Source organism: Nomascus leucogenys, chromosome 6 (genome assembly GCF_006542625.1).
Source record: "Nomascus leucogenys isolate Asia chromosome 6, Asia_NLE_v1, whole genome shotgun sequence".
In the NCBI taxonomy this organism is placed as follows: domain Eukaryota; kingdom Metazoa; phylum Chordata; class Mammalia; order Primates; family Hylobatidae; genus Nomascus; species Nomascus leucogenys.
The window spans coordinates 112527477-112671655 of NC_044386.1; the positions used below are offsets into that span (position 1 = coordinate 112527477).

The 144179-nt window shown below is 38.5% G+C and overlaps 1 long non-coding RNA gene across 1 annotated transcript; it reads left to right on the top strand.

Moving 5' to 3' along the window:
• The first annotated feature begins 16159 nt into the window (after window positions 1-16159).
• LOC105739899 lies at window positions 16160-98308 on the top strand. Its single transcript, XR_001115873.2, has 4 exons — window positions 16160-16237; window positions 21589-21706; window positions 93963-94064; window positions 97829-98308. It is a non-coding gene; the product is annotated as an uncharacterized LOC105739899 (long non-coding RNA).
• The last annotated feature ends 45871 nt before the right edge of the window (window positions 98309-144179 follow it).

Consider the following 144179-nt stretch of genomic DNA (forward strand, 5'->3'; position numbering starts at 1 on the left):
TTGAAAAGAAAAGAAAAGTTAAGAGAATGATTAGGGGATTTTCCAGTCAAAGATTTCTGTACAGATGTGCCTTGACTTATGGTGGGTTTGTGTACCAATAAAGTTGAAAATATCGTAAGTCAAAAATGCATTTAATATACCTCACCTGCCACACATCACAGCTGAGTCTAGACTATCTCAAATGTGCTCAGAACATTTCCAATAGCCTATAGTTGAGCAGAATCACTTGGCAACACAGCACACTGTAGAGCATTTGTTGTTTACCCCTGAGATGGCGGGGCTGACTGGAAGCTGTGCTCACCACCGCCGCCAGGCATTGAGAGAGTATGGTACTCGTATCATTAGCCTGGGAAAGGATCAAAATTAAAAATTTGAAATGTGGTTTCTACTGAATGCCTATCACTTTTCTACCATTGTAAAGTTGAAAAATTGTACCATAGTATGCCAGGGACCATCTGTATTTTTAGTAATTTTGCTTGAAAACAGCTTCTGGGTACCAGGCCGACCCTTACCTAAGGAAATATTTTTTCATTACTAACATTTGAACAGGTTAGCAGAGGTGAGAGATCTCAATACAGAAGTGGAAGCAACATTAGAAACAGTCTTGCAGGACATCCAGCTGCCCATGCAAGTGGCAGAATGCTCATGGATAAGCCGAGTTTGTAGGGAAACTGCAATTGGATAGACAGGAATTGACGTCCAGATTTGAGATGTGTGGAATCTGTGGACATGATGTCATTGGTTTGTAGGGCTTATGCTCCGTTTATCCTTACAGAGGAACCCAGGAAAGAGCATAGTATGAGGGGAAGGTCATGGGATTAAGGTGAGACATTGTGGCAGAGAACCATCTTTCCATCAAAAGTGTGCACTCTTCCTTCCACAGCGTGGAACGTGTACAGGAACGAGGCTGCTCACCCAGGGCTTATGCTTTTCACCTTTGTGCTCCTCACACATGGCCATGTGCCCGTCTCCCACCCCCCACCCCCCATCCCACCAATGGCATGTGTGCAGAGCAATATGGGCCACTTCCGGGCTGGATATTTACACTGTGGTTACCTCCTGTCCCTTTTCTCTGCATCAGCCGCTGAATGCAGCTCTGCTCAGGCCTTAGGAAAAGGTGAAACCCCAACTGGCAGGGGCCCAAGTTCACCATATCCAGGAAGCTGTCCTTGAACCAGAAATACCCCCCATGTTGTACTCCGACATGAACAAGAAATAGGTTTCTATTATATTAAGCAACAGAAATTTTCAGATATATTAGTTCTCGCAGCAGGAAGGATGTATTGATAATGGCAACATGGATGGAGCTCAAAACATTACATTTAATGAAAAAGGAGACTTGCATACAAAATTATAGACTACATTATTACATTCAAATGAAGTTCAAGAACAAGCAAAAGTTGTGGAAAAATATCAGAAAACTTGCTTCCGCTGGAGGGGTAGGACGGGATTTGACTGGGAAGAGGCCTAGGGGAACATGCTGGAATGATATTAATGTTCTATTTCTTGATGGAGGTTTGGGTTCCACAGGTGTATGTATTTGCAAAAGTTAGCATATATAGAGTTAAGGTTTGTGTTCTTCCTTGGACAATACATTTTACACCAAAGGAAAGGCTGTAAACAAATATTGAACTGTAGTTAATGATATGTATGGAGAAAAACTTAAGGAAAAGACTTATTAATGCCTCAAGTTTATTTAAAAAAGCATTGAAAATAAGATTAAACATGTATTTATGGATAAACTACTGAAACTGAGAGATATTAACAGTAAATAGTCAACATTTTCACCATAAGAATGAAATTGAAAGAGATTTGAACCCAGGTCTGTTTCACTGTAAATCCTTGCTCCTGTGCTCTCTCGTGTCTGTATTGGAATTCATGGGTAGAAAATTTAAATGATCTGAATCACTATGAGAAGAAAGATTCAGGAAAAAAAAATGAAAGGCTAGATTTCCAAAGATAAGCCAGGTAAATATCATGGAGAGTTGCAACAATGTACTGCTAATTAACTCTAATACTTAGAGCTAATGTCGAGTTTTCTGAGGGTTGTGACATTCATACATGACTAATTAACCTACACAGCAAATCCATTTCACTAGCTGCCATGACACAGCCAATCAAGACTAGCTCACTGTTTGCTCATTTGGAAAATGATGAGGATTCCCATTTAGACTTAATTACACTACAAAGATTGACAATTATCTTCTCTATAGAAGCATCACATGCTTCAATATTATACTGAACATGTGCCTATAATTATGTCCATAATTTGTCTAGCAGAAAATGTAACCCAGTCATTACTGAGATCTTATGCCTATAATTAGATATCAAAAAAAAAATACCAAATGGGAAAAGTGGGTTGTTGGGATGTTAGGACCATTACAATGTGAGAATCTGTATGAAGCTATTAGTGGGAACTCAGTAGCTACCAACATCTCTTGGATTGCTGCCCTCTATTAAAAATAATTAGGAAGTGTGAGAGAGAGGGGAAAATGATGGCAGAGTAAACCATAGTACAATAGCTTTTCCAATACTTGACTGCAATCATTAAAAATCCCATAGGCACCTCAAATTCAACACATTTGAAACCAACTCATTAGCCACCTTTGCCCCACTATAGCTACTCCTTCTCCTGTGTTTGCTGTCTTAGACAATTGCAAAGCATTGTAGAGTCATCTGCAACAATTGTTGTCTCACTGCTTTCTCCTAATCAAACCTCCATGATTCTGATTATTAATTATTTCCAAATGTGTTGCTCCTCTCCATGCTGTGACTCTTCCATTGCCTGCCTTCATCATCCTTGTATGGTCAATTTCAAGAGCATGTATAAGAACGGTGCTGCATCTGCATGTTCATAAGTGGGAGATGAACAATGAGAACACATGGACACAGGGAGGGGAACATCACACACTGGGGCCTGTCGGAGGATTGGGGGCAAGGGGAGGGAGAGCATTAGGACAAATACCTAATGCATGTGGGGCTTAAAAACTAGATGACGGGTTGATGGGTACAGCAAACCACTGTGGCACATGTATACCTATCTAACAAGCCTGCATGTTCTGCACGTGTATCCCAGAACTTAAAGTATAATAATAATAAAAGAAGAACGGTGCTGCTTTCCTCAAATGTCTCCACCGTGTCACTTATCTTCTGAATTTCTCCCGGTATGATCATCACTAATCACAAATCTCATTATGCCACTCTGCCATTCAGAAGAGTTGAGCGTGTCCACCTCTTTCCTAACAGCATTTGGCAGAACACAACAAGTATGTTTTGTTTTTCACTGAATTTTGTGCCAGCTTCACGCTGGCATGCCCCAGTCTGTAATTTAGGCTAGCTCCATTATCTGGTTTACTAATTATGTAATGTGACATGCTCATTCTATCAGTTATCTCTTGCAGGACAACTGGCTACCCCCAAATTTAATAGCTAAAAGCAATCATTTTTATTTTGCTAATGATTTTTCGGGGTAAGGAATGTAGAAATGGCTCCAAAGGGTGGTCGTTTCTGATCTATATTGCATCAGCTGGGGTGGAAAAATCTCCTTCAAAATAGCTTCTTTACTCACATCTGGTGCCTTAGGGCTTCTTGACCTCTCTGTCTTCATGTGGCTTCTCATCCTCCAGGTTTTCTTCACTTGGCTTACCTTCTTGCAGCAAGGGTATCTAAAAGAAGTCTCACTTTTTACATGGAAGCTAGATTCCAAGAGGCAGGCAGTAGAAACTGCCCAGCTAGTTAAAGGCTACAACAGAAAAAGGCATGGCAACACTTCTACCGTAGTCTATTAGTGAAGGCAGTTCCAGAGACCCTCAGATTTAAGAGCACAGAGAAATAGACCCCCCTTCTAGATGGGAAAATGTCCAGGTCACGTTAAAGAAGAGCACATAGGGCAAGAGACACTGTTGCACCCGTATTTGCAAAAGTAAATCTATATGCATGTTATTTCATTCTTCTAAAATACTGAGTGGCTGTAGCTTTCAATGCTAATCGTTCTATCCTACTCAAATGCACTTCGGAGCAATTGCTCAACTTTGCACATTCTCTATGCAACCTCTCTCCAAAATACCCCTACAGTACTTAGTGTAATCTCTTTTAGTTAGAGTGGAACATCATTGTCTATTTACTGACATATTTATCTCTCCCACCAGAATATAAGGATAAGCTCATGTCTTATTTACTTTAGAATACCTTTTGTATAACACAGATGCTGGTATATAGTAGATATTAAATACATGTTCTATTGATCACAAGATTAATAAAAGGAAAAAATAAATTGTCCTATTCATACATGTATTATCTATTCCTGGTGTACTTCCTGGAAGTTTAGTACCTGGTGATTATCAGCTTCCAAGATGGCCCCCAATAATCTCCACCTCCTGAATTCACACTCTTTGTAGTTCCTTCCTGCATTGTGCCAGAGTTGGTCAATGTGACCAATAGGATATAGTAGAAAGGATGGTAGTATGCTATAAAAGACGTTCAATTTTTATCTCTTTCTCTCTCATAATCCACCCTGATAGAAACCAGCTGCCTTGTTGCAAGCAGTCCTATGGAGAGGCCCACACGGTGAGAAACTGAGGCCTCCTGCCAACAGCCAGATGAGGGGGCTTGCAACAAGATCCTCCAGCCCCAGCTAAGCCTTCAGGTGACTGTCCAGGCAACAGCTTGAGTAAAAGCTCACAAGACGTCCAGAGCTAGAGCCACCCAGCTAAGCTGCTCCCAGATTTCTGACTCTCAGAAACCAAGTGAGATAATAAATGCTTGTTTTAAGCTGCTAAATTTTGAAGTAGTTTTTTACGCAGCAAGAGATAATTATTTTATTTACTAATACATATGCGTGAATGCCATCCAACATAGAAAGAATGAAGCAGTTCCATTCTTCTTCTTGGATTTTTAGCTAAAGTATTTTGTTGTTAGTAGGATAGACACCTGGGTGGTAATTGCTATTTCAAGCTGGACACCTGGGCTTTTTCTCCAACACAAAGAACCTCTCAGTTACTACCAGAGAAAGTAATGATCTCACTTCTTGGAGTAAGTATTTGTTCTAATTAGCAGCATGACAAAATATAGCATGTCAAGCAAAAAATTATTTGTTCTAATTAGCAGCATGACGAAATATAGCATGTCAAGCAAAAAACTATTTGTACTTAATCTTCCAACACATTCTTTTATAGAGAGGACATGGTGCCAGAGAAATAAACATTAAACTACTGTATACTATCAGACCTTGCAAAGTAGCCTTACTTCGCTAGCTTTGTATTTCAATCCCTAATTACTAAACTGATAAGATTTCTGATTATTTTGGTTGAAAGGAAAAGCTCTCCTTTTGTCTCAACAAAATTAGAACATGAAAGAAAAAAATAAATATATGAAATTACCTAGAGAAGATATTATTTATATGTGCTTCTAAGAAATTCAGCAGGGGATTTTTAAAATGCTGGATTAGTAATTTTATAATCTTTTATGTTCAAATATACTTCCATGAAATGTTAGCATTCAAAATAATAGGGAAAATTCTATAAATTATAGGCATAACCAAACATCACATTCAGGACTTTAGTATTTCTTTAGTTTGCACTAATCTTTTCAGCCATTCAGCTACTCATCAAACATTTATAGAATGTCAGCTGATAACTGGTCAATAGTTAGAATCTTGGAGTGCAAGAAATTCAAAGTGTAGACTTCCAGCACGAATATGGCTGTTTAATCAGAACTTTTTCTTTCCTTTCTAGAAGTCACCTAAAATGTACCAAAAAAGAAAAACAACAACAACTTAGTACATTGTGTTTAGTGAAACTAGGAGACCAGTTTAGTTCTTAGACCTCAAATACACGCACTTGCCATGGAATAGATAAAAATTGTGACCAAGTATGTTTGACGAAAAGTTTAAAATCCCAAAGAATAATTAATTACTTCTATGAGGAACACCATGAAGCCAAAATGTAAGAATTCAGAGAAGAGATAATAAATTTAGCAGAAGGATATGAAAGGTGAACTGGCAAATTTCAGGGGAACAAATGGGAAAATAAAGCCGTTACAGAAATGAAGATATAGTTGAAAGTCACCAAGATAGGATAGACACAGAGAAAGTCACAGTAAAGCCACAGAAGACAGAAAGAAGAAATCGAACATAAAAAGGGAAATAAACAGTCTAAAAGGTTTGGAAAGAAAATAATAAACAATACAATATAGACAAAGAATATCTAACATGCCGGTCATTAAAGTCCTTGAAGAAGAAAGCCAAACTGAATAAGACTAACTCTTGAATATATAATTCAAAAATACTTCCTGCCACATAAATACTATGAACCTACTTATTGAAAAGGCACAAAATATATCAGGGAGTAGTTAATAGTTAATACTAGAATATATACTGTGATACACTGCGTTGACATTAGTGGTTTTTTACAATAAAAGAAAGAATTTCTCTGGCAAACAAGGTGAAAGGTCAAGTCACATATAAGAGGAAACAAAAATCAAGCTGGGTTCAGATTTATCCTAGGCAACATTCATTGGCAGAAAACAGTGGAACAACATCTACAAAATCCTCAAGGAAAGAAAGTGTTAGACAAAGATTTTATATCCAGCCAAGCTTTCTTAGCTGGCAATTTTGAACATGGAAATGTCCAGCAAATATTTACCCATTATCCTTTCTTGATGAAATTAATAGAAAACAAAACTTCAATGAGCCAAGGAATGGCTGAGGAGATAAGACAAAAGAATTGGAGGTGGTGAATATATTCAATCCATTTTGATTGAGAAAGACTAAAAGAGAAGTGCATATGAGAATGAGAGAGCATAATGCACACTTCCAATGCCTTGACAATGTATAATAGAAATGATTCAACAACACAAATTGGGAAGAGAAGAAAGGTGAGAGGTAAAGTAAGTTAACTGATTGCTTCATTAATCATAGCTGGGCTAGAAGTCGTTTATTTATTACATGCTGATAGACCATATAATAGAAAAGTAAGTATATTTAGGTGTACAAAGTAAACCCAAAGAAAGATAAAATTATGGACTAAAATCTGGTGATAATAAAGAGAAAATTTATTATTGCTCATAGCAAGACTAATAGTTACTAACTAAAGAAACATGAATGTTAGCAAGATAATTGAATTCATCTGTATTTCATGATCAAATGAACAAAAAATAAGCAAAGGTATAGAATATCTAAATACCCTAATTTAAAAAGTACACCTGATTGATATTAATCATACTTTGTATAATAAGAGTGAACATACCTTGCTGAGAGATCACACTCAAAATTTGGTCGTGTATTAATTAAGTCACCAAGTAAACCACAATAAATTCTAAATAATAAATATGCAGACAGCATTATATTATTATAATTCAATGACTATTAATTATAATAAATATACTCCACCAACTTGGAGATTGATAAATTATTTCTTAATGAATTCTCAGTACCAAGAAAATATATAGTGTATAACCTCAGCTTATCCAGACAATTATAAAAATCAAAACAGAACATGAGATACAACTAAAATCAAAAGAAAACTCAAAAGCTTTGCTATTCTTATCTTTAAACACTAAGACTTAACATCTGATACAAGAAGTTAGAAAAAGACAGCAAGATGAACATAAGGAAGACAGAAAGGACAAATAAATTAAGAAATTAAAAAGTTAAAAATCAGTCTTAAAAAGAAGTAAAACTAGTCATCTAAAAGCTGATTTTTAATAGATTATCAACTAATCGAGACAAAAGAAAATAAAATATAAGCACATAAAATAAAAAGTAACGACAGAAGCAAGGTAAATTTAAAAAGTCGTAAGAATGGTACTACTCAACTTTATGTATATACATCTGAAAATCTTGATGAAATGGAAAATTTTTAGTGAAATTACTAAAACTTAGTCCTGAGGGACTATAAAACGTAAGTCCACTTTCTGTAGAAGGAACAAATAAAAGTTGTTAGAAAAACAACTGCCCTGGGAAAAATATCACTAGGGGAATTATATCACCATTTAAAGAATAGTTACAATGTTATTTAAATTATTCCATAGTGAAGATGAAGAGAAAAATTTTCCAGATATTTCATATGAAATAAGCATTTTAGTGTTACTAAAGCTTGATAAATATTACAAAGAAAACTACAGACTGATATGGTTAAGCTTTGTGTCTCCACCCAAATCTCACCTTGAATTGTAACCAATCTCAAGTATTATCTTTATAGCAGTGTGAGAACAGACTAATAAGCAGGCCCTATCTTTTTTAGGAATAATGTAAGTATCATTTCACAGAATATCATAAAATATGTAATATTAACATATTTGATTATTAACATTAATATTAATAAACAGATTCCTGTAAAGCATTTAAAAATAATACTTGATGATCAAGTAGAGATTATTCCAGAAATGTAACGAGAGTATGATAGTAAAATCAAGAATCCCCATCTGGTCTATAGTTCTTTACTAAACTTTAACGTGGTTGGTTATTGGCTAACCTTAATTCAATAATGACACTATTCTTAGCATGTCACATCTATTAATTCATTTTATTCTCAAAAACATTCATTTTCCCATTTTATTCATGTAGAATAGAAGGCACAAAGAGGTTAAATTACTTGCCCAAAGTCACCCAGCTAGTAATTGCTCGTGTAGCAATTTGATCCCAAGTCTTCTGGCTCTGGAGACCATGATCTTATGAATTTCTTCACTTCTCTGGGACAAATAAATTAAATATAGTTTTTCCAACTTCCTAATGCTTATGTTACATACAGCACAATCAAACAGAAATGAGTTATCATGTCAGTGCCTAAGAGAGGCTGGTTATGTTTCTGAGGCACCTCAGAGACCATCTGTGGTCCCACTGGCGATGATTCAAGCAAATTACTTAACACATGCATAGCCATGGTAAGTCCTCTGTAAGTTTCAACTACATCACGATTGTCATGGAAAGATGCAGCAGGATGGTGTCTACCTGCTGTGGATGCGTAAACTTCTATGCATCAGTCGTGGTATCACAAGTTCATGAAAAGAAGCCTCAGAATCCCTGAGAAGTAGCCAAAGATCTTTGAGCCAAAGATCTTTATTTCCCCATATTGAGTCTGATACTCTTTTTCATGCCTCAAAAGAATTCAATCAGGGTGTTTAGAAAAAATTAATTATTCTACTAAATAGATGACAACTCCCCAATAAATGTGTTTTATAAGTACAGATATGCATGCGTTTTTTTTTGCAAGACAAACATGTGCAATGTGAAAAAGTCATAGCCTCAGAATTATTAAGGGGGAAAGCAAGCAGCCAACCAACCAAGAGAGCAAGGTGATCAAGAGCAGAGATTGAGCTAGGAGCTTCCAGGACTTTCTCAAGGGAAGGCATTTTGTTCTCTACTGATCACCCTCCAGTGACTCCTAAAGCCTAATTCCAAATCTCATTTTTCTACAGGTGAATGTTTGCACAGAGAGTGACGGAACAAGATCCCCAAAGGAGAAGTGGTTAATCCTTTGCTTTCATGTGAGTGCTCAGGCTCTTGACGTTAATACCAGGACGTGTAAACTACACCCTGTCGTTCGTACTCATGTCAGCTTTATTATGTTATTCAGTGCTAATAGATTAGAATTCCAGAGCATTCCTCACTGGCAGTATTCCTGGGAAGTAGTAAAGACAGACAAGCATCTTCACATGCATAAAAAGAAGCTAATTCATATTTTTGCCTCCTGCTTCCTAGTGAAGAGTAAGCTCGGTCAAGTGTGTCTCTGATGTACATGGCAGGCACTGTGTGATTCCTTAGTAAACAGCAATTAGTGGTGACGATGGATGCTAATACCATATTAAAATAAACTTACAAGGCCAGCCCAACATGGAAGAGCATGGAAACTCCTTCTTGCTATGAGACAGAATGATCTGTATCTTAAACAACTGCACGGGCCTCAAAATGTTACCCATCCAGGAAAATAGAAGGCTAAGTACCAAATATCCATTCTAATATTCTAAATAGAGGTATCTCTGGGGGAGGATATATATTTTCAAGTTTTGGTTAATAATAAAAGTTAAAAAACAAAGGGCATCCTTCAGTTTTTAACTATTAACTTTATTAACTGGAAAAACATTCTCCTACTTCAAATAGTTGGAGCAGGCAGTGTGGGAGAGTGGCTAACAGTGTGGCACTGGGACTCAGACTGACATGGCTTTACCCCTGACAAGTGATGAAAACTTAGTTTGTTGATTCCTGACCTACAGCAAGGATCAAATGAGACCAAAAAAAGGGCTCTGAACGATGCCTGGCAGATATCTAGTGCTCGTTATGCTTGTTTTTGTTAGCTGTATAGTCACAGTTTTCACCTAACCAAAGGTTGCCAGATAATTCTCATCTTTATGGATAATTGGCAATCTATTTGTCCTTTAAAATATTTTCAGTGTCATGGCTGGGCATGGTGGCTTACGCCTGTAATCTCAGCACTTTGGGAGGCCAAGGCAGGTGGATCACCTGAGGTTGGGAGTTCCAGACCAGCCTGACCAACATGGACAAACCCCGTCTCTACTGAAAATACAAAATTAGTCGGGCATGGTGGCGCATGCCTGTAATCCCAGATACTCGGGGAGCTGAGGCAGAAGAATCCCTTGAACCCGGGAGGCAGAGGTTGCAGTGAGCCGAGATCGTGCCACTGTACACCAGCCTGGGCAACAAGAGTGAAACTCCATCTCAACAACAACAAAAAATGTTTTCAGCGTCAACTGTCAGAACCTGAGTAAGATCAGATTAAGAGAAGGAAGAGTGAGAATAGCATTCAATATCATGGTATGTTCACCATGTGTACTATGCTTAGAGTGGTTGTAGTGGCAGTGGTGATGGTGGTGGTGAGAGGTGTCTGGAAGACATACAATTTGGGGTTGTTTTAGGCCGGGGGCCAATTAAAATTTAAGATGCTGCTGGAAGTCAATTCAAACAGCAGATTGAATTATTTTCTTTCTGATCAGATAGTCTGGGGTCCTATGTTAACAAGAAGGATGCTCCTCCCTTAGGAAGGAGAAAACAGACTAGAATAAGAGTCAATTCTACCACCTTTAAAGAAAGTACCGAATTCTTCTTTTTAAAAAGGCTCATTGATGAGATGAGGGAGACCAAACCAAACAAAACATAACAGAACTGTTGTCTCTCTGTTTTGGGAGGAGTGTCAGAGAAGGCTCAATACAATGGGCTTTATTACGTCTAAGTTCTATGTCAGGGCTCAGATCATTTTTCCCAGAGCCACATAAGCAGATGTGGCTGCTTTTTGCTGATGGCTCTTCAGAATGGTCCCTTGGTGGCATCATCCCACTGCCTCCTTTTGTCCTGAGCCTTCATCACTCTCTCTTCACTGGGAGAAGAGATAATGTCTGTTTTCAGATCTATTCATGAAATACCAGACTTGGCAGAGCAGCCTCCCTGGAGAACCTGATAATTAAGACAGTTGCTTAATTAGAATGATGACGTGTGTGTCTGCATTGAATGCCAAGCACTATAATTACATTGTGAACCTGAAATGTGGGCCCCAGGCACTTCAGGTCAGCTTTCTAGGTATTTGCTTGCTTCATGGGGAAGCAAGGGCTGCTCAGTGTTCCTAACACGTTTTAAACACCTTAGGCGAGTTGGAACGAAGGTGGGTTTTGGAATCAGATGACCTGTCTTTAACTCACAGATCTGCCACTTACCAATAGTGTGATTTGGGCCAAAATTTTAAAACTCCCTGAAGCTCAATTCTCTTTTCTGTTGCATAGAATTGATTATGTGTATATCATAGTATTGTTAGAAAGATTATATGAAATTATATTAACACAGTCCTCAGGAAATATTAGGCCACATTCATTATTTGGCGTTTTCACCAGTGCAGTTAATTATAAACACTTGGATAAGTTTGCAGAATTTAGCAAATAAAAAATACAGATAAATAACAATTTTCTAGCACAAGTATATCCCAAATGACATGAGTCATACTTACATAAATCCTAAAAATTATTTGTTGTTTATCTATAATTCGAATTGTACTGGGCATCTGTATTTTATCTGTGACTCTACATTTGAGGGATCTTGAAATCCTCCTTTCAAAATAATTGTTTATAGAATAACTGGGTGAAAACTATCAAAGCTATGTTAGGTCCCTCAAGCCAAACTTTCAAATTCTACTCAGAGTGCCCTGGCAGAATACAAACCTCAAACTTTCCAGCTTTGGATATTCAAAATAGGAAAAAAAATCCAATGCAAACAGAGTCTTAAAAGGCAAGAACTGTGAGTATAATGTTGCATCATTAAAAAAAAAAAGATTTGTATTAAAAAAAATAATTTAGGAATTCCCCAAATCTGAGGAAAGCTCCTTTGGCCTGTTTAAACTTGTCAAGAACAATTTATAATTGCCCATTCTGAGCCTCGGGAAGAAATGACAGATTCTTCTTACCTTAGCCAAAGCCCTTGAAGCCCCAAAAGGCCAGAGCTGCACCAGAAATTGGGAAACTGCAGAAAGCCTGTGTGTGTTTGCAGAGGGGTTTCTCCTCTTAGCACATTCAGTGAAAGTCTTCAAAGGCAAACAGTTTCCCGGCTTAGATTCAAACACATAGCCCTCTGCTTCTCTCTAAACCAGTATGCAAATTAGTATATCCTCTAAGGTTAGAGGTGAGAGGGGAAGGCATGAGAGAATGTAAGCATAATAATTGTCTCTCAGAGCTGTGAGAATTAAAAAAAAAAAAAAAGATAATGTATCTTATAGAAAACCTGCAGCACAGTTCCCAGCATATAAATATCACTACTAGAGAAGATCAGAGAAAGGCAGTTGGGAATAGGAAGGTCCTGGAGATGGGGTAAGGGGACATTGGAACATCCCCAGATAACTGTTAGGAAGCAAGTTCTGGGAATAAACACAAGGATGGGTTTTTCTTTGCCATACAAAGTTTTGAAAGCTAGTGGTGAGACGCAGAAAAGCATTATGTACTAATGCTTGTGTACAAACAGGATAATGAAGAACTAGGGAAGGCAGAGGGCTTTACTAACCCTAATCCTCACTCTGTCCTAAATAAGTATACACTCTACATATACTCTCCATGACCAAAAATGAGGGTAAATTATGATCTATGCATCCATTTAAAAGTACACTGTTAGGCAGAAGGAATAAATTCTAGTGTTTGACAGTGCAGAAGGTTAACTGTAGTTAACAATATGTTGTGTATTTCAAAATAGCTAGAAGAAAAGATACGAAATGTTCTCAACACAAAGAAATGGTAAATATTCCAGGTGATGGATATCTTAAATACCCTGACTTGGTCATTACACATTCTATGTGTGTACCAAAATTTCACATGTCCCCCATAAATATGTGCAAATATTATGTATCAATAAGTAATAAAAATAGTAAAAGGGGTTTTGCCTGAAAACAAGGAAGTAATTACAGTATTCAGTATGAACTTTGTAAATATATACGTAAAAGGTTTCACTGGGCACTATTGGAAAAGGTACACTTTTGAAGAATGAGTATTTTTTGAGATGTTCACATTATTGTGCTAAATAAAAATAAACAATGACCGGGCGCGGTGGCTCACGCTTGTAATCCCAGCACTTTGGGAGGCCGAGGCGGGCGGATCACGAGGTCAGGAGATCGAGACCACGGTGAAACCCCGTCTCTACTAAAAATACAAAAAATTAGCCAGGCGTGGTGGCGGGCGCCTGTAGTCCCAGCTACTCGGAGGGGCTGAGGCAGGAGAATGGCGTGAACCCGGGAGGCGGAGCTTGCAGTGAGCCGAGATCGCGCCACTGCACTCCAGCCTGGGCGACAGAGCGAGACTCCGTCTCAAAAAATAAAATAAAATAAAATAAAATAAAAAAATAAACAATTGACAAAAAGTTATGTGTATAAAACTAAAAGGATAGACATCAAAATGTATGTACCATGATGCCCTAGAGGTAGATGGATTATGTGTGATTACATAAAGGATCATTTTTTTATAACCTTGTGTATTACAGATTTCCTACTCTGAATATTATGCCTTAATTTTTTTTATTTTTTTATTTATTTTTATTTGTATTATTATACTTTAGGTTTTAGGGTACATGTGCACAATGTGCAGGTTTGTTACATATGTATCCATGTGCCATGTTGATTTCCTGCACCCATTAACTCGTCATTTAGCATTAGGTATATCTCCTAATGCTTAATTTTTAAATTAGAAAAGATGGCAAATATGAAAAATACCATTAAAATCCATAGATAATACCCCTCCTACATCCCCTCATAAAAATTTAAGATTTTGTTAGGGATTTGCTCATATGGAAAATGACAGACCAAAAAGTAGTTTCGCTCAGGGCAGTCAGTGATGGAAGGTCAAACATGCCAAGTGGCCAGCATGGAGTAGAGTGTCAGGAAAGGTGGATGGAGGCAGAGTGTGGCCAGCACAGCCATCCCTACTCCTTTTCGTTTGTTTGTTTTTGAGACGGAGTCTCGCTGTGTCACCCAGGATGGAGTGCAATGCCGCTGTCTCGGCTCTCTGCAACCTCCGCCTCCCGGGTTCAAGCGATTCTCCTGCCTCAGCCTCCCAAGTAGCTAGGACTACAGGCACACCACCACTGTCGGCTGATTTTTTTTTTTTTTTTTTAAGTAGAGATGGGGTTTCACTGTGTTAGCCAGGATGGTCTCGATCTCCTGACCTCATAATCCGCCCGCCTCCCCCTCCCAAAGTGCTGGGGTTACAGGCGTGAGCCACCGCGCCCAGCCTCCATCCCTATTCTTTACAGACAGCGTTAATCTCAGCGGTGGGTCCCTATGCAGTCCAACTTGCTCCATGTCTGAATGTCAGTCCTAGATACAAAGCAGAGAAGTTTAAAGTACGGAATGGCTTCTTTTTTCCTTTTACAAAACATAATGATGGTAAGACACAATACTGGAGTCGGGATGAAGGAGAGGTAGATATAAAGATAGGGAGGGGCATCCCTTAAGGGATATAAATAGTTTCACAGATGAAATGCCTAAAGGAGAAAGAGGAGAGGCAGATGAGGAGACAATTATCTCAAAGGAGGAAAATGGTGAAAAGGCAAAGAATAATGTGTGTGAACTATCTGGTGCATGGTAAGTACTACAAATATCTTAGTTGTAATAGTCAATTAAGGATTTGCAGTTACTGTTCCTACAACGATTTTAACTGTTACTGTAACTACTATCACTGCTATTAAGACAACTATTATAACTATTGTTGCAACCACTATGTCTGCTAGCACAATAACTACTATTATGACTGCTACTACAGCTGCTATTACTGCTGTCATGGGATCCTTGAGGTGTCGTTTCATCAGCCAGAAACCTCTGTGGCTGGCGGCACCTTCTGCCTGAGTATTGCTCGTGCCCACTGGGCTTGTTCCACCCACTTGACCTGGCAGGCTGTGCTTGGCTCCCGCCACCAGCCCAGGGAGAGCTAGGCGCGGATCCCACACCTGCCCAGGGAGAGCTAGGCGCGGAGCGGCAAGGGGTGTGTGGGTGAGTGAGTGCACGGTCCGGCAACAGCCAGCCATACCGGCTGCTGCAGTGGGGCTGGCAGCTCCATACGCCAGCACAATTGTGGCTCTGCGTGAGGCTGTAGCTGGACCAGATGTACTGCATGTGGATTCTGCTGTGGGCACCTGTTTGGATGAGGGGAACGTGGTGGCGCCTGGAAGCTTGGAGATGCCGGGAACCACAGAGCCCCAAAGGTTGTGTCACAGCCCTGGCTCAGGGAGACCCTAGGTCTGGGCTCCCCAAAGGAACACAGCTCTTCTCTCCTTCTCGCCACCCGCAGCGTGGCAAGCAAGGGAGCGTGTTTCAGCCCTGTTTGTGTTACAGCTCTTTTAGTCCCGTCAGGCGGGTCCTGAGTTCTTGTTCTGCGTCCAGGGAGATGAGGTATTGCGGACAACTGGAGGCTCAGCAAGGTGGAGAAGAGCTTTATTGAGTGGCAGAACAGCTCTCAGTAGACCTGAAGTAGGTAGCTCCTTTCTGCAGGCAGGTTGTCTCTCCTTTCCGCAGGAAGGTTGTCCCGACAAGTTGAGAAACCCACAGTGGGCAGCTCCGTCCCGCAGCCGGTACTCCTAACTTTTGCGCGAGTCTGGCTGGGTCCGGGGGATTTTATGGGTTTAGAAGGGAGGAAGTGCATGCTGATTGGTCCATCGGTGGCCATGGGCGGGCCTGGAAAAAGAACCATTAGTGCTTACTCCAGGCCACAGACTCCGACCGGAACTGACAGCGCGGCCTCCAGGATTGAAGCCATCCCTGGCTTGAAGGTGGGGCTGCTTCACTGGGACCCGTCCCTTTCTGTCCAGTAACTTGTCTTCCTCTTCCTGCCATTAACATGCCCTCCACAGCACCCAGGCTGTTCGTTTTGAAGGGCGCCTCTAGGCCTGAGCCCAGCAGCCCACAGCGCCTCCTCGCCTCTCTCCCGTGCTCATCAGTGCCCGAAGTCCAAAGGGGGCTGAGGAGGCAGGGGGCTGGTGTAACAGCGCCTCCCTGAGCATGCGCACACCTGGCCAGGTTGCAACGGCACCCAGGCTTGGCCGTAACTTTGCTCCAAAATTGAAGTGGGCACAGGGAGCAGGCAGAGGCCAGGAATGGGAGCTAGCAGGCACTTCTGAACTTGTGGGGTCAGGGCTTCCTGGCCCCCCCCGAAAGCACAGGGATGCCTGGGTCTGCGGCGGCAGCTCTGCAGCTGTGCCCCAAGCACGGGGCTCCCCACCCTTTAACTCGGTAGGGGGCGGGTCTCCTGCCTGTTCCCAGCTCCCCCCGCCCCGCCCCCTACCCACCCTGGCTTTGCTGAGTGCGCAGCTCTGGCGGCACCTCCCCTGCTGCAGCCGGTGTCTTTGCAGCGGCTGCTCCAGACAGGTGGCCGGTGCCATCACTGCTGCTACTACAATTACTATTATGACTACTTCTGTAACTATGGTCATTCTATTTTATAGGGTTGTTATGAAAGTCACTATATGTAAAGCTCATACACATGTGCTTGGCACACTGTATGCCCTTAATAACTCCATAGCATGTCTATATGTCTATTTTTATTTATTTTTCTTTTCTTTCTTCTTCTCTTTCTTCCTTTTTGTTTTTTGTTTTCGTTTGTTTGAGAGATACAGGGTCTCACTTTGTTGCTTTGTTGCCCAGGGTGGAGTGCAGTGGTGTGATTATGGCTCACTTCAGCCTCAACCTCCTGGGCTCAAGCAGTCCTCCCACCTCAGCCTCCCAAGCAGCTGGGACTACAGGTGTGATACACCATGCCTGGCTAATTTTTTTTGTTATTTATAGAGATGTGGTCTCACTATGTTGTCCAGCCTGGTCTTGACTCTTGGGCTGAAGCAATTATCCTGCCTCAGCCTCCCAAAGTGCTGGAATTACAGGTGTGAGACACCACACCTGGCCTGTATAGCGTGTTTAGAGGTGGATTGTTTAAACCTTATTTTTATGGTAGTATTTACATACAAGGTGTAGAGATATATTGGGAGAAAATTGTCTTATGGTCTTGAATGCCAGGGAGTTTGGATTTAAATTTTAAAGGAATCCATCAAATTTGTAACTAGGGAGTGAAAACTTACATACTGCTAGTTGAAGAAGACTAAATCTGACAGTAAAGTAAAGCCTAAAAACAGAAAAAAAAGTGAAATAGAAAATTTTATTACAATGCTATTGTACTAGTTCAGGCATGAGCTAATAAAAGCCTGAAATAAAACAGGGACCATGGGAATTGAAGGGCTTGCATGAATATCAGCAGCAGCATCAAGTGGAGAATCTTTCGTCAGAAAAGGAGAAAAATAAGGTAACTCCAAGTCCTCAAATCTGAGTGCAATAAACAATAGATATTCCCCCAACATGAAAGTATTGGTTAGTAAGAAAACCCATGAATTTAGTATTAAATATGTTCCCCTTTCAAGAACAGTCAGACTCTTAGTAGAAATGAGCACTGTCCCACCTGCAGATTCGGATTTGGAGAGTTATCTTTAGAGATGTGATGTTTGAAACTGCAACAGTGATAGGCATCGCTGAAGAAGAGGTTATTGAAAAAACAGCGGAAAAGACAATTTACTCAACTTCCATACTTACCTGTTAAATGGAATCAAAACATATCTTTCAGGTTTTCTTGTGATTCTTGAACAAAATGACGCCTGTAGATCTTCCATACCCTTCAATATACCATAAATATTGTTGCCCTTTCCCACATTATAAAGCCAATTTCAGAGAAAAGTTCTATGAACATCTTCAATCATTAAAATCTCCTTAAGATCTCACAGTTTTCAAATAGAGGTCATCATCCTTCTTCAACCCCATCAATCTGAGTATATCTAGTCACTTGGAGGAAGAGGAACAGTTATTGAGTGCATACAGTGTGCCAAGCACTTATGTATGAGCTTTACATACAGCCACTTTCATAACAACCCTATAAAATAGATTGGTCCTTGTAGTATTAGTAGTCATAAGAGTAATTGTAGTGATAGCAGTGACAGTAGTTGTAGTAACAGTCACAATACTAGTTGTAGTAATAGTAACTACAAATCCTTGATTGATTAATAATAATATTACAATTAAGATATCAATAGCATTTACTATGCATCAGATAGTTCATATACCATCACAAATAATTATATAAAACTTTAAATGTGAGTATTATTATACCCATTTGTTAAATGAGGACATTCAGAATCAGATTAAATAACTTTCTACCAATTAGAGAATAGAGAGCTCAGGCCGGGCGCGGTGGCTCATGCCTGTAATCCCAGTGCTTTGGGAGGCTGAGGCAGGCAGATCATGAGGTCAGGAGTTCGAGACCAGCCTAGCCAACATGGTGAAACCCCATCTCTACTAAAAATACAAACAATTAGCTGGACGTGGTGGCAGGCACCTGTAATCCTAGCTACTCAGGAAGTTGAGGCAGGAGAATTGCTTGAACCTGGGAGGTGAAGGTTGCAGTGAGCCGAGACCACGCCACTGCACTCCAGCTTGGGCAACAGAGCGAGACTCCATCTCAAAAAAATAAAAAATAAAAAAAATAAAGAGAGAGAGAGAATAGAGAGCTCAAACTATGACTGTCTGGGTCTGAAGTTCATTGTCTTTGCAGCAAGGGATTTGGATACTCCTAGATGAAAGCCCAAGGTTCAGTTTTTGTCTCACTGATTTGCAGTCTAAGGAATTCAATTTTACCAGTTTACCCCATATCTATTAGGCTTTGAAGTTGTCAGTAAGAATCAAATGACAATAGTCTTGAATAAATTGTAAGAGTCTACATTAAGGTACCCTCAGGATGTATCTATTAAGACAACTGGCCTTTATCACTTACTTAAGGAAAACCTTCTTCTGGAAAGTAGGTCAAACTAGAATATGAGATAACAAACCAGAGACCTGCTGGTTGCACCAGTAACTAGATAATAGAAGAAATTGATATTCTTAATATCTCCATTGCTAAGATTTCTTAATAAATATCTCATGATGTTTAATTCTTTATAATTGAGAGTGATTCCCTAAATCTGAGTCCCTTTTCTCCAGCCAGGGCCACTGGAAATGCCTGAAATAAAGCAGTGGCCATGGGAATAGAAGGGCTGCCATGAATAGTAACAGCTGCATCAAGTGTGGAGATTTTCATTAGAAAGGGAAGAGACTGAGATAACTCCAAGTCCTAAAATCTGGGTGTAATAGACAACAGATATTCCCCTAGATAGTCTGAAAGTGTTGGTTATTCTGTTCCAAGGAAATAGAATTGTATTCTGTCATTAACACCAGAACAGAATAGTGTTGATGACAGAATTCCATTTAAAAGATTCTATTCCCTTGGCAGTAGTTTATTGTGAATTTGCCATTACTTTCATTTTTTCACTTGAGATTCCCTCTCTCGGGATTCCTGAAAGGCAATCCTATGCTCTATCCTGAAAACACAGTGACTTCAGAATGACAGTCATTGTGATGAAAACATCAGTCCCTCTTATTCTCTAAAAAGTGCAATGTCCATGTGGATCAGAAGAAAATATGCCCTGAAGTCCTAAGTAACCTAATACCATAGAGATCCCTGGAAAGATTGATTGATTAGTCTAAAGATGTATTGCTCCTCCCCTCTACCTAATCCCACATTTCTCGAGTAGATAGAGAGAAGCACACACATGCACAAGCAATGTGTGGGAATGAGTTTCTAGTTGATGGATGCAAAAAGAGGAGCTACTTGCATTAAGAATATTTGCCTTTTGGACATGTTAAAACACCCATTAATGCAACTTAGAGACTTAAAACCCCTCTAAAGAAGCTTTCTGATTTATGAGGGCAAAGGAGCCTCAATTTATTATGCAGTTTAAATTCCAAACAAAATTTCCATCAACAATCTGAATATCTGAAAAGAACTTCAGGTTATGCATTTGGGGAACAGGATGATTAATACAAATCTTGCTGCTTTAGCACTGATAAGAGACAGACCCGGGACTCTGAAAATCTAGCAGGCAAGAGTCCATTCTGGGCCCTCTCTAGGGACAGACCCAGGACTCTGAAAATCTAGCAGGATAAGAGTCTATTCCGGGCCCACTCTAGGGTGACTTTGAAGAGGAGTACTGGTGCTGGCTTTGAGAAAGGCAGAAAGGACCATGGTTCTCTAATCTTCTTCCACTTATTTCAAATGGTTTCGATTTGCAGGGCTGCCTTCTGACCCTTGTTATTTTGCATTATAGTCCAAAGAGCAAATTTTCCCTCTTCTGCCTCTGTTATCTTTTCCAAATTCTGTATTCCAAAAAAATAAATATAACCTGTATTTCAATAAATTCTCATTTAATATTAAAAAAGAAAATTGGTTATAGTCCTGATTCTATCATTACAAATTGCACCCTTGATGCTTTGGACAAAAGTACCCTTCTTGGCCTCAATCATATGATGATTAAAATAAGAAAATATTCTTCCATGTCTGACTTATTGTAAAATTTAATGAATTATTGTAGGAAACATTCAATATTACTTCTTTCAATAGTACTTCATTTATAGCACATAGAATGATCTTACTGGTTTATACATCTGTCTGTTCATCAGAAAGAGATATCTCTATGTCTATTCATTCTTTCATTAGTTAATTATTTCACGCACTTATCAATTGACAACTATGTATCTGCCAGGCACTTTTATAGGCACTGGGGTGTTTTGTGGGCTCCCCTCGCTATCAATATAAAAGCTCCCCTGGGGTGATCTGGTTACTTTTATTACATGTTAATTGCTCACAAACTTGTATATCCAACAAAATTTCTCTTCTGTATTATAACCTAAGTGCTAACTAAGCATCTCCTCTTGACTACCCTTCAGGTAACTTAAGCCTAAAGATGCCTAAAGATGAACAAGGAGTCCCACAACTTTCTCCCCATTTGTAGACATTAAAAACAAACAAAATCCTGAGATGTATCATTCACTTATTCCCATCTTTCACACAAACTCTCACAATAAGGTCAATTAACCACCCAATGCTGTCAATCTATTGCCTAAATATTTCTTGAATCTATCCATTTTAATTAATTTTTACTACTACTACAATGATGCAGACCATCATAATTTGTCCCTGATTATACTGTAACAGGTTCCTAATTAATTCCCCCTGCTTCAGCCTTTTCCCCATTTTAATTCATCCTCCTCACAGTATCCTACGGAGATTTGCTAGTTTGAGTCCTGGGAGATGAGATGGGGAAGACTGGCTCAAGCTGCAACATGAAGGTCCATGATGAGCATTTGGCATCTCCTACAGTGCCTGCCACTTGGTAAGTTCTCAAAGCTTATTTGCTGTTGTTTCTGAAATACAGGAAAGCATTTTGAAAATGACAGGATTCCACAAAATTAAGTTCCATATAACATATTTTAGCATAAAGGTAATGACATTTATTCCAGTGAAGTATTTCCCCTTTCTTCCTTCCTGGATGAAGAATGTAAGCCATTGCCTTGTTTATGTATTCTTACCAAAGGAACTTCTAAATGTCAGAGGTAAGTGAAATCCCAAGATATGAATGGAAATGTCACCTTACAAATTCAGTGAAATTTTTATTCTAATGGAAATTGGATAAATCTTATGAAATATAGAGAAGTGAGGAAGTGCTTGGGAAATGGCAATCTGACCAAGAGAAATCAAATTTAAAGTTCATCCTTGTAAGTTGCTACTGATGTGGAAAAATTTCAGCAAAATTGTGGCTGTGGCTGGAGTATTATGACTATAGATGGACTTGACTTTTTATTTATTTTTTTTTGTTTTTATGGATACATAGTAGGTGTATATATTTAAGGGGTTTATGAGATATTTTGATACAGGCATACAATGTGAATTAATCAAATCAGAGTAAATGAGGTATCTATCAATGCAAGCATTTATTCTTGACTTTGATATTGAACCTGCAAAGTTATGAGCACTAAAATATCTTGTATGGCCTTCCAGAGATACTTTTCTCTATATTCTAAATTTATTCCCTACACTCAATAATTTATTTGCTTTATTTATTGCCAGTTTATGGAAAGTCTTGAGTTATCAGATGAGACAAATTTTTAAAAAGTGAATTGAATCAAAACCTCATGTAGAATTTATAAAATCACAGCTATGGATTGACCTAGAGAGACAGCATTTATGTCTTCAACAGCACAAACCTTAGACATCTTGGCACAAAGTGAATGCTCACTAAATATTTGAAGCATAAATGTAAAAAATTTTTGTTGCTCAGAACTCATTCCTGTATCTCTTAAAATCATTCCAAATGTGTTCATGAAGGTTCATGAACAAACAGTATGCACAAACATTTCCTAAACTTCCTCAAAATTCCTAAAAAGCTGAAAGAAATGTAAATTTGAATTTCATTTTATTTATTTGCTCAAGTGAGCTGCGTTAAGTAAGAACTTAACATCTCTGGACCTCAAGTATTTCATCTGTAAAATGGGAATAATTATAATACCTATATCATATGAAGTATTTAGCAAAACGCTGGGCAGTATGTCACTCCTGGCAACTACTTATGTGTGCCTATGCTGGCAGAATGTCACTTCTTAGATTCTACAAAAAGAGTGTTTGGAACCTGTTTCAGGAAAATGCAGGTTCAATTCTGTGATATAAAATAGCACATCACAAAGCATTTTCACAGATAGCTTGTTTCTAGTTTTTAGGTCTGGATATTCATATTTCCTTATAATTCCTCAATAGGTTCGGAAACGTTGATGGTGCCAAGCTATCTGTGAAACAAGCTACCTGTGAAAACGCTTTGTGATGTGCTGTGTTATTTCACAGAATTGAACCTGCATTTTGATGAAACAGGTTCCAAACACTCTTTTTGTAGAATCTAAGAAGTGACATGGGGATGCATGAGTACGTGGTAAAATTAGCTAATATTATTTTTATTGTCCATTATTTTCCTTTCCCATGATATTTTCCCCATTTTGTACTAAAGCTCAGAAACAGAAATATTAGTGTCTAGAAAAAAGGAGAAGAGGGGAAGCAAATAGTCTGAAATATGCACAGCTGATATATGATCAGCTCCTCAGTACTATAGTGCCACTTCCAAATAGCCCTTCGATTTCTTTTGCTTTTACATTTACTGTGTTTTCCTATTTTTTTAGCGTATATAAACTTTTTAAATAAAAAATTTGTATAATTCAAAAAGTACAAAGAAAAACTATAAAAGCACAGGTAATCCTACCACCTAGTGATAATGGTTAATATGATATATATTACTTACTATATGTAATATACATTATATATACTTAACACTATATCACGAAAATTATGCCATTTTGTTATTTTATTTTATTTTATATTTTTGGCTTTCCAGCTTTCTTTCCTAAGAGCATCAATAATTCCTCCTGAGGAAGTACCTTTTTCTTTGGTATACAGTCTTGTTTGGTGAAATTGTCCTTCAATGAATGGCTTTGCCCTTTTCTTGTCAAGCCAATAATCCAAACTAGGCCACTGAATCCTTCTTCCATTGAATTTTAGCAGATTGACAGTGACAAACAATTGAGTTTACCAGTGGCAATGCTCGGACTAGGGTGTTCCTATTATGATACCATTCCTGTAGGTCTGATGGCTGGCCCTCTGTAGCTATCTTGGTTTTTCAACTTTCCCATTTAAAATACTAGTATCTTTCCAGTGAATTCTGTTTTTTTGTAAATTAGCCATAGTTTGTGTTACCACTGTGACAGAACTCTACTGGTAGAGAAATTGGTGCCAGAAAATAGATTACTAGCAATAGATATGAAATGAAATTTCTCTTCCTATGCTAGAATGTATATTTAGTAGCTTGAGAAACTTTATGGCAAAATAGCAAATTAGGCTCTTCTTGCGGTCACTAGGAAGTCTGCTCACTTTGGCCAGCCAGAGGGAAACTGATTAACTGCTGCTGTACAAAAAGGAAACCTTTAGAAGAAATTCTAGGGCGCCATAGTACAATGGCTGCTTCTAATAGCATAATGGTAACTGAAAGCCAGGAAGCTCACAACCTAAATTCTCATTTCAAAGTATAGACTGAATCTCATTAAGTTTTGACACCATGCTGCATGATTCTTAGCTTATGTTGCCCCAGATTTAGGATCATCAGAGGGCATTCTGAGGTTGATTTGTGGGTTGCTAAGTTGCAACATCAATTGAATTAAAAGCCTTGTCTAGTCTCTCACGTGAAAATTATGTTATTGGTTGAGAGTGCATAGAGTGGGATCTCAATGATTAAATTAGGGAAATCTGAGCGTATTTAGAGTATTCATGGCATCTTAAATCTGTAAACCCCTCTGAAAGATCCCACACATAAACACCCTGAGTTTTCCTTAGTCAAGGAAGCAACTCCTCTGACCTTGCTATAGAAATACTTCCTCTCGGCTGGGTGCAGTGGCTCACGCCTGTAATCCCAGCACTCTGGGAGGCTGAGGTGGGCAGATCATGAGGTCAGATCAAGACAATCCTGGTTAACACGGTGAAAACCCATCTCTACTAAAAATACAAAAATTAGCTGGGCGTGGCGGCGGCCGCCTGCAGTGTTAGCTACTCGGGAGGCTGCGGCAGAAGAATGGTGGGTGAACCCAGGAGGCGGAGCTTGCAGTGAGCCAGGATTGCACCACTGCACTCTAGCCTGGGTGACAGAGCGAGACTCCATCCCTAAAAAAAAAAAAGAAAGAAATATTTCCTCTCTCCTTTCTTCCCTCCCACATGTGTAGAACATACCCTTTCAAGGAACCCAGGCTCATGAAGCATCCTTACTCATGCTTCCATAAGCAAGGCATTAGTAAAAAGAGAACTTGCTAAACCCCGTTCTGCTCAGAAGTAACAAACTTCACATCTCTTCAGACATGTGGTCCAAGCAAGCACGTGGTTGTGTCTGAGTTCGACAGGGTGTGAATAAAGAATAACTCCTCCACAAGGAGCCTTCAAACAACAAATATTTGTAAAACACTAATGATAACACAATCCACAAGGCCCTTGCACCTGGCATGCACTTTTCGATCTGGCAAATGCTTTTCCCCTATTCATTCTTATAGTCAGAAAACATCAGAAGTTTACTTTCATCTGAGAGGAACAGTAGTATTCCTTACTTTCTTGTTTCATGGATAAATTGTCTCTAGAGATCTATGCTAAAATATACTCATTGTATCACACAACATCACACTTTTACATTAAATGGGCAAAATCTGCTGATAATTTGTAGGAAACTGGAAATAGCAGGAACATTAGGCACCCTGCTGAGACACATGTTTTCCATTGGAAGCAAGATAGAAAAAAAGTGAATACACTAACATCTACCACCTCTGTGAAATGTCTGAGAATCCCAAGAATTGCAGCATATTGGAATAAATTTCCCTTTTCAAGTGAAGAACCAGTAGGCTCACTTTGCATTCCCTACCTTAAGAAGACAGAAGACACATCTCTCAGTTGCTGTCTTTGGATTTTGTTGGCAGTATTGGAGAGTTTGATGTGCTGCTAAATTAATTTACCAAGTGGCTTGAAAACCTGCAAGTTTGAGATGGAACCTAAGACAGACATATCTCTCTACCTGTACAAATAATTACATAAATTGGCCCTTTGGGCTCAGTAAGTACAATGATAACTAGAATTTCAGTGGTGATTCAGAGTGCTTTATGGAAACTATAGTAAGCTCTGTTAGATGAATCACAAAAGAAACATCTAGAATTTGGAAGCAAAGCCCTATCATCATTGGTTAAGTAGCTATTCTGTGTGCAGTGCCTCTTGTTTTAATTCCGGACTCTGCTAGATTCTAAATTCTTGAACATAATCCAAACTGTTCCTGATGAATGTGACATTATCTGATCCAACCATTTGGAGAGTGTCCTTGAAACTGCTCTGCACAGTGATATTGAAACCTCTATTCTATGTTGGGAGAATCACCAAGAACTAAGCTCAGTTATTAATAATTTGGTTTGTATTGGTCTACTTGACAAAGAACTCTGACCAATTGAGTGCTGGCTGAATATCAGGTGGACATAGGATGAGTAATAGGCAGGACCAATTGTAGAAATAAGGAATGTAGTCTATGCAAATTTTATTTTTTTATTTTCTTATATTGTGACAAATATTTTATCTTCTCTTTCTATTATGTTTCTACTTATATTGGTAGTATTTATGGTGGTTAAAATTAACATTATTTCAAAGTTTCACAATATTTGAATGGGATATCAAGAGAGCAAAAGGAAGAGGGACTATCGATCTAGACAGTTCAGACTTTCTGCCAGTTTAAAAAATTTGAGATATTAGATTGTCTGTAGTTATAAGTAGAATCTGTTTTCAAGTGTAATCTCTATAGTGAAAAAATGGAAAGGATGCATGAGTATACTTGATGAAGTTTTGTAAATTGAACAAAGTGTATAACCAGCGTCCAAATCAAGAAATACATTGTTGCTAGCAACAATGAAAGGAAGGAGGAGGAAAGGAATGAGTTACGATGCTCAATAATAAAGGAATGGTTAAAAAGCACACTGATACATTCTTGGGTGACAGAATACTATGCTAATCTTATTTTAGAAGAATAACTAATAATGTGTACCATTTAAAATTTTTGCTGCAAGCAAGGGAAACCAATTCTGACTCTGATAATAAACAGAATGGAGTTGACTAGAAGGATATTGGCAACTCAAAAATTATGCAGAAACCAAGATGGAATGGTAAGCTTTTTTTGTATGTAGAAACTACAGAGGTGAGTGGGCACATAGCTGAAATAGTTATGGTGCTGCTAGTGAAAATGAATGAACCACAACCATTTTCATTGTCATTCAGTGCCAGAAATATAACCAGCATAATTCAACTGATCTTTTATAACCATAAATAAACTTGACCCTTTTAGAAGTCAGTAGGGGCTACTAGGTTGCTTCCTGTTTTCCTTCCTTCCTTCCTTCCTTCCTTCCTTCCTTCCTTCCTTCCTTCCTTCCTTCCTGTGCAATCCTGTTGAGAATTTTGTAACACACATATCATTTTGCATATTTGTAATAGTTTATTCAAGAGGATTTTTTAGAATCAGAAGTGCTGAGTAAATATGTGTATATATTTTTAAAGTTTTTAATGAATGTTCCCAGATTTTCTTTGAGGAAGAATTACCAATTTATGTTTCATCAACACTCTACGACTCTTCAGTTTTCTTCATTTTTGCCCAAACTGGTGGAAACATGTTAGCAATTTTTTTGTACATCATTATATCAACCTCTCTTTTTGTTTGGGACAGGCTTTCCCAATAATAAAAATTTATAGTTTGATGAAGAGTAAGCACTGCTGTTAGATAAATCTACATTTTATACTATAAAGACAATATAATTGACATTAATAATAAGTTGTGTGTCATCCACTCAAGATTACCTTTAATGAATTATCTCCTAAATTTGCATGCTAAGTCACTTCATCCTATCTTCTTTCAATAATGTTTGATTTTTATCACTTAATATTATTAGCTGCTAATTAGTAAAAGATGATCCTGTTTTCAAGGCAGTGATAAAGCTTTCAAAGAAAATAATTTTTCTTTTCTCAGGCGAGAGGGAATAAAATATTGTGTTTTACAAAGTTGGCCCCACTGACCACATTTTAAAATGTCTTGATCTTCAGATGTTATTTTAAACATGATAGAAAAAGCTCTTAACTGACGTTCAATTTATCCAACCTCCAGAATGACACTCTGTTCCTTCACAGATGCCCATAGAACACTAAATGCTTAAGTTCTGATAGACTACACACTTCTTTTCAAACCAAAAGATAGCTTTTGCTTTTTACTTCCAAGGTTGTTTGTGTCAGGTATATTTGTTAATTTAATTACATAATTTAAATAAGAATTATTCAAAGCAGTGGAATATGAGTGTGGAAAGAAATTCATTTTTCAAAAGACCAAGTTCAATGGCATTGAACAATGACTTAAATAACTTGATCAAGATAATTCGTTTAAAAATGCTAGCAAATAAGAATGATTGAAGAAAAAAATTACAAATCTAGAACAATTTTGCATTCGGATAGCTTTGTATCTGTCTTTAAATTCCAGACATCCTTTAAAGAAACCAAAATTGGAGTTCTTATATAATGAAACATGGATATAACATACAAAACTGATGACACAGATATTCACTTAGCAGGCTCCATCTATAGTGAACACACACATACGCAAATCAGCTCTAGCCCTACATCAAATGGTTTCCAAATGAGTTTACATTAATAGATATTAACCTACAATGTGTTCTCTGAGACATTCACAAACCATTTTTAATAATTTATTACCTTGATTCAATTTTAAAATTAACCAAACAAACTAGGTGCTATATTTTGGATATAATTTGTTGGCCACACCAGGTCTTATGTTGAAATTGATCCCCAGTGTTGGAGGTGAGGCCTAGGGGGAGGTGTTTGGGTCATGGGGGCGGATTCCTCATGGCTTGGTGCCATTCTCCTATTCTTGCAGGAGCGAGTGAGTTCTCAGTCTTAGTTCCTGTGAGAACTGCTTGTTGAAAAGAGGTGGACACCTCCTTCTTTCTCACTTCCTTCCTCTCTTGCCACATGACACCTGCCCCCCCTTTGCCTTCCACCATGAGTGGAAGCTTCCAGAGCCCTCAACAAGAGCAGGTGCTGGTGCCATTCCTCTTATGTAGCCTGCAGAGCCAGGAACCAAATAAACCTCTTTTCTTTATAAATTACCCAGCCTCAGGTATTCCTTTATAGGAACACAAATGGACCAAGACACCAGATATTGTCCCATTTTGCTTATATCTCAGGTTTTTCTACAGAATGGAAGATAGGAAGAATACTTCAGTAATAGCACATTACATCTCAGATGTGTGAGAAATAATGTCACAAATAATGCCACAGAAAACTATATGCCAATTTTTAAATATCTTTTTTTCTAACACAAGTACAAGATAACTCAAAATATCATGTGGATTTTTTTTACTTTATAAAAATGCATATATTTCTTCCTTCTAAATATTTGCCGCAGTCTTTGTCCTTCACTCTCCTTGTTCCTTTGTGTTGTTTTTTACACAGATGAAAAACACTGACTGAAGTCAAAGTACAATTGTGTCTGTATGATGATTAACAACAGATGAGAACTGATGTGGCTGAAGGGCAATAAAGTCCATTAAAAAATTAAGCCATGAGAGACAAATATATAGGTATAGCAAAGGCCATCTGTCTGAGGTGGATATGGATTTCCACTAAGAATGTCTAGTCCCTTAGAAGCTGTCTTCCTTTCAGCACCCTCTCAAGTGAGACTATCTCAACACTTTTTAAAGTGTTTGTGTAGATTTAAGGTGATGCTTAACATCTCTGCGTTTCTCATGATGATCCACTGGAAACATATGTGATAAAAATATGTATTATATATGTTATAAAGGAATGACCACAGATAAAATGATCAGGAATGTTTTGTGATTGTTTTATTGAAACATACTTTCTCAGAACTCCCTTGATTCTCCTTCACCTTATGTCAATATTACTTTCACTTTTTGATTGATAATATTCATTATTAAAAATTCAGCTTTTGACTCCTGAGTCCTAAACATAACTTTATTTATAACCTCAGTAGAATTTAATATATAGATTAAAAGATTATTTGTTCCATGTGATGGTTCATATTTTTTACGGCTAATCTAGGATTTGTTGATTACTTTTAAATTTACTTTAAAATTTATAATAGATATTTAATCCCTTCATAATCTGAAGACTCTTTACTCAATATTTTAGTCATATCTCTAGTCTGCTAAGGACTTAGATGCTCATGCTAGTATTTTACCAGCTTCTTCCTCGCCAGACCATGTGAGATTGGGATTGCTTTACTTTTATGAGTATGCTGGTGTGAGAGATTATTAATAAAAGAAGTCTTCTTTTTAAACAAAGGAACACTATCTCTCAGTACAGATGGCTCCCAGATTGTCACAGCATCAGAGTGCTGCTTAAAGTGCATCTTTTCATGCCGTTTGCTATTTGTTCACTTCAAGGTTCCATATATAACCTGCAGAATGCACCCAAAAAGTGAGTTCAAGGGCCAGTCTTTGATGGGCAATTACATATAGATTTCTAATTGCTGATCCTATTGATCAGTGGTTTCTCCTTTGGGTCAGATGTATTATTGCTGTAGAACTGGAATGCTGTCACTCAAAGTGATCCCTAGTCATTAACTCATTGATCAGGCCAAGCGTATAATGACACTGCATTTTCAGAAGCTAGAAAGCAAGTGTGGACAAGCAAGGATGGTCAACTCACCTAAAACTACCTGGCAGCAGGAGCAGCACATGAAAGATAAGGTGTTCAGATTTCCACAGGCTAGAGAGTATTTAGGGAAACAAAACACCTTTGATTTTTAGATTTTGGCTGAGACATTTTCACAGTACTTTTTTTGGGCTGAGAACAAATGGTATTTCCACAATGACAAAGGCATTGGAAACATCTAGAATAGAACATGCCAACCTCTTCTGTGTGTAAGCATGTGCACTTGAAACAAATGGTCTCTTACCAGTAATTGGCACATAGCAGGTATTCAGAAATTTTTGTGCATCCGACTAAATGAGAGAACTGGAGGCACAACAGGTTCAAGCATTTTCTGAAATACTTGAACATTGGAAGTTTAGAATTCATGAACACAAAACCATTTTATAGTTTTGTTGAAAAGTTTCATTATATTTAGAAAGTAAAGAAATATGAAAAGAAATCAAGTCTCATTAAAATAAGAAAGACCTCATCAAATGGATTATATATGGTTCTATGTATATAAACAAACACACAGTGGAATGTGGACTAGAAGAAGCGATGTTGGCAGCACACCAACAGTGGACATTCTTCTTCCTGCAAGGACACAAGAAAAATAATTTGATATGATATCAGAAATGAAGCCATTTTTATGTCAACTATCAGCAAAGAGATAAAGACATTTTAAAATCAGAAATAGCAAAGTTCACAATGAGCCAGTGAAAATGGGATTTTTATAGTAAGTTTTCCTATAGAACTGAAGTTCTAGAGTTCAAGACTTGTCTCTACGAAGAGAGATTTGAGACTACAAACCAATTGAGTAAAGTCATTCTGAAGCCAGAGACATGTTAAAATTTAGGAATGAAATTTGGATTAAGTTACACAGTGATTTCGAAGATAGATAAGTGATGTATTTTCTGTTAAAATATCTATCTTTATGTTTTGATGTAAATGTTTGGCTAAAATAATTACTAACAAAATTTAGTACATGCTTATTTTACTTTATACCATGTCATATTTTTTAAGGAATATAAAATTAGTAGAAAAGCAGGTTGAAATTTTGGTATAATTAGGAACAATGGTCTTAATTCTCCTTTTCACTTTGATTAATGAGGAGGCAAAGCTCTGGTTTGACATTTAATAATGTTTAAACTCTTAAATTCGTTTAAGGTTAAAAATGTTTACATGGATTTAGGGAGGTTTTTTGGGTTGTTTTTTATTGCATTTTATAATTACACAACTACAGTACAAAAACACTAAAAATTGTTCATGGAATACAGCTGCCCTAAATCCACAGAACATATTTAAAGACATATATAAATGTAGCCATTATACTATTCTAAAGTTTTTGTTTGTTTGTTTTTTGTTTGTTTGTTTGTTTTTTTGACAGGGTTTTGCTCTTGTTACCCAGGCTGGAGTGCAATGGCCCAATCTTGGCTCCCTGCAACCTGCCTCCTGGATTCAAGCAATTCTCCTGCCTCAGCCTCCCAAGTAGCTGGGATGACAGGAATGCGCCATCATGCCCAGCTAATTTTTTCTATTTAGTAGAGACTGGGTTTCACCATGTTGGTCAGGCTGGTCTTGAACTCCTGACCTCAGGTGATCCACCCACTTCAGCCTCCCAAAGCCCTGGGATTACAGGCGTGAGCCACTGCACCTGGCCCAAAGTTTTTTTTAACTTAAGGAATTTTATTTTGGTAACTATTATGTGTCTGGAACTATATTAGTTCTTGTTGGGTGATAATATGCGTATGACAGTTCCTGTTCTTGCAGGACATTACACTTTATTTGAGGTTAAAGAATACAAAATATTATATGATTTGCTCGCATTTCAAGGGTTGATGTAGACTGAATGGTTTAGAGAAATTGTCATAGAACAAGGCTAATTGAATGTGGCCTTGTGGAATATGTAAGAGAATTAGGCGAGGTTGGGAGGCAGGGAGAGGAAGAAGAGAAAGGACACTGCTGAAGAGGATATAGCAGAATATTTGGAGATCAGTTTAAGTCTCTGCAATGCAGATGAGAAAGGCTTTTGAAGGATAGAAGTTAGTGTGACCTTGAGATCCCCAGGAAGGATTATGAAAGATTTGCAAATGAGTTTGTTTTTTGAAGCAGCATCTTTTCTGATGGTGCCGTAAGAGCAGGGGCCGTGCTGGAATTGGTGGAACTGGTAACTGCCCTTCCCAGGGGTGAGTGCTTCCTTTCATGGTGATAGAACTTTCTTCTCTCTGGGCAGAGTTCATTGTCAAATAGCGTCCTGAGACTTGTCTAAATACCACCTGCTACACAGAAGTCCTGTCATGACTACTGGGAACTAGTAAATTAACATTTGGCATTAGAAAAATGAGTAAGGTGTATTTAGAAAATGAAAATAAACAATCAGAAGTATTTTTCTTTATATTTGAGGATTCTTTGGAAGTTGCAGTAGTTATGTTGTAAAGTGGGCCTCAATGACTTTTCAACATTTTACGTTTGTTTATTTTTTTCTTTTTAAAGCAGTAAGACAAAGAAGGAAAAGAATTGGGTTTGGAATAAAATTTACAAAAACTTGAATTCTGTCTCTGCTACTAACTAACCAAGTAGATCTGGTCAATCATGTCACTTAACCTTTTTACAGGTGATGATAAGAAATCCATAAGTAGCTCTTAATCATAAGTTATTCATATTCACAATAAAACTGGCTCACACTTATTGCGTATTTAATATATACCAAATTCCAGTCCGTACACTTCCCATGTATTATCACTTTCTTTGAGAATTAAATGAAATAATATTAATAAAATAATTAGCATGAGGTCATAGATAACATTTTTCACAAATTACTTTTCAGACCTTAAATAAACTGTCCAAGTTGGGATAGAAATTGTGGTTTATAATATCTTCTATGCACTTAATAAAAAGCTTTGCCATTCATTCTTTTGCAGAAGGCCACTAACTTCTTGGACTTGCAATTCAATTCCAATTAGCATGATTTTATTTTATTTATTAATTTTTAATTTTAGAGACAGGGTATCACTTGGTCACACAGGCTGGAGTGAATGGCACAATTGTAGCTCAGTGTAACCTCGAACTCCTGGGCTCAAGTGATTCTCCTGCCTCAGCCTCCCAAGTAGCTGGGACTACAGGCATGCGCCAACACTCCTGGCTAATTTTTTAATATTTTTGTAGAGATTGGGTATTGCTGTGTTGACCACGCTGGTCTTGAACTCCTGACCTCAAGCAATCCTTCTGTCTCAGACTCCCAAAGTGCTGGGATTACATGCATGAACCATCACACTCAGCTGGTTATTTTAAACTTAGCATTAGATTTTATTTTATTTAAAAATCTTGACATATCAAGTACAGAGACTTGATATTCTTTGGTGCCTTATGAGGATAAAGGGAAAATAAACTAAATTTAAAAATCTACGTTTTCATAGATTTCTTCCAAGGCCTGCCGCTAATCTAGAATAAGACTCATTTGTATACATAATATCTAAGGAAGAGCTAAGTATTTGTTATTGTTGTTCCATAACATGTATCTCTCTGATGACATTATTGAAAACAAATGATATGAAAGAACTCTAAATTGTAAACCAAAAATAAAATTCTAAGGCCCCCCAACCATCTGAACGAACTTTCTCCTCAGCCAGGGCTCTTTTTTTTTTAATTTTTTTTTATTTATTTTTTATTATACTTTAGGTTTTAGGGTACATGTGCACAATGTGCAGGTTTGTTACATATGTATCCATGTGCCATGTTGATTTCCTGCACCCATTAACTGGGCTCTTAAAATTTAACCTGAAAGACTGGTTCAGGCCATGAAGGGAAGTGGAGGTGGAAACATGCCTCATTATACCTCTCAGGCACTAACATCAACACAGACATTTCAGTTTGATAAGAAACATTTCTCTCTGCTGTCTCTGAAGCCTGCTAGCTAAAAGCTTCATCTGCATGATAAAACTTTGGTCTCCACAGCCTCTTATCTCAACCCAAACATTCCTTTCTATTGATCCCAGGTCTTTAGACAAACTCAACCAATCGTCAACCAGACAATGTTTAAATTTACCTATAGCCTGGAACCCCCACCTCCACTTTGAGTTGTCCCAACTTTCTGGATCAAACCAATGTATTTCTTAAATGTACTTGATTGATGTCATGTCTCCCTAAAATGCTGCACCCCAACTGCCTTGGGCACATGTCATCAGGACTTCCTGAGGCTGTGCCACGGGGTGTCCTCAACCTTGGTAAAATACACTTTCTAAATTACCTGAGACCTGTCTTAGATATTGTGGGTGCATAAAATTTACCAGGAAAATAAGTTAAAGTTTTGAATTGGCAAGAGAAAATGATAAAATAAAAATTGAAAATATAGAGTTAGAAAAATATATACTAGGCAAATACAAGTAAGGAAAGCAAGAATAATAATAGTAATATTAGAAGAACATTAGATGCAGAAGAATTACCAAGGGCCAAAACAGTAAATATGAAAATGGGAGATATTTTGTGAAAGAAAATGTCCCATGCAAATAAAACATTATGGTTATGTGCTAACTGTAAGGAAAAAGTTCCTAAAAGGGTAAATATTTAAAATACGAATTAAATGGAAAGTTTACAGATTATGTAGGTCAGCAACATATAGTCTTTGACTAATATAACTTTGTACCCATACACAAAAAATATATAATTTTATTTCCAGAAATATTTACAAAAATCATTCATGGAAGTATCCACAAAGAAAACTTTAATAAACATGCAAAAGTCAAGACTGACAAGGTCACACTTTTTCTTTAATACATTAAAACTAAAATAAACATAAAGAAACCAAGAGAGTATATACATGGAAAATGTGAAACACTTTCTAAAATCAAGTTTTGGTTCAATAATGAATTTTTAAATTTAAATAATTAAAAATAACAAGTAGAAGAGCACTCTATGCTAGAATATTTGGAACACAGCTAAATTGTATTCAGAAACTATGTATAGTCTTAACAATTTTTATTAAAAAATGACTGAAGACTTCCGAAAAATCTTTAAAAAACCCCTTTCTCTATAAAAGCGATAAGAATACTGTTTAAAACTGTCAAAATCAACTTTTTCAGAGCTCTGGAAATTAATTAAAGGTTTGCAACTATCTGAAGAAATTTCTTTAAGAGTAATGGCTAAATATTAGTAGGAACAATAAATTCTATGGCATTACAATTTGACCTAATCTCATCTCTCCTCCCAAGATCCATGGCGCATTTGAAAAACAGTAACCTAGCAGCCACTGGAAAGAGCTGAATGGACTTGGAGCTACCCAAATACATCATTCCGTTTACTGTCACTATTTGACCTGTCTGGCAGTACTTTGAGAAGCATCATTCTTGGGGCTTGTCTTTAACTGACCTGACTCAGCTACTCTGTGTGAATGGCCTTATTTGCAGTTCATTGGTTGAAAACAACCAGTGGCAATTGTTTACCTTTGCAGCTGCCTGAGGCAGAATTATAGCTGGAGCTAACAAAAGGCTAATCGAAAACTTAAAAGGAAATACGGGGGAATTATAGGGGACTTTGAAAGCTTTGGCATACTCCTGGACATTTAGAAGGTTGCTATATTAGTCAGGGGTCTCTAGAGAAACAGGAGAGATGATTGATAGATGGATAAATAGATAGACTAGATAGATAGATAGATAGATAGATAGATAGATAGATAGATAGATAGATAGATAAATGATAGATAGACAGATTTATTATAAGGTATTGGCTCATGTGATAATGGAGGCTGAGAAGTCCCATGATCTGACATATGTAAGCTGATGATCCAAGAAAGCTAGTGGTGTAGTTTGAAGGCATGAGAGCTGGAGAGCTAATAGTGTAGATCCTAGCCCACATCTGAAGTCCTGAGAATCAGAAGTGCCAAGTGCAGGAGATCAGTGTCTCAACACAGACAATCAGGTTGAATGAAAATTTAAACTTCTTGTGTCTTTTTGTTCTATTCAGTCTTTTGATGAATGAAGTGATGGCCACTCATGTTGGGGAGGGCCAGCTGCTTTACTCAGCTCACAAATTCACATGGTAATCTCTTCTGAAAACATGCTCACAGACATGCCCGGAAGTAATGTCTAACCAAGTATCTAGGTACACTGTGGCCCATTCAAGTTGACACATAGAATTAACCATCATACTCTTGTGCTTGCACATGGCCAGGGCTGTATGCATACCCATAAAGACCTGAGAGCACCCTAATCCCTTATTTCTGTCTGCCTTTAAGACTCTGTTGTAGCAGGACCAGCCGCAGACAAAACTCCTCAGACATCAAGTTAAAGAAGGAAGGGGTTTATTCAGCTGGGGGCATCGGCAAGACTCCTGTCTCAAGAGCCGAGCTCTCCGAGTGAGCAATTCCTGTCCCTTTTAAGGGCTCACAACTCTAAGGGGGTGCGAGTGAGAGGGTCATGATCGATTGAGCAAGCAGGGGGTACGTGACTGGGAGCTGCATGCACTGGTAATTAGATGGGAACAAAGCAGGATAGGGATTGTCACAGTGCTTTTCTATACAATGTCTGTAATCTATAGATAACATAACCGATAGGTCAGGGGTCGATCTTTAACTACCAGGCCCAGGGTGTGGCGCCGGGCTCTCTGCTTGTCGATTTCATTTCTGCCTTTTAGTTTTTACTTTTTCTTTCTTTGGAGGCAGAAATTGGGCATAAGACAATATGAGGGGTGGTCTCCTCCCTTACTGTGAAAGCCAAAAGTGACGGCTAGGGCAGAGTTGGGAACTGTCTGCTTGAGTGTTGCAGGCATTCCCTATATCTACACACAGAGCCACTTAGCAAAGATTTGGAGAATTATTGACACAAGTAATGTAAGGAAATGTTCATCAATCCATTAGCTGATCACTAAGCTAACTAAGTAGATATTTCACAGGCTGCACAAGACCAAAACAATACAAATTTTACAAAATTAGTATGAGAAAGTCACTAAACAATTCTAATAAACAGCAACAAGTAAAAAACACTGTAAAAGTAGGGGAGCGTAATCTGAATTCAAGAGTTGCCATATCAAACTAAACATTTCAAATGTTTAGTTTTCAACAACAACAAAGAATTAATGAGACTTACAAAGAAAAAAATGTCTGGCACACAAAGAGAAAAAAGTACTCAAGAGAAATATTACTTCAAGAAGCACAGATGTTATACTGAATAAATAGTTTAAATTTTAAAAGTACAAGGAATTAAAGAAAAACATGTCTAAAAAATTGAAGTAAACTATGAGCATGATCTCTTTCCAAAGAGAGATCTTCAGTAGTGAAGGGACTCTAAAAAAGAGCCAAATAGAAACTCTTGAGTTGGAAAGTATAAGAACTAAAATGAAGAATTTACTAGAAGGAATCAACAACATTTTGAGCTGGCAGAAGAAACTTGAACAAATGTCACTTGAGAGTATACATTCAGAGGAACAAAAAGGATAAAGAATAAAGAGAAATGAATAGAGACATTAGTACACTTTAAGCATACCAACATATCTATAATAGAATTTCCAAAAGAAGAGGAAAAAAAGGGGAGGGAAGAATATTTGAAGAAATGATGGCCAAAAATTTACCAATCAATTCAAGTCTAATAAACTCAAAGAGATTTATTCTAAATATGCCATTGTTAAATGGTCCTTTAACAAAGACAAAGAGAGAATCTTCAAAGCAGTAAGAGAAAAGTGGCATATCATATACAAGGGATTCTCAGTAAGATTAATAACTGATTTACCGACAGAAATCATGGAGCAAAGAAGGCAGTGGCATGTCATAATTAAAGTACTCAAAAGAAAAGACTTTCAACCAGGAATTTAATATCCAGCAAAACTGTCATTCAAAAGCAAAGAAGAAATTAAGACATTCTCAGATAAACAAAATGAGTAAACTTGTTACTAGCAGACCTGCCAAAAAAAAAATGCTAAAATAAGTCTTACAAGATGAGTTGATTATGAGATGAGTTGAAGAGGCATTAGAGTAATTTGAATTCATACACAAATAACGAAAACCAAAAAAGATAAATACATAGGTAAACTTTTAAAACAGTATAAATATATGTTTGTTTGAAACTTTTATTGTCTTGTCTGACATAAAGGAAACTACATAAAGCAATAACTGTAAAGCTGAGTTGATGAGCTTATAATGAATCAAGATGTTATTTGTATGATAATAATAATACAAATGGGAGGGGGAGTGAAGTTATACAGAAGTGAGTTTTTACATACTATTGAAATTAACTTGGTATTAATCTTACCTAGATTGTTTTAAGATGTTAATTTTAACTCCCAGGGCATCCGCTAAGAGAATTACTAAAAATACATAGCTTTAAAAAAAGGAAATTAAAATGGTATACTAGAAATATCTTACAGTATGAAGAAGACAGTATGGAGAAATAAAGGGAAAAGAAGTAAGATCTTCAGAAATCAAAGAGCAAAATGGAAGACATAAATATTACTTTATCAACTATATATGTAATTATATGTAATATAAATTACACATATTCACATATATGTGTATATATACATATGCACACATGTATGTGTGTGTATATATAAATATGTACTATGCCTAACAACAAAGTCACAAAATACGTGAAGCTAAAATTGATAGAATTGAAGAGAGAAATAGACAAGTCAAAAACAATTGGAGACTTCAGTATGGGTTTTCAATACTAGGAAAAACAATGAGACAGAATATCAACAAGGAAAGAGAAGACTTAAATAAGACTATAAAGCAATTAGACCTAACAGAATTTTAGAGAAGTTGTCACCCAAAAATGGTAGAATAAACTTTTTTTTTTTTTTTGAGATGAAGTCTTGCTCTGTTGCCCAGGCTGGAGTGCAGTGGTGCGATCTCAGCTCACCACAACCTCTGCCTCCCGCTTCAAGTAATTCTTCTGCCTCAGCCTCCTGAGTAGCTGGGACTACAGGCGTGCACCACCATACCTGGCTAATTTTTGTATTTTTAGTAGAGAAGGGGTTTCACTGTGTTGGCCAGGCTGGTCTCGATCTCTTGACCTCGGGATCCGCCTGCCTCAGCCTCCCAAAGTGCTGGGATTACAGGCATGAGCTACCATGCCCAGTTTAGAATAAACATTCTTAAATGCACATGGAACATTCTCTAGAATGGACAATAGGCAATATTTTTTAAAGAACTTAATAAATTTTAAATAATTGATATAACTAAATGTATGTTCTCTGACTCAAAGTAAAACTAGAAAGCAATAACAGAAGGAAATTTACAAATATGTGATAATTTAAAAAACAATCATACTCTTAAATAATCAATGGGTCACAGGAAAAAAATCACATGTAAAATTAGAAAATCCTTTGAAAATCAACATCTGAAATGAACAAAATCCAAAAACATAGCATACCACAACTCATTGGATACAGCTAAAGTAGTACTAAAGGGAAATTTATAACTATGAAGAACTATTTTTTAAGAAAAATCTCAAATTGATCACGTAATTTCCTACCCTAAGCAACTAGTTTAAAAAGATTAAACTATGCACAAAGCAAATCAAAGAAAGAAAATAATAGACTAGAATAAAAATTAATGAACTAATAAATAATGAAATAATGAAACAACAGAGTAAATCAAAATCAAAAGTTGGTTATTTTAAAGATAAACATTAAAATATATATAGCAAAATCGGTAGAATATTGGTGAGCAGTCAAATTAATCTTTCTTCTTCTCTCAGGAAGGCTGTTGCTGGTGAAAAACAACACCCAAACATGTTATGCTTCTATATTTTTATACTGTTTTTCAAAAATCTTACAAATTAATAATGTTTTGGTTGTTATGTGGAAACTAAACTCTTGGAGAGGGTTTAGTTAGCTCAGGGGACAAAAAAAGGAAAAGATCAAAGAAGATGATTAATTTTTTTATTCACATCTTTGAATTGTCTCACTTATTATAGTGAATATATATTGCTTTTATAATTTCAAATAAATTCTAGTATAAAAAATTTAAAAAGAAAATAAAGATAAATATGATATGACATATAAACACGGAAATTTTTTAAGGTTAAAAAAGCATATCTATATTTATAAACATACACATTACAATTGTCTTGAATGGAGTATAACAAAATGTTAATAATTGTCATCTCTTGGTGCCATTATTTTTATTGCTTTGTAGAGTTTTATATAATTTGAACTTTTCATAATGAGTTTTTATTGTTTTACAATTATAAAAAAATCAGTGAAGTTATTTTAAGTTTGGATACAAAAATGTTTTATGGGAGAATGACCTTAGCAGTCCTTGCCATTTATCTCCTACTCCTTGTGCTGTGTTTTGTCTTCGGAAATTTTCAGGTTAAACTGTCATTTTAACTTCTAATTCATTATATTTATTTAATATCTTTACAAATAACTGTGACTTGATACCAAATAACTGTGACTTGATACCAAAGTTACGAGGATTTACATTTTCATTGTTGTTTTTTTGAAATGTGAACACTAATGTTATGCCGGTTGTTATGTAGTAGAAGTTTCTTCAGTGGAATTCAACAGGATGCTATTCTTGCAAGACACCTTCAGTGTAGGTCACAGACTATACTCTGCAGTGAATTTCGAGCTTCAAGAAGGATTGTTAAGGGCACAGGATTTTGGAAAGTGTAGACTCTATTCAAAGTTATGCTCAGTAGGCGGAAAAGAATGAGTGAGGTGGTAATGAATTGGAAAAGAATGAGCTGTTTTATGTTGTCAGAGGGAGAGAGGTTTAACAAGAACTGTTGCTGTGTGTTGTGTAATTGTGCATCTCTGCTTATTTATGAGACCTATATTGTATTATCAAAAAAATTTTTAATTGATTTTATGTCTTTCAAATGCAGCAAAAGACATAAAATCCTGGCCATGCATTAAGGCAGGGCTAATGAAGTAATGTTTCAGAGCCTTCCATAAGGGATTGGGGACCTAACGTACAGTCTCCAGCATCCCTTCTAGAAGGAAACAGAGAGTGCACCTTCCCCATGACAGCCAGGCTGCTGGGAGCATGAGCCAATAAAAAAGGAGTCCTCTGGTCTTCATGGTTTCAACTCAAGGTAAGAGGGAAATGGTGCCAGCTACTGATAAATTAAATTTACAGTTTTAGGGACAAGGGATCTTAGGGGCTGGATATTTCAGTTGGAGCTATGAGCTAAAGATTTTGTGAATGTATATAATTTGCAAACAGAATCAATAATTTTGTTCTTCAAGGGAAGAAAGTTTTTGTTTTTTGACAAGTGTGTCTCTTCTTGAAAAAAAGAGTGATGGAGGATTTACACTCCAGGGTGAGACATGCTCCAAGTCAAGAGCACAGTCATTTAAAATGATATTGACAAGAAAGGGATGCCAACAAGAGGCAGCTGTGGATAAGACACCTGTGTGAACTTGGGGGTCCCATGCAACCAGAAAGGAAGAAAGACCAAAGCCACTAATAGGTGGCATGAGGCTGTGGGAGGGATAGAGTTATAAAGAAGGTGTTTAAGAAATGTTGCTGGACCTGGTGTGGTGGCTCATGCCTGTAATTCCAGCACTTTGGGAGGCCGAGGCAGGTGGATCACTTGAGGTCAGGAGTTCAAGACCAGCCTGGCCAACATGGTGAAACTCCATCTCTACTAAAAATAAAAAAATTAGCTGGGTGGTAGCAATGTGCACCTGTAATCCCAGATACTTGTGAGGCTGAGGCAGGAGAATCGCTTGAACCTGGTAGGCAGAGGTTGCAGTGAGCCGAGATGGTGCCACTGCACTCCAGCCTGGGTGACAGAGTGAGACCCTGTCTCAAAAAAAAAAAAAAAAAAAAAAAAAAAAGAAGTGTTGCTGTGTCTTAGGTATGGTAAAGTCTCTTTCATTGCTCCTTTAAGAGTCCAGGGGCAAAGATAGTTGTTAGTTAGTGTTTTCTAAAGAATGTTGAACACCAAAACCTTTTTTAAGAATTGAGTTTCTTGGGTTTCTGATGATCGAGACTTAAAAAGTATGAAGTTTCTCATTGGGATTTATCAAAACAGGGAACAAGTTGATGACAGAATTCTAGAGATAGAAGACTGCAGAACAGCTTTTTATAAAAACAGCTTTATTAAGGTATAGTGAACAAAGAACTGCACATATTTAATGTGTACAATTTGATGAGTTTGGGTTAAACTCCCAGTGGGTACTATCACTACAGTCGGGGTAATGGGCACATCCAACATCTCCCAAAGTTTTCTTACGTTGCTTTGTTTATTATGTTGTTTTGTTTTGTGTGTGTACGTGGTAAGATCTAGCTCCTTAACAAATTTTGAAGTGCACAATACCATATTGTCAACTACAGGCACTGTGTTGTACAGCATATCTCTAAAACTTACTCATCTGACATAATTGAGACCCTATACTCATTCAACAACAACTCCGCATTTCTTTCCTTCTTCTAGCCTGTGGCACTATTTTATTCTCTGCTTCTCTGAGTTTGACTTTTATTGACACCTCATATAAGTGGAATCATACAGTATTTGTCCTTCTGTTACTGGCTTATTTCACTTAGCACACAGTAGCCTCAAGGTTCATCCCTGTCATCACAAATGGCAGGATTTTCTTCTCTTTATGGTTGAATAATATTTTATTATATATATTTACTGCATTTTCTCTATCCATTCATCTGTCAATGGGCATTTGGGTTGTTTCTATATCTTGGCTATTGTGAGTAATGCTGCAGTGAACATAGGAATGCAGATGACTCTTCCAGATCTTGATTTCTCTTCTTTTGGACATATACCCAGAACTTGAATTGCTAGATGCCATGGTAGCTCTATTTTCAACTTTCAGAGTAACTTTCCTACTGTTTTCCATCATGACTGCACGTTCCCACCAACAGTTTACAAGGGTTCCAGTTTCTTCACATCTGACCTACTCATTCTATTTCTTGTTTCGTTTTGTTATAATGGCTATCCTAACAGGTGTGAGGTGATAGTTCACTGTAGACCAGCTTCTTACTGCAGTAAGACAATCTGACATTCAAGTTCATTATAATGTGGTTATCACCTACTTTCTGGCCATTTATGCCTCACCACCCCCGCATGCACAGCCTTCCCTCCTGCCATGTTCGATGACTTGCTCTTCCTGGGCTTCGCTTCCATGGATTGTATCTTGCTTTCCCTGCTGTGAAACACTTATTTATATTTATGTTCATGCCCTTCTTCAGAACTGTGGCATGCTGCAGAATGGTTTTTTCCAGACAGCCATGTGCTTCACTCCCTCACTTCTCCCATGTCTCTGTTTCAATGCCATTCACCCGTGAGGGCTTCCTTCCCCAAGCACCCACGGAGAAGAGCAGCAGAACCTCCCCACCTCCTGCCTTGCTGTTTCTCCACAACACTGGCATCACAAAATATTTTTGTTTGCTTAGTTTTTGTCTTCTCTCCATCCAATGAGTATAAACTCCATGAAACAAGTCCTTCTACCATTTTCCTTTTATACCTCTAGCTTCTGGAACAATGGATACATTTGGTGTTCAGCAAATTATGCTTTAATAAATTAATGAGTGAATCAGAGTTGTGTCCCCTTTAACTTTGTATTTTCCCAATAACTAGCACAGTGTCTGGACTAGTGTATGATCCCAGTGATTATTTGTTAAACAAATAGCTCCCTGGAGAGAGAGTATTATGGTAGGAGAAAAGTTATCTGATGATAAAATGTACCTATTTTTTTAAGGAAGAATTGATCATGTAGAGACAAGAGGTATATACAGTGAGTATGAGTTCTTTATCTGATCACTTGGAAAAGTTCTGGCTTCCCCTCTTTTCAGCTGTGTGACATTCAGCAAGTCAGTTCACCTCTCTGAGTCTCAGTTCCCTCAGATATAAATTAAGCTTTGCTGTGACTATTAAATTAGCACATGTATATACAGCACTTAGAATACTGTGTGACAACACATTGTGAGCACTTAGTAAGTATGAGATGTTATTTTTATATGAGAAAACAATTTGAGAGAAAATGAAAGAAATCAGTATTGTAAAAAGTTTATGAAAACTTTAATAACCTCATATAAAGTGGAAAATTGGTACAAAATATTATATGAGGTCACTTATATAATACATATACATATATACAGACTAGAAAAAAAGAGTATAAATGTTCTGATATGGATTCAAGTGCATAATTTTTTATAGTAGTTATCTTTGGGTGGTAAGACTTTAGGTGGCTTTTTCCATTAATGCTTTAGTGAATTGTCCACATTCTATTTTAATCAAGCAGTGCCTCTATAGTCAGCACAAATAATAAATACTGTAGAAATTGGCTCTTCACTACTTTAAAAAATACTAAAGAAAATGAGTTTTTTTTTGTATTTAAAAAATACTAAAGAAAATAAATACAGTAGAAATTAGCTCTTCACTGCTTTAAAAAATACAAAAGAAAATGAGATGCATTTTCGATTTCACTCTCCCCCAACCTGGCTGCTCGGTTGTTGTCAACCAGGTGAATCCCTAGCAGAATCTGCCGAGTCCGATGTGACTAACACCCAGTGCATTCCTCAGACCCACCCAGCCAGAGCTGGTGGATTTAGCCACGAGGGACTTTGGCACTGAGCTCAGACTTTCTGGTGGCATCGGGCAGTCACAACCTGAATCTTTGTCCAAATTCAACTACTTGGTTAACTTCCATTTAAATAGAAACTTACTTTTGAAAAGTTAGGTTTTCTTCCATTTTTTTTTTTCTCTCACAGCTGTCTTGGCAGCATCTGATTCCAGCCAGGGCAGGAAGTATCTGAGTCAGAGATGGGGTGAAACAGTTTTTCTGGTGCTGTTCCCAGCCCTCTGACAAGGACTGTCTCTCCTGGAGCTTTCTGTCTGCTTCTACAAATAGCTTGTAGAGAGCCAGAGGATGTGTGTAACGGGATTCAACCAAAGCAGTCCTCTGGCCCACCCTTGACTATATTTGAAAGAATGTGAGTCATCAGCATGGGTCCTGTCCTCTTCAGCATCCTCGATGAATTAGCAATTCCCAGAAAGCTACCCCTGAGGGAATGGGAAGAAAAAGAGACCAGAAGCAAGGAGACTGAATTTGCGCCTACACCAGATGATTTTATAAGATGTGTTCAGATAAATATGGCACATTTCCACCCACCCACCATTAAAAAAAAAAAAAAAAGAATCAAAACTTCTAGTCCTAGATTCTGAAGGCACATTTTGCTTCATTAATCTAAATAAGTACCTTAAATGCGAATTGTTCTCTTTTCTTCTCATTCTTTTTTCTTTTCCCTTTATTGTTGGGGTGGTAGCAGTTGGAAGTGTTTGAAATGGTCACACAAATACTTAGCCTCTCTCTTCTGTATTAAAAACGTAGGCAATTCCCTGTTTCTAGATGAAGAGGAGTTAATGTGTATGTGGCTTGAAAAGAACTCACCGTAAGATGAACTGAATACTTTTAACCCTGGCTCTCTATTTAAGGACTTAGACTTGAGTTATCTGTGAGAGGTCGTGAAGCAACTCAACAGATTTGAAGGCTGTGACTGGGAAAAATTGTGTCTTGGTGAAAACAATATTGAATACTCAATTTGCTGAACCAGTATCTAAATCTTAACTTTGGCATTTATGAACTGTGTGATGTGGAGATACTTCTTAACTTCTCTGAACCTCAGTTTTCTAATTTATAGGAATCATCGTGGTGACGTGAGGGTTAGTTATAATGGGTTGAAGTGCCTTTCACATAATAGATACTATACTATTTACCTCTATTGAACATACCTAATCCTCTCGTATAGACATTAAAATTGCTGTAAATAAAAACAGTGAAAATAAAATCTACAATGTGGTAGAGATAAGTTAATAATAGTCATAGTTAAGTATCTAGTGCTCAATTTTGTTTTTAGTAGAATGATATCAAGCGTACATTTAAGTGACCATGTGGTTTTAAATGCTATACCTAACAGCTAGATTCACATGTCTCAAAGTGTGGATTGAGACCCATCTCAATAAGGATCACTGAAGATTCTTTCTAAAAGGCAGATTTCTAGGCCTATCTAAAACCTTCTTGGGTGTGGGGCCCTAAAATTTGCATTTTCCTGTGATTTCTATATACATTATAGTTTAAAAACCACAAATTTGATGACGAAGATTTTTTAAAAATATTTTAAGACAATTATTTAGTATAGCATTATCTGAAAGATAATCTAGTTTTATCTGACAGTATCATAATGTACTCTACTGATATTAATACACATTATATTATAACTATAATTTATTTTTGATGAAACTCATTAGAAGTCATGGATCAGAGTAGTTAAAACCCTAGTTTCTGGCTTGGTGCCAATGCCAGCTGAACTGCCTACCAGCTATGAGACTTTGAGAGAATTTTAACCTTTCATTAAGTTCTAGTTTCCCATCTAGTCTCCATAATAGTTTCTACCCTATAGGATTATTGAAAGGATTGCGTGAGATAACACATCTATAAGTTTTAGACTGTAGACATTAGAGGTTATCATCGAAAGACTTCGTGATTATTATGTAATTCAGAAAGACTCTGGTGGAGATTTGATGAGCATCTTTGAGAATTTTTTTGGCTTGAGGCAAAGAGAGGCAAATCTGGATGGTCCTCATTTTCTTCCCCTTTTAGTATTTTAACAGAAGCTGGCTCAGCAGGTGCAAAATAGCTCAAAGAAAGAAAAAGCTAATTCTAGCTACTGGGCCTCGCATAGTCCCTCCTTCTAGCAAGGTAATTTTTCCATAGTTATATAGTCACATAGATAGTCCCTGCACACACCCCCTACAAATATATAGAAAACTTTAAGGCCGGGCGCGGTGGCTCACGCTTGTAATCCCAGCACTTTGGGAGGCCGAGACGGGCGGATCACGAGGTCAGGAGATCGAGAACACGGTGAAACCCCGTCTCTACTAAAAATACAAAAAAAAAAATAAAATTAGCCGGGCGTGGTGGCGGGCGTCTGTAGTCCCAGCCACTCCGAGAGGCTGAGGCAGGAGAATGGCGTGAACCCGGGAGGCGGAGCTTGCAGTGAGTGGAGATCGCGCCACTGCACTCCAGCCTGGGCGACAGAGCGAGACTCCATCTCAAAAAAAAAAAAAAAAAAAAAAAAAAAAGAAAACTTTAGTTGTGGGAGGGGGTATAAACATAACCATTCTACTGGATCATTTGCCATGATGGATCTATTTTAGCTTTGTGTAACCTAAGCATACCTTTCAATGGGATGGGAGAACTTGGATTATATGTGCTTTATTGTTGCTCTATCATTACAGTTTTCCATATAAAACCCTATTTTTACAATATCTATACTAAGTAACACTAGAAGTCTGTGCTCATGACTCCTTTTCAAGATAACTTTTGTTTTTGATAAAGGGAATTTTGGAGATTAATAAATTAGCATGCAGGAGGTACAATGGAGAGAGTCCCTGGAAGCAGCATCTGTAGTATGGACTGAAGCACAGCAGGATGGGAACAGGGAGATGTGGAGCTGTGTGATGGTGTCAGAAAAGACCTCAAACCCCGTGGGAAGCTCTGAAGATGGGATTGCTCTTCCCCATCTTTGTACCCTTACCCGTACCAAGTCACTTAATAAGAACCTTGCTAGGAAAAGGAATTAATCTTGAGCAAGGCACTCCCCATAGGGTGACAGCTAACAATCTGTTGCTCTTATCTGGCCCATCACTTGGTGAAATTAATAGGTCCTTCACTCCAAAAGGGAGACTTGGCTGGGGTACGACCAGATCCATCCTGCAGTCACATCTAGTCATGATATACTCTCTGAGATAGATAGAGTGGATGTATTCATCCATTTTACTGATAAAGAGATTTAAAAAGTTCATGGGCTTGCCCGAATGCTCACAGTTTATAAGTAGCAGAGCTGAAACTGAAACTTATCTCTTCTGATTTTCAGTTTCTATTTATACATTATCGTTTTAAAATTGCAGAGGTGGATGGAGATATAGTTATGACTATACATGTTTATAAGTCTGAGTGTATTTTATGTCAATAAGTAAGATGCATTCATTTAATAAACATTTCCAAATTGCCTTCTATATACAAAGCCCTAGAAGGAATGCTGGTAATATAGAGAAAGAAAGACACAGTTCCTGTTGTTTAAGGACTCCTGAACTAGTGAAAGGGATAAGTAAGCAACAATTATCACCTTACCAGGTAAGAGCTGTGATAGAGATAGATAGAGTGTGATAGAATATGTAAAAAAGCACAAAATAGCCACTGCCTTTCAGCCCAGATTCTCCAGACACTGGTGATACTCAATCTAGGTTAGAAGAATTATAAGAGAAAGGCAGAAATAATCTGAGTAAAGTCTTGAATTTGCAGAACTACAAATAATCCAGTGTAACTACAGTATCAGATGGTATTTAAGTGGTGAGAGATAAGGCTGAAGAATTGATCAGGTACTGGAGCTTGAAGGACAATGGGAGGTTTTCAATGCGATTTGGAATTTCCCTTGAAGACATGAAGAGCCAATGAAGAAATATTTACTGTAGAGGGGCAAGATGATATCTGAGTTTTAGGAAGATCGCCATGTGGAATGAACCAGAATGGGGGTGAGGCTGAAAGTCGATAAACCAAGTAAAAAAAATGAAGCAATAATCGATATGAGACATAGCAGTGGCCTGAATTTCAGCCTGCTAACTCACATTCACATGGTTTCTCCTTTTTATTAGGATGCGTTAATTAAATTCCCTAGCAAAAGGCAGAGGATCAAGAGCGCTCTGGAGGAAATAGAGGAAAATTCCTTTTGGAAAGAAGAAAGGATGGTGAAAGTGAAAGATGTTTAGTTTTAATAACCTTTAAAACTCATAGCCATGGAGGGCTGTGTGGGTCCTCAGATCATTGCGAGGCCTTGGATGGAGAAATGAGGATAAATGCACAGGGTTACCTCTGAGTGATCACACATACACCCCATCAGTGCCATTTCCCTGCTTGTGAGGTGTGGAATATGGAAAGCCATAGACATCTGCCCTCTCCTGTTTTGTGCAGTTCTCCCAGGCAGGTGTATTCTGCTTGGGGTCCAGCTCACACCTAGGGAACTTTATTTGAATCTTTCTGGTGGAACATTCCTATGATGCAAATCCAAAATGTGCAAGGATGCAGTAGCATTTACTGAGTACCTCAGACATTCCAGTATGGGACAATTTAATACATTTTGTCCCAATGAGCCCTTGCAAAAGTTCACCTATCATTATCATAAAGAAGCTGGTTCAGAGATGATGCCATGTGCCCAAAGAAATACAGCCAATCCATGCCAAGGCGGGGTTCCTCTGTTAGTTCTCACTGACCCCAATGGGCAGGCTCTGCACCGATGTCCAGAGCTGGATTATAAGCTTACGTTGCTCCTGGAGTTACCCAATTCTGTGTCAAGTAAACATAGGCTTTTTGAGCAGAAGCAGCAGCTGTAAAATGCCTCAAGATGGATAGCAACAGGCAATCTACTTTATCTCTAGATTAGCATACGGGTTAAGAGTACAGGTTCTGGAGTTCCACAAACCTGGGTTCAAATAAAAGTTCCTGGACGTTTTACTTGAGAAAATGTATTTAAGGCTCAGTTTTCTCACCTATAGACTAGAATGACCACAGTGTTGCCTCACAGGATTATTTTGAGAAGTTAATGAGTAATTGACTTAAAACACTTGGTAAAATGTCTGGCACATGGTAACTGCTCATAGAGGTGAGCTAATACTAATACATATTACCTTTTCAATTACTTTTCATTTTTCTTATTCTACAACGAAACAATCAGCTCATCAATGCTGTGAATTTACATCAAGAACTGATCTGATTATTTTGGTTAGATGAAATCATTATTTCTTTGAGAAAAATCACCTGCAAAAAACTAACGTTTGTCTCCAATGCATTTTCTCTCCTTTCCTTGATCTTCTGTTTCTGTAATGAGGAACTGATGGGCATTTTCCTGCTCAATTTATTTGGACTCTGTAATTTTCTTTATTGCCTTGCTTTGCCCAATAAACCTTATGAATTTTTTCTTTTTACATTTCCACTTCAGGGTGTTTGGTGCTGTGATGATGAAAAATAAAGCCTGAGTTACAATATGATAGGGCAATAACCATAGAGACTTGCTTCAGTTTTCCTGAGCCTCAATTTCCTTTTAAGTTAAATGAGATCTAGCCTACATATCTCACTCACCACTGTAATGAGGGTCAACAGATACAATGGTGGTAAAATACATTATAAAGCTTAAAGTTCTGTAAAAAATGTAAGATCTTTATTTTATTGCTGTTACACAGCAAGAAAAAACTTCAGATAAAAGTGGTCATGCGCCTATTCTAAGTGCTAGCTCCTACAATAGGGAACTACTGAAGAGCATGTTTTGTCTGAAAGTGACATTACTTTAAAAAGGGTGAGAGAACGATTTCCTTAAAATCTGTGCCTATGTTTTACAGGAAAGGGAGGCAGAGGGCTGACAGTGGTGAGGCTTGGAAACATAATTGATGAAAGACTCGCGTACATGTGGTTTTGGTTAGGCTTGTGCATGTTTAGTTATATAATCAAAAGAAGGAGGAGGCCAGGCGCAGTGGCTCATGCCTGTGATCCCACCACTTTGGGAGGCCGAGGCGGGCAGATCACCTGAGGTTGCGAGTGCAAGACCAGCCTGACCAACATGGAGAAACCCCGTCTCTACTAAAAATACAAAATTAGTTGGGCGTGGTGGCACATGCCTGTAATCCCAGCTACTGGGGAGGCTGAGACAGGGGAATCTCTTGAACCCGGGAGGTGGAGGTTGTGGTGAGCCTAGATCGTGCCATTGCACTTCAGCCTGGGCAACAAGAGTGAAAACGCCGTCTTAAAAAAAAAAAAAAAAAAAAAAGACAGAGGGAAAGGATTGAGGTGGCCATGGGTTTTATCAGACCAACCCTTCCCAGCAATTTTCAGAAAAAAAACAAACAGGAGATTGCATAGAAAGCAGTGGTGACTTCTGTAAAGAAAGGGTTGCAGAAACTCCTGGGGCATCGACACTTTTCACCTCCTCTAATAGATGCTACTCACTATTACCAGCCTCAATTCCTTAATACTCACTCACTGTGTGACCTCGGGGAAGACAGTCTCTGAGCCTTACTCAGCTGTGTGCTGGTAAGTGTTTTGAAAGTATATGTACATATATACACACGTGAGTTTATCATAGATTTTAATGATATAAAAGATGTGTAGCATACATTTTATAAATACAATATACAATACTTTGTAGTATAAATTTCCTGTAGCAGATTGTTAATTGCAGAATCATTTCACTGATTTTTGCCTACTCTTACACTCACAGCTAAACCATGGTTGGGATTGAGTGAGTGACTGTAAATGTAGTTCTGAAATGAATGTTTGTTGCTGTTTAATTTAAATTTACAATAGGATAACAGTGAAACAACAAAGGCACATGTGAGAATTTCACTTATTTATTAGTGAAATAATATCACTAATCACTTAGTGACCTAAGTGACGTTGTTGCCAAATCAAATGATAATTTTTGAGTAATGAAAGAATAGTTTCTGAAAGAATTTTTGTGCTATTCACAATCTAATAGCTGTGAACACATTCCATTTTTTTTTTTTTTTGAGGCAAGGATGGGTCTTACTCTGTCGTCCAAGCTGGAGTGTAGTGTTGTGATCACAGTTCACTGCAGCCTCGAATTCCTGGGCTCAAGCCAGCCTCCCGCCTCAGTCTCCCCAGTAGTTGGGACTGTAGGTGTGTGCCATCATGCCAAGCTAATTAAAATTTTTATGTTCTTCAGGCTGGTCTTGAACTCCTGATTGCTTCAAGCAATCCTCCCACCTTGGCCTTCCAAAGTACTAGGATTACAAGTATGAGTCACTGCCCCTGACCTCCTTCTCTTAAATTTAATCTGCCTCATGAACATTTTCTCCATAATTATCTTAGGTCTAGACAAACAACAAAATAATGAATTAAGCTATAGTTTACATCATTTGCTGATTTTGGGGGTGTAAAAATTCCCACTGTGGTCTATTTCAAGTGACAGTTTGTCCTACTGAATGTGAAGGTAGGGAGAGATGTACAGTATTACATCAATCTATAATCTTTGCACCATACAGTGATAATAACTATAAGTAATTTAAGGACAAAAATATTAGAAAAATGGAAATTGTTAAATTTTGAATATTGCCTTTGTTTTATTATAAAGTATTTAATAGTGAGTTTATATTCTGTGTTTTTAAAGTAATGGTTAAATTCAGCAACCACTTCACAAGATTCCTAGAAATTAAAAATCAGCCATCATGATTTAGTGAAAGTTGACTTGATTTAGTGAAAGTTGACTCCAACACACTACTGGCCTTTAGTGTTCCTTGTTTTGTAAAGCGGATGACCAGATTTTGAAAATGTATGCAAAATGCTTGGTATACTCTCTCCAATTTTTAAATGGCATTTTTTCATTAATTCAGTATACCTTTTTGTGTCTTGATTTTGTTAGCATTAACAAAAACCCCTTGCGAATTTCTCTGCCATGTAATACCTTGTAGGATTCAGAAGTGGCATACTGAAGTCTTTCTGAATATGAATGCTCAGACATCACATAAGAGATTTATGCTTACAGAAAATGTAGATTATTACACAATAAGTAAATCCACTTTTCTGGTCTCTGCAATACACATTTCCGCAGGCATTAGAAGGCTCTGTCTTTAAAGAACAATCTCAAGAACATGCTTTTTATCCCCACTTGCCTCATTTCATTTTTCCCATTAGCAGCAATTTAAAAATTCTTCCAGACTGCAGCTCTCATTGTGCCTTTTTACTTTACTGCAGAGTAGGTCTTTATTCTCTTTACTCTGAAGCTTTAATATTTGAAATTGGTCTCATAAATTAAAAAAGAACACTCATATGGATGATTATTTTAAAACTCAATCAAAAAGTTTTTTTTTCTTATTCTTTTTTGAGGGCAGTGGAAGAGTAATGGATAAATGTATAATCAACTCACATAAAATTCGACAAGTGGATATTTTATGATACTGCCTTCTGGGAATCCAAATAGCACACACTTTTTATCATAACAATTCAGTCCAATTCCGTGACTAAGGGAGAAGAGCACAGCACATTTAAGAACCAGTTGTAGGGACCTGACAACATCTTGCTGCCAACAGCAAAGCTGAAATGCAGAATCCCAGCCTGAAACAGGGACATGGGGCTTTATGAGTTCATACACATGGGGATTTTAATGGGAGCAGCTATTTGGATATCTTCTTTGTCTCTCCCATATGCTCAGTTGAAGAGCTGGAGAATGAGGTCGTATAAATTTAGAATGTACCAAGTAGCTAAAATCGCTGAGTCACCTATACACTTTGGCCATCACTTATCTAAGGTAGTTTCTGGCTAAAAAGCCCTTGGAACATCCACTTTGGAGATTTTCAGCAGTCAGAACTGTTTGTAGCTTGTCCGATGAAACATTTGCCAATTCAGATCCAAAGGCTGTATTGGGAGAAGTGTAGTTAAATTTGGTACATTTCTAAATTGGAACACAACAGGTTTATCACAGCTAAACCCAACCTCAGAAATGAGGAATGAATTTGCTCCTTTATTTACCAGATTCTGTTTGATGTTGGCATTAAATAAGTAGAGGCAAGAATTGGCAGGCCTGTGAAGCAAAAGACATGGATCGGAAAGCAACAAATTGAATTCAAGGGTCCCATAAGAAAAATTGTGATAGGAATGCCAACTGTAACATGGGATGACATTAAAAAGCAATGGAGGCCAGGCATGGTGGCTCACACCTGTAATCCCAGCTTTGGGAGGCTGAGGTGGGCAGATCACCTGATGTAAGGAGTTCGAGTCCAGCCTGGCCAATGTGGCGAAACCCCACCTCTACTAAAAAGACAAAAATTAGCCAGGTGTGGTGGTGCCCGCCTGTAGTCCCAGCTACTTGGGAGGCTGAGGATGGAGAATCGCTTGAACCCAGGAGGTGGAGGTTTCAGTGAGCCAAGATCCCACCACTGCACTTCAGCCTGGGTGACAGAGTGAGACTCTGTCTTGACAAACAAAGAAAAAAAGCAATGGAAGAAGCAGATAAGAACGCAGGCCTCTTGATTCCAGTAGAAGTTATCCCACTTCAATAAGGCAGTAATTACTGAATTTGAAAATCGAACCTTAGAGCCACACTGAAGACAGGAATCAAAAATCAAGCTTTTTCTAGTCCTGTGAAAAGTGATGTTGATACTTTAAGAGGAATCATGTCGAAACTGTAGATTGCTTTGGGCAGTATGGCCATTTTAATGTTATTGATTCTTCCAATCCATGAGTGTGGGATGTTTTTCCATTTGTTTGTGTCATCTACTATATCTTTTAGCAGTGCTCTTCTTGTAGAGATCTTTTACCTGGGTTAAATGCATTCCTAGGTATTTTATTCTGTTTGTGGCTATTTTAAATGGGATTGCATTTTTTTGTTTGGCTCTCAGATTGAATATAATTGGTATATAGACATGCTACTGATTTTTGTACATTGATTTTGGTATCCTGAAATTTTACCAAAGTTGTTCAACAGTTTCTGGAGCCTGGAACTCATGGCTGATGGCTGATTGGTGAAGGCTTTAGGGTTTTCTAGGTATAGATTTATATCATCTGCAAATTAACCAAAATAGCATGGTAGTGGTACAAAAACAGACACACAGACCAATGAAGGAGAATAGAAAACCCAGAAATAAAGCCATATATCTACAGCCATCTGATCTTCAAAAAAGTCAACATACTCTCTATTCAATTAATAGTGCTGGAATAGCTGGCCAGCCATATGCAGAAGAATAAAACTGGACCCCTACCTTTCAGCATATGCAAAATTAACTCTAGATTAATTAAAAATTTAAACTATAAGAATCCTAGAAGAAAACCTAGGAAACACCATCCTGGACATCAGCCTTGGGAAATAATTTATGACTAAGTCCTCAAAAGCAATTACAACAAAAACAAAAATTGACAAGTGGGACTCAATTAAAGTAAATAGCTTTTGCACACAAAAGAAACTTTTAACAGAGGAAACAAAACCTACAGAAGAGGAGAAAATTTTTGCAAATGTTGCATCTGACAAAGATCTAATATCCAGAATCTATAAGGAACTTAAACAATGAACAAGCAAAAAATAAATAACTCCATCAAAAAATGGGCAAAAGACATGAATAGACACTTCTCAAAAGAAGTCATGGCTGGGCGCAGTGGCTCACGCCTGTAATCCCAGCACTTTGGGAGGCCGAGGCAGGCAGATCACGAGGTCAGGAGATTGAGACCATCTTGGCTAACACGGTGAAACCCTGTCTCTACTAAACATACAAAAAAAAAAAAAAAATAGCCAGGCATGGTGGTGGGCACCTGTAGTCCCAGCTACTCAGGAGGCTGAGGGAGAGAATGGCGTGAACCTGGGAGGTGGAGCTTGCAGTGAGCTGAGATTGCTCCACTGCACTTCAGCCTGGGTGACAGAATGAGACTCCCTCTCAAAAAAAAAAAAAAAAAAAGTCATACAAGTGGCCAAGAAACATAAAAAAATGTTTCACATCACTAATTATCAGAGAAACACAAATCATAACCACCATAAAATATCATCTCTCACCAGTCAGAATGGCTACTATTAAAAAGTCAACAAACAACAGGCTTGTGAGGCTGCAGAGAAAAGATAACACTTATACACTGCTGGTGGAAATGTAAGTTAATTCAGCTACTGTGAAAAGCAGTTTGGAGATATCTCAAGGAACTTAAAACAGGACTACCATTGAACCCAGCAATCCCGTTACTGGGTATATATTCAAAAGAAAACAAATTATTCTACCAAAAAGACATATGCACTTGTATGTTCATTATAGCACTATTCGCAATAGCAAAGTCATGAAATTAACCTAGGCGACTGGATAAAGCACATGTAGCACATATACACCATGAAACACTACACAGCCATAAAAAAGAATAAAACCATGTCCCTTGCAGCAACATGGAGGCATCAGGAGGCCATTACCCTAAGAGAATTAGTGGAGAAAGAGAAAACCAAGGCCCGCATGTTCTCACTTGTAAGTGACAACTAAATATTGGGTACTCATGGACATAAAGATGGGAACAATAGAAACTGGGAACTACTGGAGGTGAGAGGGAGAGAAGGAAAGGGTTTTAAAACTATTAGGTACTCTGCTAAGTGACAGGAGCATTCAGACCCCTAAATCTCAGCATCACACAATATATTCAGACAACAAACCTGCACATGTGCCCCCATATCTAAAATAAAATTTGAAAGAAATAGTTGAATTAGCCCTGAAATAAATAATTGAAATATCCTGAATTATAACAGGACATTTCAGTTTCCGTGTCCCATTTACATTTTGCAGTTCAGTGTCTGCAGAGTTACCTTATTTACCCATCTGATGTCCTTGAATAGGACCACAGGCCTGTGCAGAAGAAGGGAGGGTGAACTGGTATCTATTTCAGAGGACAGGCTCATGGTGCACAATGTACTACCAGTCAGCAGAAGTCTCAGGTTTTTCCAAGAGGCACCACTGCAGCCAAAGGCCATCTGAGAAAATCTCCCAGGAGGAGCTTTTTCTCCTGGATGTCCAGAACCTTGCATAAGAAATCAGACAGGAGGTGTAGTTCAAGCTGAGCAGCAGCAAGCACAATGGAAAGTGAGGGGAGCTGGTTTGTTTTCATGGGAGGTGTCTATAATGTAATAGAAATTGTCTAGAGGGTAATAGATTTCAAACTCTTTTCTCCTCCCCTCTGTCACCTTTAAGAATGTGGAGTCCTATTCAGGATTCAATTATTTTTCATAGATCATAATAGAGCAGAATGATTTGAAACCCTGGTTGCCCACTGTCTTCCTCACCTACCCGGGCCTTCCAGAGTATTTTTGCAGAAATCTGGGGATCGTGGAAATACAAGGTGAAAACTGCAGAGCTGGATGATCTCTCAATTTTGTTACATCATGAGTATTCATGAGTTCATGAAGATCACATGCGGAAGCCAACCTCCAGTTGAGTCTTCTGGCTGCCCTCAGATTGGCTCCTTTATTCCTCACTGCCTCTACCCATGTGTCCACCCACAGTAGTAAAGTCAGTTAAGGCCAAGTTTCCAGTCTCAGGAGACACATGACTGAACCTCACAGCCTTGCTTTGGTTTGGGGGAAATGACCTTAGCTTTGGGCTCCCGGTCCAGATTTATAAATGGAAGCTGAGAGTTGGCTCTTTGGGGAGACCTAACAAAACACTCTTCACTTTAGCATTGTTCAGACTCTAGTCATCTGAAAAGCTCTGTCCACGTCTCCATTTTGTATGGCACTCCCTCTTGTTTACTTTGTTTCTATCACTATGGTCTTCCTTCACTCCCTAAAACTAGATCACCTTTGCATCCCAAGGCCTTTGCATATGTTGTTCCCGCTGCATGCAATGCTCTTTCCTTGGGTCTTCCCCAGGTTAACATCTACTTCTTGATTCAAACTTCATCTTAGATGTTCCTCTCCCAGGATATACTTCTCTGACCTTTTAGTCCACATGGAACCAGTCTATTGCTCATACTTACGGTGAAAGGCAGCTCTCATTCATGGCCCTTAAGCCAATTGGGAATTACAACTAGCAAACTTACCATGGCAAATAATCCAGCTGATTATTTGATAAATATTTGCTTTCCTTCCTAGACCAGGGATTGGAAAACTACAGCCCTCGGGTCAAATCCAGCTCACCATCTGTTTTTGCAAAATTAAGTGTTACTGGAACATAGCCACGTTAACTCATTTGCATATTGTTCATAGCTGCTTTCACACTGTAACAGCAGGGTTAAGTAGTTGCAACTACCCACAAAACTAAAATACCTGGCTCTTTAGAGAAAAGCTTTGCCAACACTTGCTCAAGACCATAAGCTTCTTAAAAACAGGAAATATGACCATATTGCTCATCATTTTGTCCCGCTGCAGCTAACCCAGTTCCTGACATATATTCCTGGCTCAATAAGTATATTTTTAATGAATGAATCAATGAGTGATTCACAAACACATTAGTTATATATGTGGAATATAGTCAGAATTACACGGTAGAAAATTGCATCAACAATATAGGAAAGAAAGCCCTGTTTTTGAATGGCATTTTTATTTTTTAAATATTCACCATTATCAAAATAAAAAATGAGAAATAGAAAATGTATTGGTGAATGATTTAATATTCAATGATATTAGAGTTGGACAAATCAAAATAACAACTAATGTTGTGTAGAATTAAAACATAAAATCGTGATCAACCATCCAAAGCAAGTATTTCCATGCAACTAATATCCTCAAATTGCCCACCAACAATTCAGCCTTTTTAAATGAGGCATGTAACTAATAGATTCTATTTTTTAATACTATTACAAAATATGACTTGTTTCTGGTTGATTTAAAAATATTTTATTTGTTGCACAAATGGCCTAAAATATATATAAAACAATCATATTGCTAATTTTGCTATTCTGTGAGACGGCATGCATTTTTTCCTCTAGGGACAAAAAATACAGTATGAATTGCCTCCTTGGTAGATAATTTCTAGCGTTTGACTATAAATTGATACATTAAATACACACAGAGAGACATATGTTTAGAGGGTATTATTTTGCTTCATTTTTTAACTTAGTTTAAACATTTATTTTTTGCTGGTTTTGTAGAACAATAATCAATGCACAGATTAGGGGCTGGGATGGAGTGGGGAGTCTTTGATGGTATATTGACAGTTTCCTGCTTGGCGACATCCTCAGCCTTTCACAAGGCCACAAGTAATTTACGATGGCAATAAAGACCTGAATATTTTTCTGTATTCAAGGTAGCTGCTTGCTTCCAGAAGAAGCATAGCCCTGCTTTTGAATGTGATCCACGTAGTAGATGTGGAAGACAGCCCTTAGAAAGAGAGGCCATTAGATCAGGAAGCAGCTGTCTGGCAGCCTCTGTTCATATTCAGCAGCCATTCCTGAGACGTGACTGTCACTGCTAAGCAATTTCCCAGGGCCTTGTTCGTTTGGCACACTAGACAAAGCCAGTCTTGGCTCGGTATATCTCAAAAGGCAGGTCTGTACCATAGCAGATTAGTGCACAGGCTTATCTCAATTCAAAAGCTGCTTCTGCCACTGAGTAACTGCTTGGGGCAAGTGCCTGGACCTGGCTGTGCCGCAGTCTCTTCATCTGTGCAGGTGGAGGAAATAAAGCAACCTGTAGAGAAAATGGTTGGAACCATCTCAGGCACACAGTAAGCACTCAATAAAGGAGCTATCACTATTAGCTTTTTTTAGATCAGACATACATTTTTTAATTTATTTATTTATTTATTATTATTTTTTTTCTTGTTCATCATTATTTTAACTTTTCTAAATAAAAAACAGAACAATGTATTTTTTAAAAAGTGCCAGAGCAGCAGAGGATTTGAAATAACAGATTAGATATTATTTCATTTAATACATTTTTTAAAGGCAGCTAATTCCTTTGCCAAGTTGGGGAGATGGGAGAATGGGGGGATAAGGCGGAGTGAGGGTAGAGGTTAAGAGGGAAGGGCCTTAACCTTAAATGGAAGAAAGGGAAACAGGATTTTTTTTACATCAAACTTCTCTGAAACTGTAAAGTTTCAAACTTAGACATCATCATTACTCCAGAAAGTCATGGAAAGGCAAAGCATAGTTGAGCTAAACTAGCTGTGATCTCCAATAAGACTACCAATATTGTGTAAATAACACCTAGTTGACAATGAGTTGGAAGATCAGTATCATGAGTAGATGTCAATCACAGGTCAGGTTAGGTTACCCAGAGAGGTTATGGTTGAGTCATCATTGAAGCATACTAGGTACATAGTCCCAAGCTCTACAGGGCTTCCAAAGCATTTAGGTAAAGAACGAGACCAGCCTAGGAGCAAGCCCATCTCAATTCAATGTGATTACCTCTTATAGTAGCTCTGTTCCCCAGTAACAGAGGTCAAATTCTTTTTTTTTTTTTTTTTTGGAGTGTAAATTAGATTAATTTTTTTTTTTAAATTATACTTTAGGTTTTAGGGTACATGTGCACAATGTGCAGGTTTGTTACATATGTATCCATGTGCCACGTTGATTTCCTGCACCCTTAACTCGTCATTTAGCATTAGGTATATCTCCTAATGCTGTCCCTCCCCCCGCCCCAAACCCCACAACAGTCCCCGGAGTGTGATGCTCCCCTTCCTGTGTCCATGAGTTCTCATTGTTCAATTCCCACCTATGAGTGAGAACATGCGGTGTTTGGTTTTTTGTCCTTGCGATAGTTTACTGAGAATGATGTTTTCCAGTTTCATCCATGTCCCTACAAAGGATATGAACTCATCCTTTTTTATGGCTGCATAGTATTCCATGGTGTATATGTGCCACATTTTCTTAATCCAGTCTATTGTTGTTGGACATTTGGGTTGGTTCCAACTCTTTGCTATTGTGAATAGTGCTGCAATAAACATACGTGTGCATGTGTCTTTATAGCAGCATGATTTATAGTCCTTTGGGTATATACCCAGTAATGGGATGGCTGGGTCAAATGGTATTTCTAGTTCTAGATCCCTGAGGAATCTCCACACTGACTTCCACAATGGTTGAACTAGTTTGCAGTCCCACCAACAGTGTAAAAGTGTTCCTATTTCTCCACATCCTCTCCAGCACCTGTTGTTTCCTGATTTTTTAATGATGGCCATTCTAACTGGTGTGAGATAGTATCTCACTGTGGTTTTGATTTGCATTTCTCTGATGGCCAGTGATGATGAGCATTTCTTCATGTGTTTTTTGGCTGCATAAATGTCTTCTTTTGAGAAGTGTCTGTTCATGTCCTTTGCCCACTTTTTGATGGGGTTGTTTGTTTATTTCTTGTCAATTTATTTGAGTTCATTGTAGATTCTGGATATTAGCCCTTTGTCAGATGAGGATTTATTTATTTATTTTTGAGACAGAGTCTCACTCTGTTGCCCAGGCTGGAGTGCAGTGGCGTGATCTTGGCTCACTTCAACCTCCGCCTCCCGGGTTCAAGCAATTCTCCTGCCTCAGTCTCCTGAGTAGCTGGGATTACAGGTGCCCACCACCACGCCCAGCTAATTTTTGTATTTTTAGTAGAGATGGGGTTTCACCATGTTGGTCAGGCTGGTTTTGATCCCCTGACCTCGTGATCCACTTGCCTCGGCCTCCAAAAGTGCTGGGATTATAGGCATGAGCCACCGCGCCTGGCAAATTTTACTTATTTTTAAAAAAATTTTTGGGGTGCATAGTAGGCGTATATATTAATGGGGTACATGAGATGTTTTGATCCAGGCATGCAATGTGAAATAAGCACATCATGGAGAATGGGGTATCCATCCCCTCAAGCATTTATCCTTTGTGTTACAAACAATCCTATTATGCCATTCGTTATTTTAAAATGTACAATGAAGTTATTATTGACTTAGTCATCTTATTCTGCTATCAAATAGTAGATCTTATTAATTATTTCTATTTTTTTTTGTATCCATTAACCATCCCGACCTTCCCCCATCCCCCCACTACCCTTCTCAAGCTCTGGTAACCATCCTTCTACTCTCTTGGTCCATGAGTTCAATTGATTTGATTTTTAGGTACCTCAAATAAGTGAGAACATGTGATGTTTGTCTTTCCCTGCCTGACTTATTTCACTTAACATAATGACCTCCAGTTCCACCATGTTGTTGCGAATCACTGAACCTCATTCTTTTTTTATGGTTGAATAATACTCCATTGTGTATATGTACCACATTTTCTTTATCCATTCTTCTGTTGATGGACACTTAGGTTGCTTCCAAATCTTAGCTATTATAAACAGTGCTGCAACAAACATATGAGTGCAAATATCTCTTTAATATACTGATTTCCTTTCTTTGGGATATATACCCAGCAGTGGGATTGCTGGATCTTATGGTAGCTCAATTTTTAGTTTTTTGAGGAACCTCCAAACTCTTCTCCATAGTGGTTGTACTAATTTACATTCCCGTCAACAGTATATGAGGGTTCCCTTTTCTCCACACCCTTGCCAGCATTTGTTATTGTCTACCTTTTGGGTATAAGCCATTTTAACAGGGTGAGATGATATCTTATTATAGTTTTCATTTGCAATTCTCTGATGATCAATGCTATTGAGCACATTTTCATATGTCTGCCATTTGTATGTCTTCTTTTGAGAAATGTCTATTCAAATCTTTTGCCCATATTTTGATCAGATTATTAGATCTTTTTTCTGTAAAGTTGTTTGAGCTCTTTATATATTCCAGTTAGCTTTAAAAACAGAATTAAATAGGTTGGGTGCAGTGGCTTTCGCCTGTAATCCCAGCACTTTGGGAGGCCAAGGCAGGCGGATCATGAGGTCAGGAGATTGAGACCATCCCGGCTAACACGGTGAAAACTCGTCTCTATTAAAAATACAAAAAATTAGCCAGGCATGGTGGCAGGCGCCTATAGTTCCAGCTACTCGGTAGGCTGAGGCGGGAGAATGGCATGAGCCCAGGAGGCGGAGCTTGCAGTGAGCCAAGATGGCACCACTGCACTCCAGCCTGGGCGACAGAGTGAGACTCCGTTTCAAAAAAAAAAACAAACAAAACAATAACAACAACAAAAACCCAGAATTAAATAGTTTGAGTTCCTTATATATTTATTGTTAGCTTTTAAACAGAATTTCTGAGGCAACCTTCTTTCCTAACTGAGAAAGCTTATGAGGACAGATGTCTTTTCCCACGAGGTTGGGCTTTACATTCATATTTGTGCTTATTCATGTTCTAATTCATAGGTTTCATCTAATTATTCAACATGATTAAATAATTACTCAGCCTCAGGTTATTCTAAGAACTCAGTGATGCTCAACTACTCTCCAGCAAGATCTTTGGTACAAAAACGTTTCCATGGTTCAGCTTTCGTGCTGAGCCATAGGAAGAATGTTCCTCTTCCCTTGACTATGAAAAGGGAAAGAGAAATAGCATTTCTTGACGACCTAGCTATATGCCAGATGTTGGGTTAACTGATTGCACTTTGCTGATATGATTCATGAAGTCCTCATGATAACCAAACAAAGCAAGGGTTGAAATCTCTCTTTGACATATGGATGAACTGAGGTTTGGGAAGATAAGATATTTTTCTAAGTACTACAATGGGGCAGAATTCAAACCTGGTCTATCCTCCCTCTGCTTGTTATTTGTGTATATGAGAAGCTAATGATTTATCATGAACTTTCCCTGTTTCACAACATAAGGTTCTTGCAAGCAGGGGCAGGACATGTTTAGTTTGCCTAGAAACTTAACTTGATTGCTGTCTCCAGTTGCCTTATCGGGTATCCCAGAATATTCAATTCATTCTTAGGCTAGAGACAGACCTGCAAGTGACTTTAAATAGCAAACATCGTTTCTGTTCAGAAATTGGATTGCCAAAACTTGTTTTAATGTGAAATCCTTTCTCCTCCTACAGCTCCTTCTTTCTTCTACCATTTCTCTTTCTCCTTCATTGCCTCCTCTGCTTACAGCCAGAATCCATATCCTGTTCCAAAATGCCTGTTCCAAACTCCCATCACTAAAGTTTAGGTAAGAAGGCCTTCCTCCCCAAACCATTGGCTCTGGGATAGGGTGTGGGGAGAGGCACTGACAGATTCCACAGCCGTCTCTAACAATCCTCTTTCAAAATTCTCTCTCTTTAACTTCTTCAGTGGTTATATAGCCTCAAACTGGACCAGGGGACTCTGTCTGGGGAGTCCAAGAGTTGTGAAACTAGTTCTAGTTCATTTGTTTTGGAAATCTGCAACCTCCAGTGAGTGTGCAATGTCTACTGTACCTTGACACCCAGTGAAGAAATCAATTTTAACATCATGTCAACACATGCAACCCACTTGCAGTTTTGTCATTTGCTTTGACCCTTGTATTTGGAGACCCAGAATCTTCCCTAAGTCCTGTTCTCATTGGAACTTTCAGGTTTTCTTCATCATGGGTTGGGGAGCCACAGGGAAGTCTAGCAGGGGCCTCCATGCCTGAGTTCATGAACAGAGCTTGTTCCAAAGACCGAGTGTTTGCATACAAGGTTAGAGATACTTTAGGCTTAAAGGAAAATGTGTGTCTTAGATTGATTTCCAGACTGGGCCCCCAAGTTTAAGTAGATGGCCAGATGGATAGGAAGGCTTCTAATAAAAGAATATGACAACGGCACAAAAGAGGAATGGCATTATCCTGTGCATAAAGAACTAAGTATGCACACCCCTGTGTCTCTATGCATCTGTTTGTTGCACTACGACAAATAATCAGAAGAGAACCATGAAGGGTCAAAATTCCTCAAATACCTGAAGAGTGGAGCAGCAGCAGGAACCCCCTAATTCCTGAGCAGACAAGCTGGCATTTGAACTGTATCCTGGGACTCCCAAGAGGCTGGTGATAAAATCAGAAGAAGGGAAAATGATTACAAGAAAGGTTAGCATCCACAGAACTTGGGAGAGACCTATTGGAATTCCCTGAACAATCTGGGAGAAATCCAAGGGCATCCAGGGTTCATTCTGTTCTACAAGTAGGGGCTGATCTAGGATAGTAATTGGGACACCACTGTGCTAGGTCTGGCAGGACCAGCATGCCTGGATAAATAAGAGGTAGACCCATATGCCATTCCCCACCTTCCTCTAAACCTTCTCAAGTCCAATTCACTCCTGCTTCTAGGACGCTCTTTGTGGCAGAGAGAACAGGGAACGACAGCCCACCAAGAAGGCCCAGAGCCCTCATTCTTTCAGCCTTTGCACCCCAAGGAACCTGGAGGACACACCCATTCTACCATCCCTGGTTGCTTGCATAAGAGTCTGACCTCAGCTAATGATGGTTCTTCTAATCCATAAGGACCTGAGGGAGGACCGGAGGACCTCCAGTGGACAAGGGCCACTCTTTGAGACAATGGTCAAAGGAAAAAGACTAAATAATCGCACTTTCTTAGGTGGGTTTGTCCTGGTGGGTTTAAGCCCACAAGAACCTCCAAATTGAGACTGATTCACCTGGTTATAAAATCATGATAATTCCTACTTCAAGATGGCAATGAGCCACATTCCACTATATTCTGCAGGTTTGGTGTGTTCTGATTTGGCCCAAACCTGCAGGTTAAGTGAATGTTGTTGTTAGGAGTTAAACAGAGTCAGAGATTGGAATCCTAAGGCTGATGGAGGCCGAAGCTACCATCAGTCCTTCCCAATAAGGCCACCCTTTCTGATGGCTTAGAATTCAAATCATGGAGGCTTCTAACAAAAAGGATCTATTTTTTGTCCAAGGTTGCTTAGAGCTGTTCTTATTCACACCTTCATCTAACATATGAGGATACAATTTAGAGGGATAAATTGGCTCATCCACTCTAACAGAGAAGGTTAGGGACAGAGCCACAAGTCCAACACTCCTGGAAACACTGAGCCCACCTTACCACCCTCCAGGAATAGTACCCGGTACAAAAAGCAAAGGCCTCAGCTACGGTTCCTAAACGAGACTCTGCAAGAACCATGGGTTTCCCAATGGAGTTTCCCACAACTCATTTAAAGCAAGGAAGAAAAACTCAGCAGAAACAACTTGAAAACAAAGAATGCCCACCCCAAAGCCTCTGAGCCCCAATGCTGAGGCATGCTTACAGCTTTTAAGCTGTAAGCTTTTTTTTTGTTTTGTCAAAGCAAAACAAAAATATTCCACAACCTCCATGTCTGAGAGCTACTTATTCAGCAAGTCCTGCTGCTTCTCATCTCCAATATCTAAATCTGTGGGATTTGCACTGATTAAACGTGGGCGGCTCAGAGCGTTCTTCTCCGTGGCAGGCTGTTGCACTTCATGCAGCTCAGCTCAAAGAGACACTTCCACGTTTAGCTTACATGTTCCCTTCCCTAATTTGTTTTATTACTCCCAGACTCATTTCTTGATACCTGATACTCTGTCCACTTATGTGTTTCCTGTCATTAGCCAGAGCCCCGGGAACTTTCATCACTTTCTCCAGAGCAAAGGGGAGTTCGTGTCTCTCCTTCCAATTATTGCTGCGAGTTTGAGAATGTCATCTTTTGCCCTTTTCAGAAGCAGAACTTTCTGCAAAGGACAAGACATTTGTAACAGGATGTCTGGTGCAGAAAAAAAACTCATGGGGGATCAGAGTGAAGTGACTTGTGGATGGGGGTGAACATCACCAGGATGGCAGTGCTTTCCCTCTGTACCCCATTCCGTGATTAATGGATACACTCTGTGGACCGATGAGGTGAATCCCAAAGGTCAGCCTAAAGTGACATTTTTTTTGGGTCACAGCTTGAAAGCAAGTTTTATTTAACAAATAATATAAAAATATGCTTTAGTTAAAGCCCTTTCTTTTCTGCCTGATTAAGACAGAAAACATCACATTTCCGATCACCTTATTTTCTTAGGTACTTAAATCGTTTTCTTTTTTCTTCCTAACAATAGGCATGGCTCAGCCTGTTCCTGTCCCTGAGGGACTCTTAAAGCAACTAGGAAATTATAATTTAAGCGTAATCTAATTCAAACTGCAGTCATTACACTCGGCTTAAATAAGGATCTTGCCATCATTACATGTTATAATTATGTCACCACAAGCTATATAATTCCAATTAGATGATGATTACATGCCATATATTAACATTGTGTAACTAGACATAACCATATGTTTATACGTGGATTTAATTACCTTCTTTAAAAATCCTATTGAAGAAGATGTATGTGACACATTTTTAAAAGAGGAAAAGTAGCAAGGAAAAACTTGTTCAAGTAAATATATAAAATCAATCATATGGAGGAAATGTAAATAATTGAAATAGGCTTTTGAATTAGCATTTGTTGATTACCCTGGCTTCGTGCTTTTGTTTGTAAAAATCATATAATAATATTATGAAAGTTCAAAAGATTCAGGTAGATCGGCCGTAAGCTCATCGCCAGAACCCAATTCCTCTCCAGGTCCAGTTCATATCCACATACATCTGTGAGTGCCTGTGGTTATAACAACTCACAAAATGTTGGTTCTGCATTTTCATATAACTTGTCATAAATGATTCCTTTCTTATGTATTGCCTCATGTCCATCATGCACGCTATTAACAGCAGTATGGTGTATTGATTGAGAAAGCACTGATACCAAAATAAGGCACCCTGGCGAGCTGAGTGCAGTGGCTCACACCTGTAATCCCAGCACGTTGGGAGGCCAAGGCAGGCAGATCACCTGAGGTCAGGAGTTCGAGACCAGCCTGGCTAACATGGCGAAACCCTGTCTCTACTAAAAATACAAAAAATAGCTGGGCATGTTGGTGGGCACCTGTAATCCCAGCTACTTGGGAGGCCGAGGCAGGAGAATCACTTGAACCTGGGAGGTGGAGGTTGCAATGAGCCTAGATCACGCCATTGCACTCCAGCCTGGGCAACAAGAGCAAAACTCTGTCTCAAAGGGGAAAAAAGAAGACTCCCTGGCTTGGTGGCCTTGATTAATGGACTTAACTTGTTTGTGCCTCAATGGTCCCATCTGTTAAATGGCAATAGTGAGCATCTACCTCATAAGGTTACTGTGAAAATGAAAAATGTTATTATATGCAAAATGCTTAGAAAAATGATTCAAAGGAGAAATTCAGTAAAGGTTAAGTAGGGTTGTGGTGGTGGATGTCTCTAGCCAGTTGAGAGCCATAGTTTACTTGATTCATTTCCTATTTGCTGGCAACATTAATATCTCCAAATTCTGATATTGTCAGTAAGGCTTGGGTACATATTTTTGTGTACGTAAATTTCTCTTTCTTTGAATTTCTCTGGGCAAATTATCTGTTGAACATCAGAAATACATCCATGTAAATCTCTTTTAATGTCCCCTTCCCAGGACATTGCCCAGTTTTTAAAAATAATCAGCTCAGCATAAAAAAACAATGGAAAGAAATTTGTGTTTACTGCTTTATTTTTAAAAATATTTCCAATAAGCAGCAAAAAACATAACATTTTCTTTGTGCAAACCTCTATTTCTCCCTCCTCATGCACACCCCCACCCCCATCGTAACCTCAAAGTCTCCTTTCCCACCAAAGCCCTTCTTCTCATTGCCCATACAATTCAGTCCACTGAAGCTTGCGTTATCACCTCCTCCCATCTTACCAATAACTTTCTGGTCTTTCTAAGTTTAGCAATTACCTTGTTTGCATCTAATATGAGTGCAGGAGATTATCTACCAAAGGCTCATGGGAGGGGGTCACAGGAGGGGTGGGAGGAGGCTGAGAAGCAAAGGGGTATTCTTCTTAATGCAGGGTAAAAGAGAACAGGAGCATTAATAAATCTGTCATCTATCTATCTATCTATCTATCTATCTATCTATCTATCCATTGTCTATCTATCCCTACCTATATATATCCATATATCTATATGTATACCTATATATATCCATATATCTATCTATCCCTGCCTATATATATCTATATCCATATATCTATACCTATACCTATATCTATCTATCTATCTATCTATCTATCTATCTATCTATCATCTATCTATTCATCCATCCCTACCTACATATATCTATATCCATTTATCTATACCTATATCTGTATCTATCCTCTATCTATCTATCCATCCCTACTTACATATGTCTATATCCATATATCTATATCTATACCTATATCTGTCTATCTATGTCTATCTATGTATCTATGTATGTATGTATGTATCTATCTATCTATCTACTCATCTATCCCTACCTACATATATCTATATCAATATATCTATGCCTATACCTATATCTATCATCTATCTATCTCTACCTATATATATATCTATATTCATATATCTATACCTATACCTATATCCATCTATCTATCATCTATCTATCATCTATCTATTCATCCATCCCTACCTACATATATCTATATCCATATATCTATGCCTATACCTATATCTATCATCTATCTCTACCTATATATATCTATATTCATATATCTATACCTATACCTATATCCATCTATCTATCATCTATCTATCTATCATCTATCTATTCATCCATCCCTACCTACATAGATCTATATCCATATATCTATAACTATACCTATATCTATCTTCTATCTATCTATCTATCCCTACCTATATATATCTGTATCCATATATCTATACCTATACCTATATCTATCTCTATCTATCTATACATCCCTACCTACATATGTCTATATCCGTATATCTATGCCTATACCTCTATCTATCATCTGTCTATCCATCTCTACCTATATGTATCTATATCCATATATCTATACTTACATCAATCAATCTGTCTATTCATCCTATTCATACATCCCTATCTACATATATCTATATCCATATATCTATACCTATACCTTTATCTATCTGTTATCTATCTATCTATCTATCTATCTATCTATCTATCTATCTATTCATCCATCCCTAGCTACATATATCTATATCCATATATCTGTACCTCTATCTATCTATCTATCTATCTATCTATCTATCTATCTATCCATCTATCTAATCTGTCTCTGTCAGATTGCTATGACAGCTTTATTGCTGTTTTTATATATTCTAAATTGTTTTCCTAAAGTCTTATATCAAGTGTCCAAATTACTAAAAACACTGAGCAAGTCAGTACAGCACAATCCATGCTAGCTACAAAGGGCATTATTTAGTGGTCATCAGGCATAGGGTGCAAGTTCTTAGAGAATCTTTCTAAGCATCATATTGATTTCTATTCTCCGCTCTCTTCTTTGGGCTTCTCAGAGCAGAATCATCTCACTTGTCCTTGAAGGGATGAAGAGAGTTTAAGATGGAAAGTTCAGCTCATGTGCTTTTATAATAAGATGTATGCGAGGTTCACTCATGCAACCCACTGTGCCGTTGGGAAGTGTAGGAATGGGCATGCAGGACCTTCATAGCTCAGATATGCTCAGGAGCAAGTCATGCAGCACAATTGACTAGTAGGAAACAAAAGGGAGAGGGGATGGTATCAGTAGAATGAGAGACAGGGAAAATACCAACTCCAAGGGATGACTCTTCTTTTTTTTTTTTTTTTTTTTTTTTGAGACGGAGTCTCCCTCTGTTGCCCAGGCTGGAGTGCAGTGGCGTGATCTCGGCTCACTGCAAGCTCCGTCTCCCGGGTTCACGCCATTCTCCTCCCTCAGCCTCGTGAGTAGCTGGGACTACAGGCGCCCGCCACCATGCTCGGCTATTTTCTTGTATTTTTAGTAGAGACGGGGTTTCACCATGTTATCCAGGATGGTCTCGATCTCCTGACCTCGTGATCCACCTGCCTCGGCCTCCCAAAGTGCTGGGATTACAGGCGTGAGCCACCGTGCCTGGCCGGGATGACTCTTCTAGGGAGCTAAGCTATTCAATAAAGCATGCATTGAGCCCAGATACAGTTTGGGACACTGTTGGTAAAGACCTTGGCCAATGGGTAGCATTGCTTTGTCAAACCACATGCAAGGCCTGTGGGTAAAGGGAGAATCTAGCAAGGGATAGATGGATGTTGAGCTCTAGACAAACCAGGCACAGTTTAGAGTAAACCTCTAGTAACAAGAAGGAATTAAAATTTCTGGCATGGGAAAGTTTACATTCTAGTGAAATAGACATAAAGCAAACATAAATAAATATAAGTAAACTAAAGAGTAGTTCTAAATGTTATGAAGAAAAGACATAAGAGTAGTTCCGTAGAACTTTCTGCAATAATGGAAATGTTCTATATCTGTGCTTTCCAATCTGGTAGCTAATAGCTGCAAGAGGCTGTTGAGCACTTAAAATGTAGCTTAGTGTGATAGAATAATTTTTTATGTAATTTAATTTTAGTAAATTTAAATTCAATAGCCACAGTTGGCTAGTGGCTACTGTATTGAACAGTGTAGCTCTATAGCATCAATTTCTCTATTGTAGGATTTAATGCACATTTAGAGTTCCGTATTTATTTCTGTAATTCTTTGTTTAAGGCAGGCATCATTTACATTTTGTTGATTCTGTAATGCATAGCATAGCACCTTGCACATTAACAGTTGTTCTATTGGCAGATCACCTGAGGTCAACATGGTGAAACCCCGTCTCTACTAAAAGACAGCCAACATGGTGAAACCCCATCTCTACTAAAAATACAAAAATTAGCCAGGCGTGGTGGCAGGCGCCTGTAATCCCAGCTACTCAGGGGGTTGAGGCAGGAGAATCGCTTAAACCCGGGAGGTGGAGGTTGCAGTGAGCCGAGACTGCGCCATCGGACTCCAGCCTGGGGGACAAGAGCAAGAGTTCATCTCAAAAAAAAAAGTTAAGTGAATGATTAAAAGTGAAAAACTAGAAGACATAAGTAATATGCTGGTTCCTCAATATATAGAAACAAGAATGGTTCTACATCTCTCAAGACAGTGGAATAAGTTTTTTACTGATTTTCCTACTCTTTTAAACAGTAGCTCAAAAACAAAACAGGGCTGGAGGGTTTTGATGACTTGGAGGGCAGGCATGGAAAAATGAGAGCCTGGTAGTGATCGAGATACTTGGAGGTACACCTAGTGTGTTGGTTTGGAGTGGGGCCAAAGAGCCGGGTTTCCTGCACGTATCCTAGGAAGGCAAGAGCTTTGGAGACAAAGTGGTACCTGGCTCTGAACGTCTAGAAATTCCTTATTCTCTGAGCCTCTTTCTTTTTTTTTTTTCAAAAATGTAAAATATACCTACCTCATTAGGTTGTTCTGTGAGCTGTAAGATATTCGTATTGCTTACCATATATTAATAAGCACTGAATAGCTTTGCATGCTTCATAGCTCCTTGCTGCTATTACTTTTATTTACTTCTCACAGTGCTCACACTGACATCCATATTTTCAAAAATTCTTATGGAATACGGGATTCTAAAGGAATATGTGTCACTGACACATAGAATCCTCGCTGAGCTAGATGTATCTCTTCGCATAGTCATATTCACATGGAGAATCTAGAAAGCTGCTTTGTTATTACTGAACGGAATCACAACCTATGTAGCAGGCTGGAAGTACCCCTGCTGATGCATCTATTTTTTTTTCTTATACCTTCAATTTCTATCTGAGGAAGTGTTTTCAGTCTTTAGTGTAATATCCTCAGTAGTAAGAGGTTTAAAAAACACAACCAGGGCAATTCCTTAAGAGGTTTAGATAGTCTTCAATGAATATTCCAATATTTTAAAATAAGATATATTGCAGAAGACACAAAAATACTTCGTGGTAATTTTCTTCGATTAGCAAATAGTGGAACCTTATCCAAATAAGCCAGTCTTTAGCTATAGCTTCTTCACATTTCCAGTCTGGGTCAGTTCTGTAATTATATTTGTCACAGTGAATAAGATGATGTTCATGGATATTTCAATGAAGAGTGAGATATTCCTCATTACAATTATTCCCATGCGATGTTTAATTCATTCTTTATCAGGAGCTGTTTTATCACCTTAAGCAAGAAAGTCATTGTTCACATTAGTGCAATGTTTTGACACACTAGTGCCACGTTTCTTTTAGCATTTCTCCTTCTTGAATGCGTGGACCCGTTTCTGAAGGCAAAGGCGGATGATTGTTTATCTGCCTGTGTATAAAAGGCAATTGCTTTTGGCACTTCATTTGTACTATTGTCAGATATGATCCTGTTACAGCCTTGACTCCCTTGTTGGTCTGTATATTGGTAAACTGTGTGGCTGTTCCCTGCCTAACCAGCTTGCTGCTTTAAGGTGACCTGTCCTGAAATCCCAGACAAGCACATTTGGTGATACAAGTTCTGCCCTCATTTCTATCCCAGAGCTACGTGTCTGGACCCTGTGACTCTGCACCCTCTCATAGCTGAAGAGTGTTATCAAGAGTAAACACTCAGGATTGATAATGGTCTTTCAAAGGTCTAAAAACACGTCCACAGTCCAATGACCTATTGAAAGGAGGATGAGTGGTTTCTTTTGATATTGGGCTGCTGGACAGATTTTAGTGAGTGAAAAATTATGCTGCTTATTTACCTGGAAAAAAATCAGACGTCATAAGGATGCCCCCAGGCCACTGGGGAGAGGCCGACTCTGTGTATATTGTATAGGGATTAAGACACAGCCTCCAAAGTCAAACCTACTTGTGACTGAATCCTGGCTGCACCACTTAATGTATGTGAAAGCACTGGCAAGTTGGTTAATCCCTGCCTGACTCAGTTTCACCACCTGTTAAATTGAAGTAAAAATAGAACTTAACCTCTAGGGTTCTTAAAAGGATTCTGTGAGTTATTACGTTGAAAGGGTTTGAATGAGTACTGACCCATAGTAAGTGTTCAATACATATTTCTGTTATTGGCTTAGCTTTCTATTTCCACCATTATGGTACTTAACAATGAATAATCATTTCTCATGAGTTTGTGAGTTGTTCTGGTGGATTCTCCACTGGTCTCGTTAGAGCTCCCTTATCCTATGGGGGGCTCAGCTCTGTAGGATGGCAGGACAGGCTGCCATGGCTGGGTCTGTCTCCCCACGTGCTTTTTTCTTCTGGATTTCTTTGGGGCATGTTGTCTCAGTGTCCAACGGGTCAGAACAGAAGCTGCATACCTCTTAAATTCAAAGTTCGGGAGTCACACAACATTCATTAATTTTCATTTTCTGGATTAAAGTAAATCCCAAAGTCAGTTCAGATTCCTGCGAGGGGAAACATTCCTTCCTATTTTTTTTATGGGAGAAGTGGTAAGATCACATTGCAAAAGAGGTGTGCATACAGGGAAGGGTAGAATTATTACAACCACCTTTATAGACAAACTGCTAAAACATCTGATAGCCCCAAGTCACAATTATCTATCTATGCCCATGACTATGGAGGCAGTGAACAACTAAAGACCAACCAATGGAGGCTGCAGTATCACCCTGTGTAGCTCGCAAAGTCCAGCCTGCCTTTCTCTCATTTGTTCATTATATCCTGGCCCTTGCTGTTGGTCTCTGCAGTTCTTCATGCAAAGTCAATAGTCTCAACAGCCAGAATCACAGCATCATGGCTTCTGAATGTGACCACTGGTCAGGGTCACAGAGAAATGACTTGCCTCACCTAGTGTCAGATCTTATTATTAGCAGAGGTTAAGACCAGGTCTCCTCATTGCTCTTGACAGCTTCTCTTCAATGTAACATAATTATCTGTTTTGCACACTTTTATCTGGCCTCTACAGGAGATCTTTGCAAGTTCAGAGAGGAATGAAGATAAATAAAATTAGAAAGTGGGACTGTGCCCAATAGTTTACACTTAGTAGGTAGGTATAGTGGAGAGTTAATGAGTATTGGTTCAACTAAATGCACACCTAGATATTGAGATTCAAGAACCACTCCTACTGTTCTGCATTTTGCTTGTTGCTGCTGCAATGCCACCATTCAGATGTGCACTGCTTGGGCATTAAAGTGATAGGGAATTGTATGTGGTTTTACAATGACACTGTGATTTAGCCATCTCAGTTTCAGTCAGGAGCAAGAGAACCATTTAAGATAATAATATTAGCATATACATAGAACTTTTGATCTTCAAACCTCTTTAAAGGCATTAGCAAATTAATTTTCCCAGAACTCTGAAGAAGCAGGTAATTATTTTTACAGTTGGAGAGAGTAAATCTGACTATGTATTGACCTGCAGAGGCTACCCGATGAAGCAATGCCAGCTAGAGCTTGAGTCCACCCCCTTGTCTCCTCTTGCTCACCGACACATCCATCACAAGACTCTCAAGCGTTCCCAGATCATTATGATGAGATTAAATCTCACCAGCATTTATTGGAAGTATTTATTATGGACTCAGCAACTCTTTAGAGTTCCAATTGGGTGGAGAGAAGGGAGGATAAAGAAGATATCATTTCTGATTTTAAACACCATTAACCACCCAAAGCTACCAGGAATACATGGAGAAAGGCTGGGTCAGGAAAAGGACAGAATGAATGTGTAACATCTTGCTGTGCTGGAAAGCAATGATGTGCTCAGAGGCTGATGCAGACATGTCAAAAGGAAAATGAACTAACTTGAAGGGACTCCAGCTGGTCGACGTCAGGGCAATAAGTCTATAAAATAGAATAGAGATAGATCGATTATAACATATTGAATGAAAAAGAATAAAGGTGTCCATAATGATACGCAAAGAAAACGGAGCGGAGAGTGAGCTCATTTTCATGAAGGATGATAGCTAATGAAGCTGAAGAAGAAATGATAAAATAAGATAGCAAGCATTTGTTAGAAATGGAGCATTCACATAGTATCAAAATATTGCCCCTTAGATTACTTATTAATTATGTATGGAAAAGATATTGTCTTAGTTTATCTGGCCTCCTATAACAAAATACTGTAGATTGCATAGCTTATAAATAATAGCCACTTATTTCTCATGGTTCTAGAGGTGGGGGAAGTTCAAGATCAAGGCGCCAGCAGATTAAGTGTCTGGTAAGGGCTGCTTTCTGGTTTATGCACGTATTCCTACTGTGCTTTCACATGGCGGAAGTTGCAAACAAGCTCCTTCAGGCTTCTTTTATAAGGGCACTCATTGCATTCATGAGGGCTCTGTCTTCGTGATCTAATTACCCCTCAAGGTCCCACATTGGGGGTTAGAATTTCAACAGATGAATTTGGGGGGAGACAGAAACATTCAGACCATAGAAGGTGTGTTTACAATGGAGATATCTAGCAGACACCACCTGAACCAAGTGACCAACCAAAATGTTGAAACAACCTGACATCATAAGCTTCTGACTAGTTGCAACGGGAGAGAATGCCACATCATCTATGTTGCTTATTTTTACTGCCTCATGAAAGTATAACTTATGTACCATAAAATCCACTCAATGTAAGTGTATAATTCAATGAGTTTTAGTAAAATTATATGGAGTTAAACAATCATCATCACAATCCAGTTTTTCAGAACCTTCCTTTATCCCCCAAATATTCTCTACAGCCTGTTTATGGTCAATCCCTGCTCCTATAAGGAGCCACAGTCAACCACTAATATGCTTTGTATCTCCATAAATTTGCATTTACTGAATATTTCATACAAATAGAACATACAATATATGTTTTTAAGCCTAAACTTCAATAGGTATAATAATTGAGGTTTGTACGTATTGTAGTATGCATTAATATATTATTCTATCTTATTGAAGAACGGTATTCATTGGATGTATACATCATATCTGTTTATCCATTCACCAGCTGATGGATATTTGGATTGTTTCTAGTCTGAGTGTTGGAAATCATGTTGCTGTAAACATTTGTGTATAAGCTTTCGTGTAAGCTATTCAAAGTTTAAACATCTACTTTTGCATCAGTTTTGGTAGTTTGTGTCTTTGTAGGAACTTGTTTATTTCATCTGAGTTATCTAATTTGGTGTCATAAAGTTGTTCATAAAATTCTCCTGTAAGAATTTTAATTCCTGTAAAGTTGATGGTGATGTCTTCTTTTTCATTTCTGATTTTGGTTAATTTGCATCTCTTTTTTTCTTTCTTAAGTGGTCTAGCTAAAGTCTTGTGAATTTTGTTGATCTTTTCAAAGAACTTTTTATTTTGTTGATTTTCTCTATTATTTTTGTTTTCTATTTCATTGATTTCTAATATAATATTTATTAATTCTTTTATTTGTTTTTAAGTTAGTTTACTGTTTTCTAGTTTCTTAGGGTGGAAGTTTAGTTTATTGATTTGAAAACTATCTTTTTTTTCAGATATAGGTGCTTAAAGGTAAACATTTCCCTTCAAGCGCTGGTTACCTGAATTCCATAAATTTTAATATACTGGACTTTTACTTTGTGCCATTTCATATATATTTACATTTCTTTTGTGATTTCTCCTTTAACCTATGGATTATTTAGAAGTTTGCTTGCTTTCTAAGTATTTGGTATTTTCCTTTGTTGTTATTCTGGTTCTATAGTGGATATTTAATTGTGATCAGATAAGACACTCTGTGTGATAACAGTCTTTTTAAATTTATTGAGATAGTTTCTGACCTTTTTTCCTATCCTGAAGAATATTTTTTTTTATTATTATTATACTTTAGGTTTTGGGGTACATGTGCGCAATGTGCAGGTTTGTTACATATGTATCCATGTGCCATGTTGATTTCCTGCACCCATTAACTCGTCATTTAGCATTAGGTATATCTCCTAATGCTGTCCCTCCCCCCGCCCCCAACCCCACAACAGTCCCTGGAGTGTGATGTTCCCCTTCCTGTGTCCATGAGTTCTCATTGTTCAATTCCCACCTATGAGTGAGAACATGCGGTGTTTGGTTTTTTGCCCTTGCGATAGTTTACTGAGAATGATGTTTTCCAGTTTCATCCATGTCCCTACAAACGACATGAACTCGTCATTTTTTATGGCTGCATAGTATTCCATGGTGTATATGTGCCACATTTTCTTAATCCAGTCTATCGTTGTTGGACATTTGGGTTGGTTCCAACTCTTTGCTATTGTGAATAGTGCCGCAATAAACATACGTGTGCATGTGTCTTTATAGCAGCATGATTTATAGTCCTTTGGGTATATACGCAGTAATGGGATGGCTGGGTCAAATGGTATTTCTAGTTCTAGATCCCTGAGGAATCTCCACACTGACTTCCACAATGGTTGAACTAGTTTACAGTCCCACCAACAGTGTAAAAGTGTTCCTATTTCTCCACATCCTCTCCAGCACCTGTTGTTTCCTGATTTTTTAATGATGGCCATTCTAACTGGTGTGAGATAGTATCTCACTGTGGTTTTGATTTGCATTTCTCTGATGGCCAGTGATGATGAGCATTTCTTCATGTGTTTTTTGGCTGCATAAATGTCTTCTTTTGAGAAGTGTCTGTTCATGTCCTTTGCCCACTTTTTGATGGGGTTGTTTGTTTTTTTCTTGTAAATTTGTTTGAGTTCATTGTAGATTCTGGATATTAGCCCTTTGTCAGATGAGTACGTTGCAAAAATTTTCTCCCATTCTGTAGGTTACCTGTTCACTCTGGTGGTAGTTTCTTTTGCAGTGCAGAAGCTCTTTAGTTTAATGAGATCCCATTTGTCAATTTTGGCTGTTGTTGCCATTGCTTTTGGTGTTTTAGACATGAAGTCCTTGCCCATGCCTATGTCCTGAATGGTATTGCCTAGGTTTTCTTGTAGGATTTTAATGGTTTTAGGTCTAACATTTAAGTCTTTAATCCATCTTGAATTAATTTTTGTATAAGGTGTAAGGAAGGGATCCAGTTTCAGCTTTCTACATATGGCTAGCCAGTATTCCCAGCACCATTTATTAAATAGGGAATCCTTTCCCCATTTCTTGTTTTTGTCAGGTTTGTCAAAGATCAGATAGTTGTAGATATGAGGCATCATTTATGAGGGCTCTGTTCTGTTCCATTGATCTATGTCTCTGTTGTGGTACCAGTACCATGCTATTTTGGTTACTGTAGCCTTGTAGTATAGTTTGAAGTCAGGTAGCATGATGCCTCCAGCTTTGTTCTTTTGGCTTAGGATTGACTTGGCGATGCGGGCTCTTTTTTGGTTCCGTATGAACTTTAAAGTAGTTTTTTCCAATTCTGTGAAGAAAGTCCTTGGTAGCTTGATGGGGATGGCATTGAATCTATAAATTACCTTGGGCAGTATGGCCATTTTCACGATATTGATTCTTCCAACCCATGAGCATGGAATGTTCTTCCATTTGTTTGTATCCTTTTTTATTTCATTGAGCAGTGGATTGTAGTTCTCCTTGAAGAGGTCCTTCACATCCCTTGTAAGTTGGATTCCTAGGTATTTTATTCTCTTTGAAGCAATTGTGAATGGGAGTTCACTCATGATTTGGCTCTCTGTTTGTCTGTGATTGGTGTACAAAATGCTTGTGATTTTTGTACATTGATTTTGTATCCTGAGACTTTGCTGAAGTTGCTAATCAGCTTAAGAAGATTTTGGGCTGAGACAATGGGGTTTTCTAGATATACAATCATGTCATCTGCAAACAGGGACAATTTGACTTTCTCTTTTCCTAATTGAATACCCTTTATTTCCTTCTCCAGCCTGATTGCTCTGGCCAGAACTTCCAGCACTATGTTGAATAGGAGCGATGAGAGAGGGCATCCCTGTCTTGTGCCAGTTTTCAGAGGGAATGCTTCCAGTTTTTGCCCATTCAGTATGATATTGGCTGTGGGTTTGTCATAGATAGCTCTTATTATTTTGAGATACGTCCCATCAATACCTAATTTATTGAGAGTTTTTAGCATGAAGGGTTGTTGAATTTTGTCAAAGGCCTTTTCTGCATCTATTGAGATAATCATGTGGTTTTTGTCTTTGGTTCTTTTTATATGCTGGATTACATTTATTGATTTGCGTATGTTGAACCAGCCTTGCATCCCAGGGATGAAGCCCACTTGATTATGGTGGATAAGCTTTTTGATGTGCTGCTGGATTTGGTCTGCCAGTATTTTATTGAGGATTTTTGCATCAATGTTCATCAAGGATATTGGTCTGAAATTCTCTTTTTTGGTTATGTCTCTGCCAGGCTTTGGTATCAGGCCGATGCTGGCTTCATAAAATGTGTTAGGGAGGATTCCCTCTTTTTCTATCGATTGGAATAGTTTCAGAAGGAATGGTACCAGTTCCTCCTTGTACCTCTGGTAGAATTCAGCTGTGAGTCCATCAGGTCCTGGACTCTTTTTGGTTGGTAAGCTATTGATTGTTGCCACAATTTCAGAACCTGTTATTGGTCTATTCAGAGATTCAACTTCTTCCTTGTTTAGTCTTGGGAGGGTGTATTTGTTGAGGAATTTATCCATTTCTTCTAGATTTTCTAGTTTATTTGCATAGAGGTGTTTGTAGTATTCTCTGATGGTAGATTGTATTTCTGTGGGATCGATGATGATATCCCCTTTTTCATTTTTTATTGCATCTATTTGATTCTTCTCTCTTTTCTTATTTATTAGTCTTGCTAGCAGTCTATCAATTTTGTTGATCTTTTCAAAAAACCAGCTCCTGGATTCATTAATTTTTTGAAGGGTTTTTTGTGTCTCCATTTCCTTCAGTTCTGCTCTGATTTTAGTTATTTCTAGCATTCTGCTAGCTTTTGAATGTGTTTGCTCTTGCTTTTCTAGTTCTTTTAGTTGTGATGTTAGGGTGTCAATTTTGGATCTTTCCTGCTTTCTCTTGTGGGCATTTAGTGCTATAAATTTCCCTCTACACACTGCTTTGAATGTGTCCCAGAGATTCTGGTATGTTGTGTCTTTGTTCTCATTGGTTTCAAAGAACATCGTTATTTCTGCCTTCATTTCATTATGTACCCAATAGTCAGTCACTCAGGAGCAGGTTGTTCAGTTTCCATGTAGTTGAGCGGTTTTGAGTGAGTTTCTTAATCCTGAGTTCTAGTTTGATTGCACTGTGGTCTGAGAGACAGTTTGTTATAATTTCTGTTCTTTTACATTTGCTGAGGAGAGCTTTACTTCCAACTATGTGGTCAATTTTGGAATAGGTGTGGTGTGGTGCTGAAGAAAATGTATATTCTGTTGATTTGGGGTGGAGAGTTCTGTAGATGTCTATTAGGTCCACTTTGTGCAGAGCTGAGTTCAATTCCTGGATATCTTTGTTAACTTTCTGTCTCATTGATCTGTCTAATGTTTACAGTGGGGTGTTAAAATCTCCCATTATTATTGTGTGGGAGTTTAAGTCCCTTTGTAGGTCACTCAGGACTTGCTTTATGAATCTGGGTGCTCCTGTGTTGGGTGCATATATATTTAGGATAGTTAGCTCTTCTTGTTGAATTGATCCCTTTACCATTATGTAATGGCCTTCTTTGTCTCTTTTGATCTTTGTTGGTTTAAAGTCTATTTTATCAGAGATTAGGATTGCAACCCCTGCCTTTTTTTGTTTTCCATTTGCTTGATAGATCTTCCTCCATCCCCTTATTTTGAGTCTATGTGTGTCTCTGCACATGAGATGGGTTTCCTGAATACAGCACACTGATGGGTCCTGACTCCTTATCCAGTTTGCCAGTCTGTGTCTTTTAATTGGAGCATTTAGCCCATTTACATTTAACGTTAATATTGTTATGTGTGAATCTGATCCTGTCATTATGATTTTAGTTGGTTATTTTGCTCGTTAGTTGATGCAGTTGCATCCTAGCCTCGATGGTCTTTACAATTTGGCATGTTTTTGCAGTGGCTGGTACCGGTTGTTCCTTTCCATGTTTAGTGCTTCCTTCAGGAGCTCTTTTAGGGCAGGCCTGGTGGTGACAAAATCACTCAGCGTTTGCTTGTCTGTAAAGTATTTTATTTCTCCTTCACTTATGAAGCTTAGTTTGGCTGGATAGGAAATTCTGGGTTGAAAATTCTTTTCTTTAAGAATGTTGAATATTGGCCCCCACTTTCTTCTGGCTTGTAGAGTTTCTGCCGAGAGATCAGCTGTTAGTCTGATGGGCTTCCCTTTGTGGGTAACCCAACCTTTCTCTCTGGCTGCCCTTAACATTTTCTCCTTCATTTCAACTTTGGTGAATCTGACAATTATGTGTCTTGGAGTTGCTCTTCTCAAGGAGTATCTTTGTGGCGTTCTCTGTATTTCCTGAATCTGAATGTTGGCCTGCCTTGCTAGATTGGGGAAGTTCTCCTGGATAATATCTTGCAGAGTGTTTTCCAACTTGGTTCCATTCTCCCCGTCATTTTCAGGTACACCAATCAGACGTAGGTTTGGTCTTTTCACATAGTCCCAAATTTCTTGGAGGCTTTGTTCATTTCTTTTTATTCTTTTTTCTCTAAACTTCCCTTCTCGCTTCATTTCATTCATTTCATCTTCCATCAGCGATACCCTTTCTTGCAGTTGATCGCATCTGCTACCGAGGCTTCTGCAATCTTCGTGTAGTTCTTGAAACTTGGCTTTCAGCTCCATCAGCTCCTTTAAGCCCTTCTCTCCACTGGTTATTCTAGTTATCCATTCTTCTAATTTTTTTTCAAAGTTTTTAACTTCTTTGCTATTGTTTTGAATTTCCTCCCATAGCTCAGAGTAGTTTGATCGTCTGAAGCCTTCTTCTCTCAACTTGTCAAAGTCATCCTCCATCCAGCTTTGTTCCGTTGCTGGTGAGGAACTGCATTCCTTTGGAGGAGGAGAGGTGCTCTGCTTTTTAGAGTTTCCAGTTTTTCTGCTCTGTTTTTTCCCCATCTTTGTGGTTTTATCTACTTTTGGTCTTTGATGATGGTGATGTACAGATGGGTTTTTGGTGTGGATGTCCTTTCTGTTTGTTAGTTTTCCTTCTACCAGACAGGACCCTCAGCTGCAGGTCTGTTGGAGTTTACTAGAGGTCCACTCCAGACCCTGTTTGGCTGGGTGTCAGCAGCGGTGGCTGCAGAACAGCGGATTTTCGTGAGACCACAAATTCAGCTGTCTGATAGTTCCTCTGGAAGTTTTGTCTCAGAGGAGTACCCAGCCGAGTGAGGTGTCAGTGTGTCCCTACTGGGGGGGTGCCTCCCAGTTAGGCTGCTCAGGGGTGAGGGACCCACTTTAGGAGGCAGTCTGTCCATTCTCAGATCTCCAGCTGCGTGCTGGGAGAACCACTACTCTCTTCAAAGCTGTCAGTCAGACAGGGACATTTAAGTCTGTGGAGGTTCCTGCTGACTTTTTGTTTGTCTGTGCCCTGCCCCCAGAGGTGGAGCCTACAGAGGCAGGCAGGCCTCCTTGAGCTGTGGTGGGCTCCACCCAGTTCGAGCTTCCTGGCTGCTTTGTTTACCTAAGCAAGCCTGGGCAATGGCGGGCGCCCCTCCCCCAGCCTCGCTGCCGCCTTGCAGCTTGATCTCAGACTGCTGTGCTAGCAATCAGCGAGACTCCGTGGGCATAGGACCCTCTGAGCCAGGTGCGGGACACAATCTCCTAGTGTGCCGTTTTCCAGGCCCGTTGGAAAAGCGCAGTATTAGGGTGGGACTGACCTGATATTCCAGGTGCCATCTGTTACCCCTTTCTTTGACTAGGAAAGGGAACTCCCTGACCCCTTGCGCTTCCTGAGTGAGGCAATGCCTCGCCCTGCTTCCATACGCGCACAGTGCGCTTCACCGACTGTCCTGCACCCACTGTTTGGCACTCCCTAGTGAGATGAAACCGGTACCTCAAGCAGAAATGCAGAAATCACCCGTCTTCTGTGTTGCTCAGGCTGGGAGCTGTAGACCAGAGCTGTTCCTATTCGGCCATCTTGGCTCCACCCCCAGTGATCCCTGAAGAATATTTCATGTGCACTTTAATAAGTGTTCTACAGTCATTTGGTAGAATATTTTGTATATGTTGGTTAGATAAAATTGATTGCTAGTATTGAGTTTTCTATACACTTGCTGATTTTCTATCTAGCTCTTCTACTCTTCTCTGAGATTAGCTTATTTATATATTCAACTGTTATTGCTAAGTTGTCTAATTCTAATTCTTTTCTCAAGTCTGTAGTTTTTTTTCTGTATGTATTTTGGAGCTCTGAGGTAGGTAGGCATATATTTATAATTTTTAAATCATTTTAATATAATGAGCCTTTTATCATTGTAAAGTAACCCTCTTTGCCTCTAGTAATATTTCCTGTTTTTTTTAATTTGATAATAATGTAGCCACTCTAGCACTTCTATGGTTACTGTTTACATGATATATATTTTTAAATTATTTTTCTTCCAACCTATATCTTAAAATCAAGCATATTTCTTTTTTAGACAGTGCACTGATGAATTTTTAAAACTTCATTCTGACATGCTGTGCTATTTAAGTGCAGAGTTTGGTACTTTCACATTTAATGTAATTATTGACATGGTTGGATTTATATCAGCTGTTTTGCTACTTGTTTTCTATTTATCCCATGTCTTTCTTGTTCCTCTGTTTCTGATTTACTGCCAGCCTTTATGTTAAATAAATATTTTCAGTGCGCCATTTTCATACTTGTCTTGATTTTCTTAGTAGATACTGTAAAGATTATAGTGTGCATCTGAACTTATCACAGTATCTTTCAAAATAATACTAACAAATTTCTGATCAACTATTAAAACTTTGCTCTACTATATCTACTTTTTCCTATACTTGCTCTTGTGTTACCAACACATGTATTATAGACAGACAGATAGATATAGATATATTACATATTTAACAATACAGTATTATAAACATACTTTATACAACCTTATGTCTTTTAAAGGAGTTAAGAAAAAAGAGAAAATACATTACATTAAGTCTTATATATTTACCTACATATTTACAAAATTCCTTTAGTAATTTAAAAATAAATTTGATAAGGCAGGTGTCCAAATGATGAATTATCTTAGTTTTTGTCTGGAGAGGTTTGTATTTCATTGACAAAGTTAGCTATTATACCTATTCTTATTCCCCTGTGTTTTCTCTCACTGCTTTTAAGGTTTTCTCTGTCTTTGAATTTTAAGAGTTTAACTGTGTTGTATCTAGGTGTGAATCTTTTTGTGTTTTTTTGGGGAGGATTATCGGTGCTCCTTGTAGATTAATGATTTTCATCAAATTTGGACAGTTTTCAGCCATCACTTCTTGAAATATTTTTCTTCTCCTTTTTTTATCCTTTGCTGTTAGAAATAACATTACGCCTAAATTGTTATGCTCAAAGCTGATCCACAGGCATTTAGGACTCCCTTTATTTTTCTTCATTTTTTTTTCTCTGTGTTCTTTAAGCTTGGTATTTTCTATTGATCTTTTTTCTAGTTTGGTGATTCTTCTGTCATATCAAATTTCTTATAGACTCTCTCTACTTAGTTTTTTTTTATTACAGTTATAATTTTTATCTAAATTCTGGTAAAATACAGAAACTCGTAACCACTCCATCTTTTTCCTTCATTTTTCTTTGTGCTATTGTTTTCACATGCAGTATTACATGTATATATTCATGTTATAGACCCAACAATGTAGTGCCGTAATTATTGCTTTAGATAACCTTACATTGTATCCTTATGTTGCTATATTCAACCTGTATTTCCACTTGGTTCATTTTTATAACTTCTGTTTCTTTATTGAGACAGCTGAGCCATTAAATAATTAACATAGCTTCCTTTAATTCTTTAAGTTCGGTTTCCTTTAATTCATTGAACACAGTGAACCTGCCTGTTCTAAAGTCACTGTCTGACAAATGTAATACTGGTGATACTGAGAGACAACTTTTAGTGACAGGTTTTGTTCCTCTAAATATGATCATACTTTTTTTTGTCTCTTTGCACACCTTATAATTTTTATTTGAAGTGGAGACATTCTAGATAATATGTTGTGTCAGTTCTGGATTCTGACTCCTTTTCTCTCTGAGGGTTGTTGTTTTCTTTTGTAACATGCATGAATTAAATCTGTGAATTCTGTCTCCCCTACCTGGTGTGGCCACGAATGTCCCTGCTCTGCTTATTTTTAGAAATTATTCACTTATTTGTTCCTTTATTTATTATTTTTCAGCCTAAATCTTAGTGCTCTGGTAGTGTTCAGTCAACAATTGGTCAGAGATTATGCTCAAACACCTCCAGCTAAGAAGGCTCACTCTCTGTTGATGATATCTGTATGAAAGTGCAGAAATTCAGAGGAGGAAGAAATTATGGTTTATTCTAGTAGAGAGGAAAGATATTATGGAAGGAGGAGGGCTAGATATTTGTCTCAAATTATTATAGAATTTATATATATATAGTCAGGGTGCCGTGGCTTACACCTGTAATCCCAGTACTTTGGGAGGCCAAGATGGGTGGATCGTCTGAGGTCAGGTCGGGAGTTCGAGACCTGCCTGGCCAACGTGGTGAAACCCCTCCTCTAGTAAAAAAAAAAAAAAAAAAAAAAAAAAAAAAAAATTAGCTGGGCATGGTGGCGGGCGCCTGTAATCCCAGCTACTTGGGAGGCTGAGGCAGGAGAATTGCTTGAACCTGGGAGGCAGGGGTTGCAGTGAGCTGAAATTGCACCATTGCACTCCAGCCTGGGCAACAAGAGCGAAACTGTCTCAAAAAAAAAAAATTATATATATAGGCAGAAAAGAGAAGAGCAAAGTGGGATAATGCTGAGAACATGTGTCAAATCAGAAGTAAGCTTGTATGTTTTCAGAGTGAAGAGGAGACTACATGTCCAGAGTATAAGGTAAATGTTGAAAATGTGGAAAGCCAAATCTGTGGGGCAGAATAAAGAAAGAACTAAGTTAAAGGGTTTCAGATGTTTTCAGATGCGATTGTTGAATCCAGAGCCTGGTGAGAGAATGGAGAGAAGCAGGAAAAGCACTAACTTTAACGTATTTGGTGGAAAGAGTTCTGGATTGAAAATGAGATCAGTAATCATTTAGAGATGGTGGCACTGATAAGATTTAATACTGACAAGGGAAACGTTCATTAGTTCAACGTTCATTAGCATAAAGTTCATTAGTCTGCAAATGGGACTGAAAAATGAGAAGAAGGTGTTCATATGGCTCCCTCTTTTCCTTTCCTGCATTTTATCAGAAGAGTAGTGATCTCACGAGCCTATGAAGAATCCAGTGTTCTATTCAGAAATGGAGAAAAAAATAGCTTTAGGGTAAAAAGATATTTGTACATAACAAAGATAAATTTTAAAACTCACAACAGAAAGTTAATACCTGAAAATTTAGTATCTTGACTATCATTAAAATTTGAATTTTTCAAAATAAATTTAGTTCTTACCGTGTTCCGTATGAATATAATCAATTAACTCAGCTTCCTGTGTGACTTGTCACTTCCTCATTATGTCTCGTTCTTATAGATGAGAATCTCACTCAGTCATGGACTCATATTTCTGTTGTCATGTTCATGAAAACTTTCCCATGTCAAGTCAGAAAACCCTTCTCTAGGCCAAGCCAACAAAGACCACAGAAATCTTTCTTTTGCCAGAAGTTACTCTCTTAGTCTCCCACACATAGGTTTATGGATTGACTATAATGGGAAGCAAAAATAGTCTTATATTAGGTAACCATAACAATATATCTAAGATAGTTCTTAAAATAATTTTACTTGTATATATTTTATATATATTAAATTTTGCATATGCTGTGTGTTTTATGCAAATATTCTAGTATATGCTTTCTACTCACAAAAGTAATTTGCACAATAAAAATAATGACTTATTCATTGACATTAATAACTCATACCTACCATACATAGCTTTTCTTTATCTAATAAATACAATTCAGATACAGTTTAGGGCTGTGGCATCTACATAGGTGACTACTGTGAAAAGTGCGGTTTCTGAAGTAAAGATGGTAGGAGAGATTATTAACAATAGGTATAATTTTATGCATTTTTCTTTCTGTGTGTGTGTCTATGACCAATTCCTGATTTCTGCAGTAGAAATGAACATAATTTAGAGATGGAATCACGACGGATCCTGGTTAGAGCATGAATACACAATGTCTAGCACTCAGAGGATTACATTTACAAGGTGGTCTCAGTTTCGTTTTTGGTTCATTAAACGTGTGAGCTTTACCTACAACACCAGGAGCCTCCACACGCAATAGCGCATTTTACAATTTATCTAAGCCAGCCCTCCCTGCCTGAAATGTTGCTCCCTGCTTCTTTAGCTCCCCAGATCTATGACCTCATATCTGCATTTTAGGTTTAAATATTGATACTTTATCTGGCCTGTCTCTTTGATGGGATGATCTGTTCAAATTTCCCTTCTGACTTGCTGACCTTTGTTTTCTACCTTCTGCTTTGTAAGGAACTTTGAAGAATTGACCACGGTTATAGGTAAGAGTTGGCCCCAGCCTTAACCCTATGGAACATCTGTCTGACTGGCCACCACTCTTCCCAATTCTTTCAATCAAGACAGGGACATTCATAAAACTATAGAGAATCAAGATCATTGAAATATAATGGTTGCTGTTTGGGAGATTTGTCTAGAATAGGTATTTTAATGCACCAGTGCACCAGCCCATGGCTCTTGAGATGATGATCCTTTAAAATAATTTACATTCTAAATTCCTTTTCATCCATAGTTGATGAAAATAGCATTTATTATTCAAATTATTGAGATTTTCCATTGGAACTAGCCAGTTTCACTTAGACTTGTAAATTTAATAGAATTCATCTGTCACATCTAGTCAATCCTGCATATTTGCCTTCCAGTAGAAACAATAACCAATTTGCCTGCCTTAGCTTTGCAAATCTAAAATCAACTGGTCACAGAACACAGAATTTAAGATTCGGTAAGGCAAACCCAGTTAAGTTGCAAAGATTTTTAAAAAGTCAATTGTAGTTCTTGAGGCACTATAAAACTCTTTTTATGTTCTTAATTTCTAAATTAATCTTTCTAATTATATTTGGTGAACTGTGTCTTTAAGCCAGTAAAAGTCACTTTAATTCTAGTATAACCTACTTTTCTGAAGTGAGCGGTGCCCCATGTAAGCATCTGAGGATAGAAGTGAGACTTAGGTGTGAGGAATGTTCTCTCAACTATGTCCAGAGCAAGAGCTGTTAATTCCTGTCATTAGCTGCCAGCTCTTAGATTTGATATTCACTGCCTTGGAGAGATCTGGGAAAAGAAACCTGAGCAGCCCTTTCACTATGATAAATATTTTCCTTTTTAAATTATTCGAGAGAAACAGGGTGTGTTAAAAACTAATAAATTGCCTGACCAAGAACAAGGTGAAATGAGAGAAGAACAATAGTGAATTTTTATGGAATGTACACTCTGAGTACAAAAATTTTTTAGATACCTATACATGTACAGGTATCTAAAACATTTTTCAAGGACTCACGTAGTGATACAGCACCCTGTGATATAAGTATGAATATTATCCCTGTTTTACAGCTTGGAAATGGATTAATGAGGAGGTAAAAATAATAACAACATTTATTGAGCATTTACTGCATAGCAGTTACCCTGATAATTACAGAATAGGGATTATCTGTAGGCCTCAGAGGAAACACAGTAGTATTACTTTAGTGTCTATTTTATAGACCAGAAAACCTAGATGTAGTAAGGTTAACTGTCCAAAGATCAGCCAGCAGGAGAGGCTGAAGCCTCTTGTGAACTAGCAGGTTACAGGGCACATGTCATGCACGTAACCATTATGCTATACCCCATGGAAGACAGAGAATAGGATAGAATATTAATGAGAGTCTAAGGACAGGTCAAATTTAAGGTGAAAAAAATAAGCTGTATCTAGTGTATCATTTATGGGATGCACAGAAAAGTAGTTTCTGGTTAAAAATTACATGTTCATATATATAATTGTGTATGCACATATTTTTCCTTATCAGCCTATTATTAGAAGTTTATTTCAATGGTTCTTTCCTCTCTATTTATGGAGGCCACATTTGTTTAAATCTCAAGTAGTAAACACTTGGAATGTGATATTTGCCAACTGAGAATGAAGCTGGCAAAACCTGGGAAAGGGAAGAATGGACGTGTCTGGGTCTTCTGTATCCCCACCAAACAAAAGCATTTCTAGTCTGAAATATCCTATCTTTAGCCTGCTTGCTAGATGATCAAATCCCATCTAATTATTTAGCCTATCTTTTTCTCACCAAACCATGTGGATTCAATTTTTCTCATACGAGTTTTCCAAAAGCAAAAGCAGAAATCCCAAAGGACTATTCCTGAAACAAAAGATTTATTACTTTTTACTCAAAGGGGATTTGTTATAGTAGGAATTGTATGCGTGTCAGCTGAAAAGACGACAGTTCCGTCTGTGGCCTGAAGATTATGTGGCCTCTACAAGCAACTCTCTCTCCTTTCATGGTTCTTCAGTTGTCATAGATCTGGCATCTGACCTCCAGGGTCCCCGCAGGAAAGAACACCCAGAGGCCAGAGCTCTGATGGTGAGGTGACAGATACACCTATAGGCCCTGGCCCTGGCAACCCCAGCCAGTTCTGTCATAGTCCTACAGCTCTGCAACAGTCTTAACCTCGTTGCCATTGCTAAGTCCCAGGATGCAGCAGTTTGCTCCTAGTCCTGTCACAATCACCTTTTGAAATAACAGAAAGAAAATTCACACATTCCTAAAGTATGATAGTTCAAAAATTTATTTTTTATTATGGATAGTTTGGAAAAATCTTAGCTTTATGTCATTTTTTAAAATTTCACTTTTAAAAAGATGACTTTTTTTTAGATCAGTTTTAAGATCCCAGTAAAATTGAGAGGAAAGTACAGAGATATCCCATATAGTCCCTGCCTCCACACATACAGAGCCTCCCCCATGATCAACAATCTCCGCTGGAGTGGTAGATTTGTTGTAACTGATGAACCTACATTAATACATATTATCACCTAAAGTCTGTGGTTTGCATTAAGGTTCACTCTTGGTATTGTACATTCTATGGGTTCGGACAAATGTATAATAATATGCATTAACCATTATAGTATCATACAGAATAATTTCACTGCCCTTAAAAATCCTTGGTGCCTCCCTATTCATCTCTAACTTCCCCCTGACTTTTGGCAACCACTGATCTTTTTACTGTTTCCATAGCTTTTCCTTTATCAGAAGATCATGTAGCTGGAATCATACGGTATGTAGCCCTTTCAGATGGGCTTCTTTTACTTGTAATATGGATTTCAGTGTCTTCCATGTCTTCTCATGGCTCAATACCTTATTTGTTTTTTAGTACTGGATAATATTCCACTGCCTGGGTGTATCATAGTTTATTTATCCATTCACCTATTGAAGAATATATTGGTTGCTTCCAAGCTATGGCGATTATGAGTCAAGCTACTCTAAACATGCAGATTTTAGTAGGGACATAAGTTTTCCACTCCTTTGGGTAAACACCAAAGGCCTATTATTGGATTTTCAAGTAAGTTTTTAGTAGTATTGTCAAATTTTAGAAAAGCTATACAGGACCTTTGCACATATACAATTATTTCACTTAAAACGGTCAGTGCAGCTGTATGTGGAAAATAGTGGGAATTCTTTTCAGCGAAAATGTAACATTGAATATTCTGATCCTGATGAAATCTATAGCCCAGGCTTCAGAGGTTTCCTGGTCCGAGGTGTTGACCTTGTGTGCATTGTTTTCGCTTTTTCCTACTTCAATTTTTATATCCTAGCAATGATCATAGCAATCCCCATCCTTTCTTTCAACCCAGGAATATTGTTGGAAAAACAAATGAGACCGTGTATGTGTGCACATGCATGTCGTGTGTGTGTGTGTGTGTGTGTGTGTGTGTATGTGTATGTGTCCTCCTCACTCCACTTTCCCATTTCCTCCTTCTCCTCCTTCTCTTTCATCTCCTGTTAATTGTCACCTGGGGTCAGCTAGAATACCAAGAGCATTGCATATTATGTGGCAGCCACAAGAAAATGGCATGAGTGTATGAGTGTGTGTGTGTGTGTGTGTGTGTGTGTGAGAGAGAGAAAGATACACACACACAAAGAGACAGAGATAGGGGCTGAAATATTCCTGTGTGTCACATATTTTTGTTGGTTTTTGGGTCTCACTCTGTTGACTGGGCTGGATGTAGTGGCATGATCACAGCTCACTGCAGGCTTGACCTCACAGGCTCAAGTGACCCTCCCACCTCAGCCTCTGGAGTAGTGAGTGGGGACTATAGGCATGTGCCACCATGCCTGGCTGATTTTTGTATTTTTTGTAGAGATTGGATTTTGCCATGATACCCAGGCTGGTCTTGAACTCCCAGCCTCAAACCATCCATCCACTTCGGCCTCCCAACGTGCTGGGATTACAGGCATGAGCCACTGCGCCTGGCCCTTTTGTTGTTTTTTGAATACACTCTCATTTTAATGAGGTTCCTTCTGAGGTTTCTGAACTCCTCTGCGCCATCTCATTGAGAGATCCTACTTGTCAGACACATTTTAAGCTTTTCCATGAGATAATGGCCATAACTTAATTCTAATGCTGGGTACTGGTCAGAGAGACACTTTTGTTCTCCATAGGATGTTATAAGCTAAACTCTACTACATTTTCATGAACAATTTTATCTTGACATTTATATTTTGGCTTATCTCCTCTCCTCTCTCAGATGTGAAAGGTATTTTAATCATGAAACTGAAAACTTAGTCAAGAAAATGTTTTATTTTACACTGGGATTCTTTATTTTTAAGCACCGTGTTCTGCTATGAATTCATTTTGACATCCATGCCAGGCACCTTGCAGATAGGGAAATGTTTTTTATTTACTTTAGCATTTGTTTTAGTATTTCTTTAGTATTTGTTTCAATTTTTAAAGAAATACTATGTTTTGCTGACCCGTTGCAAGGCAAAATTACCCACTGCAAGGCAGTTCTGGGTAATTCTGTAATTTTTAAAAAATAAAAAGATGGAAAATAGTAAATAATTTGTCAATTAATTTACTTATTGATTCAAAAAGTTTTCACCGGCCATCTGTTATGGGCAAATCACCATGACAGGCACCAGAGAGAAAGCACGAAGTAACACATGGGAATCCTTGCCTCCAAGACACATAGAGTGAAAAAATGCAAAAGAAAAATCACATGAAGAATGCAATTAAGAATTAAATATAGGTTGCTCTCATAGGAAGAAAAACTAAATCAAATGGAGGCATCAGGGAAGACCTCTCAAAGGAGGTAGCAGTGAAACTAAGGAAGAATCTGTCGGAATTGTTTACATAGGGTCATTCCTGGGGCTAAAAGCAATGACATCTTGGTGATGTAAAGTGGCTCATAGAAAAAGTTCTTGGGTCAGCTCCAGGTACATAGTAGGGACCGAATAAATGTTGGTTTCCTTCTTGCCTGTTAGTCATCCAAATAGGATCTTCGCTGAACTATTTGAATTTTCTAAACCATCTGGTGTTTTGTGGAAATAAATGTCCCAGCTAAATCCACTGGAACGGCTTTGATGGGCTTTTGGTTCAGCTGCGGTAGCAATCTTCATAAGTGGAAATAGAAAAGTAATCGCAACTGACTGTTAACCGACAAAGGTCCTAATGATGTCTTTGCAGAAATAGTTTGTGATTTGGGTACTGAGATTGTGCAATCAGAGTAGCAGAGAAAATACAACGAGGAGTGGCTAAAGGTTTCATAGAAAATATGATGAAGGTGAAGTAGAAAACAATAAGCATTCGGGTAAAGAAATGTAAACATGTGAGGCACATATCCAATCTAGCAAAGCTCTGGCGATCTTGCTGCGTCAGGAGACTGGCAAGTAGACCTCTTTTGTTACTTTGATAGATTTTTTAAATTGGTAATATATTTGCATGACTCAAGCATCAAACATTAAAAAATATGCAATTAGTGGCCCATGGTGGTGTGTGCCCATAGTCCCAGCTACCTGGGAGGCTGAGGCAGGAGCACCTCTGGGTCCCAGGAGTTCCAGGTTTCATTGGGCTGTGATGTGGGCTGCAGTGGCCACTGCACTCCAGCCTGGGTGACAAAGCAAGACCCTGTCTCTTAAAAAATATATATGCATATGTAGTAATAAATCTTGTTTATACACCTTTCACTCTAATCCTAGGGTCCTATTCTAATCTCTGCTATCTTTCAGAGTATCTTTATACAATTTTAATCAATTGCATGTATAGATGCACATATTTTAATTTTCCATGTACCTGTTTATTCATTTAACAAATATTTATTGAGTGTATACTTTGCCAGGTAATGTTCAATCCAGCCAAGGGAGCTAAGGTAATGAACAAAACAGAGAAGTTCCTACCCTGCCTTACGTTCGTTCTAGCAAATGGAGACAGATGATAAAAAGTAAGTAAACTATAGGGTGTTAGGTCGTACAACCACTAAAGAAAAAAATGAAGCATAATAATGTGGAAAGAGCATGCTGGAATGGGAAACTATTTCACTTTAAAATAAGGGAGTGGTACTTGAGCAAAGACCTGGTGGAAGGGAGGGAGCAAGCCCCATAGAATCTGGGAGGAGATATTCCAGAAATAGAGTATTCCTGATCCCAAAGGCAAGCCCCAGAGATCAGGGTAAGCCTGACACCTTCTAGGAATAGGAAGAAAGCCCGGGTGGCAAGGGTGGGGTGAGCTAGGGACAGAGATGAGATTAGGAAGGTAGGGAGAGGATAGCATTGGGAAATAATGGAAAGAATTTTGAGCAGAAGTATTTTATCAATTACTCTTGAATTTAAGATGAAGATAAACTGCAGAAAGGGCAGAATCCATATGACTTGTTACAGATTAGTGAAATGATTCCAGTTAAGTGATGCTGATGACCTGAATCAGGGTGGTTGCTATGGATGGGGTGGGATGTGGCTGATTTGTAGAGAAATGTTTTGTAGGTTGAGCAAACAGTATTTGCATGAGAGAAGTGCAAGAAGGAGGGGTGTCCCAGCTAGGAGACTGGAAATGGCATTCATGACCTAGGAAAGATTTTGGGAGGAGCAGGACGGGGGATTAAGTGATAGAGTTCCATCCCTGGACATGCTAAACTTGGAGTGCCTGTTAGACAACTTAGTAAATATGTCCAGTAGAGAGTTCAAATTAGGGAGAGGACCTCGTTAAGGATTATAAGCTTGGAGGTAATAAGAATATAGACAAAATTTGAAGCTGTGACATGGATGAGCTCACCCAGGGAATTACTGTAGACAGAAGAAAATGAGGCCAAAAACAGCATCTTAGGATATTCTACAGATCAAAGGTTAGCAAGACAAATAAAGAGAAGGTGATTGAGAGGAAGCCAGTGTGAGACAGAAGAAAATCCAGGAGAGAGTGGTGGGTGGAAGAAAGACCTTCAAGATACGGAGAGTGATGGGCTCTATCAAAGGTGCTGATTGCTAGGTACGATGAGGACTAGGATTGAACCAACCCATATAGCTGCGACCTTGACAAGAGCATCTTCAGTAGAGTATTGAGGGAAAGTGCTGATTGGAATGAGTTCAAGAGAAAATGAGTTGAGGAAATTAGAAACAGCAAGTAGAGACAAATTTTTAAGTTTTGTTGTAGAGGGGGAGCAGAAGAATGGCACAGTTGTTGAAGGGAGAAGTGGGGCCAAGTGTTTTTTGTCTGATTTTTTTAAATAGAGGAAATAAGGGTAAGTGTCTTAGCTAATAGTAGAGAGGAGAAATGTGAAAGAAGTATCCTTATTTCTGTGATAATTTGGCTTTAGCTAGGAGCATCAAAATTTCCATCCACGGTAACAGGAAGAAAAGCTGAGTCAGGGCTGAGAGCACAAATGGGCAAGTGTGGTAGAGAGAGAAGTAGAGAAGTTTTCCTCATGGTTTTCTCCACCCTCAGGGAAATAGGAGGCAGAGTCATTAGTTGAGAGTGAAAAGTAGGGAGAGGTGTTGGGGTTTGAAAAACGGGAAGAAGGTCTGGTATATTTACAATAGAGCAGGAGAGAAATGGATAGGGGAATGCCTGAGCCCCAGGCATCACTACTGGTCTGCTTGAGGATGATAATCAAGGATTGGAAATGTCACCAGTAAAGCACTTTTCATTTGTGTTTTTCTTTAGCCAGTGTCAACTGCAGAGTGCAGTAAGTATAAAAGGACCAATAGTTAAAGCAATTTTTACAAATGGCAGTACACTGCAGACATGAATATAATGGCATTCCTGGTAAGAATGGTATAATGCAGTTGTCGTCACTTGGTGGGTATATATGCCAGGAGTGTATAGGGGTTTCATAGGGGTTCAGGGTGAGGTATTGAGTTTCTAAATATTTTCATTTTCCCTAATCCTTTAAATATGTCTATTAGGTATATTTTAATATCCATACCATACTTTAATCACACCTGTTAATAATTTTTAAATCAATATATTTACAGATTTGAGTTTGCTTACTTATAATTTTGCTGTTAGTTTGATTGATCCAAGACATTTAAAGGATTAAGGTTTAAATAGAAAGTAAACGCTTTTGGAGACAGACCAGGGATCAAATGTCAGCTCTAACACTTACTTGTAGTATCCTTAAGCAAGCCATTGAGTGTCTCTTAGTCACCATTAGATCATATATTAAAATAAAATAAGAACACCTTATTTATATGCTTCAGATAAAGTTTAAATTCAATTATGAATATAAATACTAGGCACAGCTATAGGTATTTATAAAGATTTCTTCCAGTCCTTCTACCTTAAAAATAAATGACAATATGGAAATAAGCTATTTTTTATTGTTACCATTACTATTTATTTTACAAATTTTTCAAAATGAAATAATCAAAATAAAACAATTCGAAAAATCTCCATTTATGTCTCTCAGAATTCAATATAGTAAATATTTTGGTATGTTTATCCACATACAAGTAAATATAAATAAATAAACATAAATGTGTCCACATGCATTGTACACACATGCACACACTCGCATTACATCTGCTTTATTCCATTTAAAATACATCGTGACCCTGTGACTTTTTCTTTTGCTTTTCATATCATTAAAATTTTTCCACAACATTACTTCTGATGGATGTCTCAAGATCATCAGACAGATGTATGATAATGTGCACGCTATTCCTATAGGGCTGTTCTTCTTTATTAGTTTCAATTTTAATCTAAACTGTGTTAAACAATCCCACTGCTAAATCCTTAGGCTCATCTATGCTTTTTATCCCTAGGACAAATTTCATTAAGTGAAAATTGCCAAGCAAAAAACTATGTAAATCTTTAAGGGTTGTTGTAAGTATTGTTAAGTTGCCCTCCAGAAACGTATTTAGACTGTCAGGTCACTCTCTTACATTGGATAGCAATGTCATCCATAGCAACTGGGTACTCCTTTCAGTGCTCGTGTGCCCTGCATATTTTAAGGCCTCAACAACGAATTAATCTTTACTATTGAATAAGTAGAAAATCTCATTGTTTTTCTTCAAATATGGGAGTTTTATTTTAGTTTTGTATTTTTACCTTAACCAATGGTTGTGAAAAATTCTTTCTATGTAAGGAATTTCAGCCTTCTGGAAAGAATGTCCCCAGGAATACTACATGTGTTTTCATAGGCCGTTAGTGACCTAATTGCTTTAGAGATAGTTTAAGATCCTAGACTTAACAGGAGAAACACAAAACTAAAAGAAATAATGATATAGAACTCCTATTACTAATACCACTACTTGGAATACAACTGTCATTTCTCTGGTCTAACAGTGAAAAAATTTTTAAGTAAAAAGTTTGTTTTTTTTTTTTGCTTACAATTTATTTCTCTAAAAAATATTTTACCGCAGTTATTTGCTCTTTTTTCCATATGCATTTATCGTTTTCCATTTATAGGTATGTGATGGTTTTTAAATTTCTTTCTCCTATGAGACTCAAGAAACAAGTTTAATTCTACGAAATTCTATTTTAATGTGTCACTTACTATATTGGGGAATTATTAAATCTTCATCTATCAATCTTTTGGAAGAAAACTAGATTTTTGGGCGTATACTGGATTTTCCAGACAGATTTTCTGTGTTCTTATTGTAACCCTGTTTATTTTCCTCTGGTTGGAAAGGCCATGAGTGTCTCTCTTAATTTACAATGTTAAGTTTCCTTTGCTCTCCCCTGGGTCTCATTTCTCCCAAACAATTCCTTCAGCTGCACATCATTGAGCAAGAGGGACACCATGGATAATGGAAAGATCTACGGCAAGGCTGGCTGTCTGCCCTGTCTAAGGAGGCCGTACTGGACCATCCTGCTCTGCACATCCAGATGTGTCCATGAATACATCCATAAAACGATGGCCTGTGGAATCCTATAGGAAAATGATCCAGAGCCTGGGCGGTCAGAAGGAACAAACACTTGATTTACAAAATAAATCTTCTATATTTATGTTTTAAAGACTCACAGAGGAAAAACCTTTTTAAATTCATGATTTTTCCCCCCAGATTTTAACGATTGTAATCTCTTTCTTTCCTGAGCCTTAGTCATCTTCATTATAAACCAAAAGATATAACTTGAGATTTTCCCAGGGTTTATATGCTCCATTCTCGTTAGAGTTGGAGACATGAAAATGGCAATTTGGGATGTCTCTCTAGAGTCAAAAACCTTATAGAAATACAATGTACTTTCTCTCTCTCTTCATTTCCTCATTTTTCTGGTCAAAGCTAGAAGAGGAAGATGTCTTTGAAACTATTAAGATAATTTTTAAGACATGGTATAATTGTGAATTTTATGTAGATATAAAATGAACAGCTGTCAAACACTTTATTAGCTTATTAATTAGTAAGGGAATGGGTAAATGTTATAATTGGTATAAAAAGCAGAGGCATATGTAGGAAATTAGGAATCTGAAATGAATTTATAAATTGATGGTCTATCCATGAGGCAATAATCGGTTGCATTTCACCAGTCACAATTGATTTGCATTTCTATGAACAAGAGATGGATGAGCTAGACAGGATAGTCACTCACTTTTTGTTCTGAGCCCATTTCCAAGTCTCAGTTGTTTTCCTTACTAAAACATCTATCTCTAATATCCCATTGTATATATTAATATCCCATTATATATCATATTTTATAATATATAATATATCCCATTATAATATATATTTTATAATATATAATATATAATATCCCATTATCCCATATATATTCCCATATATATTATATATTATAAAATATATTATATCCCATTATAATATATATTATATATTTTATATATAAGTGATTTCCAAAGGAGTTCTAGATATATTATAAGTTAATATCCCATTATATATACATTTACATAAATATATGTAATGGGATATTAATTTTTAATATACATAGAACCCCTTTGGAAATCCCTTTCCACAATTACAAGCAATAGATATTTTGGCAGAGTTTTAGTTATGGGGTGATTAGATTTTCTAGCATGTTGAGATTTAGTGGGTCTTCATTTACCCAAAGTCATTTAACGAAAGTAAAATTGAGATTCAAACCCAGATAGGTTCTGATTTTAAAAAGCCATGTTTCTGTCTCCTCCCAAAAAAAATGGGTGAAAAAATGGTGGCTCAGGGTCAGATACTAGCTTTTCACTTGTAAGGGTGAAATAATTAAGGCATAAACGATTAGAGCTAAATAAACCTCTCTTAACCAATAATCTTCCTGAGAAGCACAATAGATGACAATAAAGCTGAGAAGCACTGGGAAGCTTAGATGCAGACCCGCACTCTCTGTTCAGGCTTCCCCTTGCCTTCTCGGTTATTTCCTTGGTGCCTCTAAGGATCCCCAGCAAACTGTTTCGATTCCCTGAGCTCATCCAGTCTTATCAAAGACTCATCTCTGCATTAGAACTGTTATCTTCTTATTCCAAACCCGGTGCTCATCTATGTTGTCTTTACTGAAAATAAGGGTTAGTCTTGAACTAGTATTTAAATTTCAAGTCCAATGTCTGAACCAGGCAGCCATCAGATCTGATTTAGGGAACACCTGCCCTCTTGTGGTTCTCTGAGCTCATCTGTCTGGAGTTAAGGAAACCTTTTCCAGCTTTCCTTGTGGAGACTCCTCACAGAGGAGACCATCTTGAAAAGGCTTTATGGAATAAAGCCAGCCTAAAGTCCCAGTCCAATTTGCCTAGAGATGAAGGCAAGAGGTGGTAAATAGGGTGAGTAAGAGGGTCTTTAATCCAGGAATAAAGATGTAATTGTCAAGATAGAACATCTCTTGGCCTCCTTTATCAATCTGCTGCTGAGTCCTTGGAGTTTGCCAGTAATCAGGTATTGCTTTGAAAATGTAAAAGAGTTTTTCAGATACCCACAAACACATTAGCAGTTGCAAGAGCATCAGTTGGAATGGACTAAGTTGTGCTGAAAAATCCTACCACCCCCCCCAAATCTCAGTGAATTATGCAACAAAATTTAATTCTAAATTATTCTAGGTATTTATTTTAGTCAGGGTTCTCCAGAGAAACAGAGAAAAATAGGATAGATAGATGATAGATTATGTAAATACATACATACATATATAGATACATAGATTCATAGATGCATACATACATAGATAGATATAAGAGATTTATTATGAGAATAGGCTCACATGGTTATGAAAGCTGAGAAGTCTTAAAATATGCCATCTGCAAGCTAGAGAGTCAGTGAAATAGTTTGGATACTTGTCCCCACTCAAATCTTGTGTTGAATCGTAATCCCCAATGTTGGAGGTGGGGCTTGGTGGGAGGTGTTTGGGTCATGGGGGTAGATTTCTCATGAATGATTTAGCACCATCCTCTTGGTGCTCTCTTCACGATAGTGAGTGAGTTCTAATGAGATCTGGTTATTTAAGAGTACGTGGCCTCTTCCTCTCTCTCTTGCTTGCTCCTGCTTCATCTTGTGAAGTGCTTGCACCCACTTCACCTTCTACCATGATTGTAAGCTTCCTGAGGCCTCCCCAGAAGCTGATGCCCAAGCAATGCTTCCTGTACAGCCTATAGAACCATAAGCCAATTAAGCCTCTTTTCTTTATAGACTACCGAGCCTCAGGTATTTCTTTATAGCAACGCAAGGGTGGCCTAATACAGCCAGAAAAGCTGGTAGTATAATTAAGTCCTATTCCAAGGGTCCAAGAAACAGGGAAATCAATGGTGTAATTCTCATTCTGTGGCCAAAGGTCTGAGAACAGGGACAGTAGGGAGAATGGTTTAAGTGCTGATGTCCAAAGAAGCTCTGATGTCCAAGTGCAGGAGAAGATAGATGTCCCAAGGGGAGAGTGCAAATTCACCCTTTCTTTATCTTTTTGTTCTATTCTGGCCATGAATGGATTGGGTGGTGCTCACACTGGGGAAGGCAATCTTCTTTACTCATCCTATTGATTCAAATGCCAGTCTCTCCTGGAAACACACTCACAGATACACCCAGTAATAATGTTTTACCAGCTATATGGGCATCCCTTAGCCCAGTCAAGCTGACACGTAAAATTAACTATCATGACATCCCATGAAGATTGTCAGAGGAGCTTGGCTCATTCAGCATGGTCCCTCCATCATGTGCACTTCATTACAACATGCACTTGCACTATTTCCACAGCAGTAGGAAGAAAATGTGAGTCTTAAAAGTTTAGTTTGTATGCGATGCACATCACTTTAGTCATTTTATTAGCCAAGTCAAATCACATGGCTGTACCTAGCTTCAAAGAAGCAAACAAGTTTTATCCCACTGTGTTCCCAGGAGAACAAGAACATCTGCCAAGAGCCTCAAGATCACCATACCAGGATAAGACTCGGTATAGCAGAACACTGAATTTTCAGGGTATAAAAGTATATACTTTTCTAAGTGTATTAAGCCTTGTGGCTCATCATTCTTCTTTATGCATACATTACTCTTTGTCCCTAATATTCTTCCCTTTCTCAATATCTCTCATTGATCTACAGACTCTCTCCCTTATGGCTCCAGCACCATCGAATCCCCTTAGTTAGTCCTGGCCACCTCTTACTGGAATTACTTTACAAGACACTTTATAGTGTCTGTATCTATTGGTACTGCCTGACTAGGAGATCATTGCCCAGGCTAGGGGCTGCCTGCTGCTGTCTCCCACCCACAAATTGGGACCTACTGGCACTAAATGCTTTGAGCCTGGCTTTGCACTGCCCTTGGAACATTCACATTTGCATTATTTTTTCAACCTAAGAGAGAAGTCACCCCAGACCCTCAAATGCCCCAACTTCTTTTATTTTACCACTGTCTAGTGTTTAGAACTCTGAATACCTTATAGCCACATATTTAGCTATGATACCATAGAGCTTTATCCTTCTAACTCCCAGGGTTGGTAAATTATATAGCCTTTTAAATACAAAGAAAATACAGTTTACTAACCTGTTGGATTGGTGATAAACTCTGGAGGGGTGGGGAGAAAAGAGTGTCTACTTGACTGATAACCTCAACACATTTTCCTGTTTTCCTTCAACCTACTACTTCCTCCTGCCCTCCTTCACAGTATGTGGGTCACACACACAAAAAATTATTGAACGGATGGGAGAGTCATGGAGAAGAGACAGGATGACTCCCCCATCAAAGGAATACTTTATTTGGATTGATTGTTTTCATTAAATTTTCAAAAATCCCTTGGAAGAATGTTTGAATATTTAAAAATCATCATTCCCTAATTTCCTTATGTTTGGTCAATTCTATTGAGCCACTTCAGAAGACCTTTATTTGAAGAAGATGAAGCACAAAAATTGACTGGCTTGTATGTGGAAAACATACTCTTTCAGATTTGTCACATACAGCCTGTGGCCTAGGGCCTATAGTAACATCCACAGTGGGAGGATGGCAGAAGAGGAGGCATGTAAAAGTCTTCCCCTTGGGGAGAATCTTGGAATAGTTAGAGCTCAGGGGCAGGAGTTCACTGGAGACCCATCCTTCCCTACTCCCATCCCCACTCACTATTTGCCTTTGTCTCTATGGAGGCCATTTTTCTCGGCTGCAGTTTCTTGCATGAAAAGACATGGTATTTGGGAAGTCCTCTGGGATCTAATTGTAGTTCACTTACAAATTATGCAAAAAATAGGCAATCACTGAAACTCCCTGAACTTCAGTGTCTTTATCTATTAAAAAGAGATAATGTCTCCTGCCTCATTCACCTTCACAGTAGTTTACTCTGCTAACATTTAAGATAATAATTGCCAGCACTTGGTGAACACTGTGTCCAGTGAATTTTTCTTTTTTTCCTTTTCTTTCTTTTCCTCCTCCCTCCCTCCCTCCCTGTCTTCCTTCCTTCTTTCTTCCTTCCTTCTTTCATTTCTTCCCTCCCTTCCCCCCTTCCTTCCTACCTTCCTTCCTTCCTTCCTCCCTTCATCTTCCTTCCTTCCCTTCCTCCCTCCCTCCCCCCCCTTCCTTCCTTCCTTCCTTCCTTCCTTCCTTCCTTTTTTCTTTTCTTTTCTTTCATCTTTCTTGAGATAGAGTCTCCCTATGTTACCCAGGATGCTGGCCTCAAGTGATCTTCCCTCCCTCAGCCACCCAAGGCACTGGCATGACAGGCATGAGCCACCACACCTGAAAGGTTGGGTTTCACTTAGCCTTCTCAACAATACTGTAAGGTCATGATAATGATTGGCTTCTTTTTAGAGAAGCAAACTGTGACTCAGTGTAGGTAAGTGATCCATATGGTTAAAGTTGGTAAATGGTTGAGGTGTTAAGAGCTATAAGTTATATTCAGTCTGCCTCTGAATCTAAATCCTTCAAACATTACGAGTGTCCGCTCAAATAAGCCAATAGACTAGCTTGAAATCATAGGAAAGGCTCCACACAGGCAAACGATGGCTGCTCTCTAGTGCATTCCATCTTCTCAGAAGGCAGGACCTTGGCCACCAGGTTGGTGAGCTCAGGTGCCAGATGAAGCTGGGGAGGAGCAGCAGGATTTAATAGGCTCCTAACTCAAAGGGAACCAATAAAAGTTCCTTCTGGAAGATTATAATCATGAAGCTGTCATTTTCATTAGTCTGGACTGGTTGTTTGAACTGAGAACTGGTGCACTGTGGAGAGGTTGGTCAGTCAGGAGGAAAAAGCGGTCTGGAAAGGGAGTAAAGATGGGGCAAGCATGGATGAAACCAGGTAAAAAGAGAAGAAGGATGAAGAAAGCTGCTGCTGGCTTCTACATGTAAGTGCAGCCCCTTTTGAAAAACAGAGTTGCTTCCTGTCTTTCAGTACTATAAACTAGCACCAATTTCTTCCCCGTTTTTTATGTGAGCTATTTTGAGTGCTTTTGTGTTACTTTATCACAAACTTACAACACCTTCTCAAAATTTCTCTCTCTTCATCCCAAAACTAATTTACTTAGCCTCTTCTCCTTAGGAAGTTACTGGTCATTTTGGTTAATTATAGAAAAACATAGAGGGTCTTAACTTTGTTTAAAGTGGTCACAAGGGCAGATGTGGTGGCTTATGCCTGTAGTCCCAGCACTTTGGGAGGCTGAGGTGGGAGGATCGCTTGAGCCCAGTAGTTCAAGATCAGCCTAGGTGACATGGGGAGACTGTCTCCAAACAAAAAAAAATTATAAAATTAAAAATAAAAAAAGTGGTTGCTAGTACCAGCTTTTGCTTCAGGGAGACTCACTGTGACTCCAACTCCATTTCTGGCCAGCTGTGTAATCTTGAACAAATTATCTGTTCTGAGCCTCAATTTCCTAACATGTTCAAAAGAAAACCAATAGTCACTACTTGGTAGGACTGTTAGAAAGAATGAACGGGAAAACGCACAGCATGGATGGCATAGCATTTTATGCATTGAAGGTCTTCAATAGCTAGTAGCCATCAGTGTTGCAAGTCATTCTTGCAATTCTAAATGCTCTGTCTGGGTTTTAGATCTATGAAAATCACTCCCTAGGCCCATTCACCAGCCCTAGGTACGTGGAGACCAACGACATTTTATTTTTTGGCCAATTTCTTCTATTCAAACACTCTGATCAGAATTCAGTCATATTAGGGTTAAAGAAAAAAACAATCCTTGATTATCCTCTGTTCTTGAAAGCACTATCACCCTTGTTGGCTTAAGGCCAATCTGATCTCTGTGCTGAAAGAGCTGCTTTTTGCTTGGAAAAGGCAATGGCTGCCAGCTGCTTCCTCAGATGCCGTCTTCACTGCAGATAGCAATAAACAGCTGCAAGGAATGTGTTAATTGGTCTTGATCAAGATGTCATCTTCTGCGTTATTATTGAGTCAATGCCAGGTAGACAATGCCAGCAAACAGACAACAGTGAAAGTTGTCCTGATGCAGGAAAGTTGTACTGATTGCAGCGAAAGTTGTCCTGATGTAAGCCTTAGCTTACAGCATTCCCACTCAATCTCATTGACAGATTAAAGATCTCCACACGTTTCAACTGCTAGGTTAACATATGTATGGACATTACTTAACTGACTTTTTTAAATCATCCATCTGCTTAAGAGATGGAAGATAATTTACTGCTTTGAAGAGGTTTATTTAAAAACCACTTCCCAGAGCTGGACAGAGCTGTTCTATGGTGCAACACCCTGGCCAGATCTCTAAACGCTGGTCTGTATGGCCACTCCTCCTAGTTCGCAGATCTCCCCCTTGTTAAGCCCAAATGCTACAAGTGTGGTCCAGGAATTGATGCATGAGCACATTATCAAGTACTGAGGACCAGGAGCGTTGGTGATGGTGCCTTGGGCACCCTCTCTACCACTAACTGGCTGTGTGACCTGGAACAATTTACTTAACCTTTCTGGGCTTCAGTGTCTCATCCCTAAAATGTGAAGATGGACATTAGTATTTGCTTTGCAGATTTGTGAGGATAAGGGTTATACATAGCTATTGATAATGACTAATACATGGTAAGTGCTGATAAGAACATATTTTTTGTGATGTTGATGACACTGACAGTGATGCAGGTGACGTCAAGGAGCTTGGAGCCCTGTTATACATGGGCTTGGTGAGACATTTAAAGAGCATCTGGACCTTTTAGCTGAAGGATAGAAGTGAGTATCGTTTGACTCCTTCTGCCTTCTCACCCATGGCTGCACCAGTCTGTGCACCTGTATCTTTATTTACTCTCCTAACATCAGCCCTCCTGACTGAAGTTGCACTCATGACTTGAGTCCTATGCACAGATCTTGACACTTGAATCAGAGACTTCTTTTGTCCTGAATTTTCTTTTTGTTTTCTTTTCTTTCTTTCTTTCTTTTTTTTTTTTTTTTTTGAGACAGAATTTTGCTCTTATTGCCCAGGCTGGAGTGCAATGGCATGATCTCGGCTCACTGCAACCTCCGCCTCCTGCGTTCAAGTGATTCTCCTGCCTTAGCCTCCCAAGTAGCTGGGATTACAGGCATGTACCACCACGCCTGGCTAATTTTGTATTTTTAGTAGAGACAGGGTTTCTCCATGTTGGTCAGGCTGGTCTCGAACTTCTGACCTCAGGTGATCTGCCCAACTTGGCCTCCCAAAGTGCTGGGATTACAGGTGTGAGCCACCGTGCCCGGCCTTGTCCTGAATTTTCAAACATAGTTGGTTCTTAGATCCTGACCTAAAACACCCTGCATGACACCATGGTCTTCCAAAGCCACTCATACGGGCCCCTGTCAGAGCTGCAGAGAAAGAAGCTGGCTGAAAAAAGGCCATATAGAGATCCTGGTGGCTCCCCCAGGGAGCACTACAGCCCCTGCAGTCAGCACAGAGGGGGACCCTGATTAGGCTTTCCTATTAAAGCTGCCTTGGGACACTGGCTCACCTTGTGTGTTGGCTGGTGAAGAACTCAGGACCCTCAAAGGAGAAGTCAAGCCAAAAGAGTGGTGTTGCCCCTTCTCTGGAAGCATTTGAATTACTACTATAAGGTAATAATCTTTGTGTTTTAGATTTTCAAATCTCAAACTATAAATATATTGCTTTTAATTATTTTTGGAATACAGCCAAAACAATATTTACCAAATCACTTTCAGAAGGCCAGTGAAGAAGCCCAAAACACAGCAGCCACACCCACTGATTTCTATTTTTCTAAGTTGAAAACTGATCCCTCTCGATTGCAGATGATTATGAATAGTTTTGTATGTCCAGCAACATATTGCTAACCTCAGCCTTTCTTTCTTAAGCTCATTATTTGCTAATGATTTTCTTGGCCACAAAGCTCATAAAATTCCCTTGAGTTGCTTAAAAAAAAAAACCCCCTCTTAGGACATTTGTTCCATTTGTTCAGCATCTGCGCCGGACAACATCTGGAGCCTGAGGAAATTCCACCGCTCAGGGTATGACGCGTAAACGAAATTACTTTTTCATGCACTTCAGAAGAGATTCAAGAGCATCTTTCTGACCAAACAAGCCCTTTTGTTCTCCTCCAGCAAGTGTTTCTCATTAAAAATGTCATCTCCCTAATAAATTGCCTTATTGCCCCTGCAGCTGGGCCTATTGTTTTCATGGTTTTGTGCTTACTCTGATTCTCACAGGGAACAGAAAGCCAGAGAAAAATGGGACTTTTCCCCCATTCTGTCTCCATGAAATGCCTTTATTTCACCCTTTGTGTTTGAGTGAGAACTTGTCTTTCATTGGAGCCCTCTATTCTCCCAATAATCACTGCTTTTGGCCCAATATTCACTGCTTTTGGCAAAATATCCTCAGACACATCCTGTCAGATAGACTTTTCCTACCTAGACACTGGATGGTGGCAGCTTGCATCCAGGGATCCCAGCCCAGGCCGAAAAGTGGCATTTTGGGGATTATGTCCTAGTGGTTTATTCTTTGTAAAAAAATATCCAATGTGACACATCTTTAGTCTCTGCCATAAGAACATATAAAACAATTTTAGGGATGGCAAAGATAAAGAGATTAACTTGGGACAAGAATGGAGGATAGGATGAGATGTGTGTGTCTGTGTGTGTGTGAGAGAGAGAGAGAGAGAGGGAGGGAGAGAAAGAGGGAGAGAGAAAGAGAGAGAGAGAGAGACCTGGGATTATGGGTTCCTATAGAAGCCACAGAAAAGATTTAAAACAATCTTGGGAACATTTGATGCAAGCTATGTCCCTAGAGTTGAAGGGTGAAAAAATATCTTTTTTTTTTTTTGTATCTCTGGTCAGAATTAACCTTGAATGTGAAAAGTTCATCTTCTATCAATTTCTTTCCCCCATAACCCTTCAGCCTCTCCTTTTCACTGGCCTCTATTGCTAACATTTATTCACTAGGTCAGCAGGAATTTGTACAACCAAACTCATCTTCCCCAGTTATTTAGTCCACTTTCTATCTATGCACAATGTAAAATAATAATAACAATAACAAGGAGAAGAAGGGCCTAACTGGAAGAGAGAAAAGGCATTTCTGGCATGCAAATTGCTTTGCACTGAAAATTCTTTTGGAATCTCCAGGCTTCCTTTGACTTTTTCGAAACCTTGAAAGGAAGGGTACAGGAGGCTAGCAGACAGAATTGGCTGGCTGCCATGAGCTGGGCGCTTGGGCTAATTTTGCATACAAGTTCCCTGAATTTTCTTCACTAAATGCAAACATAGGCCACCATTAACATCTGCCCTCTGTGATTCTTTTGCAGCAAAGCTGCAGATCCCTGAGGCCAAGGCTGATGAAAGATGTGGGTAGCCGATTCTGTCCTGTGACCTGGAGGCTCTGAATTTGTGTTTGAAGAGATCCTGCACAGTCCTCTGCCCCTGTCATATCAGGCATCTGCAAGGCATTCTAAGGACCTCTAGGAGCACACAGTTCAATCCAGCAACCTCTACTACTAAGGGTCACAAACGCCTGTGTCCAAGTCTACGCTGGCCCCATCAAAGTCCCGTCTCTGCTCTGCCCCCAGGGTCTTACGGGTTACATATGGGACAACTTTTTAAATACTTGCACATGTTGTGATCGTTGTAAGTCCAAGTCACAAAAACAGCAGAAATAGAAAGTTTTACCTTAGAGTGAAAATCAAGGGTGGTGTTGCTACCAGATAGTGCCACTCAGTTGCAGGTTCTTGGTGTCCTGAACGAAGAATTGGACGAGACACATACATAGCAAAGCAAAGCAACGAAAGTGTATGAAGCGCAGTATTACACTCTCAGAGCGGGAGAGCGAACTGACCCCTGTGAGATGAGATCAGCATCAGTTTGGTGTACTTTGGGTCTTTTTATGTGTTTTTTTTCTTCTCCTCCCAAGGCTGCCTAATCTCTAGCCAGTGTCTGCCCTTTAGATTGATAGGTGTGTTGCTTAGTTACTTTGGCCCCTGTGCGCTTGTGCATCACCTCTATCCCATAATTTTAAGTACATGCATGATATGCAGCCTGAAGGCATGAACCTTCAGTAGCTGATTACCATACAAGGTTATGTTAAGGATACTGTTTCTCTCTAATGCGCATGCCCATCTCTGAAGCGCTGCCTTTTACTGGTTTGGTCCCAATCTTTCTGGTCATGGGGTCCTTGCTCACCTTTTTATCTCACTTTTTTTTGGCTGCTGAACCTCTGCTTTTTATCTCGCTTCCTGTTCACCCGTCCCTTCACCGTGCTTCTGTTCTCTGCTTTTACTTATTCTGCTGTTTATCCAACTTTTAATTCCCTTCGCTATTCTCCGGCCTCATTTTCTCTATTTTTCTCCTGCCTCAGGGTTACGATGGAGTTGGTCATTGAGATAGATTTTGATGCATGAATCAGAGTTCTCAGGGAAGACAAGGTGGGAAAGGCTTTGGTTTCAGAGAGACCAGGCTATAGAAAAGCACAAACGCACGAGACATCCGTTTATTTGTACCATCATTTGTCCTTTGTTCTTTTGTTGAACAACTTAGGACTTATTAGATTGGCTGGAGCTTGGTACACCCAAACTCAATTTTAGATGAATAGACACCCTTTTAGGGGCTAGTGATACAGGGATGAGGATGACAAGGAGTCTGCCAAGTATTTTTTTTCAGTAGGGGCTACGGACCCGTAATAAATATAAAAGTAAATATATAATATACAAGTGCTACAAAGAAAAATAAATCATAATAAGAGTGAGATTGAATATTAGGAAAAGGAGACCTGAATACAGTGATCTTTAATCTCTCTAAGGAAGAGACTCTTCTGAAGATGCATGAATTTGAACAGACACAGTGGTGCGTGTTCCAGGGATCTTAAATACGTGGTACTTACTGAAGCATAAAGTGGCAGGAAGAGAATAAAGCATGACGTCCCTGGGGATGTGTAGAGCTGTATAATGAGGAATATCTGAGGTGCATACTAAGCAACATTAATGTAAATAGTGTAGGCAAGATCGGCACAGACATTAAGAAATTGTAGTTTGGTAGCAGAGTGGGCTGGAGAGGTGGCAAGTGTTTTAGAAATATGACCCAGGTACTAATGTGGACACTGCTTTAGAGTGAGGAGACTCTGGATCCACAAGTATTGGGTTACAAGATGTTGTCAATCTAGTTATCAGTATCAGCAGCAACAGCATTTATTGAGCTCCTCCTATATACGAGGAACTGTTCTGAGCACATTAGTAGTATTAACTTTTTAAATCCCTCAATAGTACTATGAGCCAGAAAGTTTAAGTAGCTTGCCCAAGGTGTTCTATCCACCTGGCAGAGCAGGAACACCACGCAAGCAGTAACCGTGTGCCATACAGACTTCCAGCCATCACGAGAGACCATGGGTGCTGGACATGAGGGTAGTTTCTGGGGGGCCTGAAGGGAGGGAAAGCTTTAAGGTGTAGTAGACTTCCTTAATTAATTGGGATGTGATCGTGAAAGACAGGAAAGAGTAGAAAATGCTCCGAGGGGATTGATCTTGCTTGGAAAGCAATGTGTACCATGATGCCACCAAGAGAGACGTGCACTGGTTAAGTGAGTTTCAGCCAGAGGACCCAGTGGGTTACGCAGGAAGCAGCTGGAACTTTCCCACAGATGGGTGATTTGATTAGTCACCCAACACAACCAACTGTTACTTGATTTGGGAGCAGATTACTACATAATATGACAGAACAAACCATGTCTCTCTACTGCTGAGAAATTTTTGATAGCTCCTTAGCAAATTCCAAATTTAGTACAAGTTCCTTTTTCTGGGATTACAGAAAAAAAAAAACAAACCTCTATAGTATAGTTCCAATAACCCTCTTCATCCTAATCTCTCTTTGTTTTCCTACCAAAAACCCAATCTCCAATTAACTAGGCTGAGCACAGGGCTGGGTCCCTGATGAGTGCTCTGTCATTTAGACCTTATATGGTCTATTGGAAATGGCATGGATTTAAATATCGGGAAGATTTGGGTTTGAATCTAGACCGCTGTCCTTATTGTACTTCGGTGAGTCATTTGATCACTCTTGCTGCTTCTTGGCTAGCATGGGATGATCTCTGACCTACCATCTCCTGGAGAGGATCAAACTATAATGACTAACATTTATTGTCCTGTCGCTAGTGCCTCGAATTTTTCTAAGGTCTCTGTAAGCAGTTTTTTGTTTGATTCCCCAGGAACCAAGACACAAGATACCATTGTACAGATGTAGAAAACTGAAGCACAGAGCAGTTAAACCACTTCCCCAAAGTCACACTTGCCAAGTTAGGACTGGGTGCGAATTAAATCCCAGGTGCTCTGACTCTATCCTATTAGTCAATATTGTGACTGATTAATGTTGTATTGCTAAATTGACTGAGATTGCTTATCTAAAGCACCTGGCACATGACAGCCCCCCCCCCCCCCACAAATGGGCATGGCTGTCTTTCAATAAAACTTTATTTACAAAAAGAGGTGGTGGGCCAAGCATAACCAGGAGGCTGATTCTTGACTCTCTGCTGACTCTTGACATAAATTACAGTAAAATATGGAAAATAATTATGTAGTGATGGGTTTTCATTGTTTTTTAATGTAATGTATTAAATTAAATTAATTGTAAGCCTGAATAATTTAATTTTAGAGAATGGCTCTGTTTAACAATCGGCTCATGGAGTTTCTGAAAACTTAGGACCCAGCTCTCACAGGCTCACTCAAACCCACTTCCTGGTTACAATTCCAGCCCGTGCCCAGCTGTGCGAACTGGGGCAAATGATCTCAGTTTTTTCACCTGGGAACCAGAAGCGGTTCCTACCGAGCTGTGCTCTGAAATAATTGGAAATAATGTATGCAAAGAGCCCAGCAGCTAGAATTCAGTAACTGGTGCCTACAGCAATGAAAGAGGAGCTGCATTAATGATTTGTATTTCTCTTGGTTATGGCCTTCAGGCCAGTTCATAAAAGATAGAAGCTGGAAAGAAGGGAGGTGAGATCCAAGGAGATATAACTTGCTTCTTTTAAGTGCCTCACGTGTACCAATCACTAGGAAGTGATTCCAATCCTTTATTTACTGAATCTTCATGGCAAACCTTTGAGTGTATTGTCTTCCCTATTTTACAGCTACGAACCACAAGATTCAAAGGGGTGGAAAGCATCGGGGGGCACTCAGTTGTCAGGGAGCAAAGCAGAGTTCCATCAAGGTCTCCCTGATTTGAAAATGCCCTCCCTATCGTGTGAGTCGATCCTATTAAGGGAAGCCAGGGTTCTGAGATAAATCAGTGGTATCAACCTGGTAGCAATCAATTTTATTCCAGTTAAACCCTTGGGTTCGAAATCAAATTCAGAGACCCATTTTATTGACTAGCTGGATCAGTTGGTGCTTTACACTGACAATAAATGCAGGCAGGCAAAATCACTAGGCATATACTGAATACTGAGCTAGGAACTAGGGATGTTCAGATAAATGACATAGCCCCTCCTTGAAAGGGCTTATAACCCAGCCAGGGAGACAGACCGATCAAATAATGAGGATAGCGAAGGATTTGATAATGTAGCAGGGCTATGGGGGAGATCATACAAAGTGCAATTAAAGAATAAAGGCTGTCAAGACGTGCTACTCAAAGGAGAAATTGCAATTCCCAGACAATTCTTGTTTCTTATCTCTCCCACTTTCCGGGCACCTGCGTGCATTGATAATGATCCTTCTTGCTCACTGGCACCTGCTTGCTTTGATAATGATCCCTTCTTGCTCACTCTCCTCCTCCGCCATCACGATTTTTCTTACTCCATCCTCTTCATTCCTCAGGACTGGCAGAACTTCTTGTGGAAGCCCTTTCTTGAGGTACACAGGGTGGGCTTGGCACCTTCTTGTATGCTTCTCTAGGTTCCTCAGCATGTGTGTCCTTATCGAAGACTTATTACACTATCCTGCAATGGTCTATTTAGGCATTAGTCTCTCCCATTAAATAAGGAGTTCCTTGAAGGCAGAAACTGTACTATTTGATTTTGTTAATGTAGCACCAAGCATGACATCTGGTCTAAACTTATGCTCAACAAATGCCAGGAGAATGAATAAATGAGCAAAGCCCGAGTTGGATCCTCAGGAACATGAGGGACATGACACTCGAGAAAGGTAGGGAATGGGCAAGGAAGATATAGGGTAACAAATGTTCTGGAAAGATTTTATGGCCTGGCACGGTGGTGGCTCACGCCTGTAATCCCAGCACTTTGGGAGGCCGAGGAAGGCAGATCATTTGAGGTCAGGGGCTCAAGACTAGCCTGAACAACATGGTGGAATCCTGTTTCTACTAAAAATTAAAAAAATTAGCCAGGCATGATGGCATGCACCTGTAGTCCCAGCTACTTGGGAGGCTGAGACAGGAGAATCTCTTGAACCCAGGAGCGGGAGGTTGCAGTGAGCTGAGATGGCGCCACTGCACGCCAACCTGGACGACAAAGCGAGATTCTGTCTCAAACAAACAAACAAACAAACACAAAAACACCTTCCAAAAAAGTCTGAAGATACTATCATTAACAAATGTTTCTCTCTTTGTCTTTCCCTTACATCTCATAAAAAATAACACTGTCTTTCACTTACGGTATTTTTTCCCCCAGAATCTAATTTTTATACTTTTAGTCAATTACAGATGCTTCCTAAATGTAAGTCTGAGACTCACCTAACTCTATTTGGGAAGAGTCTAGCAACCACTGGGAGTGATTAAAACTTGGTTGTTCCTAGCCCCGTTCCCTTAGTTATTCCTTGCCCACCAACTGACCATCCGAGGCAATCTCATGAATGGCTGTATTAAAAATATATTGCAATTCCGTGCCAAACACTATTCATTTATCTTCCATCTGTTTAAAAATGTATTAATAGATACAATTTGCTCTCTGGGACCTTTGGCTCCTCCCCAGGTTCCTGATTATTTATTTATACTGACTGGCTGGGATTCTTTTAGGCAGGATGATTATAATAAGACCTATCTTTCCCTTTGCATGGTAGACGACTCATGCTACTTTTCTCTTAGAATCCTCCAGGCAGCATTCTGTCAACTTCAAAATGAGTGTTTCCATGTCAATATTCTTCCTTCTCACAGCAAAATAAATTCTGGAATCAGTGACTTCCTTCCAATTAAGGCCAATTCCCATTTGTTTTTGACTTTATGGCTGTGGCGTGTGGAGGACAGAAAGGATTAATAATGATTTACAAGTGAGGCAAGAATTGAAACCGAGCACATCAGAGGTGGTCTGATTCTGCTCCACAGCCTCTGAGGCCTCAGCTAGTAAGACTGGAGAACAGCTTGGGTGACAGGGACAGCTGGGAGCTGGAATCATCTGGAGGCTACAGGTTGGGGGCTTGGGCTGGGATGACTTGAAGGCTGGGCTCCGCTGGGATTTTCAAGTGGAATGCCTGCATATGGTCTCGCCATGTGTCTTAGGCTTTTTAGAGCATGGTAGCAGGGTTCCAGGAGAGTCCAAGAGACCACGGTGGGAGCTGACCCAGCCTTGGAACCCACACTGCCACCTTCTTTTCTTACAAACAAGTCAGCCAAGGGTCAAGATGAAGGGCAGTAGATGCCATCTCTGGATATCAGGGATAATACCTGGCAGAGAGCAAATGCTTGATAAATTGCAGCTTTTATATTATCCATATCACTGCACAGGGCCTCCAAGAAAACTAGAGTTCCTTTATTTTCCCAAATTCTTTCCTGTGAGTAATAGAAGCACTGCAAGATTATTGTCTTTTGTTTAAAGAACATTGGATAAGGGAATAGAATGAGGTTGCAATTTTGTTGTTTTGGTTAAAGAAGGAATTGAGATGGTAACATTATGATGGAATTTGGTTTTCATTCTCACTATGTACTAGGCACAAAATCACAGAAAATGGTTTCATTTTATGCTTTTATTTCCACTTGAAACATGGGAGTCACACACAGAAATGGCTTTCTTTCAATTACATGGCTAGTAGTAGGTAAAGTGGGACATGGCATTTTGAATCACAAGAATTGTTATGGGCAATATCAAATACATGAGGAAGTTTGAACTTCCTAAATATACACACTCATATGGTGACTATCCATTCACTTGCTAACTTCATTAACAAGTATAAGGTTGGTGCAAAGGTAATCGTGGATTTTGCCATTACTTTCAATGGCAAAACCGCAATTACATTTGCACCAACCTAATATTTACCAACCACCTGTAAGCTGGTTGAGCAGGATCAATTCTAGACAACAGAGCAGGGCAGTGAATAGAAAAACCCTGTGTCCTTGTCAACCTTACATCTTAGCAGAGACTCAAGCTGGTTCCACCTTTTTGTGAGGAACTCATGCAATTTTCCCCATAAAGGTCCAGTTCACTAAATGGCCTCACGTAACTTATCAAAGTTGTATGAAGAAAAAAGAAGTATGTAAGTTTTTAATATGACAATTAAATTGTACTCTTTTCCTAAAGAATGATTTGCTTACTCCACAAGTGTGCAGCTTGAGGGCATTTAGAATTATTTCTTGTAGATATTCAGATATATTTTAGGTGGAGCTATAGGAAATCGCTAATATTCACCCACTCACTTTTTCTTTTTTGAGACAGAGTCTTGCTCTGTCACCCAGGCTGGAGTGCAATGGTGTGATCTCAGCTCACTGCAACCCCTGCTTCCCAAGTTCAAATGATTCTCCTGCCTCAGCCTCCCAAATAACTGGGATTACAGGCATGTGCCACCATACCCCACTAATTTTTTTTTTTTTTGTATATTTTTTGGTAGAGACGGGGTTTTACCATGTTGTCCAGGCTGGTCTCGAACTCCTAACCTTGTGATCCACCCACCTTGGCCTCCCAAAGTGCTGGGATTACAGGCGTGAGCCACTGTGCCTGGCCCACTCTTTTTTTCAAAAAAAATTTTTTTTTTTAGATGGAGTCTCACTCTGTCACCCAGGCTGGAGTGCAGTGGCGTGATCTCGGCTCACTGCAACCTCTGCCTCCTGAGTAGCTTTTGGGGTACAAGTGGTTTTTTGTTACATGGGTGAATTACGTAGTGGTGAATTCTGAGGTTTTAGTGCACCCATCACCTGGGTAGTGTACCTTGTACCTAATGTGTAGGTTTTCTTACCCCTGTTCCCCCACACTCCTCCCCCTTCTTAGTCTCTAAAGTCGATTATATCACTCTGTATGCCTCTGCTTACTCACAGCTTAGCTTATAAGGGAGAACATACAGTTTTTGATTTTCCACTCCTGTGTTACTGCACTTGGAATAATGACTTCCAGCTCCATCCAAGTTGGTGCAAAAGACATTATTTTGTTCCTTTTAATGGCTGAGTAGTATTCCACGTACTATGGAATGTAAAAGAAAAAAATGTATATATATATATATCACATTTTCTTTATCTGCTAAATAGTTGATGGGCATTGAGGTTGGTTCTACATCTCTGCAATTGTTAATTGTGCTGCTATAAACATACAAGTGCAACTGTATTTTTCACACAGTGACTTCTTTTCCTCGGGGTAGATACCCAGTAGTGGAATTGCTGGATCAAATGGTAGATCTACATTTAGCCCTTTAAGGGATCTCCACACTGTTTTCCATAGTGATTGTTCTAATTAAGATTCCTACTAGCAGTGTATAAGCATTGTTGTTGGCATATAATCCTGCCAACACCTATTTTTGACTTTTTATTAATGGCCATTCTTGTAGGAGTAAGGTGGTATTGCATTGTGCTTTTAATTTCCATTTCCCTGATGACTAGTGATGCTGAGCATTTTTCCCTGTTTGTTGGCCATTTGTCTACCTTCTTTTGAGAAATGTCTATTCTTGTCCTTTATTCACCAACTCTTGACCTCTGAAAACAATTTTATATGATTTAAATTATGTGTCTAATCAATTTTATATGATTTAAATTATGTGTTGTCTAGAATTTTCTGAATGAAATCAATTAATAGGAGTAATAAGAATATTGTGACATGTTTAAGTGAGATTTCCTAGAGCCCACTGTTTCGGCCTTAGATATCATGGTAAGTCTTGGTTTTAGACAAATGCTACATATCACATTAAGGCAGTCTTACCATAATTATAATTTCACAGTAAACGTCCATGGAAAGTTGTTGCTGAATTTATTTCCTCTCCTAACTACTCACACAACTGGTATAATCCTGAGGTCTCAGAACATTCATGTTTATGTCTTGCAATTGATTTTACAATAACAAAAGACAAGACACATGAAGAAATAATGAGACTACTTAAAGAAATAGCAAGGTTTAAATAATGTCACTTAGCTCTTCTTGGTTTACAGAACATTTTATAGGTATTATTATTATTTTATCTTCTCCTTATAATCATCTTATTACGTAGGATTTATGATTCTCATCATACAGATGAGGAAACCAGGGCTCAGAGAGATTAAATCTTGTCCAAGTTTGCCTATCCAAGAAGAGGCAGTGGTTAGATTTGAACTCTGTTTATCAAAACCCAAAACTAAACATGTTCTACATTGGTCTGCTCCATGTACCCTCACTTCTTCTTTTTTAATGAAAGAGGTCCTTCTCCTACTGGCCATGACTTTTCAATCCTGCGTGTTTGTTAATCCATTGCCAATGGAAACAACCAGACAAGAGGAAGATTAGGAATGTCGTGTTGGTTTTTGGAATGGCATTTCTCAAAGAATATTGGGTTGAGCACCGATTCAATCAGAGATTTAAAGGTGTTGTGGTCAAAAGAAAATTTTGAAGTTCAGTTAAATGAAGCTAAACAGCTTTATTTCTTTTAGCATAGGGGTTGTCAGAAATTTAAGTAAGCTAATATGCATTCGAATCTTTGAAAAGACACCAAAGAATATATAAGGACACACACATTAAACAAAAATGAATTTTTTGGGAAATAATCCCAAGGCTGGTGTCCCCTTTAGCACATTTTGGGAGTGCTGGATTACAAAAGTCATCTCAGATTCCGGAGAAATAAATTACTTATTTTCTTTATGGCAGACTTGCTGTAATGAGAAGAAATAAACATTACGAAACTTATCAAGGTTCGGGTAAAATTCCAGTGCTATCACTCATCAGCCATGTTGACTGGGACGTATTACTTAGTAGTACCAGTACTATGTTATCTCATCTGCAAGAAGGTGGTAACAATCTCGAAAGCATAAACCTTTTGTTGAGGACTGAGCAATGTGGAAAGCACTTAGCATAGTACTTGGCAGGCAGCTGGCATTCAGTCAATGATGATAACTTTTCTTTCCCCCACAACTCGATTTGAGTCTTTGCTTCCCATTCCTGGACTACTGAAGACAATTTCTAAAGATAACACTTGTCAATGGCCCTCATCCAAGAGAATATCTCACAAATATGATCTGCAGAGCACAGGGTATAACAGTTATCACACATTGTGGAAATGTCAAGGTTTTTTATGCCCCGTGACATATTGCCATGGCTTAATTTATATTTCCATTTGCTTTATGAGAAGTTTCTTACTCTGGAACATCTGACCTCTCCTTGATGCCTCTTTTATTCTTCCAACTGCTTTCCTAGCCCATCTGGCCACATATTATAACCCTTCACTTCTGAACCTAAAATCTAATGAAGCAAGAGTATAAAACAAGCCTCATTTCATTACTCTGTATTTTGTGAGCCAGTGGTTTCAACAGTGTATAGTTATGGGACCATTATAGTACTTTTCCTATGGGAATATCTAATGGCCTTCTGTGGAACAATTTTCTTCTTCTTTTGACCTCCATCTTAATATCATCATTCAAAGGATATTCAGCGCTTTGTGCCAAATTTTAGCCATGACAAACTACTTCAAGATTTCAACTTCATAAGCAAGAGAGACATATTTTCACAAAATGCTTTTCCCCCACTTACATTAGGTGCTTATTTTATTAAAATGAGAAACTCAGTTGACATTTTCTACAATCAAACCCTTTTTTTTTAATGGGGGAAAGGGTTGAGAGACAGAAAAGGAAGGGAGGAAAGAAAAGCAAAAGAAGAAGGTATACATGCACACCCAAATACTTTTTAAGAAATAGGAACTGTCACTCAAAGTTGATTTTTTTTCCTTTGGCAGAGAAGGGAACCATGCGTCTTCATGGGCAATGTCAAGGTCGGCATATTTGACTCCCATCTGGCTGGGGGCCAAAATGTAGATGAACAAGCCATTATTTAATTAGTCCAGGCAGAACTGAAGCTTCTGATCTGTTTATCTTACTTCATCTAAGGTAATCAGGATCTGCCATTATGTGAGACTAGCGTGGCTATGTGCAGATATTTCAAGCAGGTGACAGACTGGCGACAGGCCTTCTCAAGGTAAGATGAAAGAAACCAAAAGAGGATCCAAGTATTATTGGGAGCTTCAGCCACACTGTGGGCCTTAAAAGAATTTCAAAGAGAAGGTTTCATTTAGTTTAGTCATTACCATGGTCCCATGACATAAATACCAATCATTTCACTTACAGGTGAAGAAAAGGAGGTGGCTCAGAAAGGCTGAGCAATTTTTCCAGGGTCACAGAGCAAACGATTGGCAGGCAGAGGCTGCAAATCTAATTCTATCTCCTTAGACTTAAGGGTTCTGGGCACTAGGCAGCCTTGCTTTTCACTGACATTACATCTTTTGGCTGCTACAGGCCCTTGTTCACTGCTGGAGACTTCTCATTCGGCTCTGCAAATTCCATTTTATTTTATTTTTTAATGAGAAATCATTTACTTTTTGACTACCTTTCCAAGTACCTGGATAATCCCTAAAAGTAGTACTCATAAACCCATGGAGATGTTGTAAGACCTGATGTTTTTCTTGTAGTAGATGGAGTATTTGCTATGAACAGCAACATGATGGCTTATTTCCAAGGACTTTCCTCTCTTGCTCTCCTCCTTTCCCTGTCTCCTCATACACACACAGACACACACACACACACACCCCACACACACATTCATGCTCTCGATCTCACATGCACATATGGCTCACTTGCCCTAAATACAGTGAAAGAGATTTTCCATTATTTAATTCATTTTGAGAGAGAGACTGACTTGATTCCTGCTGGTGATTAGCATGACTACAAATGCATGTGAAGGAGGATGGATGGCTAATTCTCCTGCCCTGCAATTCAACTTAAACCATAATTCCTAAGATAGATTTCTTCTCTCAATATTAATGGGAACCAGATGACTCTTGTTAATAATAATATATGCTCAGGAAAAGAGAGACAGAGAGATTTTAAGTTTTGTTTTGTTTTCCAAAAAATATTAGTGCTGTTTAGGAAGGGAGAATGTATAATTTATACTTAAAAATATATATTTGTGTTGAAATATAGATTTGTACTGAAACATGTATATTTGTAAGGAAATATAGATTTGTACTGAATGAAAATCTACCATCATTCAGGTAAGACCTACCTACATTATTTACCTCCCTGCAAGAAGGTAACATAGAATGTGAAAGAGACTTTTCTTTTGAATTTATGCACTTTGTTCTTTATTTAGTGATAGGATTCACTCTCTCATACAATAAGAGATCAATACTAATGTTAACATGAGTTACTATTTTCCCACTTTATATGACATTTTTAATTTTAATTCCATTTGAGTTGTGATACTAGCAGATGAGAAGGTACACGTGTTATTACTATGCAAATTATTTAATTTTTTATTAGGTCAATTCATAGGCAAAACAATACAAAGTAAGGCTTATTCTGAAATAGTTACCTCATTTAGAAATTTGAGCATAGACTGGCCATTTGAACAAGCTTCCTTTATTTCCATTGCCATATGCAGTTCAATTCTTTTCAAAATAAACTAAGGACTGCCTGCTGTGCACATGTGTTTGTCAGAACCATCCATTCTTGAGTAAGATTTGGGGGTAAAGCACACCGGCCAACAGCCCAATTGTTCCAGAGTTTCAAGGTATCCATTCCCATGCTCCCATCTGTCCACACTAGAATGAGGGACATCCCGCTGTGTGTCCTTAGGCAAGTCCCTAGACATTGCTGTGTCTTGGTCTCCTCACCTGTAAATGCTGGAAGACAGTAATAGCTATCTCACATGATTCTCATGCAGTTTAGGTGAGAACACACGTTATCATTGTCTTCAGCAGCCCTTGGCATAAAATAGGAGATTGATGCACTTTGGCTGTAATAATTATGATATTATTAATCAAGCAAAAAATAATACAACAATAATTTATTGTCCCTTTCACCTTAAAGGGACAAATTATTCCCTTTTCAGATATTCTATAGCACACATTTTCTGTGCAATCGTAGAAGTATTCAATTTGCTGTTGCTTTGCTGTATATCATTCTTACATGATCACTGTCTCACATAACCATTTAATATATAATGTTGTTATATATCATAATTATAATTTTTTTTTGCTTGTAGCTGACTCTGTTCTCTGCGTCACATCTGATAGTTGTAAAATTCTAACAAATGGGATGAAATAGAAATGTGCAGCTAGATGTTATATTTTGGGCATCACTAGAGGGAGCCAGAGGTAACAGAGCAATCACGGTTCTCAAACTAAACTTCATTATGCATTGACAATATTTGCCAAATTTTGATAGCATATCTACGGTAAATACATTATGTAAACTTGTCCCTTGGTTCTAAAGATGTGTACAATATAATCACAGGTCTCAAGGAACTTATAATCTAATCAAAGAAACAAATAATATGCATTACAAACCCATTAAATGATCATGTAAGACAATGATATATAGCAAAGCAATCGCAAATTGAATGCTTCTACGATCTCTCAGACGATTTGTGCTATAGAATGCCTAAAAAGGGAAATATTTGTCCCTTTAAGGTGAAATAACCTGGAAATGTTTCATGCGCAAATACAGGCATTGAATAGGGTTTAGAGCACCAGAATCAGCATCTGGACTAGTGGAACCTTTAAAGGATGCAAGGAGTGATGCTGTGAATGTGCCCATCTCTCTCTCTTGGAGGGCTCCCGTTTGCTACTCCGCTCCTTTATCCCTAGGGCATGGCTCTGACTCAGCTACTCCCCATATTAACTGTGGTAAATGGTTCCAACTGCTTACTGGATTAAACCAAATGTTATAGCCTGGCATCACATGCCTACATTATTTTATGTAGAAGTAAGAATGAAAAGGTACACTTTTCAAGTCAAGGTATAGCTTGACTATAAAAGGGGCTAGCAGGTCACGCGTGGGCTAAATGTTAGGGACAGTGGGGACCCACGGAAGGTTTTTGAGCAGTTGAGTATCATGACTTAGTATCAGTATTAAAATAATTTTATAGGCTCAAAATCAATGAATGTATTACCCAAGATTCTTATTCAATTCACTACCTTAAATCCAACTCCACTCATTGGTAGAAATTGAGTTACCAGTAAAATGCTAGTTTTTATGCCTCTTCAAAATTAGTTTAAAAACATGAAAACCAAAAACAATGTCATAAATCTTTTAGGTGTCTTTTCTTCCTTATCCTTTTGGGATCTGGGGATTGGGGCAGCAACCTTATTAATTGTGGAAGTTTCTTTTCCTCACAGACCCATTCAACTTGGAGCACGCCAGTTGTAATGGACAAGGTGTTATAGGTTTCTAAGAAATAGGAGCTTGAGAAATAAAAAAAAAGGAATATCAATGAAATTTAAAGGGATTTTTTTTCCCTCTCTCTTGGAAAAACCAAGAATTCACATAAGGTGAGGCACGCTAGTTACTGGAAGGGGAGGAGTGCAATTTCTGAACAGCCTCATCACTGTACAGAATGATCAAGCAAAGCCTTATGATGGTACTGGCCCTTAAAAAACAGCCACTTGGAATAAGAAGTAGCCCTCATAGAGTTAATTTATCTGTGAGAAGCCCGTTGTCACTTCCTAGATTCTGAGATTTCTAAAAGTATAAAATGTATCATGTAACTTGGAGTACCTAACATGACTTGAGTTTCCACTGAGAATGAAAGTCATTTTTACATCTTCTCAAGTACTAAAGCATATTTTTAACACTCACTAGCCTACCAAATTCCCATTCTAGCCTTTCCTATCTTTATGGCACCCAACAGCTATTTTAGAGCAACTGTTCTTCTCGAGGCACCCTGTAACTACAGGAGATTTACGGAGAAACAAGTCATAGCCCTTGCTCACAAGTGGCTGAACTGACTAACCACAGGGATGATACAAGGAAACAAATGCTTATCATACCCAAAGACTAAATAATATGTAGTGGAGATGCACTGGAGGAAGGCTTCTTGTCTCTTTTGAATTAAAACTCTAAAGAAATATTAAAGGTGGAGTAGATAGTAAAGACATAGGACCAGTAGATGAGCAGAAGCATCCTGGAGAAGGAATAATCGGGGTGAATTTTAAAATGAAAACGGTGTGGAACGTGTTTAGAGCATAGCAATACTCCAGTTCAGCTAGACTGGAGAATGCGTGAAGGGGAGAATTGAGAGAGACATCATGGGACAGCTAAATGGGATGAAAGCATTCAGTCCTGGGATACCCAGATATGATATTTGGGTTTATTTCAGAAAACAGTCAAGAGTCATTTAGAGCATTTGATGTGGCGAGTAGCTGAGCCCGAGTCACGATTCAGGAAAATTTAAAAATTAGTCATAAAATAACAAGTGAATGAGAAACAGGAAAAACCCACGTAGCAAGGAGACCAGAAATGTTGAGAGAAAGATATGGAGCCCAGATTTTGTTTTGTGGAAATATAAAGCAGGGATATTACAGAGAAATGCAATGATTTTGATGTGCTAAAGACAGTTCAGACATGCTGAGCCTGGGAAACAGGAGAGTTGACAGTGTTCATAACAGAAATCGGAAAGTTGGAAAAAGAGTTGGAAATTGGACTCTGGAGGTATGGGATTACATAACTATATAGAGGAAGACAATAGATGATAGATAGATAGATAGATAGATAGATAGATAGATAGATAGATAGATAATCTTGCACTAAGAGAGAAATATAGGCCTAGAACCAAAGAGAAAATTTAGGCAAAGATTACTTATTTGGGGCCCTATCTCGATGCATCGCATATGAATGCTGTATCTGTGGTAAAAATTACATGAAATACGTATTTTTGGTTTTTGCTAGGGTGCTTTTTGCTCTGCAAATATATTATGAATCTTAAGTCTGATTTTCTTTAAGTCAATTGTCATTTGGTACTAAATTATGTCATTTCGTTAAGGATTTCACAATCTTTGTAACATCAACAGTCGTACTGACCACTGTTGACCTGGTTGAATAGTAACTGACTGGTAACATGAAAGCCATCTTCATGATCCCTCTAATCTTTGATCCTGGAGGTAACATTTAAATACAGTCAAAGCTTAAGCTGTTTCATGCACTACTGCTAGAAGCATAAATTTGTACCACTTTTCTGGAGCAAAATACAGATACGTAGCAAAAGCTTTAGAAAGTATCTATATCCTATTACATTGAAAATGCTCTTCTAAGAATGTATCCTAGATGATAATGACATAACTTGGTTAAAATTGAAGCACCAATTTATTTAATAATAAAAAACTGGGTCATCATATAAAATGTCCATTTATTACAGGTAAGTCATGAGATATTAATATAATTAATACCTCATCTCATTAACAATGATAAAGTACATGTGTATTTACTGAAAACAAAATACAATTTCTTTGTGGAAAATAAAAAAGTACCTTATAAAACTATATGCATAGTATAATTATTTATATATTATGTTGGCATATACATCCACATTATTTAAAAATGTATTTATCCATATCCATATAGATATATAGATATAGATGGATATATATTTGTGTATGAGGTTGAAAAAATATTTGCAAAGAAATCTGAAAATGCATACATAAAATAGTAGTAGTAGTTATCTTTGGAATGTAGGATATGGGGGATTTTTTCCTTATGGACATTTTCTACAATGAACATACATAAAGTACACAAAACCCCCCAAAGTTTGTAAATATTTAAGTTAATCCAAGTTATTGTTATACTCTGAAAGTCTGGCTTATGAAGGTGAGAGCTGCAGGTCAGAATGCAAACCGAAGGTGGCTTCCAGTTAGAGCCAGGCTGGCCCCAGTGCTGGGCTAAATAGGAGAGCTGGCTGAGCCCTGAGTTTCCGAGCTGAGCGAGGGAGCCAAGCTGGAGCAATCGGTTACAATGGGGGGCTGGCGTGTGCCAGAGGTAAACATGGTATGATGTTTGGAGATGAGGTGTTAAAGACTGCCTCTTCTGAGACAATGTTAAGAACAAGACTTTGTTCTGAGTCTGCTCTTCTGGAAGGCCTCGGCTTCAGTGTCCCCAGTAATCAAGCCAGATGTCTTAACATAGTCACTTTTTCAAAGTCTCTGACAGCTGACAAAATGTTTCATCTGTGAAAAAAATAATGAAATATGGACACAGACACCGAACGATTTAATAAGATATAGCAGATAGTGGGGGGAAGTGCCCCAGACAAAAACAAGAGCATTTCTACCTTTGTGGTTGCAATTCAGAGTAAAGGCTTAGAGGGGTTTTTTAAAGTAAATAATTCTCTGTTCACCAAAGGAAATGTACTCAGCAGAGAAATGCTCAGAACAGCGAGATTTTGATGATGGGGAGTGACCCCAGGTCATCCCAAAAATGCACTCCCTGGCTTTAGGGAAAAAATCCTGGTCAGTACTAGCATTTTTCTGTTTGCTATCAACTTTTGGGGGTTTTCTCATCATCATCATTATTATTAAAAACACATGTCAACAAAATACAACTAATATATATCAGCAGCAAGTGTTCTCTAACAGAAGAGGGCTGGATTTGAACTGCTCAGATGTTTCTGTTAGTTGCCAAAAAAAAAAAAAAATACATCTGGTGAATCTTCCTCACTGATTCCCTCCTATTTTTTTCCTCCTTCTCCTAAGGGAAATTGAATGATTATTTGGACAATATGTCTCAGAACCATGCCGTGTTGGGGCAAGGACTAACCATAAGAGAGGAGTGTTGGAAGTTGAGAATGTTACTCATGGCTTCTCCAGTGAAGTGACAGAGATGGCCAGGAATCAGAATGGTCCTGGGAGGAGAAATATGCACAGATGACATGGCCAGGCACATATTTCCACTTCCTTACAATAGTGAGTTACTGACATACTTTTCCAAACCCCAGTGCCACATCTTGCTGAGTGTCAGTTAAGATGGTTCAGGTTGCAAGAGAATGAAAGTAGCTTAAACTAGCTGCAACATTAAAGGGAATTTATTTACTTATGCAATTAAAAAGTCTACAAAGGGAGTAAGTTTCAGACACTTTTTTTTTTTTTAAATCAGGGCTCCAGCTCTACTTCTTTGTGTATCTTTCAACTTTTCCCACCTCTGAGTTTCTACTTCAACCATGCAACACACTATCTATGAAAAAAGAGAGACCATGGATGTTCCGCAGCTCCCAGCGATGTTCCTGAGCATTTCATTGACTGGACTGCCTGGTGACCAGTGGTTGCCCTAGGCTTTATTTCCTGAACTAATCACTCTGTCAGGGAGGATGGCATTACTATAACTGGATTAGACAATTCAGATGTCTACTCAGCCCACGCAAACCATTTGTCTATAGGGAAAAGGAGGAACAAATGTTGGGGAACCAACCAATGTGTCCTCTAGTGAACCGATGAACTCATTTTTCCCTGGCTAGAGACATATCTAATTGGCTTAAAACGGTATAATTAACTACTATATTCTCATTATATATAGTATATATAGAGAGTACTATATACTATATATACTACTATATTCTATATAGAGAATGCTATATACTATACTACTATATTCTATATACTATATAGAATATATAATAATATATAATATATAACAAGATATAATGAGAATACAGTACTTACATGTTATAGTTCTATATATAGTATATATAATACATTCTCATTATATATAATTGTATATATGATATACAATGTTAATAATATATAGCATATGTTATATAATATAATATATTATACAATATATAATTATATATACTATTATGTTTAATTATATAATTCATATAATATATGATTATATAAATTTATATAATTTCACATGATTATATGAAACTTAATCTAATGTAATCTATGCCAGGCACCATTCTAGGCATCTGAGATGTATTGAAGAACTGTTTCTGAGGAGTTTATACTCTAGTGACATGATATTTGATATATAAAAATATATATGTATGTATTTATCTATACAAATCTAGAATATATATAATGAGAATATATAACTACTATATACTATAACATATAACTACTATATTCTATATACTATATATAGAATATTATATGCCATATATACTACTATATTCTATATATAGAATATTATATGCTATATGTACTATATTCTATATATAGTATACTATATACTATATATACTAATATATGATATATTAGTATATATTATATTGTTAACATACACTCTATATATTATATAATGTAGATTATATTATATAATATAATGTATTATATATTAAATGTAATATATTATATATAATTATATATGAGAATATATATTCTATATGTATACTATATATAGATCTATAACATATAACTACTATATTCTCATTATATATTATATATAATTATATATCCTATATAGTAGATAGAATATAGTTGTATACATATAGTATATAGTATTCTATATATAGAATATAGTAGTATATATAGTATATAATGTTCTCTATAAAGAATATAGTAGTATATATAGTACTTAATATTCTATATGTAGTATATAGAATATAATAGTTATATGTTATAGTATATATAGTAGTTATATATTCTCATTGTATATATGTTCTAGATTTATATATATAAATATATACATATGTATTTTTTATATGAAGTATCATGTCACTAGAGCATAAGCTCTTCAGAAACAGTTCTTCAATACATCTCAGGTGCCTAGAATGGTGCCTGACATAGAGTACACACACAATAAATACACTTATTGTTGAATGACTGTTCCATGTCCCAGGTGCTGCATATTTGAACAGAAAGTATCGACCATGCAGCATTCTCCATTCTCCTTCTGCTGCCCCCTCCCCTCCACACAATGCTGCATGCAGACCCAGTTGTTCACAAACAAACTTCTTGCAGGCACCTTTAAACCCCAGGCGATTCAGCTTGTAAAAAATCATGTCTGCCTGGCTCCCTAGTAAAAAGACTTCAATCACATTAGCTCTATGAGATGGGGGGCATAGATAGCTAGATTGATAGAGTTTGTATTCAAAAGCTATTCCCAAATAGCCTTTCGGTTGTCTTTCTAAAGTTCTTCAGACTGCTCCAAACATTGTTGTTGATAGCTATCAACAGCAAGGGTCCAGAAATGGACATAGCAGGTACATCGTGCCATCATAGAGGACAGATGATACATTAAGGCTCATTCTGATCTGGAAGTGCTGTTTATTACATCTGCACGATGAGTTTGGGTACCAGATTTGGATCACCTTATCTGGAGTTAAACAAGGGGATCTTGTTTCCATGTTTCTGTAGACTTTCATGTGTATGAGAGGGAGACTAACTGTGGTTATTATTTGACCCAGACCGTTGGCTGAATTAGTCTTAAAAGAAGTTTCCTCAACCTTTTTTTTTTTTTTTTTTTGAGACCAAGTTTCACTCCGTTGTCCAGGCTGGAGTGTAGTACCACGATCTCGACTCAATGCAACCTCCACCACCTCAGCCTCTTGAGTAGTTGGGATTACAGGCGCACACCATCACACCCAGCTAATTTTTGTACTTTTAGTAGAGATGGGGTTTCACCATGTTGGCCAGGCTGGTCTCAAATGCCTGACCTCAAGTGATCCACTTGCCTTGGCCTCCCAAAGTGTTGGTATTACAGGCGTGAGCCACTGAGCCCGGCCAAGAAGTTTCCTCATCTTTAACTCTTGTGAAATTGCTGTTTTCACTGAAACACAGTTTGCTCAGAGTGGCAGGCAGCTGGGCTGTTTGCTCCTCCTTGGTTCGCAACAAGACAGAACTTGGTCTGAGAGGACGGCAGGGGATTTATTTGAATAGCATTCCTGAGGAAGAGAGGGCCTGTGCGCTAGAAACTTGGATTTCTGGAGTCACCTTGGAGAGGGATTGAGGCTGATAGTAGCTAAATCCCCTGTAAGAAATGCCGTGACTCAACATTCTTATGCTCTGGGGCATAATGCCTTCATCTTCAGAATTCTGGACTCTAATCCTGAAGAATGTGTGCTGGTCCAGAACATCAGAGATACTCCCTACATGGTGTGCATATGAGTAACAATGCTTCGTGTTTTTAGGTTATTCCCAAAAAGGTGAAGGTGAATGAGTGCATGGGGTAGAAAGAGGGCACTCCCTCTTATTATCTCTATCACATATCATATTTGCAAACTGATATATCACAAATACTGCATACATATATTTCTTAGGGTACAAGCCTTTTTTTTTTTTTTTCCTAAATTTTTGAGACAGAGTCTTTCTTGTTGCCAAGGCTGGAGTGTAGTGGCGCAATCTCAGGTCACTGCGACCTCCGCCTCCTGGATTCAAGCAATTCTCCTGCCTCAGCCTCCCAAGTAGCTGGGATTACAGGCGCCCACCACCACACCTGGCTAATTTTTTTGTATTTTTAGTAGAGACAGGGTTTCACCATGTTGGCCAGGCTGGTTTCGAACTCCTCACCTGAAGTGATCCACCTGCCTCAGCCTCCCAAAGTGCTAGGACTACAGGCATGAGCCAACACGCTCAGACACATTCACTGACTTTTATTACATTGTTGTCATCAAGCACACAGAAAGTCTGACATTTGCTTTATTAAGTGGACTATCTGCTGTCCAATCTGAAGGTAAAATCAATTATGATTTTAGGTTCCATTCTTACAGTCCCACCACTAAGTTTCCCAACTACACCCTACCATTTTCTGCTGTTAAATTATTGTCTGGATTCTACTCAATGATGTGTTGATAAATGTTTAATGACCAGCTGTCTGGGGAAAAATGCAGATAAAAGTGTAAACACGTTGAGAGGTGAAACCAGCTGGACCTCCTGGGTGGAGTGGGGACTTGGAGAACTTTTCTGTCTTACAAGAGGTTTGTAAAATGCACCAATCAGTGCTCTGTAAAAACGCACCAATTGGCGCTCTGTAGCTAGCAAGAGGTTTGTAAAATGCACCAATCAGCGCTCTGTAAAATGGACCAATCGGCACTCTGTAAGATGGACCAATCAGTAGGATTCTAAAAGTAACCAATCACAGGCAGGATTGAGAAAAGGGCAGTCTGATAGGACAGAAACAGGACATGGGAGGGGACAAAAAAGTTAATAAAAGCTGGCCACCCCAGCCAGCAGTGGCCCGCTGGGTCCCATTCCATGCTGTGGAAGCTTTCTTCTTTCACTCTTCACAATACATCTTGTTGCTGCTCACTCTTTGGGTAGTGCCACCTTTAAGAGCTGTAACACTCACCGTGAAGGTCCACAGCTTCATTCTTGAAGTCAGCGATATCACCAACCCACAGGAAGGAACCAACTCCAGACACCACATGTTTATTATAAATTTTATCCATATAAAGGATATGTGGCAAACAACCGATAAATAATAATAAAATATACAGTACTCTTTATTATAAATTCCATATTACCAGCTGTTTCTCACAGAATGCTATTGTTGATTTTGTCTGACTTCCTGTATCTATAGCCAACCTAAAACTGCAGTTGATGAACCAAGTGAAGTTTCAACATGAATACTGATGTGTTCTTTCACTTGAGTTAATCAAAGGGAAGTGAATTAATCAAGATGTATGTCAAAATTCTACTTACTCATTTTTTTGTTGAGTCAGATAATAGTTTTCTGACACTACAAAATATAATTTCATTAATTTCCTTTGCAATTCACCATGTAATGGCTACAGACTTGACATATTTTAAGTTTATTTTACGTTATAAATAATTGCTCCATAGTCACTTTCCTAAGTCGAGACAAGCAGCAAAATAATAGACCAAGTTTGTGTTTTTAGCTTTTTTCAATTTTCATGGTGTAAATATTCTCACCATGGTGATTTTTGGCTGCCAATCTGATGTCACTGAAAGTACAGTTGGGAAGAGAGGCAGAGTATCTCATCATTACATAGTATTTCCACTATGTAGGTAAAACAATGCAACCCCAAGAGCATAGATAAGGGCAAAATGTAGTGGAATAATTAGAAAGTGATGTGTTTTGAATATTTATTAGCTTTGTTGTAAGATTCTTTAGTCGTTGTTTGTATATTTTACTGTTTAATGATGGCTGTATTTAACAACCAGGTCACAAAATTCCTGAAAATTGAGCCATTAGATCTCATGGCTCCAGCTATGAGATGCCACTGAAGTCTGCCTTCCTCTCTTTACTATGGCCCTCTGAAGTCTCAGCCTTTCAGATATTTTTTAAAGCTCCTGTGCCTCTTCTTTTTTCACCAAAGGGCCATTTTGTTCTATTAGGGTTTTTTGGGGTTTGTTTGTTTTTTTTTTTTTTTGGTTCTCACTCTGTCGCCCACTGTCGAGTGCAATGCCCTCTGTCGAGTGCAGTGGCGCGATCTTGGCTCACTGCAACCTCTGCCTCCCTGGTTGAAGCCATTCTCCTGCTTCAGCCTCCACAGTAGCTGGGGCTGGGATTACAGGCGCGCGCACCACACCCAGCTAATTTTTGTATTTTTAGTAGAGACAGGGTTTCATCATGTTGGCCAGGCTGGTCTTGAACTCCCGACCTCAGGCAATCCACCTGCCTTGGCCTCCCAAAGTGCTGGGTTACAGGCATGAGCCACCGCGCCTGGCTTCTGTTAGTTTTTTTGTTGTTATTGTAGTTCTGAGCGCTTTCCTTAATTCTTTATGTCCTTTTTAGTTCAAACAGTTCCAATTTTAAGCATATTTTCTCTTTTCCTTTTTATTTTAAACCTTCCTTTAGCTTCCTCCCCCAGAATCTGGTGTTTGCAAATTATTATGGGATATGTTCTGACCGAAAACTAAGCCATAAAGCTCATGCTATTGATGAGAACGTAAATTGATCAGGGGGATCTGAGTAACAGGGAAGTCCCAGGTGACATGTGTGGCCCTGGATTCCCCTTGTCCTGCAAACCAACTGAATCTGAGCTTTTCCGAAGACACCATCTAAAGATCATATTCACCTCACTGCTCCTGCAAGTTACCTGGTGCAGTGCTTGCTCCCATCCTGGGCATTTAACATATGTTGACAGGCAACTTTCCTGCCAAGTGGGCAATTTTCAGCCTTTCCTATCTAAACTCCCCTGCTGGTTTTGACTGGCTCTGCTAGATCCTTCTTCACTCGCACAGATGTGTTTGGGGAACTATTTGACTCACTTCTCAGACTCTCCCTGCCAGATTTCAGTTGCCTAAGGTTTGGGGGACTGTTCCAGACCTCCCGTTTATGACTCCCAACCCTGCTGACTTTGGCCTGCCAGGGTGGAATCTACGCTCAGCTGGAAAGTCTATCGGACGAAGCATGCCTCTCCTGTCCTGTCAACTTTGACCTCAAAGAGTGTGTCCTGGCACTATGAATTAATTTCCATTTTAAAACTCACATCTAAGACACACTGCAGTTTCTGCTGGATAATTTAGGGAGTTTATATGCTAAGATCAGGTATTACAGTACTCTACCTTATAAATCCAGGAAATACAAATTAACCAGGAATGTAGCATATTTAACCGCAATGAGAGCTGGCATAGTTTTTCTCTGATCCATGCATGGAGAGTAGCTGTGAGCCCTTCAGAGGTGACATGGAAATGCCACTGACAGGCTCCACAAGCACGTGCGGTCACCCTCGCTAATAACATCAGAACACAGCCCACTGACTTGAAGAGAATTGGTGTTGCTGTTTAAATGTCACCAGACTGCCTTCAGATGCACTTAAACTATAATAGTAAAGAATAATGTTGTTTTAGATCCTGGGTTCTCCACGCAGTGACTAGTCTTTTACAAGACAGTCAAGGAGATAAGGAAAGAGCAGCAGTGATCAGGGTCTTGTAACATGTGCGATGATTCTTAAAGGACTCAGTTTAGTTAATGCAACAGATATCAAAATGTAAGTCCTGCTTGAGGGAAAAAATTATATATATGTGTGTGTGTGTATGTGCATACACATATACGTGCACACACATACAAATGGTACACACATATGAAACTGGCATTTTCACCTAAAGGGTAGAATACAACATTAATGAAAATTTACATAACACTAATCAAATGAAAAGACAGTTTGTTTTTCTAGCAACCACTGCAACAATTACTTTGTAAATATTAAAATACAAATGCTGCTAGATATAACTTATAAACAGCTACACTAGGCAACAGACATTATCATGCATGGATGTTATGGATGTTAGAAACTATACAAAATTCTAGACTTTGCTATCGGAGAGCCATGAAAACACATTGGTGGAAATAAATTTTTCTTAAGGCTTGGAGTACTATAACGAATTTGTAAAAATGTGTAGCCTTCTTTTTCTTTTATGTGGAAGAGGTTATCCAATGTAGAAAGATGGAAATTCATAACGTAACACCATCTGTATGTCTTTGAAGTTTCAGCATCAGAGAGATTTCTCTGGATGCACAATTCCCACCTGGCAACTTAAAACCAAGTACTTGAGCAGCAGAGCTGTAAGGATCTCTCTGGGCCTGCCACTGTGTGCTCTGCCAAGGATGACAGAGGACACTGCGTTTGCTGCCTTTGGGGTATGGAGACCTAGCTGTTCCATAGAGGATGGAAATTGGTGTAGATAACCAAAGGGTCACCAGCTTCCTGAGCCATGAGACTTGGCGATGCTCTAAGCTTTAATTTGTTGGAGATGAAATGTTTCCTGCTCACACTGAGCAAAGAGACAGAGGTCTTTGTGCTTCAGCACAGATGTCTGCCAGGGGCTCTCTCTGCCTCGCTAGCAGCCCTATTAAGAAACCTGACAAATAAAGTAAGACATTCTGAGCTACTCCCTAGAATTCAGAAATTCTTCAAGATGTCAATGCTGCTTTTATAGCTTTTAAACTATATGTATATATATTTGTTAGTCTTGTAAACTACCTAAAATTCTTGCTGGAAGCAGAGTGTTATATGCTATATGAACAAACTCAGAGCTGTTTGGATCAGGACCACATAAGGAGAAACATACAAATAAAAATACAGAAATGAACCAGAAAAGAGAACCACGTCTTTAGTTTATTGAGATGAAACTTCTCTTCGAAAAATATATTTAAAAGCAAGATAAATGAAAATAAAGAAGAAAGTTTGATCTCAAGGAATATGTCAATGATGTTAGAGATGTTCTGTGCGGTGATTACTATAAGAAAGTCAAGGTTGGGTTCATTAGAGTAATTGAAAATACCTGTTCTTCCAAGGAAAGTTCTGCTTCTCAATTTATTTTCCCAAATAATGTGGCTAATTTTTCCCAATTCTTAATGGCTGCTGCTTATTTCAGGAAATTGCTGTTTATTTCAACTTAAATAAAATTAAAATCGCTGTTTATTTCAGGAAGGGGGCGGTTCCACCGTCATCACCATTGCTTGATTCTTCCTCGAACTTCAAAAGTTTCATAAGCGATAATAACACATACATTTTTCTTCCACATTGATTCCTTAAATAATAACTTTTTAAGGAACAAACCACAAACAACCAGAAATTACCACCAACAAACTATAAAATATTTGACTATGGAAAGAAAGTAAGAGAATTATGTAACAAATGATGGAAATCTGTGCTTTTTAAAGATGATAAGATCTTACTAATGAGTAAGCAGATAGAACATTTAAAAATTATGACAGAAGCATCATCATGCACTGATCTATCCCCAAATGTTCGTCTAGCTTGCTGAAAATACTTATTTTCTATGTTTAGGCCGTTGTCTCAGAAAAGTAACGTTACTAATATAATGTAGGCTTTTAAATTTGCATGGCTGATTTTACGTACTTTTATTAGTTCTAGAAAGTTTTCTAGAGTCCCTCTGTTTTTGTCTCTTGAAAATTGGATGGGCAAGCTTCTCTTCTTATCCAATTCTTTAGCTTCTAGGCTAGCAGCAATGCCATGTCAGAAACAGAGCTCAGGGTAGACTCCCCAGGCTCTCTCCAGAAGTAAAATAAAACTGCAGGAGGAATACATTCGTGCATTCAACTAACCTAGATTTTATGATAGAATGTCCTGTGTTTATCTAACATTTAACATATAAAAGTTCATTAAATGAATCTCAAAGCATGCTGGTGGGGAGTACTGAAAATAATTTTGAATATTTGTTTGAAATCACACATTGATAATCACACTGATATTTTTGTTTTTCTCCAGTTTTCTTTGAAGATGATTCAGGATCATCCTACCAATACATTTTTGTGCCCTGCCTCTTTATGTACCATTTTAGCATGACCTTTTCTGATGCTATTAAATAATATTCTTTTAAAATATACATGTTAAAGTTGTTATGACATTTCATTATTTGGACCTGTCACAAAATATGTGATTATACTTCATGTTTGGAGTAATTACCTTCCTCCCATTTTGATTAATACATATAAATTTTATTAATAAATAAGAAGCGTAATTAACATTTCACTCATAATTCTTCGTTGATGTTTTTGACTTATGGTTGTATTCTCAAAAGGAGGAATACCAGGTTAAAAATCACAAACTTTTTCAGGACTCTTAATATAGATGATACTAAATTATTTTCTAAAAAAACCATACCAGTTTATATTATCACCAGCAGTATTTGGCTTGTGCATACTATTGCTCCATTACAAAAGCTGAGCATTTAAAAATCTTTGCTAATTTGTTAGTGAACATATCACCATTATATCTTAATTTGCATTTCTTTGATAATCACTGCATTGGGCTTTTGCTTTTATATTTACTATTTATATTTTCACTTTTGTAAATTTGTCATGAGTTTATTCATATTTATATTTACTTTATGTGTCATTCGTTTTGATGAACACTGTTTGTATTTTTCAGTTTTTTCTACTGTGTATTTGTCCTTTAATCTTAAGAAGTCGATTGGTATAAAGAATTTTCCCCTCTCTAGAGCGTCAGGCCCATCAGTGATGTCATTTCTCCTTTTCCTTTGGTGTTACAGTTAGAAAGACCTTCTCCCTCCAAGATCAGATACAGCTTCACCTATGTTTTCTTTCATTTCGTGTGGTTTCACTTTTTACATTTAAATACTCAGTCTATCTGATGGTAAGGAAGGGCAATTTCTTCAATCTTTCCCAAGAGTAAACAAGTTGCCCCAGCAAAGTTTATTATTTGGTATAGCAGGTTTATTGTGTTTCAAGGTAATAGTCACAAGTATATGTACTGAAAAAGCCTGTCTCTATACCATCAATTCTATTTCATTTTTCTCCGTATGTGCTCCTTTATTAGTATAACCTTACAGACCGCAGCTTTATAAGATGTCTTAATATCTGATTGGCTGATCAATTTTCCTTGCCTCTTACATGATTGAGCAAGGGGCAATTATTTAATATTTATTCCCTCAAATATTCTTTAGAGCCATATAATCAAACATTTCCCTTTCTACTGTTACTCCCACCTAGATTGTGTTGTGACTTTTATTATATTAAACCTAAAATTATTTCTGGAAAACTAACATCTGTGTATCACTCTTATCCGGTAACATTCTATTGCGTTATTTCTCCAGGACTTCTGTGTCTCTTGGGAAAGTTACATTGTGTCTTATTGTTGTACCCAGGTCTTGCTCAACTTGTGCCTAACTATCATTTTGTTATTTTTGCTATTAGGAAAGAGATTGTTTTTCCACTATACATAATATTTAGTTGATTCACTTAGTTTTACTGAGAAGGCAAGTAAGTCACTTGCAAAAATTGATAAATTATTATCATGCAAAAATTGATAAATTATTATAATACTCATAACCTCATGGAACATTGCATTGGCTGAATCTTCCAGAACAATGTTAATTCATATTACAGTAGTAAGAATTAACACCCTTGTCATGAGAAAAATGAGTCTCAAAGCATGCTGGCAGGGAGGGGAAGAGGATTGATAGTGAAATTGGCTATTAAATAGCTTCTTGGAAATTCACATTTGAAATTCAAATTCATTCTATAATTAGCATATAAAAACCTCTGAGCTACTCTGCAAATAAGAATTTTTTTGTTTGTTTTTTCTTTTTGAGACGGAGTCTCTTTCTGTCGCCCAGGCTGGAGTGCAATGCCGTGATCTTGACTCACTGCAACCTTTGCCTCCCCGATTCAAGCGATTCCCCTGCCTCAGCCTCCCGAGTAGCTGGGATTATAGGTGCCAACCACCACACCCAGATAATTTTTGTATTTTTAGTAGAGATGGGGTTTCACCATGTTGGCCAGGCTGGTCTCGAACTCCCGACCTCAGGTGATCCACACGCCTCGGCCTCCCAAAGTGCTGGGATTACAGACGTGAGCCTTTGTTTTCTTTTGACCTGTTATTTAATATGTTTTAAACACTGTTAGCTAAACTCAGTTTTCCAAATAAGCATCAAACTTTATTTGGTGCTTTTCTACATTCCAAATAGTATGTTCTTTATCATATTAGAATCAATCATCTTCTTTTTTATTTTTAAATATATATATATTTTAAAATGATATGAATTGCTGGGTGCAGTGGCTCATGCCTGTAATCCCAGCACTTTGGGAAGCCGAGGCAGGTGGATCACTTGAGGTCAGGAGTTTGAGACCAGCCTGGCCCACATGGGGAAACCCCATCTCTACTAAAAATACAAAAATTAGCCAGGCATGGTGGCAGGCACCTGTAATCCCAGCTACCTGGGTGGCTGAGGCAGGGGAATCGCTCGAACACAGGAAGCGGAGGTTGCAGTGAGCTGAGATTGTGCCATTGCACTCCGGCCCGGGGGACAAGAGAGAGACTTCGTCTCAAAAAAAAAAAAAAGAAAAACATTGATGTGAATTTGTTCAAATGTCTATTTTGATTTAACATCATAATCTGTTATTAGTGATAAATGTTGTTAAAAATGTTTCAGTTCAAGGTATAAGTTATAGTTGTCCAGAGGTTATTTTTAAATATTTTGCTATTGATATTCTGGCATTTTATTTAATATTTTTGCATTTATAATCATATGTAAAATCAGACTTTATATTTAATTTTAGGGGACTTTTGAAGTTTTTGATAGAGAGTTTTACAATGTTTACAGATGAAAGGGGACGCTTTTCACCTCTGCTGTACAATGGACCAGATTATGTGAAGGAGAACTAACATGTATGCCTAGGAATTCACACACGTGCCTACACACATAACATGCAGAAGATTCATCTGGGTTTGGATCCTCATGTGGATCCTCATCCTTCAAATGGGTCCCTAACGTCTTCCTTTGGTTAGTGTGGTGCTCTCCCTGCTTAAGCCGAAGTGCATATTGGGAGACATTCCCTTTTAAATTTCAACAGACTGGCAGATATTTAGTCGGTATTTTTCTTCTGGCCTACAAAATAAGAATCAGTAAGTACTACTGCTTAGCCCTCTTACTATATCAGTTTATTCATGCTTTTCTTTTTAATTTTAATTTTTTTTTTTTTTGAGACGGAGTCTCGCTCTGTCGCCCAGGCTGGAGTGCAGTGGCGCGATCTCGGCTCACTGCAAGCTCCACCTCCCGGGTTCACGCCATTCTCCTGCCTCAGCCTCCGGAGTAGCTGGGACTACAGGCGCCCGCCGCCAGGCCCAGCTAATTTTTTGTATTTTTAGTAGAGACAGGATTTCACCGTGTTAGCCAGTATGGTCTCAACCTCCTGACCTCGTGGTCTGTCTGCCTCGGCCTCCCAAAGTGCTGGGATTACAGGTGTGAGATACTGCGCCCAGCTTCTTCATGCCTTTTTTTTTTTTTTTTTTTTTTTTTACATTTTAATCTGTTGTTGTCCTCCTGCTGAAAAGGTGTATGAAGAATAACAACATCTGAAATGAGACTTTACAAAATCTGTTCTTCCAGTCCCAGTCTCTTTCTTACTTTATATCCAAGGATATCATTCCTAACTTCTTCCTATTTTATTTGTTTTACGTATCTTGGAACTTTGGTCTCCATATGGATGGCAAGACAAAAATATAAGTGGGGGTGGGGAAGGAAAGAAATCCTAAATTAGATACTTCAGAAAACAAGTTCTTACTTAGGCTCATCTCTACTCCCTCCTGAAAGCCCGTTAGATGCCAACAGATTGGCTTTGGGTGGCTAGCAACTGCCTGGACAAAGCAGAGAAAGTTCCTCAGTACATGCAAGAAGGAATGCCAAAACATTACATGCCTGTTTATGGTACATAACCTTGGAGAGGTCCTGAATTTGAGGTGCCACATAAGGAAGGTGTGGGGTTGACCTGACACAAGAGAACTGATGGAAGTGTATATAAGGATCAGCGAGATTTTCCATTTTCCTTCACAGCCCATGGAATGAGATGGTTACTCCTCTTCTTCCCTGTATAAGACACAACACTTTCTGTATCAAGAGTTTTAACCCAGGAGGCTCTAGACACAGCAGTATCAGGCACAAGTGAAGGTGGCCAAGGGGTTGAGAGGGGAAAAGGGGAGGGCTGTGTGGAGGGCTCCAGAATTAAAAAAGAAGAAGAAGAAGAAAAATTAATGAAATTTTACCTATCGAATCCAACTGCTATCCTCCTGCTGTGCTCCCAGGATGCCAGCAAGACCAGCACATACTTCAAATAAGACAGTATGGGCATTATTCTTTGTTAAAGCAAAACTCAGAAAGCCAAAACAAACCAAAGAAAACTTTGGACAAGTTAAATTTAACAGAATTGGCCAGGCCCGGTGGCTCACACTTGTAGTCTCAGCACTTTGGGAGGCCGAGGTGGGCAGATCACTTGAGGTCAGAAGTTTGAGACCAGCCTGGCCAACATGGTGAAACCCTGTCTCTACTCAAAATACAAAAATTAGCCAGGTGTGGTGGTGCGTGCCTGTAATCCCAGCTACTCAGGATGCTGAGGCAGGAGAACCACTGGAATCTGGGAGGCGGAGGTTGCAGAGAGCTAAGATCACATCACTGCGCTCCAGCCTGGGTGACAGAGTGAGACTTCGTCTCAAAAATAAATAAATAAATAAATAAATAAAATAATATAAAAATTAACAGAGTTGATTTGAGCACAGAACTATTCATGAATCAGGCAGTACTCAGAACCAGAACCAGAAGTGGTTCAGAGAGCTTCATGCTTCATTTCACAACATGAATGGTATTTATAGACTGAAAATGGAAGTGTTATGCAGAAATAGTTTTATTGGTTACAGCTAGGCATTTGTCTTCCTTGGACATGGTTTGATCAGTTGACAGCCCGTGATTGGCTTAAACTTGGCTGCTTGTAGTTGGCTGAGACCCTACTATGTGTTACAAAAAATACAGTTAGGTCTTGGTTCATTTGTCTGCTGGCTTTGGTTGCAGTTCATTAAGTAGAAACTCAAGGCGTGGAGACTGCCTCAGGCCAATGGCATCTTACTTTAAAGGTGTTAAATTTACTTGTTAAATATGTTTACTTGTTAAATAAATTTAACACCTTTCTAAAGAAACATACTGCGTCAAAGAAAAAAGACCTATTGATGCTGTCGTATGGGGTCCTGTCATGAAAATGGTGAAAAGAAAATTATAAAATAAATTATATAGAACACATTTTAGAACTGAAGGTCATGACTGTCCAGATTGAAAAGGCCCACTGAGCATCCAATGTCATAAGTGAAAAATGACTGTCAGGTCATATCCTTATAAAATTTCAGAACAATGAAGATGATTTTCCTAATCTTAAATGTTTTAAGATATATAGAGAAGAGTCACATACAAAGGGTGGGAAACAGAAGGTCTACCAACTTCTCAAGGCAACACTGTAAGCTTAAAGGGAATAGAGCAATGCCTTCAAAACCCTGGGGAAAATGTTTCCCCCAAAATGTAATCTTTTCAAAATTTTAATCACTGATGGATATCATTGATCATTACAAAAATGCAAGTCAAAAATCACAATGAAATTCCATCTCATACCGGTCAGAATGGCTATTACTAAAAAGTCAAAAAATAACAGATGTTAGTGAGGTTGCGGAGAAAAGAGAACTCTTGTTCACTGTTAGTGGAAGTGTGAGTTAGTTTAACCATTGAGAAAAGCAGTATGGTGATTCCTCAAAGAGCTAAAAGCAGAACTACCATTCAACCCAGCAATCCCATTACTGGGTATATACCCAGAGGAATATAAATCATTTTACCGTTAATACACATACAGGCAAATGTTCATTGCAACATATTCACAATAACAAAGACATGGAATCAACCTAAATGCCCATCTTGGATGGATTGGATAAAGGAAATGTGGTACATATACACCATGGAATACTATGCAGCCATAAAAAATGAGATCATGCCTTTTGCAGGAACATGGATGGAGCTGGAAGCTATTATCCTTAGCAAACTAACGCAGGAGCAGAAAACCAAATACCACACGTTCTCACTTATTATACATGCAAAAAAGGACACAACAGACACTGAGGTGGAGGAGGGTGGAAGGAGAGAGAAGAGCAGAAAAGGTAACTATTGGGTACTGGGCTTAATACCTAGGTGACAAAATAATCTGTACAACAAACCCCTGTGACATGAGTTTATCTATGTAACAAACCTTCACATGTACCCCTGAAGCTAACATAAAAGTTTAACATTTTTAATTAATATAAGAATAGTAAAGACATATACAGGCATATAACATCTGAAACATTGATACCTATATGCCATTTCTTGGAAATATACTTATGGGTATGTTCCACTAAGGTAAAGGAATAAAACTATAAAAAGAAAGATGTGGGACCAAGTGAATAATGATTCTATCACAGAAGAGGTGAAGACATCTTCTGGCCAGGCGCGGGGGCTCACACCTGTAATCCCAGCACTTTGGGAGGCTGAGGAGGGTGGATCACGAGGTCAGGAGACCGAGACCATCCTGACCAACATGGTGAAACACCGTATCTACTAAAAATACAAAAATTAACTGGGCGTGGTGGCATGCGCTTGTAGTCCTAGCTACTCGGGAGGCTGAGGCAGGAGAATCACTTGAACCTAGGAGGTGGAGGTTGCAGTGAGCTGAGATCGTGCCACTGCAGTCCAGCCTGGCAACAGAGCGAGACTGCATCTCAATAATAATAATAATAATTTAAATAACTTCACGTGGCTATTGACCACCACACTGGAAAATGTGCTCTAGATGATGGTAAAGGAAATTATCAAAATGATGGGAGAGGGAGGTTTCATGAATTAGAAGATACACAGCTATAGCTGATCGTGTAATCTCCCATCTCACATCCTTTTTTGCAATGTGGCTTTCCTATGACTCTGGGAAGAGGTGGGGCTTATTTCTTCTTCTCTTAGAACTGGACTAGCTTTGCGACTGTTTTGAACAATAGAATTGGGTAGAAATTACATTCTGGGACTTTTGAGGTCCAAACATTAAGAAATTCTGGTACCTTTGGCTTTTGAATACTGGAGAAAGCCAAACATTTTAATAACCCTGAGATGGCTATTCTATCAGGAGGCCCAAGCTCACCACATGGAGCCACCTGAGGCCTGATGAGATGGAGGGAGTCTTGAGGTCTTGATGTCCTAGTCAGAATTGCTCAGCTGAGCAACCTATAGAACCGTGAGAGATGATAAAATGGATGTTGTGTAAAGCCGCCGGGTTTAGTGTTGTTCGTCACCCAGCGAGCAGCATACCTAGCGAGCCCAGGTTGGAGCTGAAGGAGAGATGGTTCTGGGAGTAACACGTATGAGATGGGCCTCGTAGATGACCTGGTGTGTCTGACTTCCTGCGGATGTGTTGTACCTTATCTGTCAGAGTTTTTGTGGAAGAAGAATTGCTAACAAACACATAACAAGCCAAGCAAACAAAAAATAAGAATCTCGGCTGGGCGCGGTGGCTCATGCCTGTAATCCCAGCACTTTGGGAGGCCGAGGCAGGCGAATCATCTGAGATCGGGAGTTCACGACTAGCTTGACCAATGCGGTGAAACCCCATCTCTACTAAAAATACAAAATTAGCCAGGTATGGTGGAGCAGGCCTGTAATCCCAGCTACTCAGGAGGCTGAGGCAGGAGAACGGCTTGAACCCGGGAGGTGGAGGTTGCAGTGAGCGGAGATAGCACCATTGCACTCCAGCCTGGGCAACAAGAGCAAAACTTCGTCTCAAAAATAACATAAACAAATAAATAAACAAAAATCTCCAGAAAACCAAAGTTTCGTGCGAGAAAATAAATATAATCCTAGCACACTACAGAATTTAGTTCATGAACATTAGGTAGCATGTATAATCATAATAATGCAAACAGAATTCTCCATTGAGAGTCTGGAAATGATGGAGGAGAGGAAGAAGATGTATCTCTTCTTCCCCCCACTCTGGAGGTGGGGAGAATGTAAGAGCAATTAAATATTCATCGTCTTTAGTGGAAGACAATAGATAATCTCTCTAAATGAAAATATCGAACATGTTGGTTATATACCAGTAGAAAAATCTAAAGAATTGTATGTGTTTGCTACTGAGGAACATGAATTTGGGGTCTAGATGGGTGAAATAAATAATGCATTTTTTTCATACAGGATTATTTGACATATTGGAAGATAAATATATATTTTGAAATATTCCTTTTTTTTTTTTTTGAGACAGAGTTTTGCTCTTATTGCCCAGGCTGGAGTGCAATGGCACGATCTCAGCTCAATGCAACCTCCGCCTCCTGGCTTCGAGCGATTCTCCAAGAGATTCTCCTGCCTCAGCTTCCCGGGTAGCTGGGATTACAGGCTCCCACTACCACACCGAACTAATTTTTGTATTTTCAGCAGAGACGGGGTTTCACCATGTTGGCCAGGCTGGTCTCGAACTCCAGACCTCAAGCAATCTGCTCCCCTCAGCCTCCCAAAATGCTGAGATTACAAGCGTGAGTCACTGGGCCTGGCCCGGGCCTGAGATATTAACTTTTAAAAAAGATCAAAGGAATTGAAGTAACTCCAGTTGTCAGAACCTGGTTAACAGCCTCCCCTGGTTAGGCCATCCTAACCAAGGATGAGAAAGTCTTCCCTCAGGGAGAGAGCCCACAGTCAGTAGTCTCAGCTTTAATTTTGCCATTTCTGCACCTCCTCTTGTGCACTTACACACATTTTAGTGGGGAAATAAGAGAGGGCAAGTCCGCAGGTGTTAGTTGGTAAACTTTACTGCCCTAAAACCCCAAACTCTTTTTTCATACAGTCTTCTCTGACCCAGATCACCTTCAAGTATCAAACACTGAATTGAGCCGGGCGTGGTGGCTCACGCCTGTAATCCCAGCACTTTGGGAGGCCGAGGCGGGCGGATTACGAGGTCAGGAGATCAAGACCATCTGGCTAACTTAGTGAAACCCCGTCTCTACTAAAAATACACACACACACACAAA